At 45.3% G+C, this 144,179-nt stretch overlaps 5 protein-coding genes, 2 long non-coding RNA genes and 1 pseudogene across 8 annotated transcripts; 2 read left to right on the forward strand and 6 right to left on the reverse strand.

Moving 5' to 3' along the window:
• Nucleotides 1–11,405: 11,405 nt before the first annotated feature.
• LOC141023214 (uncharacterized) lies at nt 11,406–11,999 on the reverse strand. The gene has a single exon (XM_073499560.1). The coding sequence runs from the start codon at nt 11,997–11,999 to the stop codon at nt 11,406–11,408; it is 594 nt and encodes a 197-aa protein (XP_073355661.1).
• Nucleotides 12,000–19,777: 7,778 nt separating this feature from the next.
• LOC141022766 (uncharacterized) lies at nt 19,778–20,837 on the reverse strand. The gene is made up of 2 exons (XR_012183806.1): nt 20,762–20,837; nt 19,778–20,654 (listed from the first exon to the last, which is right to left on the reverse strand). It is a non-coding gene; the product is annotated as an uncharacterized lncRNA (long non-coding RNA).
• Nucleotides 20,838–34,349: 13,512 nt separating this feature from the next.
• LOC109738191 (uncharacterized) lies at nt 34,350–38,439 on the reverse strand. Of its 2 annotated transcripts, none has more exons than XM_020297287.4 (10): nt 38,120–38,439; nt 37,647–37,748; nt 37,296–37,412; nt 36,426–37,166; nt 35,935–36,350; nt 35,732–35,831; nt 35,562–35,621; nt 35,381–35,464; nt 35,177–35,296; nt 34,350–34,835 (listed from the first exon to the last, which is right to left on the reverse strand). In XM_020297287.4, the coding sequence occupies exons 1-10, from the start codon at nt 38,246–38,248 to the stop codon at nt 34,524–34,526; spliced, it is 2,181 nt and encodes a 726-aa protein (XP_020152876.1). In that variant the 5' UTR covers nt 38,249–38,439; the 3' UTR covers nt 34,350–34,523. The 2 variants fall into 2 exon arrangements, with proteins under 2 accessions (XP_020152876.1, XP_020152877.1); XM_020297288.4 differs by having other exon boundaries at nt 37,647–37,742; nt 38,120–38,396.
• A 4,656-nt stretch (nt 38,440–43,095) lies between these two features.
• On the forward strand, nt 43,096–43,780 carry LOC141023215 (uncharacterized). Its single transcript, XM_073499561.1, has 2 exons — nt 43,096–43,666; nt 43,740–43,780. The coding sequence occupies exons 1-2, from the start codon at nt 43,096–43,098 to the stop codon at nt 43,778–43,780; spliced, it is 612 nt and encodes a 203-aa protein (XP_073355662.1).
• Nucleotides 43,781–43,983: 203 nt separating this feature from the next.
• On the reverse strand, nt 43,984–47,178 carry LOC109759880 (uncharacterized). Its single transcript, XM_020318719.4, has 2 exons — nt 45,951–47,178; nt 43,984–45,414 (listed from the first exon to the last, which is right to left on the reverse strand). Exons 1-2 carry the CDS (start codon nt 47,115–47,117, stop codon nt 44,269–44,271), a joined length of 2,313 nt encoding a protein of 770 aa, XP_020174308.1. The 5' UTR covers nt 47,118–47,178; the 3' UTR covers nt 43,984–44,268.
• An 11,417-nt stretch (nt 47,179–58,595) lies between these two features.
• LOC109759877 (uncharacterized) lies at nt 58,596–60,582 on the forward strand. Its single transcript, XR_012183507.1, has 2 exons — nt 58,596–59,123; nt 59,730–60,582. It is a non-coding gene; the product is annotated as an uncharacterized lncRNA (long non-coding RNA).
• A 25,672-nt stretch (nt 60,583–86,254) lies between these two features.
• LOC109759878 (uncharacterized) lies at nt 86,255–90,630 on the reverse strand (annotated as a pseudogene).
• A 1,459-nt stretch (nt 90,631–92,089) lies between these two features.
• On the reverse strand, nt 92,090–95,852 carry LOC109759881 (uncharacterized). Its single transcript, XM_045229395.2, has 2 exons — nt 95,050–95,852; nt 92,090–94,092 (listed from the first exon to the last, which is right to left on the reverse strand). Exon 2 carries the CDS (start codon nt 94,078–94,080, stop codon nt 92,116–92,118), a length of 1,965 nt encoding a protein of 654 aa, XP_045085330.1. The 5' UTR covers nt 94,081–94,092; nt 95,050–95,852; the 3' UTR covers nt 92,090–92,115.
• Between the last annotated feature and the right edge of the window lie 48,327 nt (nt 95,853–144,179).

Here is a 144,179-nt window from a genome sequence, read left to right on the forward strand (position 1 = left end):
CAATTGCCTCAAGATGCATTCGCATCTTATTCTTCCAGTAGGGGTAGTCTGTCCCATCGTAGGTAGGACACCCAGCTGAGACCTTGATCATACATGCGGTCGACATAACTAAACTCCAGGCGGCTAAACCAAAATCACACAGAACAAGGGAGTACCTTGCTCTGATACCAATTGAAAGTGCGTTATATCGACTAGAGGGGGGTGAATAGGCGATTTTTATGAATTCTTCACTGAGGAATTTGCCAGTGAGGAAATTCCTTAGCGAAGAACTACTTGCAGCGGAATAAGTACTCAAAAGTATGCATAGCAGAACACAAGCATGATTATCATGATGAAATGAAGACAAGCACAGAGTACAGAAAGCGTAAACACAGGATAGCACAGGAAAAAGACAAACAGACGGAAGAAATTGAACTGAGGAAATTGAGAAAGTCTTCAGTCAAAGTCTTCAAACACAGATATGAACAAGTGCACAACACAGTTATGAGGAAATGAAAGAGTTGTGGAAATAGAACCAGTAAGCTTGGTGAAGACAATAATTTGGTAGACCAGTTCCAACTGTTGTCTCAGTTGTACCTCTGGTTGGAGCGGCTAGGTATTTAAACCTGAGGACACACAGTCCCGGACACACAGTCCTCACCGTATTCTCCTTGAGCTAAGGTCACACAGACCTCGCCCAATCACTCGTGGTAAGTCTTCAGGTGACTTCCAAACCTTCACAGACTCGGTCACTCGGCGATCCACAATTTCCTCTTGGATGCTCTAGACCATGACGCCTAACCGTCTGGAAGAAGCACAGTCTTCAAAGGTAACAAGCGTCGGATCCACACAGGATCAATCTCTTCAGTGATGCTCAATCACTTTGGTTTTGTGGGGGTTTGGGTTTGGGTTTTCCTCACTTGATGATTTTCGCTCAAAGTCCTCGGAGGATGGGATGCTCTCAAATGACAAGTGTCAGTTTCTCTCGGAGCAGCCAACCAGCTAGTGGTTGTAGGGGGGTGGCTATTTATAGCCTAGGGAGCAGCTAGGCATGATAAGACATAAATGCCCTTAAATGATATGACCGTTAGGTGGGTAGGTATTTTGGGACAGCTGGTGTATAGCACAGGAACGGTCGGAAATTTGAGTATCAAATTCCTCAGGGCTATCATGTTCCTCACTGTGTAGGCAATCCGCTCTGGCGAATTCCTAACTCCTCAGTCAGAACAAATTCCTCAGAGACCAGAAGAACTTTGTCTCTGTCACTGAAGAATATGACTGAACTGTATGAGATTTCCAATGGCTTCACTCGAAGGGATTGGTAGGTGTAGGATTTTGAGTTGAGCATCACATGGAAATTTTCCTTAGTATTTCCTCGACCCCCATTAATAGTACGGTGTTTCCTATGACTCAAGAAAGAGAAAATGAACCTACGAAAACAAAAGTCTTCACGCTTCATGTTCCTCAAATGAATACCAAGTCTTCAAGGTCACACCAATTTCTTCGCTTTCAAAGTCTTCAGAAAGTCTTCAGAAATCCAAAGTCTTCAGTCGAAGAACTTCATTTTTAGGGGTCGACTTTCTCTGTAAATATCAAACTCCTCATAGACTTATAGACCTGCGTACACTCATAAACACATTAGTCCCTTAACCTATAAGTCTTCAATACACCAAAATCACTAAGGGGCACTAGATGCACTTACATGTGCGTATCTTCCCATCATGGAAATATTATACTGAAGATGAAGGAAAATGCCAGTTGCAGGTGTTTGTCCAGGTGTTATGTGTATGCAATGTTATTCATGGCAATTACTTTGCTTTGTCAGATACATTCTACCTCCATGATGGTCATAATACAGCAAATTTTCCCATTTTTCTCTATAGAGAAGGACCGATTTGGAAACTCGGGATGAGGTAACCTGTGCTAATACCTTTGCTATCTTCAAGAATGCTTGTGGCAGTATCAGAATTACCTGAAGAAAACGTACTTCACTGGCAAAGAAACTCATCAAATTCCCTTACGTTCTCCTAAGACACATTTACTGGACGATAACTGGGAACGCCTTGTTCTGTACTGGTCCCGAACCAAGAATGTGGTAAGGTCTATGAGCTCATTTTATTTTAAGTACTATATGCTTGCGTCTTACTGTACTTTGTTCATGTAGAACAAGTGCTTAAACCTGAAGAACAACTGCTCTCATTTAAGATTCCATTGCTATCGTGCATACTGCTTTACTCTTTTATCACTGTATTTACTCATGCAAACTTATTAGGAAACTCCAATGGCACAACAGGAATGTTTACGCATGTTTCTTTAACAGGTTTGCTCTTATAAATAGCTCTGTTGATTTCAATTTCAATTGTGTATACAGTTGACTTCTCATATCATGCACATTACTAGCACCACAACAGGGTCAATAGTGTTGTTGTACATGTAGACCCGTGGTACCCATCTGAAATCTTGTTGTGCCGTGTAGTTTCCCACGCTTTGTGTTCTTTTAGTGTTGCTTTCTCTTGAACTGATATGATTTGAACCGTGTCTCTATTTTGATTTGGCAAGACAATGCAGTGACCATAGGACATAGATATATGTTTGTTTGATGCATTTATAATGTACTACTTGGCAATAGAAGACTTGGTAGTTTAATCTTGTCCACCTTACTAATGAACTGGTTCACCGAAATGAGTTTCATATACTAGTACATGCTAAACCTGTTATGTGTCTGCTTGTTTCTTCTTTTATAATGCTGACAAAATATTGGGGAAGAGTGCCTTATTAAGCAATGGTAAAGGAAGTAATGCAGATAAGGTTCAGGATAGTGAGACATCCTTGTTGGTCTCCAACAAAGCTAATAAAACAGCTAAGGAAAACTATCTTAAAGACAGTGAGACAACCGCAAAGTCCTGTCTTGGTTTACTGTTCGAGTTACTGGCCACTACCGCTTGCACAAGCTATTCAAACTCACTGTATGAATCAGTTTGGTTTCTTCAGTCTCAACTACAAGCTGAAACACATCGATCAGTGTTGCTGCGACAAGAAGCGGAAGGACTGCGGAAGTCCCTGAAGCATTCAGATGCATACTTTCTGGTGCAACAGCAAGCGTTGGAGGATCTTCGCGCCAAACAGGACAAAGCTAATAAGCTTGCTAAGCTTATTGCCAGCATGGTGGATACCTAGGATAACGTTTCTTGAGCTCTTCTGAAGTTGTTTCAGTTATGGACTTGTTTTGCTGCCGCGTTTATTTGCACTGGTGGCCAATTTTGACGGCCAGTGTATGTAATATGCTGCTTTGTTCCCTATATTGGCACTGGTGGTGAACTTTGATGCCCAGTGGATGTAATATGTGTAATAGCTGTAATAGGCTAGCGTTAGTTGCTTGCTTATTTATTTCCTTATTGTCTTGTTTAGTTGTTTGCTTGTAGTCACTGCAGTTCTTTTCCATGTTTTTCTAGTGGCCACAGTAACCTATTTTTCGTAACTAGGCCACAATAATCATGGCAACACATGGACTGTTGTAACCATGGGCCTCCTGCGGTCCGTAGGATCCATGGGCCTTCTACGGGCCGTATGATCCATGGGCCTTGTACGGGCCGTAGGATCCATGGACTTTCTACGGGCCGTATGATCCATGGGCCTTCTACAGGCCGTAGGGATCCATTGGTCTTCTACGGGCCGTAGGATCCATGGGCCTTCTACGGGGCGTATAATCATTTCGCCAAACATGGGTCATACTATTCGTGGACTATAACAGGTCGTTGATAGGCCGTATTTGATAACGCTATGAAAATAGCCCAACGGGTTAACGGGCCACAAACAGGCCGAATGTAACCACGGGCTGAATTTGGCCCACAAACGGAACAGGCCAGTAACGGACCGTAACTAACCGAATTCTATAAATGAGCCCAAGAATAAATGGGCCCTTAGAAGGCCAAAAGTTAACACGGGCTAGAAACGGCCGACGGAATAATGGGTCGTTAATGGGTATAAAGCGGTACACTGTTCATTATGGGCCAGTTTCATCTCGGGCCTTTAATGGGCCCAGAGTTACAAAGGGCCTCATATTGGCCGAAGACATCATGGGCCATACATGGCCGGAAGTTACAATGGGCTCGAATCATATTGGACGGCCCAGATGAAGCTACTGGGCTTAATTCCGATAGGCCGTAACGGGCCGGGAGTTAGCGGGCCGTAAATGGGCTATATACGAACAGGCCGTTAATAGGCTTTTCATGGGCCGGCCCGTTACCTTTTGACCAAGTCAAATAGGCCGGCCTTTTCACCGAAATGGCCCTCTGTTGGGCCGTGCCATGTGTCGACGTATCATAGGCACCTCCTATCCAATGAGTGGATGACATATGTCCCAAAGGTGAGCCAACACGTGTTTCCTCTGGCCAATGAGAATTTTACATGTGAAAATCCCCATTGGTCCGGGCTGTTAACGGGTTATCGGATCCAAAACAGGACCCGATAGCTTAACGGCGACCCGTTACGGTGGATGCCACATGTCGGTCACCCTTGACTAAAGCACTTCTATGATGCGCGATTTATCGTCATGGAAGTGGACACTTCCGTGATGATAATTTTGGTAATGTCATGGAACACTTCTACGACAGCACAGGTATGACTATCTTGATTCTGTCATAAAATCGTCATGGATGTACATGCATGATAGAAAACGTGACCTATTGTGACAAACACGTATCATCACAGAAGTGTATTCTTTTTGTAGTGTGTCTAGCATATTTTGAACCTTTTTAAAAAAGCATTTTGTTGCTTTACAGCGATCTTAATTAGCAAGTTTAGAATAACTAGGCTTGAGGTTTTCATCAGATTCATCCTCACTTGATTCAGAGGAGGGATATTTGAGTACCTTGGCAACTTTTGCCATGAAGCAATAGGTGGGAGCGTAGTTATCATCGCCGTCGTCAGCAGTGTTGGGGAAGTCATTTTCCTCGGGGTTGAAGATGGACTTGCTGACAAAAGCGGTAGCGAGAGCTAGGCTCGCCACATCGGAGCCTGACTCCTCAGATGCCTCATCTTCCTCATTTTCCTTAGATTCAGCTTCAGAGTCCATTTCCTTGCCAATGAATGCCCGAGCCTTTTTGGAGCTGCTCTTCTTGTGAGATGAAGACTTTGAAGATTTTGATGATGAGGACTTTGAAGTTTCTTCTTCTTCTATGAGTCATCAGAACTGTCATCCTTGTATTTCTTCTTCTTTGATTCCTTCTCCCACCGAGGACAATCAGTAATGTAGTGACCAGGTTTCTTGCATTTGTGGCAAGTTCTCTTATTGTAGTCACGGGATGAGGAATCTGATCTCATGTCATCACCTCTTAAGGATTTACCAAAGCGACCACGCCTTGAGAACTTCTGGAATTTCCTCACGAGCATTACTAGCTCCTGACTCAGTTCTTCAGGATCACCAAGGCTGCTACCAGAATCCTCTCCTTCAGATTCAGAGACTGCCTTGGCCTTTAGTGCGCGTGATCTACCATAGCTCGGTCCATAGAGATCACTCTTCTTAGCAAGTTGAAACTCAAGAGTATTTAGCCTCCCGAGGATATCAGCAGGATCAAGTGACTTTTAGTCTCCACGTTCTTGAATCATCAGTGCAAGAGTGTCAAATGAGGAATTAAGTGATCTCGGCAATTTCTTCACCACCTTATGGTCGGTGATGTTAGTGGCACCAAGTGCTTGAAGCTCATTTGAGATGTCAGTGAGGCGATCGAAGGTTTTCTGAACATTTTCATTGTCGAGTCTTTTGAAGCGGTTGAAGAGATTGCGAAGAACGTCAACTCGAGAGTCACGTTGTGTTGAGACTCCTTCATTGACCTTAGACAGCCTATCCCAGATAAGCTTAGCTGTCTCCAAAGCACTCACTCTGCCATACTGCCATTTGCTCAGATGGCCATATATGATATTCTTCGCTTGAGAGTCGAGTTGTTTGAATCTCTTCACATCAGCAGTGTTCACAGGAGGAGTGATGGAGGGAACGCCATTTTCCACAACGTACCAGAGATCGTTGTCAATTGCCTCAAGATGCATGCGCATCTTATTCTTCCAGTAAGGGTAGTCCGTCCCATCGAAGGTAGGACACCCAGCCGAGACCTTGATCATGCCTGCAGTCGACATAACTAAAACTCCAGGTGGTTAGACCAAAATCACACAGAACAAGGGAGTACCTTGCTCTGATACCAATTGAAAGTGCGTTATATCGACTAGTGGGGGTGAATAGGCAATTTTACAAATTCGTCACTGAGAAAAATTCAAGGTGAGGAATTTCCTGAGTTACGAACAACACACAACGGAATAAGTACTCAGATGCTAGCGTAACAGAGTAGGAACAAGATCATCATGATGAAATGAAAACAAGCACATAGTACAGGAAGCGTATAACCAGGATAAGCAGGCTGAAGACAAAGTGACTGAAGAATATGGATTGAGGAAATTAAGAAAGTCTTCAGTCAAAGTCTTCAAACAGTAACGATCAAGTTCATCAACACATGAATGAGGAAATGAAAGGGTTGAGGAAATAGAACCAGTAGCTTGATGAAGATGATGATTTGGTAGACCAGTTCCAACTGCTGTGACAGTTGTACGTCTGGTTGGTGCGGCTAGGTATTTAAACCTGAGGACACACAGTCCCGGACACACAGTCCTCACCGTATTCTCCTTGAGCTAAGATCACACAGACCTCGCCCAATCACTCGTGGTAAGTCTTCAGGTGACTTCCAAACCTTCACAGACTCGATCACTCGGTGATCCACAATTTCCTCTTGGACGCTCTAGACCACGACGCGAGGATACATAGTCCTCAAATGTAACAAGCGTCGGTTCCACACAGGAATAATCTCTTCAGTGATGCTTAATCACTTTGGGTTTGTAGGTGTTTGGGTTTGGGTTTCCTCACTTGATGATTTTTGCTCAAAGTCCTCGGGGGATGGGATGCTCTCAATGACAAGTGTCAGTTTCTCTCGGAGCAGCCAACCAACTAGTGGTTGTAGGGGGCGGCTAATTATAGCCTAGGGAGCAGCCCGACATGATAAGACATAAATGCCCTTCAGTGATATGACCATTAGGTGGGAAAATATTTTGGGACAACTGGCGAATAGCACAGCAACGGTCGGATATTTGAGTATCAAATTCCTCAGGGCTATCATGTTCCTCACATGTAGGCAATCCGCATTGGCGAATTCCTAACTCCTCAGTCAGCACAAATTTTTCAGAGACCAGAAGAACTTCGTCTCTATCACTGAAGAAATTGACTGAACTGTATGGGATTTCCAATGGCTTCACTCAAAAGGATTGGATAGGTGTAGGATTTTGAGATGAGCATCACTTGGAAACTTTTCCTTAGTTTTACCTCGACCCCCTTTAACAGTACGGTGTTTCCTATGACTCAAGAAAGAGAAATGAAACTACGAAAACAAATGTCTTCACGCTTCATAATCCTCGCATGAATATCAAGTCCTCACGGTCACACCAATTTCTTCACTTTCAAAGTCTTCAAGAAAACCAAAGTCTTCAGCTAAAGAAATTCATTTTTAGGGTTCGACTTTCATCGTAAATATCAAACTCCTCATAGACTTATAAAGCTGTGTACACTCACAAACTCATTATTCCCTTAACCTATAAGTCTTCAATGCACCAAAATCACTAAGGGGCACTAGATGCACTTACAAAAATGTTGAACACGTATTTGATAAATGTTGAATAGGTATTAAAAAATGTGGAAGGATTATATGAAAAATGTTGAACAAGTACTAAAAATGTTCAGCAAGAATTTGAAAAATGTTGGACAAGTATTTGAAAATATTGAATAAGTATTAAAAATGTTGAACAAGTGTATGAAAAATGCAGAATTAGGTATTAATTTTTTTGAGCGAGTATAAAAATGTTGTACAAGTATTTGAAAATGCTGAAGAATTATACAGAATATGTTGAACAAGTATTAACAAATGTTGAAAAAGAATTTTAAAAATATTGAACAAGTATTGTAAAATGTTGAATAATATTTAAGATGTTGAACAAGTATTTGAAAAATGTTCAAATAGGTATTAAAAAAATTTGAACAAGTATATGAAAAGTGTTGAACAAGTATTTGAAAATGTTCAATATGTGTTAAAAATGTTGAACAAATATTTGAAAACATGTTGAATAACTATTGAAATGTTGAACAAGTATTTGAGAAATTTCGAAATAACGTTGGGACAATGTTGAACGTGTATACAAAAAAAATTGACATGTATGAAAATGTAGAGTGAAAACATAGGAAAAAATAAAAATTGGAGAAGAAAAAAGAAAACCATACAAAAAATTGAGAAGAAAAAAGAAAACGAATAGACAATGAAAAAGAAACTTGGGAAAACAATGGGAAACCGGCTTCATTCGCCTCAATTACAGAACGGGCCTCTTAATTATGACGTGCGAGACTTTGGTACGGTGGATAGCAGCCCTCTCCATGGAGACCTGGGATCGAACCATTTGCGCGAACCTGGCCGCCTAATTACTTAACGTCCATCAGCGAGAGTTCGCGCACGGCTCGCTACATGCAAGAAATAGTCGGTGCGGGACTGATTAGGAAGAGCGTTGTGAGTACGTGCAAGCCACCAACACAACAAAAAATGTACTTGTTTTTTGAAAATTGTTCACAAATTTCAGAAATTGTTCATGTTTTAAAATTTTGTCCGGGAATTTAGAAAAATATTCTAGTTTCAATAATTGTTTGCATTTCTTAAAAATGTTCATGATTCCAAATTTTGTTCCGGAATTTCAAAAAAAGTTCTAGTTTTCAAAAAATGTTCACATTCCGAAAACAAAATTGGAATTTCAAAAAATGTTCCCATTTTGGAAAAATGATTTTGTTTTAAAATATTTTTACAGAGTTTCAAAAAATGTTAGTTGTTTCCGAAAAAATTGGAAACCCGGAAATAGTCCCATTTTGAAAAATGTTCGCGTATTCATTTTTTCGCCGGAGTTTCAAAATTGTTCATTATTTTCATAAATATTTTAGTTTTTAGAAAATGTTTTGATTTTAAATTCTTTTCATAAATTTAAAACTGTCCGCGTTTCATAAAAAAGTCCCCATTTTTTCAAACAATGTTGTGCGCTCAAAATTTAAAAAAATGCTCGGTATCTTGGATTATTTTGATTCTTAATTGTGGCGCACAGAAACATATTCATATAGGCACGTTAGCTCAATTGGTAATGGCCGGTTTTCGAGAACTAAAGCCCCTGTGTTTGATCCCGACATAACGCGATAATTTATTTTGGGTTAGGCGTAGGCCTGCTATCCTTTGCAGACGGTTCCGATTGTTTTGACTGTACCTGCTTCATGGCATGCATTACCGCCCTACTTAAATATGCCTATGCATCTTTGCCCTGGTGTCGTGTAGCATGGGCGCGGATAGGCAAGATGGCCGACTGCCATGTTTCGCTCCCTGTGGGGTGCTTTTACTTGTCTCGGCCAGTGTGGATGTTTTTTGGCCACTCGGGCTCTGACGTGGCGGTCTCACTAGCCAGATGGCATATTTTTAGCATATATCCGTCTTTTGAATGCCATGGTCTAGTCGGCTTGCGTGTTCTATGTGTGCAAGTGCTGGACATGGCATCTGCTCGTGCTCTTCCCCGACATGCGCTCTTAACTGGCCCGTGAATCCGCTGGTCTTCTTTTTCTCATCTGGCATCTTTTTGTAAGGGTGTACAGTGGCTTTATCTATTGTCATTGTGACTACAGATCACCTACAGTGATGGCTGCTTCTTAATGATATAGGTTACTCATTTGTGGGCTTAGGAAACTATGGAGCTTAGTGGCTTTGCTGGTGTTGCTTGTTTTGCTTAGTGCCCTTTGTCAGTGCTATTGTTCATTGGCCTGGCTGAGAGTTATAACTGTTGGTAGAAATTCCCTTTATATATTGATACTATTTCCTTTGATTGGCTCACAAATTCATTCTGTAACCCCCCCGGGTCTGATCCCGTTTCTATGTTCCACCAAGCCAAGCCAACTTTCTACTACTGACACAGTAAAGCAATGAGAAGAAGAATGTAGTTCATGAAGCTGTGTTAGGGGCTACCATGGAAGTCTCGCCGAATTTCCTGCTTCTTCGACAAACCAGTGGCACAAATTGATCATATTCCTTATGTTGGACAGACTCATGATAAATAGGGGACAACGATGTGCCCTCGAGATAGACATCATTTCTCCCAGAATCACCAATCATACTATTGAGAAATGTTTCGTCGGTTAGGGTCGACTCCCCCAAATTCAGAAAATCATTGATAAATCATAAACACTGCATATTCCCCAACAATTTTCCACAATCACCTCACATTCAATCGAACAAAAAACCTAAAACAAGCGAAACGGTGGCTTTTTTACATCGCCACCATTGCTCATCAGTGACACCCGATGGATGTGGTTCTCTTGCCAACAGGAGGAAGCGAGGAGGGGCAAAGGCACGGATGTGGCTCCTTCTAGTCTTCATCGTTCCCTTTGTCGAGGACCCTTGTTGCACCGGCAGGGGGAGGACACTGCCTCCACGCCGCAGCATAGCCTCCTCCGTCTAGGAGTATTCTCCAATAGGGTTGAGGTCGGCCGTCGAAAGCACAAGAGTAATGATAGTTGAATTCGATGTATCAACCGAGTGGATTAGACACGGGGGTCGAGTTTGCAACTATGGTGTCGTTGACGGGGACTGGGGATAGCCAGAAGCATTCAAAGATGACACTACAACGAGGAAGGGAAATCGGCGGTGATGCGAGCGGGGAGAGCAGTGGGAAGGGGAAATGTCCTTCGTGCCAAACCTATTTCCCAATGGAGTGAGCTCCATATACCCCCATCTGCCAAATATGGGGCGCTGCTGGATCGGTTTTCAGCATGCTCCACAAATTATGGCGAGCAAGGGCGGGATGGCGACTTTGCTAGACTGAGTTTTCGGCCAAAATCTCCATAATGGCGATTATTATGGCGATCAAGGGCGGGATGGTGACTTAGCTACAGTGAGTTTTCGGCCAAAATCTCCATAATGTCGATTATTATGGCGACCATGCTGATATGGCTACTCTGCTAGAGTATCTCTAAGAAACCATCATCTATGGGCATTGGACGTAATGTGTGTCAATGTGAACCTCCTTGCATAATTTGTATCCCCATAAATATTAATGAGTAAAGAGACCCCCTTTTCCCCTAAAAGAACTAATCTAATTCTCTAGCCCATGCACGCGGGTTTAAAATTCCCATGAATGTTTAGAGTCTGAGATCGGACCACTCTTTAGTGCGGATGCTTGAGAGGGATTCTAGGATTCAATTTTTAGTGTATCTAAAATAATTCATAATTGCAGCAATGACCAAAACAATGTTGATAGACGACCGAATAACTATTTATTGATAGGAATACATAGATGAGCCGAGAATGGCTTATGATCTATCACTTGTGGATAAAAAGCCCGATGAGTTCACCAGTGACGCCACATCGCTCCGTCATTTTGCGATCACTTTCAACAACGAAATCCTCTTTGATCCGCTTGAGCGCATTATCGCACACATCACCGGCAGCCTTAGCGTCCAACACCTTCCTCAACGCATCGGCATAGTCCCCGACATGGAGACTATGTTTGGCAAGGACCTCGAGGTTATCTATAGCATCACCATAGGTCATGAGGCAGGCGAGCAGAGCGTCCCCCACAGGTGTTCCTTGGTTGTATCTGGCCCCGACTCCGAAGTTCTTGCTGTTGAATTTCGCGATGGCGGTGGCTATCTCCAGCGCGATGCTTGCGAGCTCATGCACGGTGGAGGCCTGGGTGCTATGTTCATCGCAGCTCAGCACATCCTCGCACAACGCGGGTTCTTGGTTTTCTTGCATGTGTTGGATACGAAAGTGACATCGGCGTGGGCTGAGGGGAGCCCATAAGACATGAGGGCAAGCACGACGAGAACCATAGCCATGGATGTTGTTGGAGTGCCCACCATTGTAGTTTGCACTTTGCAACTTGCTAGGTGTTGTTGTGTTGGTGCAGGACATGGCGACTCTTTCTTCTATATATAAGACTTTGTGCTAGAGAAAATTCTAAAGTTATTGTCCATATTAATGATTGTGTATTTATTCATACTGCTACATGAAATTAATAGCAAATCAAATGAATAATAGTACTAGCAAATCAAATAGATTTAGTTATTAAATGTATAATGTAGGAAAAAAAATTGAATGCACTCATTGCTTTTGGTGAGTTTAGAATTTCCAAATTAACATCTTCTTCTTTCTAGACGCAAGATAAATCTTGATATAAAGGCCTGGTGAACCCAATAATAAATGAGTTGCCTACAAAAATATAGTAAATGTACTGATTTTATTTGTAGCAAATCAAATTCTAATAAATGGATATTAGTGGATTGGCCAATCATGACAAGTGGAACAAATTGACATGAGTGTAGCAAGAGATGGCTAGAGGAACACTACATATGGCCACAGGGGTGGACCCACATTGACCCAACCTGTGTCACAAGACACCGAGTAAATTTCTTGATTACGTTGTCTGTCCGGATATATTGGCCCTCTCATATTTAGGATTGAATATTTACCATAAATTTAACTAATAAAATAAAAAAATATGTCACAAAAATTATACAGTGGAAATCATCTTCCGAATACAGATCCAACATTATAATTTTGAAGCACATAAACCATATTTTGTTAGTCATATATATGGTCAAATTTTTGACTCAAAATATAAATATTTTATTGCTTTTGAGTTTGGAATTCCCAAATTAATATATGTTCTTTATGATAAAGAGGAAGACAGGTCTTGATACATAAGGGTAGTCCTAGTGCTCCATGTTATACTATATCATAGTCATGACACATAAGAAAAATCTGATGTGACGCCCTATTTAATGAGGCAAGAGAGAGTTACTATATCTTAATCTTACTATAGTTCTTAGCACCAAAACCAACACTATAAGATATAATTTATGGGAGGGGTTATATATAAGTGCATATTTAATGCACACGATATAGTCTTAAGATATAGTACATTGGGAGTGCCCTAAATCTAACAAATCAACTAACAAATATGCTTTCTTTACAAAAAGAGCAATATACTAACATTAATTGTAGAAAATCAAATGGGAATAAATGACTATCAGTGGAGTAGCACCACTAAAGCTGGTCACAACGGGAGGTATCATATACTAGTATCAATGCATATGATATTAGTGTACGATACTACTTCCGCAATGCATCCTATCATAGCTTGGTATCATATTGATCACATTTATTGGCATGCATGACACACACTAGTACTTCATTTAATATGATACAATATCATATCATGATACTCACTCCTCACTTTTCTCATTTAATTGTGTGCCACCATAGCAAAATTATCTAGTTGACATGCATGATACTACCTATGATATTCCTATTGTGACCAATCTAATTAAGGATTTATCTTTGCAAAGGTCACTCCCACCTCCATAGGTTGACACAAATGTCACACTGCATGTGCGCCACTTGTCGCAACCTGGGAGTTTTCTCTTTTTTTGTAGATTTGTTCATTCAATATGTTTTATCTCTTAAATCGTGCGTCCAAATCTTAAACCGTTTTCACCATTGGATTCCACATGTCGATATGCTCAAAATTAGAACCCATGTCGATAGGTTTCGATGATTTTTTTTTACGAAAAACATGGATGAAAAAACCCGAACTGGGACCATGTTTTTCCCTTTCTAATCATGCCTCTCGTGAAAGCAATGCGTGCCTCCATGAGAAGTAAATTTGTGCCTCTCACAGAAGAAGAAAAAACACCTTTTTTCCTTTTCTGAGAGGAACGACCGTGCCTCTTACACAAGAAAATCCATGCCTTCACGAGAAGTAAATCTGCGCCTCTCACCGTGCCTCTTGCGTAAGAAAAAAAGAATTCACTTTCCGAGGGGCACAACAGTGCCTCTCGCGGACGCAAATCCGTGCATCCGCGAGAAGTAAATATATGTCTCTCACGGAAGCAAAAAATACATTTTTTTCCCATTCTCCGGAGGCAAGACCGTGCCTCTCGCAGAAGCAAATCTGTGCTCCACGAGAAGTAAATCCGTGCCTCTCACGGAAGAAAAAAAAGTATGTTTTTTCTTTTCTGAGAGGCGCGTCCGTGCTTCTCACGGAAGAAAAAAATGTAAACATATTTTTTTCCTTTTTCGAGAGGCACAACTGTGTCTCTCACGGAAGAAAATCTGTGTCTCCACGAGAAGTAAATATGTGCCTGCCGAGGAGGAAAAAAAAAAAGAAAACTCCCTCTTTTTTTCCTTTTCTGAGAGGCATGACCGTGACTCTCGCTGAAGCAAATCCGTGCCTCCACGAGAAGTAAATCTGTGCCTCTCACAGAAGAAAAATGCGCTTTTTTTTCCAAGAGGCACGACCATGCCTCTTGCGGCAGCAAATCCGTGCCTCTGCAAGAAATAAATCTATGTCTCTCACGGAAGGAAAAAAAGAAAATGTATTTTTCCCTTTCTAAGAGGCACGATCGTGTCTCTCGTGGAAGCAAATCCGTTCCTCTACGAGAAGTAAATATGTGCCTCTCGTAGAAGGAAAACAAAAAACATTTTCCTCGCTTTCTGAGAGGCACGACCGTGCCTCTCCCGAAAGCAAATCTATGTCCCTTGCGGGAAAATACCCCGCATAAATTTCCCTTTTCGAGAGGTACGACAGTGCCTCTCAGGGAAGCCAATCTGCGCCTCCCTGAGAAGTACATCTGTAACTTTCGCAGAAGAAAAAAATGTGTTTTTCTACGCAAATAATAATTCAATTTTTTTGTTCCAATCCTAAGAAAAACTAGAGAAAACCTAAAAGAAAAAAAAGAAAAAATCATCTAAAAGCCGAAAACGCGTACAGAAAAAACAATCGGATGGACCGCCAGAGCACGACGCGTGGCGGCGGCTAAGAGCATGACACATGATGTTGGCTGAGAGCGCGCCAAGTATCGTGCTCCCAGCCCAACCCAAGTGACCATTGTGGGGGTCCCGAACAGGTTCTCCTTGATTAGTTGCTCTCGCTCTCAGCTGTAGATTTCTATTTGGCGGGCCTAGTTCTGGGCACCTACTTTTTTATCTGTTTTATTTTTTATTTTCCATTTTATTTCCATTTCTATTGTACTACTTGTTTTCTTAGTTTATAAGCACACGAATATTTTTTAAATTTATGACCGTATTTTGACTTTATGAATTTTTTTAATTGGCAAATATTCATCATGAATTCTTTTCTTAAATAAACACTTTTAAATTTTTTAGAAGGGTTTTGAATTTCTAGAATATTTTCATTTTTAGTTTTTTTAAATCCATAAAAATATCTAAAGTTAATCAAAAATTATGCCAGTCTCCTAAATATTTTTCATTTTTTATCTTTCGTCTTTTTGAAAGCAATTTCCACAAAAAGGAGCATTCCCTTTTTAATTTTTCTATCAATAAACCAGCTCAAAACGAGGGCAAGGGCGGGTTTTGCCACTGAATCGACCAAATCAATGGAAAAACTGCCAGGAAGGATATGGACCGGCCTACAGGAATGTCAAGCATGGTAATGTCTCGCTTTTAGCAAGACAAAAGTTCCAAAATCACTAATTGAGCAGTACTTCTTCCAAAGATTACTTGCACCTCTCTAGATTTTGACAAGTGGCGCGCTGCATGTGCGCCACTTGTCACAACATGGGGTTTTTCCCTTTTTCCGTAGATCCATTTATTCAAAACGTTTTATCTCTTAAACCGTGCATCCAAATCTCGAACCGTTTTCACTGTTGGATTTCTCACGTCGAGATCTTCAAAACCAGATCCCATGGTGATAGCTTTTAGTGAACTTTTTTTCATGAAAAACCGGACGAAAAAACCACACCAGGAGCACATTTTTTCCCTTTCTGAAATCAAAACCGTGCATCTCGCTGAAGGAAACAAAAGAAAACATGTATTTTTTTTGTTTCTGAGAGGCAAGACCGTGTTTGTTCCCAATTGTTAGAGGCAAATGTGTGGTTTGCACAAGTGTCCAAAAATTCTGCAATTCGACATAAAATTAAAAAATAGGTTAACTGCTTTTTATCCTGAATAACATAAATAAATTATTGCATAATTTATTAAAAGTCCCCACACAAATATATATGTTTGCAATATTTTTTGTTCGTATCCAAGGTAGCCATGCCTCTCGTAGAAGCAAATCTGTACCTTTCGTGGAAGCAAATCAGTGCCTCTCGCGGAAAAAAGAGAAAACATGTTTTTTTCGTTTTCGAGTGGCACGGCCATGCCTGTCGCGTAAGCAAATCCGTGGCTCTCGTGAAAGATAAATCGTGCCTCTCACAGAAGGAAAAAAAAGAAGACAAAACAAGTTTTTTTAGAGGCACGGCCGTGCCTCTCGCGGAATAAAAACCATGCCTCTCGCGAAAGAAAAAAACACATTTTTCTTTCGTTTCCGAGAGCCACGGCCGTCCCTCTGATGGAAGCAAAATTATGTCTCTTACAAAAGCAAAACCGTGCTTCTCATGGAAGAAGAAAAAGAAAACACGTTTTTCGCGGATTTGAAAAGCTAAGAAAGACCAGTGAAAATCCGAAAAGCCGAAGAAAACCTGAAAAAAGCCCACCTAAAAAGTCAAAAAAGCGTGCGAAAAACAACCGGAGGGAGCGTCTAGAGCGCGACACATGGCGGCGGCTGAGAGCGTACGCTCTCAGCCCACCCTAGGTGACCCTTAGGGAGACTCCTGACGAGCGCTCCTCAGTTAGTTGCTCTCCTAAAGTTTGCATTGCCTCAAGGGAGTCCCGTAGTGGGCCGACCAAGTAGGAATCCGGTTAGTTTGGTTGTTCGCTTGTTTGTTTGTTTTTTCCTTTTTCTAATTATTTTAAAAAATTCTAAAAATATAGATATATATTAATATAAATACACTTCAATAATTTTTAAATAGTTTACAGTATATTGGAAAGGTGTTCATGTATTATAAATTTTTGTTTCCTTAATTTGCAAAAAAAAATGCTCATATCACTCAAAAACTTAGTACGACGCAGTCGCCTCCTCCCCTCAAAAAAGGCTAGGGTTTCTGTGCCTACCGGCGGCGGCGCCGCTAATCCCGCCTCTTGCCGGCGTGAGAGCTCCATTTTTAGATATTCATTCAAGTTTGTTAGGGTTTATGTCCTACTCAGTAAGACGAGATGGTGGCGGCTCCCTGAAGATGGAATAATGTTCTCCCCGCCTAGCCCCCATCCCAGTGGTGCGTCTAGCATCGTCGTTGGGCGCGTGGAGGTGTGCCTTTGGCGGATTTGTTCTTGGTGGATTTGCTAAGATCTGGTCGTAGTTCATCTACATTCATGTGTCTTCATGTTGGTTCCTTTCCGATCTACACTACTCTTCAACGGTGGTGGTTGCTATTCTGGTGCACTGATCCTATGGGGCTTTAGCATGAAGACTTTTCTGAGTGTCTACTACAACACCGGACACTGATGGCGTGCATCTTTGGCTCACTTCAGTGCTTGTAGTCATCGCTAGGTGGTCTATGGATCTAGATGTAATTTTTGTTATTTCTGATGTTCGTTGTACTGCCATAATTAAAGATAAATAGATGAACAAATTTCCAAAAAAAAATGTTTATCACATCTAAAAGTTGTTCATGCATGCATTTAAAAATATGTTCATGACATTTTATCAAAACGTTCATATAATTTAAAAATGTGTTTGGTAATTTTGGTAATATGTTTCGTACCATTCAAAAAACGTTCATGACATTTAAAGAAAATGTTCGTTCCACTTCAAAAATGTTAATTATATTTATGAAATATGTTCAATCTATAGCTAACAATAAAGGGCTATTACTTCTGGTGTACGTCATCGAAATTGCCCCCAAAATTGCAAAATATTACCCACCGGTGCCACCTACACTAGTGCAAAAAGGGCTAGCCACAACTTTAGTTGGTGGCGCGTCATTTTCCATCAACGCCAGCACTATAGGCATAATTGGCACATCAGCTTTACATGTTTAGTGTTGGCGTAGCTTTTTCTAGACACGTCACAAATTTGTTGGCCCGTATGTACTCACCGTTTGGAATATAGTGGTGGCGTTGGTTTTCTATGCACGTCATAGTTAATTTGTTAGTGCCGGCGTTTGTTTTCTATGCACGCCAAAAATATTTTTTTCCATTTTATCAAGTGCTTTAATTATTTAATGATTATACTAGTCACAAAATAATGAACATTTTATATTATATTTTTTCATCATTATATTTAGTGTTTTAATCATTTTAGGACTTTTATTTCTTTACTACCAGTTCTAATTTGGAGTCTTACATTTTGTTAAGTCATTCATTAATCTTAGACTTCTTTTATTTGAGCTGTTATTAGCTGTGGCATTGCTCTTTAGCCCCACGCCAGCAATATCACACCTGAGTCAACTTAGTAAAAGAGCTAAGTCACAACCCTCCTCTCATTTCACACCCACCCCGTCCGTATACACTTCCCCCTCGACCAAAGCCACCGCCGCGGCCATCGCCGCCCCATCGCAGCCACCAAGGTTCGATCCACTCCTCCTCCCATCGCATCTCCTTCCTCTCCACTCCCACGTCCTCCATCCACGGACACGCCACACTGAATCCATTGGAATTATGTAGTTGATTTAGGGGACTGCTTTAATTTGTGTAGAAATTTTAGTATGTATCATGGATTACTTTGTGTGATGTAGAATCCGAAGTTAGTTGCGTGGATTGCTTTGTGTAGAAATTTTAGTGATAATCCGATTGTTATTCTGTAGAATCCAATATTTATAATGCATTTTGATTAGAAATATTTTGAGTGTGTAGATTATTAGGAATAAATAAAATGAACTCCTATAAATTACTACTGTAGAATTTGTTTATTTGTGTCTCCCTCCGTGGACTTTGTTTATTTGTGTATAAAATTAACAGTGTAGAATTATATACTTAATTTTTAATATGTTTTCAATATGTTTTATGTAAAATGAACTCCAATTATGTTTAGTAGAAATTGATTTACTAGTGTACAAACTGGTTATATACTTAGTTTCAATTATATTTGGTGTAGAATGGCGCAACCACCACCATGTCCAGTGCACAAGTCAAGGTGCGCAACCAAGCTTGCAAGTGGCACGCTGTTTGGCATCTACTTTTAGCCGTGTTTTGTTCCTGCAACGGTAATGCATTATATGAACATTCTAACCGTTAGTTCTTTTGTTTTTGTTGCTATTTCGAGTAATGCATGTGTTTATTTTTTTGTTTTTTCTTACACAGATCGTCCCTTGCAATGTGAGATTGGAGTTCAATGAGCTCATTACCGGAGACACTGTGATCTTCGACGCTCCTTGGGTGCCCTACACTATGGAGGTCCATAAGGGACGAAAGATATTCCAAATTGGAGGAGATGAATGAGATCGTTTCATCGCCCACATGCATCTCACTAGGGCGAACTGATCAGCTCACTACTAGGAAAAGGGCTACTAGTGGCGCACCTGTTTTGCCTACTAATGGCGCACTACAGGTGCGCCACTAGCACCACGCCATTAGATTTTATTACTAATGGCGCACCACAGGTGCGCCATTAGTATACCAGATACTAATGGCGCACCATGTGGTGCGCCATTAGTATACCATTAGGTGCTCCACTGGTATTCCCTCCAGGTGCGCCACTAATAACCTTATAGGTGCGCCACTAGTAATAAAGGAAGGTGCGCCACTAATAAGGGCTTAAATGCGCCACTAGTAATGTATTTGGAAAACAAAAAAAATCTAAATTTACAGAAAACGACCTATAAGGAAAATAATTTAAAAACAAAAAATGAAATAGAATCATAATTTTTATTATAATAAGAATATTACAATGTCTTTACAAGTTTCCAATAAAAGGAAAATTGCAAGGAAATAAAAGAAAATCCTAAAACTAATCTTCTAGTAATCTTTTCTTCTTTTTCTTCACTTTATCCCTGCAAAATGTAACAAAATAAACAGAAAGACAAACAAACTATTTATAACATGTCAATACTGTCATTTTTTATGCAGAACTAGATATGAGCATATATTTCCAGAATTACATGGTGTGAATATTGTATGAGTAAGATTATAATGGAAATGAATTTTGATAGGAGCCCACTTTCGACAAGTATTTATCTGACAGAGCTAAATAATCAGGGCATTTACCTTTTGATAATATTATTATACTATACTACCAGTATACTACTCCACTTGGCTTCATTTGAATGTACAGTCAAATTAAAAAAATGTGTTCATGGGGCAGTAGCACTAAGATTCGATCGTTTTCTGTCGGCCAACATATATATGGATAAATCAGAGATTAGACATGCATATAAAAGAAGGAAAATCAAGAAATATTAATCAATTGGGGTAGTCATGGTGTACTCAGTTTTATTACGGTGGCCAACTTTCACTATGTGTATATGTTTGAACAAAAAAACTGTGGAAATAATGATAACGAATGGAAGAGTAGCACAAACATGTTCATCCAGTTCCACAACCAACCAAGTAAAGACAGTACCAACAAATGATCAAGAGAAAAGCAACCTTCAAGGCAGATAGGGCAAACATCCTTCTCCTCGATCTTATCTTCAGGGGCACCTTTTTCACATGATTCGTATTCATCCACCTTCAGAGATTCCTGCTGATCATCTGTTTTGCTTTTGATATCTGACTTCTCCAGATCTGCACATGAAAAATTATAAGCTTGCATCACTACCATCACTAGGCTAATTCTAATAAGCCTAAAATAAATAAATTCTAATCAGCCTCAAAGCCCATAAGAGCTTTACCTGGGTTTTCTGTAACTGGCAAACTAACATCATAAGGCAATGGTGCAAGGGGTTGCCCGATAAGTGTCAGGAGTGGATGTGTCCGGATTTGTGTCAACGGCGACTATAGCAGAAGCTGGAGATGATCCATCAAAGGCAGAAGACAAAGGTTCATGCTCCTCCTAATGACAGCAAGCAGCATATCACATAGACAACATGACATGTGACATTAAGCAGTAGCATACTAACTAAAAAGTAGCATGCCTCATGACAGTAGTATTGAGCACAATTAGTATAGCCTTAGACTAGTAATTCATGCCTTTGATCCTAACAGTTTTACAAAACTGATAACAATAGCACAATTAACAGTACAAGAAAACCAGCAACTATATCCATAGTGCCAACAACAGTAGAAACAACCTAGAACCACTTGAACTAGATACAGTAGGATATCAATAAGGCATTATCCAAGTTCTTACACAAACCAGAACACCAAATCAGATACATAAGCAAGGGCATGACCACAGGAGCAACTAAAGGGATAGCAACAATTACTGGCAACATTAGAATAACCTTTAGTTGGCCCTAAAACAATCAGCAGTAGCAATGCATCAACAGAGCGACAACAATGGCCAAGACACTAGAAGTAGTAGTAGGCCAGAGAGGAGAAGTGGAACTCATTGGGCTAGGGTTGTAGCCGATGCCGAGCACGTCACCATACCAGCACGGCGAGGCAGCAGCCACAGCACCGCACGGCGCCAACCAACGTCGGGGTTGCGCAGCACGCCTCCCGACCGGCGGAGGGGCACCGTGCACAGCAGGAGCATGACCCAGGCAACACCAGCACCACTAGGAGGTGTGGGAGGTGGCGTACCTGACTGGAGCAACGAGAAGGAGACTGCCGGCGATGAGGGGCTCATCACCACCGAAACCCTAGCGGAGGGGATCGATGGGAACGACCTCAGGAGGCGAGGATAACCAAATTGAGCCGGTGGGGAAGGTAGATCAGCTCGAGGGGGAGCTGCCGGTGCCCAATCCGCCGCCCGCTGGCTTCGCCGTCGCCGGAGGTGAGGTGGCGGCCGAATCCCTAGCTAGCTACGGGGGACGATGGAGGGTGGGAGCGCCGATTCTGGCCGGAGGGGAAGGAGGCCTGGAGCTTGGGGAGGTTGGGGGAGTGCTTCCCGCAGCCGGAACTCGCCGAAATAGGCCGGCGTGGGTGGTGGCGGCGACGAGGGAGAGGGGTTCGTGGGGGACAGAGGAGAGAGGTCGCGAGACAGAGAGGGAGGAGGCGTTCGGTGGAGTTGGGTGGGCTCTATCTCGTGAGCTCTTTTTTTTTGAAACATAATTACTAATGACGCACTGTGGGAGTGGTGCGCCATTACTAGTTGAACTAGTAATGGCGCACCACCCCACGGTGCGCCATTAGTAGTTTTGAAAAAATGAAAAGAAAAAAAAATTGTACTAATGGAACTAGTAATGGCGCACCATTCCACGGTGCGCCATTAGTAGTTTTGAAAAAATTAAAAGAAAAAAATTACTAATGGCGCACCGTGGATGTGGTGCGCCATTAGTATTTGCACACTAATGGCGCACCAACACATGGTGCGCCATTAGTATTTAGTAATGGCGCACCACATGTACAGTGCGCCATTAGTGTCCATATTGGCTATAGCTGTTTTTGTAGTAGTAGCTTCTCCTTCAGAAGACAAACTCCAAGGCTGGCTGTTATCTACCTCAACTCGGAGGACGAAGATGATGAGGTCCCACTTGATGAAGCCCTCTAGCCCAAGGAATCAGGCTGAGTGAGGACGAATCGGGCAACCTCTGATACATACTTCCTCCACGTGATGACTACGACGGGATGCCAATCGTGACCCGCCTGACAAGGACGAATGTTAACCACCATGTCATGGTATGTTACTTAGTTTAGATATTTGAAATGCTTAATTAGTAATGTTGTGATATGCTTAGTGTAGAATTTGATGATATGCTTAGTGTGTAGTAATGTGATATGCTTAATGTAGTAATGTTCTGATATGCTTAGTGTGTAGTAATGTGATATGCTTAGTGTACTAATGTTGTGATATGCTTATTGTATAATTTGAGGATATGCTTAGTGTGTAGTAATGTGATATGCTTAGTGTAGAATGTGATGATATATGCTTAGTGTAGAATTTGATGATATGCTTAATTAGTGTGTAAAATCCTGTGATATGCTTATTAGTGTGTAGTAATGCTGTGATATGCTTAGTGTAGAATTTGATGATATACTTAGTGTAGAATGTGATATGCTTAGTAATGTGATAGGTGTTTAGTGTAGTAATGTGACATGTTGATTTATCATATATGTTTTTTTCCAAAAATTACCTAAGAGGCTAAGTGAGAGCTGTTGATGAGGACATGACTACCTTGGATTCGACCTAAAATATTGCATACTTGTATTTTTGTCAGGTGATTTCTAATGCAAACTATGCAATAATTTATTTATGTCATGCAGGACAAAAATACTTCACAAACTTTTGTGCCATGTCTAATTGCAGGTGTATGGGACATTTGTACAATCCACATATGAAGATAAGGAAAAAAGAGAAGTTTAGGTGATGTTCAAAAAGCCCACTCATGTCACTTTTGGGCCAAGAGAAGATGGAGTCCAAGTCTCTTATGTTCTGGATTTAGATTCGGACTGCACAGACATACCTGGCTCAAAACGCCAAGAACTCTTTCATACGGACTCCGGATTGGGTGATTCTTTTTTGTTCGAAAGTAGATTTCGTGCTCTTTCCAACCCAATTGGATTCACCTTAAAATTCGTCCGGAGCGTTGAGTTATCGACGAAACAATATGGCGCTGCAGCAGAATCCGAGTCAAACTACAAGTCCAAAGGTGTTGCATCACCTCCACTTGGGCCCATGAGCCTTGTACGACCTAGGGTTAGTCTTAGGCTGCCTTGGGACGTCCTCTCACCTCCTTGGCCGCCTCCCTTGCTCCTATATAAGTAGATCCATCTAGTAGCTTTTTCCTTGGGATTTGTTTAGTTAAAAGTTAGCCATTGCAACTTCATGTACTTCGTTCGTGTCCAACGACCAGACCAAGACCGCTTCCGGATCCCCATCTTTATCAATACTTTATCTATATTCGCAATAATCAGATTGCTTTATCATATTCTTGCTTGTTCTTCGATTGCTTGCAGGAATAGACCTTCGTGGTCAGACTGATGTTGCTTCCGGCATCGTCAGTAACCTCAGGAGATTGGTTTAGCGATTGTTAAGGCGCGACGTGGGTGCACGTTTGTAGTCGGATCGTCAAAGTCGTCTCCACCAAATCGATAGTTACCATCTCATTGAAAGATCGGGACCCTCGCCTCTATCAGTCGTGGCATCGAGTAAGATGAAGCAGGAATTGCTGGACTACGCCTTACCGCAAGGGGCTCCACATCAATTGTGCTTACGCAATGGACACGGACGGACACACTGTTTTCGGCGCAGCGGGGTGGAACAACTTCCTTCCTGGCAAGAATCTCGAAGTTGGACAGGCCATCTTAGTCACCATCAGGAACACCCCGCGCCATAATTTGAGGATGATGATCGTCATCGACCTCATTTAGAACTATGTATGTGACGGGTCGTAGATGCTAAATGAACTGCTTATATATTAGCGCTATCTACTAGTGTTTTAGCTCGTAATGTTCTATTAACTGGTAATGTTTGTGAGACCTAGGTACTACGTATTGTTTGTGAGATTGTCACTTAATTATTAACTCGTAATGTTCTATTATCTGGTACTGTTCTACAGCATAATGTTATATGTGTGCTTAGTTTTAATGTGAAATGCTAAAGGTTACATGATGTCAAAATAATTTTTTTGGTTGCATGGAACGTTCGTAGCGTGCAAATTACATTGTGCACAGCTAGGTGAGTGAATGTTGTGGTGACGTTGCAGACGTGGCACGCCAGCAACATGTATAATACTACTGACGTAGTCTCCAACGCCACCACTATTTCTTAACAATGACGCTATATTGGTAGCGTCGGGCTTCCATGCCAGCAAGGCTATTTTTGGCACGCCATACCTAGGTTTTTCTGCACTAGTGCTATAAGTGATAGAAAACGTTTCACACAGGGGAATCCCAGCGCGGGCCGACCCATGTAGTGGGAACCTACTATACTGCGCTCTGCTTTAGACCGGCCCATCTCTCGACGGCCTGTTTTTTAATTTCCTGTTTTATTTTCTGTTTTCCTTTTTCATCTTCATTTTTTTACTTTAAATAATTTGGAACAAAAAAAGTTTTGAAAATTATAAAAAATGTGAATTCTGAAATAAAATGTTTAATAATTCATCAATGCTTGTGGATTCAGCAAATGTCCGCCTTTTTTTGCTTACTTACAAAATGTTCGAAATTTTGAAAATAAATATTAGGGAAATGAAAAAATGTTCAACTTTTTTTTAAAAAGTTCCTCTATTACAAAATGTTATTGAATTTGAACATAATTTCGCCAATACAAAAATGTTCATGAATTGAAAAATAATCTAAACTTTCAAAAACTGTTCGTGACTTACAAAATAGTTTATGAATTCATAAAATATTCACTGATTAAAAAAATGTTCGTTAAATAAAAAAATGTTCGTCAATTCTAGATATATTCTCTTATTCAAGAATTGTTTTTTGAAAAAATGTTCACATTTGCTTTTTGCAAATAGTATAAAAGGTTCAGGAATTCAAAAAATGTTCAGGATTTTAGAGAATGTTTGAAATGTGTAAAAAATTAAGAACTTAAAAAATGCTCATTATTTTAGATATGTTCACTAGTTTAAAAAATGTTCATTATTTTTAAAAATTGTTCACGATTTCACGAAAATGAGACTGATAGTGTATCTCTAAGATGCAGCAAAATATGGTCATGGCCATTTGAGAATATGATTTTTTTTTTCTTCCGTTGCAACGTACGGGCCGTTTTTCCAGTATTTGTTTAAAAAATATTCACCATGTATTTAAAAATTGTTCGATGTGTATATTTAAACACAATATACACCTCTTTTTTGTGGGAATACACAATATGCATCCGTTTCGCAAAAACACACACAATATGCACCTTTTTTTACGTCAAACACAATATGCACCTTTGTGTTTGTTCGTTTTAGTTTTTTCGCAGTTGGGTTTTTTTGTTTTAGTTTTTTTCATTTATTTTTTCTTCTGGTTTTTAACGATCTTTGGCTTCCATTTCCTTCTCTTTTATTTTTGGGGTGTTCCCGGTGAGCCACGAGTTGCACCTCGTAGGTTTGTCAGGCACGGCAGACTATTCGGTGGACCGCTACATGAGGCTCTTCGCCAGTGCCGGATGATCAGCGTCTTCCCGAGCCCAACTAGTGTGGAGAGCTCGACAGCATCGGCGACCGCCATCATGAGCACCGAGATGATATCACCACTCGTCTCAAATTAATACTCAAGCCTGCGTCGGTTTTCATTTGGCTTGGGATCATCGGCAACTATCTATCTCCAATAGTAATATCAGGGGTATGCGGGCACTGTGGTGCTAATTAACATGCTATGGTCAAAACAAAGGCGGTAAATCCATCCATAAACAACAGGAAATGTTAGATAAAACGAGAATAATCGAGACACGACAGACACGGTTTTTTACGTAGAAACCCTTGCGGGAGAAAACCACGGACGCACGAAGGCGCAATCACTATGATAGAGGAGTATTACAAGCACGAGACGACATACCGTCTTATGTGCGACTACATGGGGTATATATGAGGGGTAACACATAAGAGTCCTTTGAGGACAAGTAAATGAGTTGTACTCGTATGTGTTGGTACCAACGCAAAGGCCCACACCGTGTGTACTACGTCTAGTCCAACACGATACTAGAATTTGGATCACAATTCAGCAATCTCCACCTTGAGGCAAATTCCCTTCAGCAGGAGCATGAGTACTTATCTTGCATACCTTCAAAAATTGCCTTCAGCAACAACATCTCGAATATAATGATACCTGACATCAATGTGCTTTGTTCTCTCATGATACATTGGATTCTTTGTAAGATATATGGCACTTTGACTATCAGAAAATATGGTAGGGCAAGAAGAATCTCCACAAAGCTCAGTGTATAAACCTTTCAACCAGATAACTTATTTGTATGCCTCAGAAATAGCCATATACTCGACATCAGTAGTGGAAAAAGCCACAATAAATTGCAAAGGTGCTCTCCAACTCATAGCACAACCACCAATGGTGAAAACATAACCTGTGAGTGATCTTCTCTTATCCAAATCACCAGCAAAATCAGAATCAACAAAACCAACAAGTCCATCTCTAGGCTTTCCAAACTGTAAATAAGCATTAGAAGTACCTCGCAGGTATCTGAAAATCCATTGAACTGCTTTCCAATGCTCTTTTTCAGAATTAGCCATGTATCTACTGACAACACTCAATGCATATGATAAGTCAGGACGAGAACAAACCATGACATACATAAGTGAACCAACTGCACTCGAATAGGGAACTCTAGACATGTACCCTCTCCGTCCGAAAATACTTGTCATCAAAATTGATAAAAAGGGATGTATCTAGAACTAAAGTACATCTAGATACATCCCTTTTATCAATTTTGATGACAAGTATTTCCAGACGGAGGGAGTACTCAATATCGGCATCTAACTTAGGACATAAAGCTGATGACAATTTGAAGTGTACAGCTAACAGAGTACTTACTGGCTTGGCATTATGCATATTAAAATGACAAAGAACTTTATCAATATATCCCTTCTGACTTAGATATACTTTTCCAGATGGTCTATCTCTGGATATTTCCATGTCAAGTATTTTCTTTGCTGCACCCAAATCCTTTCATCTCAAATTCATTACTCAATTGCTTCTTTAGTTCATCAATCTCTGACATGCTCTTTCCAGCAATTAACATATCATCAACATAAAGGAGCAAATATATAGTTGAACCATTGACAGTTTTCAAATAAACGCATCTATCATAATTAGACCTTTTGAAACCTTCAGAGAGCATAAAAGTGTCAAATCTCTTGTACCACTGTCTAGGAGATTGCTTCAATCCATAAAGAGATTTCTTTAACTTACAGACAAGCTTTTCTTCTCCCGAAATAACAAAACCTTCAAGTTGTTCCATATAAATATCCTCTTCTAATTCTCCATATAAAAATGCAGTTTTACCATCCAATTGCTTAAGCTCATAATCATGCATGGCAACAATACTGAGTAAAGTGTGAATAGAGCTATGCTTCACAACAAGAGAAAAGACTTCGTTATAGTCAATACCTAGAATCTGACTGTAACCTTTAGCAACTAACCTTGCTTTATATCTTGTCTCATCATTAGGAGAAACACCTTCTTTCCTCTTGAAAACCCACTTGCAATGAATAGGTTTCTTCTCTCTAGGTAATTTTATTAAATCCCAAATGCCATTCTTTTCAAGTGATTCCATCTCATCATGCATAGCGGTCATCCACTTATTACTATTACCAGAAATAATAGCCTCAGAATATGAAGAAGGCTCAGCATTACCTTCAATTTCTTCTGCAACAGATAAAGCAAAAGAAACAATATTGCACTCTTCAATTAACCTGTGAGGTTTATTAATACCCCGCCTAACTCTGTCACGTGTGAGATTCCAACTAGGTGAAACAATAGGCTGATTTGGAGTGGGAGTGACATGTTCATCATCAACGACGGGTTCATCATGTGCATCGACATTTTCATTACCGGATGTATCACCTGAATCAATAACATGCTCCACCTGAACAGTAGGCTGTTGTTCACTCTCAATAGGAACATTAGTAGATGGAACATCATGTAACATAGCAGATTCATTAAAGATAACATTTATGCTAATAAGAATCTTCCGGGTTTCAGGATTTCATAATTTAAAACCTTTAACACCAGATTTATAACCAAGAAAGATGCACTTAACAGCCCTAGGCTCCAACTTTCCGTTATCAACATGAGCATAAGTTGTGCAACCGAAAACTCTCAACTGTGAATAATCAGCAGGTGAACCAGACCATACCTCAATTGGAGTTTTCTTATTAAGAGCAATAGATGGTGAACAGTTGATGAGATAACAAGCAGTGGAAGCAGCCTCAGCCCAAAAACGCCTATGCAAACCTGCATTGGACAACATGCAACGGGCTCTGGAAATAATGGTCCTGTTCATACGCTCAGCAACACCGTTTTGTTGAGAAGTATAAGGAACGGTGTAGTGTCTGACAATGCCTTCAGACTTGCAATAATTCTTAAATTGCTTAGAATAGAATTCCATACCATTATCAGTGTGAAGTATTTTAGCTTCTTTTCAGTTTGCCTCTCAATCATAATCTTCCACTCCTTAAATGCTGAGAATGCTTCATATTTATGCTTCAAGAAATAAGGCCAAACTTTTCTCGAATAATCATCAATAAAATAGTCAGCATGTAACCAACACCACCTAATGACTTCTTGCGAGATGGTCCCCATAAATCAGAATGGACATAATCAAGAATACCTTCAGTTGTATGAGTCGAAGTGTTGAACTTCACCCTCTTGTGCTTGCCAAAGATACAATGCTCACAAAATTTTAATTTACCAGGTTCATATCCATCAAGAAAACCTCTCTTATTTAACTCTGCTAAACCAAGTTCACTCATATGTCCAAGACGCATATGCCAAAGGTTAGCAGCATCACAATCAGAATTCTTTGAAATAACTGGAGTAGCATTACCTGAAATGGTAGAACCTCGAAGGTAATAAAGACCATTGGTCGAACTTAAGTCACCTTTCATCACAATAAGGGAACCTTTGGTGACCTCCAAAACGCTATCTCCACCTGAATACTTGTACCCCTTTGCATCAAGGGCACTCATAGAAATAAGATTTCTCTTCATCTTCGGAATATACCGAACATCTGTCAAAGTTTTGATTGTGCCATCAATCATCTTGATTCGAACGGAACCTATGCCTTCAATCTTGCATGGTGAATTATCAAAACCCAAAACGGAACCAGCAACAGTAGTAGAATCAAAAGTATTAAACCAATCTCTATGCGGGAACATATGAAAAGTACATACAGTGTCAAGTACCCACTCATCATTGGTCTCAGCACATCCAGCAATAACAACAAGAGCATCATCGGAATTATCATCATGAGCAACATTAGTTGAATTTTCACCTTGTTTGTTACCTTTCCTCTTTTCTTTGTTCTGCGACTTGAAACACTCAGAGATGTCATGCCCGTTTCTCTTGCAATATCGATATTATTTCTTGTCTCTGGATTGCGACCGGCCCCTGTAGCCATTCTTACTTTTGCCTCTGTTTTCTTTATGTGAGTTCTCCTTTGTCCTGCCACGAACAGATAATCCCTCGGCTTCGGATGACCTCGAACCATCATGAGGCACCATTAGTTTCATCTTCTCCTTAGAGTTCAAAGTTTCATAAACTTCATTAAGTCTGAGAGTATCACGACTGTATAATATGGTATCTCTAAAATTGGTAGAAGAACTTGGCAGTGAACAAAGTAACATTAAAGCAGTATCTTCCTCTTCATACTTAACATCCATTGCAGCAAGATCGGATATAATCTCCTTATATTCTGAAATATGATTCAAAACATTCAAATGGAGTTGAATTTGTGACAAAGCCTTACGATCCCTTCTTTTCTCCTCATCGGTCCAATTCTGAATTCGATTCTTCCCAAAACTATTCAGTGCATCATCATAGTCGGCTTGTGCCAACAACGCCCGCATCTTGACTTGCCATAGGGTAAACCTTGTGTCACGGTTAGTCCTGGCCATGGGCAGCCCGGCCCGAAAAAGCCCGACCCGGCCCGGCCCGATGCTGTTCCCGGGCCGGGCTCAGGCCTAGATTTTGAGCCCGATGGCCGGGCCGGGCCCAGGCCCGTCGCTTTTGCGCTTTTCTGAAAGGGCCCGGCCCGAGGCCTGAGGCCCGGCAGGCTTTTACGCGTTTGAGCCGGGCTTGGGCCAAAAAACAGGCCTGATGGACGGGCCGGGCCCGAGGTTTGGCCAAGTATATAGTCACGGTCAAGCAGCGGAAGATCGTGCTTCATGGATCCCATGCGTCGATTAAATCTGTGTACACAAGTAGTGCAAGCCGGTAGAAAAATTCTTGATAGAATTTAACATGTGAAACAAATAGAACAGAGTAAATAGCACATGGTAGTATTAGGCAGTGGACGTAGCGGCAGACGAACACAGAACGAAAAAACTGAACTAGCAGCCTTCACGTGAGAACTAGTACTGCTGGAGTAGTAGTACTTGATGATTGCTTTTTTTGTCTTCCCGTGGAGTTAAGTGGCGGCTGATCGTTGTTTACCTCGGGACTTGAAGCGACCACCGGCTGCAGCTCGGCGGAACGGCCAGGGACGACTCGATTGATGTAGTAGCAGCGGCAGCTCACGCACCAGCGATGCTGCGTGTACGCGAGGGCAGCGGTTATCGATCGCCTCGGTACTTGGAGCTTGCCAGACTCGGTGACATGCGGCGGCGATAGAAAGCGATCCGGCGGATCGCCAGGTCGCGTCGGCGGCGCACAGGACGCCAACCCTAATCCTTCCGTACCTGTCTCGTCTCGTATTCAAACCTCGCTCCGTATATCACTTGTTAGATAAAATGAGAATAGATTCCCCACGGCCGCGCTTCAAAAGAGATATACGAGTCCCTGTTTTCCTCTCGTGTCCCACCCTTGCCCCCGTCAGGGAAGGCCGATCTTCCGCCGGCGACCTCGGTCGTTGGTGGTGCGGAGGGTCGGATCCATGTGGATCGCTTTTACTCCCTCGTAGTCTATGTTTTTAGGTTGTTCATCGTCTTAGCTTCAGTGGTGATGATGACAGTGCTGAATAAAGATTCTTCGGATCCTTCCCTGACAAGGCCATCGGTCCTATGGTTGGGAATGAATCTGGAAACCAGTCTGTTCAAGCAAGGATGGTGTGGCGGCGGCGGCATCCTCGTGGTGGACCTGTGTCCTTGGGCTCCGCCGTTGCGACGACGTTTGCTCCAGCGTCGGCGCGGAGCTTGGGAGGTAGTCCAGAAGCGGATGTAGATTATGGTCTGCATCGACGACATCTGAACAACGGAGCATGTGCTAGGCTCGTGGTTCGTGGATGACAGGTTTGGTTTCCTCCTTCGGCGTTTTAGTCGTGGTGGGGTGCCAGATCTGGAGTTCGATGGCGTGTCCGAGGTGTTGTCCCGGTCTGATTCGTTCAATGGTAAGGGCTTCATTTTTGGTGTGCCACCTTGGAGGTCCACAAAGCTGCATATCAGCGATGGAGCCACGTCGAGCTCGGGTGAGGAGGTGATTCGTCATTCTTTTCTTCGGTGACTGCTGTGGTGGTGCCGGAGGCAGGTGACGGGCGTTGGTGTCAAGCTCAGAGATGTTCTGCTATCTTTTCAGTTTTGTCATGTTGGTTTTTACATGACTTGTACTTTGTTCTTTATGATATGAATGAGACACGTATTATCATAAAAAAAGATAAAAGAAGAATAAACGAGACACGAGAGACACGGATTTTTACGTGAAAACCCTTGCGGGAGAAAACCACGGATGCGCGAAGGCGCAATCACTATAATAGAGAAGTATTACAAGTACGAGACGATAGACCGTCTTAGGTGCGACTACAAGGGGTATATATGAGGGGCAACACATAAAAGTCCTTGGAGGACAAGTAAACGAGTTGTACTCGTACGCGTTGGTACCAACGTCAAGGCCCACACCGTGTGTACTACGTCTAGTCCAACACGGTACTAGAATTTGGATCACAATTTAACATGAAAAGCAAACCCTTGTAGTATTTGAACGGAGGCGCTGCAACACTCTTTTTTCCGGTCTAGTGAAACTGGTTATCTACTGTAGTGGCTTGGGTTCCTTGACATAATCTCGATCCAGTTGGCATATGTAAATAGTGAAAAAACTATTCCTCGCTGGTTCGCGTCGCCCTCGCCCGTCGTCTACTCCTCAAGGCTGGCCCTGCACACCACAGCCCACGGCCCTCGAGGGTGAGAATCATCAGTTGACGGTGACAGGGGAAGACGGCAGGGGAGCAGCATATGGCCTCCAAATTAGCGAGGGAGTGAGGCAGGGGATGATCCTTTTGGACCGATGCTCGAATCAAAAGCAAGAGGATTACCACTATGCAGGCATGGCGGTGCGTGACAAGAAACTCTGATTTCATGTGGGAAATCACCAACTTTTAGGGGCAAAGGCGCCGACCGGTATTGATGTGAGGAGATTCTGATCTGATTCGGTATGACAAGTGGCTGACCCTGTGTGCACAGTAGGTGGGGCGCTTTATTTGATTTACTGGCACAATCAGCAATGTCCTCTTCCGAATTCCCGCGAGTTTATGTGGCGAGTTCCGCTGACAAAAACAGCAGTTACTCTCTGAGCTTCAGCAGCTTGACTGTAGAGGAGACTTTCCATTGGGCCTTCTTTCAGATGAGGACTGAAATCAAAGATATGTGTTGGAAGAGAAGTCAGCTCAAATGAGAGGCAAGTATTTTGGACCAAAACTATTACTAGTACACACACATTCACGCAAACCAAAAGCAAAGCAATGTGTACGGTGTAAATTTTTGCGCAAAATTAGAGAAACATAATAAGGTTCTTCTTGAGGGAAAACATAAGGGAAAGTAGTGGTTGAACCCAAGCTCGGTGCACCCATGCAAGAAAACATAGCAAAATATGTTGGAAAAATCTGAAACTTTGTGGGGATGATTATGAACAAATGTTATGGGTGCTCACAAAGTTTGGTGGCCAAATGTCATCCGAGGAGCTCTATACACAAAAAAATACAAATTCTGGTCATACAGTGCACATATATTTTGACTAATTTTGAGCATTTTTTTTGTACAGAGCTCCTCAAATATCATTTGACCACCAAACTTTGCGGGCACCTATAACTCTTGTTCATAATCATTCCCACCAAGTCTCAGATTTATTCGAAATTTTTTGCTATGTTTTTTTGCGTGGGTGCATCAAGTTGCGTTGTAGAAAAACCACTCTCAGTATTTCGAAAAGAGAGCAACATTTCAAGAATCCTAGAACTCAGTGTCGAGTGACGGAGATGTGAATTCTCAAAATTCCCCATGACTCCGAGCTCTTTTGTGGTTGCACTCCTATGCCTCCTTGCTTCCTCATCCATTTATTCTGTATGACCAGCCATCAACAATTTTATGGCAAGCAAAACCAACAGTATAAGTAAACACGTACAAACAACAAGTCACCCCATAAAGTATATTCAATCTGTGCATCACGGTTACCATACCGAACACATGACGTCCTTTTTCTCGAGGTGGGCATACCTCATGCCTTTGCATCTATTGATGCACATGGCCTTCACATGATATGTGTAGCCGTTCAGAATTGGTTTCGAAGCTGCATTGCATAAGATAACTTCAAAGCCGGCCCAAGGCAGACCCTAGGGGCCAATCACCTCAAATCCAACCGTTTCAAAAAATTTGTATTCATCTCAACTGAGACACCAACAACGAACTTCATCAACACAATCGAAGCAGACCGTCGATCCGCCTCCTAGATTTATAATGGCCTATGTTTTTCATGTACTCTCCAATACTCCATTCATTGCACAAGAAAAGACACACCAATAACTATTTTTATTAATTTTGATACAAAAAATAAAGATTGTAATCACAAAAAACTGTATGGGTCAAACCACCCTTTTCACCTCTAAGACAACAATATATACATGGAAATCTGTATGCCATTTGTGCAGTACCACTAAAGTTACAACAATAGCATCCATGTTCACATGGGCAACAGGTACTGAAACTCATAATCATATGGGATCACCTCCACGACGTCTTCAACCTTGAGGTGGCCCTGGTGTCCCCTCAGACAGTCTACCATGGATTTCCTGAGCGACCAAGATGTCGGGAGCTGGTCACAGATCCACCGAAGCAGCGACTCCATGTTTTTGGCAAAGTCGTGCATGTTGGAGTGTATCAGGCCTGGGATCATTAGCCTCCTCGTCGAGGTCACCACCAGCGAAGCCTGTAGGTAATCCAGCTTCGCCTTCTCCAGATCCATCATCACGCGGTCCGCCTTGTATATCCTCAGCTGCAACTCACAATATTTGCATGTACTAATGTTTTAAATAGCGGCGGGCCTCCAAATCAGCTATAGCGGAGTTATAGCGGGCTAAAGCGGTCTATAGCGGGTTATTTGTGAAGGCGACCATTTAGCGGCACCTTGATGAAAAGGCTATAGCGGGCTATAGCGAAGCTATAGCCGGCTATTTAAAACTATGGCATGTACAATACAAAATTCAGTTGTCACTGGTGGTAAATCTAGTAGAAATTTCAAGCATTCAAGGAGGGTAAACATGCGTGGTAATTCAGGAGTAGTCATTCGTTCATTAGGAGGTTTAGGACCAGATGTTTAGGACTGCATGGACTTACCGCTGGCGAAGATCTGGTGCCGCAGCACATCGCGAAAAGAATGTTTGGCTCCGAACTATTCAATCCATAGAGACCCCTCACCTGCTGTTCTTCGACATCGACATTGCACTTCCAGAATTCCTGCGGTGTTTGTTCTCATGAGAATGACACATTCTTGTTGTGCAGTTGCAACTTAAAGCAAAATAAAATGCACAAAATGCTCACTTCTTTCACACTGGATGGTTGCCTCAAGACGAAATTTTCAATCACCAGTGCATTGAACTTCTGCCCTGAAACATTGATGGTTGCCTGAAAGGAAGGAAACAAACCATAAAAGTTACACTTTCTTTACACAACTAGAAAAATTAAGAAGAAACATAATGTTTGTCGAAACAGACTATTCTACCTTGTTCTTCAGTGCCAGCAACTTTTCAGAGTTTGAGGGCAAACCATGCTGCAGGATTCCCTGCACATTTATTCAAAACACACACACACACACACAATTTCCATAACTAAACGGTAGATACCAAAACCTCTACCTCGAAGAAATGCGCCGAAGGTAAAAAATGTACATACGTGCATGATGCAGGTGTTGTAAATGTTCAACCAAAACGCTAGCTTCTGCTGGTGCGTCAGAAACCTCAAATCCACCTGCTGCAAGGCCTCCAACATCTCCCTACCGTCACACATCCAAGAATTATATATAACCACTAAAATCTAGAATTAACACAAGCAGTAAATTTGGATGAACATTTAAATGTAGTACTACTATTATTTACCTCAGCTTGGTGAGCAGAGGGGAGCTGGAGAACCCTCGGAGATCGAAGGCACTCGATGTGAACCTCACGAGGTTCTTGTATGGGCCGATGTCCCGGATCACCGAGTCCGGCAACCCGAAGATGCCGTAGTGGTCCTGTTGGCCCCTCTGGTCCTTCTCCTTGGCAGCCGCCACGTTCAGAACCGTGTCGATCCGGAAGCTTCCCTGCAGGTTCCCCGACCTGGCGAGGTTGCCGGACTTCTCCATCTCGGCCACCCGCGACGACCGGAGGAGCCTGATGAAGATCACCGCCAGGCACTTCACGATCCTCTCCGACAGCTTGTTCGGCAGCTGGGCCTTGCTCTGCTCGTCCCTCTTCGCCGGCGGCGAAGGTTCTCGGGAGACTCTGGTGGGTTTTTCTGGTGCTCGCTCCGATTGCTTTTGGAAAAACAGAGCATGAGCAGAGCAACCCATCGACAAATGGTTCTTCGTTCAGTTTGGGTTGGTGGTTACCTTTTCAAGGGAGTTTCTTGGCGGGAGGCCGAAGATGTTACCGTTGAGCTTCGGGCTGACGGCGGCGGCTCCCGATGACCCTCTGGCCTGGTCTCTGGGGCTCTTGGCCGGCTTGTCGTCGGTGGCCGTGGCGGCGAGGTGTCGCTGGAGGTACTCGGCGTTCATGGCCTGGCTGATGAAGAACATGGACTTTATCTCCGGCGCCACCTCATTCGAGGCTTGACGAGCCAACGTCGGCGCCGTGTGCGTGGGCGTGCGGTTACCTATCGTAGCTCCTCCATTGACATTGTTGCTGCCATGACGAGCCGACGCCTGAGCCGAGTGTGCCGTCGGGGTGTTACCCGGTGTTTTAGCTGTTCCTCCATTGCTGACACGACCATTGCCACTGCTCTCGTTAGTGTAGATACTTGGCGGGTTACCGTTGCCGTTGCCATTATTGTTGGTTTGGACACTTGCCGGGTACGAGTACGTGTTGGACGCCATTGAAATTGATGCTCGCTGCTGCTGCGAGAGGGTCAGACCGCCCTTCATGGTGTGTATCTGGGACTCGAGGCGCGTGATCTCCTCCTCGACGAGCACGAGCTCGGCGAGCAGCTGCTTGGCCTTGGCCGGGATGAAGGCCGGGATGTTGAGGAGCACGGAGCGCGCCGAGTTTGATGAATTGGTCGGGGCGTGCAGGGCGCGCTCGAGGATGTGGTGCACCATCTGCTCGTTGCCCAGCTGCTGCTTCAGCTCCGCCACCTGCACCCCCCCACGTACTCCCTTACACTTTCAGTCTCCAAACTTCAATTTGTTCATGGAAGTGCATTGCAGAAAATAAATTGCATGTTGTAGTTTATATTTCATACAAGAAAGAATAATCGGCAGTACCTCTTGCTCAAGATCCATGCGCCTCTGGCTTTGTTGTTGTTGTTGTTGTTGTTGTTGTTGTTGTTGTTGCATCTGCGCGCCGTTGCCATTGACTATGCCTGCCGTCGTCGGCTGCAACTGAACGTTTACATTGGTTCAGCGTCAGAAGAAGCAGAGCGGGCATAGACGCATGGTAAAAGTTGTTTTTTGTCTTTGAAAAAAGGACATGGTAAATTCAGAAAAGTTGTTATAATTTACTCCCTCTGTCTCATAATATAAGAACGTTTTTAACACTAGTGTAGTGTCAAAAACGTTCTTATATTATGGGACGGAGGGAGTATATTTTATACAAGAAAGAATAACCGGTAGTACCTCTTGCTCAAGATCCATGCGCCTATGGCTGTGTTGTTGTTGCACCTGTATGCCGTTGCCGTTGCCAATGCCAATGCCTGCCGTCGTCGGCTGCAACTGAACCTTTACATTGGATCAGCATCAGAAGAAGCAGAGCGGGCATGGTAAAAGTTGTTTCTCTTTTTTGAAAAAGAGGACACGGTAATTTGGGCCGCATTGATGCATTGATGGGCTAATGTGAATGGGTCTGGCCCATGCTAATATAATATTTGCCGTCTATGGGCCGCTAGCTGGTCCCCACGAGTTTATTTGCAAGGCATTCGTCCATTAAAAGAGGAACTGAACTTGCTTGATCCAATTGAATTGAATTGAGTGAATGCAGTGGATGGAACAGAAAAGGAAACGAAACCACCTGACTGACACACTAGCTATCTGTGAAGTGAATTAATTGCTGTATGATCCTATAAGGTGACTGAGCATAGTAGTGCACTCACCGGAGGAGGAAGAGGAGGAGGAGGAGGAGGAGCCTGCAGAGGAGGATCGGCGGCGAGCTGGAGGCGGTGAGCATGGCGAGTCCTGCGGCTCATCGGAGTCAGAGACCGCGCCGCGGCCACGTACTCCATCACCGAATCCGATCACCGCACCACGACGGACGTCCGGCCGGCCTCGTCGCAGCAGCTAGGCACGTAGGTAGGGTGCAAGTATTTCGTCACTGTTGGAGTGCATGCGCGTGAAGAGAGAGGCCGGCGACGAAGAAGAAGAAATGAGCAAGGAGGAGGGAGAGGGTCAGGAAGTGGGCTGGGATGTTGTTGGTGTCGGCGGCGGGTCCACGTACGTATGGTATGTAACCGCAACACGCACGCACGGCGGTGCCATGGTCGCTTTCACTCTCCATTGCCATTGGTGAGCGAGGGAGTGAGTTGGTTGGTCAGGTGGCGGTGGATGGATGGATGGAGACGGTCTGCTCTTGTGCTTATCTTGCCTTGTAATCCAATAAAGAAGAAGAAGAAGAAGAAGAATGGCCTGCTGTCCGACATACAACAACAACAACGCCACACCCACATGGATGGAGGGTTGGACTGGATGAGTAGTAGTGTGAGTGAAGGTTTAGCAAGGGTTTGTAGTGCATTGGTTGGTGGCCGGGCCAGTCGGTTCGACGAGGGCGACGCCTCGCCATTTTTACGACTTATCAGTGGCCCACCCTCTTGATATGTTACCTTTCTCGTAAACTAGTCTAGATGGTTACATATGAACCTTTCCCCCCACTCTTGTTGTGACTACTTATTTCCCATTAATAAATTATGATTTCTGTGTTTTTGATGTAGATAAATCACAACAAAAAATTATGATATAATTAAGATGACACTATTTTCCTCCTTGTAAAGTAGCAACTTATACGGCATAATCGCAATGCGACTAGGGCAAAGTCTTCCTGCCATCGAACTCCGTCGACGAGCAGATGGATTCACCTCCCTTCTACCTGCCGCTCCAGCTGCCAGTAACGGGAGTGAAATTCTGGTATCTCGGCTCTGGCTAGCTAGCATATAGTTCTAAGTTTAGTCCTCGTGGAGGCGGTGCTCGGATGTATGGTGGCATTTTTTCTTCGAGCATTTCTGCTGGGCTGGATTAGACAGCGCTTCGGAGTATATTTGTGCCAGCGCCTCGGAGCAGCGACGTTGGGGTTTCTCGTCGTGCATATGTGATGGAAACATTTGGTGTCAGATTCTTCAGATTGATTCAAGGGTTCAAGGCGATGACTACAACTCTATGGCGCTGGTCCTTAAGGGCACACGCACATAGACTTCCTTAGTGTCATCGGTAAGGTCGGGCCGGCTCCGGTATGTGAGTGGCCTCATCGTTGCGTCGTCTTGTTTTGGCAGCATCCGTGGTTTAGGAGCGTTGATGTAATTTTTATTGAGTCATTTTATAGTGCATCCGGACGATATGGACCGTCCGTCGGAGCGAATTTGACGGTCCAGATCCGATGCAATACGCTGATGTCACGTGTATTATATCAGACCCCGAGGGGCATTTTCGGGAGAAAAAAATATTTCGAACTGATCTGATTTTCCCTCCCAAATATTTCGAGGGTATTCTCGGTACGAATTTCAGGGCTATTTTCGGTTCGATATTTATCCCGTTCGCTAGGGTTTATTCCTCGCCGCAACTACGGTTTTAATCCTCGCCGGCAGGATCTAGCCGCTCGTCGCGGCCCCTCCCTCCCTCGTCGCCGGCAGGATCTAGCCGCGCGTCGCGGCCCCTCCCTTCCTCCATCCCAATTCCCTCGCGATCTCGCACGACCTTTTCAACGAACACGAGAGGAGGCCCACTGCCCTCCCCGCGGCGGCCGCCGGCGAAGAGTCGGCGCCATCCCACCTCCCGGTCCTCCATGCGGGTGCCTATAGCCACAAGGTTATAGGCAACCTCTTTCCCACACCCCAATTGGTTGTCTGCGTCCTCTACATATCATTTCTCAGCCATGGCTGCAGCTTTGATCTGGCCATGCATCTCGTCCGATGGCAAGGTGGTTGGGTATGGATCATGTTCTGCGGGACTAGATGAAGCCGGCCGCCGGCCTCGACGGCCAGCCCCATTCGTCCAGCCCCGACTGCTTGATCTACGAACGTTCAATCGTTGCATTCAACATGTATTCTTTCAATTTGGCTGATAGGTGAGATTTGGAGATCAATAGAGATGACAAGCTATTAATTTTGGAATGTACTATAAACAATTCATAGCTTATGTTGCTCAATATTTATGATGCTCGCTTCTTCTTGTGCAATTGCTGGACTGGGATCAACAGACTTGGCATGTGCTTTATATGAAAAATTAGATTCACATGGGATATCCACCTTTTCAAGATTGCTGTTAAGTCTTATTATGATGTTTTAGCCTTGTTAAAGGGAGAGTAATGGTCCTCGCAAAAGGCAGAGAGAAAGGAATGAGCATTCGATTCTTCCATATGTTGCATTTCATTCTTCCGTGTTTAGTTATGTCCAACATTTGTTACATGCACACACTTGACAAGGTTAGTACAAGTAGTAATTTTCCCTCTGTTTTGCAGGGCTATGACAGAACATGCTATGTGATTCCCTGAGGCAGGATGGATGTACCATGGCCACACCACTGTGCTCCTGAAGGTGATCGCTTCAATTCAGCGTTGCAGCACCTGCAGAGGCCCCCTATGGTACGTGCTTTTACTCTTGTTATCCTATGCTCTATTTTTTTGGCTTTGCGGCCTGCCTACGAGACATAGCTGGGATGGCGTGTTGAATCAGGCAGTATTTTTGACTTCTGTTGTGAGGCTATGCTCATGCTTTAATAATTTTTTCTCTCGTATGAAAATAGACATATCATAATCCATTATTCTTCTAGGGTTGCCCCAGGCACCATTACTGTCACATGGTAGTAAAAAGCAAATATAGATTTCTACGAGATCCCGTAGAGACCAAATTTATTTCAAGCAAAATATAGTAACCAATATTATTGAAGTTTTACAACTTGACTCATGTGCAATGGACTAAGAACACGGCTAGGAAACCTTCTTCGGGACTAAAACCCAACCACACCCTACTCTATCGCTTTATGGCCAAGTGTACACTCCACATGTAAGAATGGACCACAATGCTGGACTAACTGCTGGCATCCTCGTCGTCTTCAACCGCAGCTGCATCCGATTGCCTAGCATGGTACTGCTTGAACCTACTCCTGTATTTCATTTTGTTGTAGGGTGAATCGACAAGCACAACAGGTAGCTCTCTTCTGAATTTGTCGATGTACGCCTGCATGCGAGGATATGTTAGTATCGTTCCATATGTTTCAGAAAATGACAGAATTTTAGGTTTTACTCTACGTACTTCGTCATATTGCAACCTCAGTTTTACTCCCGTACTTCGTCATATTGCAACCACGACCCTCTGTGCACCAGTTAGAACCACGACCCTCTGTGCACCAGTCAGAACCACGACCCTCTGTGCACCGTTCAGAACCTCATCCTTCACAACCAGGGAGCTCTTCCTGGCATCAGACACCTCCTTCACAACCAGGGAGCGCTTACTGGCATCAGCAGATGGAAGTAGGTAACACTACTTACTACATTCTTTTCAACGTTGTAGTAACCGTTCATGCATTCTGTGTAGTCACTGATGCTTAGTGGTGGTGCTTCGTTCATGCATTGTTCATGCATTTGTATCAATTTTACATGTTTTACTTTACCGCAGGCGGCAACCAGTCGCAACCGTTCATGCATTCAATGCAGTCACCGATGCTTAGTGGTGGTGCTTCGTTCTTAGAGGGCGACGGGGATAATGATGACCAAGATGCAAACACTTATGACTTCTCGCAGACAGTGTTAAACACTCCACCACCACCACCGTCGCAGGGAACACAGACAGTGACAGACGAGGTTATCTATGGTCGTGGTTATCGTGAGCATCGTGCACCGCCTCAGCGCTTATCGCCTTCCGGTCCTCGCCCGAGGAAGACCCAGATTCGTCGTCGCCCCCCACAGTGATATGGTTATCTATGTTAGTTTTAGACTATTCGCATCTCTGAGTCAGTATCTATGGATGGAGAAAATGGCGGGAAAGAACGACTTCGGTATGAAGGGAAAGGGTTGGTGGGAACTTATGGCGGGAAGGGGTTGGCGGGAAACGGGTGGCGGGAACATATGGCGGGATGGGCAATGGTTGCACAACATTCACAAGTAAAAAAAACCTTTTCGGCCTAACATAAGCCGAAGAGCGGAGCCATGCAGTTTCGTCCACCCGTTCATGTAAAAAGGTGGGCCCCAGGGACTTTTCGGCCTACTGGTGACCAAAAAGGACTTTTCGGCCTACTGCTGACCAAAAAGGACTTTTCGGCCCAGGTACGCACCTATTTTACAGCAGAGTTATGGAGGGACATGATGAAACAGGGTGTGATCCGGAGGATAGGGACCGGAGAAGACGCCCTTATATGGGAACATAACTGGATCCCGAGGCAGGACATACTTCGGCCTATAACTTCACTGGTAGCTGATCCACCGACACGGGTGCATGAGTTGATTGAGCAAGCCACCTCTTCTTGGAAGGAGGGACTAGATAACAGTTTTCATACCAATTGGCGCCGAAGCAATTCTCAAAATACCTTTGTGTACAAGAAGAGTTGATGATTTCTGGGCATGGAGCAAGGAGGATCCGGGAAACATCACTGTGCGATCAGCCTAGAGGATGATTCAAAACACCAAGCTAACACGGGAAAATTGGCTGCATCAAACGGAGGGGCCATCTAGTACTGTTGAGAGCAATGGCTGGTCTTCTTTGTGGTGCACCCAGGTGCCAAGTAAAATTCGAGTTTTCCTTTGGCGTCTAGCGAGGTAATCAATTCCTACAAATGATCTCCTCCATCATCGCCACATGGCTGACTCGCTGGCATGCCGGCTGTGTGGCGCGGCTGACTCGTGGCGACACACGCACTTCGGGAGTGCACCATGGCGAGGAGCGTTTGGGCTTTACCACCTGAGTCGCTGGTTGAACATATGAGCATCGACACTAACCCAAATGCAAGGAGATGGTTGTTTAATATGCAAATCTTGCTAAACCACACTGAGTTCACTCGGCTGGACGTCACTCTTTGGGAGATTTGGAGTTCGAGAAGGAAAGTGATATATGAGGATATATACCAGACTCCTTTTGCGACCAATGCATTTGTAAACTCTTTCGTCAACGAGCTGCAGATGTTGAAGAAGCCACGAGGTGAGCAAGTGGCTGCCCAGGCAAGGCCGACCCGTTGGATAGCTCCACCTGAGAACCTGGTTAAAATAAACGTGGACGCTGCACTTCTGGGAAACAGTTCCGGTGGAACTGTCGCAACAGTCTGCAGAGGCCGCGACGGACTGTTCATAGGCGCTTCCACTGTCACCTTCATCGGAACTAATGATCCTATAGCACTAGAAGCTCTTGCCGTGCGGGAAGCACTTGCATTGGCAGACGACCTATATGAGCGTAGGATTCTTGTAGCTTCTGATTGCAAGATCGTCATTGATGATATCAAGCACAAGAGTGCGGCTAGCTATGGAGCTATAATCCGAGAGATAACAGACCGTTCTAGTTCTTTCTTAGTTTGCTCTTTCAGCCATGAGTTTAGGAGCTCGAATACCGAGGCTCACAATTTAGCCAAGCATACTTTATCACTTGGGGTTGGCCGCCGTATGTGGTTAGGCAATCCGGATGACCTTTCTTTCGTCCCTGTAAACATTGTGACGAGTTAAATAAAAACTTCGCGAGATTGTCTAAAAAAAAGTCGGATAAAAAGAAAGTAGATGCGTGCGTGCGGGAGCTAGCATGCTGGATGAAAAGAAAAACTGTTAGCGGAGCGGGCTGTACCGAGAAGGCACACGGAAAACAAACTTCCATGTAACATAACAATGTCACACTTACTAGTAGACACAGCCATTTATTAATTGCATGCGTGCGTACGTGCATGGGAAAGAAAACTGCTAGCTGGATGCATGCGTGCATGCATGAAGCTACGACAAGAGAAGAGAGTTGGACGTGGAGTAGTACAAATGAAAGTATGGCCAGAAGAACAAGCGCGCGTGATTTTGTAGGCAGATGGAAACGAAACGGCCGGAGAGTGATGGACTGGGGCTGGTGATTCAGAATCAGCAGGACCTCTTGTCTATGATGAGGTGGCCGGTCATGTGCCAGCCCTCCTTCTCGCCATGTTGGCCGCGCGCGTACGGGCACCGTGGCGTGATGTACGGGACTCTCTCCAGCATCTTCCACCTGGTGTTGGGATCTTGCTCGCCGTCGGTGTGGGGCGACCACGTAGGCGTGGAGTACTCGTAGCGGCTGTGCGTGATCCGGTGGTACTTGTGGATGTCCTTGTTCTTGGCCATGTCCTCCCTGTCGAGGAGCTCGACGGAGAAGATGTCGCCGTAGGGCCTGACCGAGTGCATGAAGTGCGGCATAGAGATGGGGTCGACGGAGACGGCAGCGAGGTCGGCGGTGAAGACGATGCTCATCATGTCCGGGCTGAACACGGGGTGGTTCACGTGCCCTGCGATGGTGGGCGCGCTGTGGATCACCCGCACCGGCACCACGCCCTCGGCCATGTCCTTGGCGTTCACCAGGTAGACGGAGAAGTAGCCCGAGTCCAAGCCGTGGTCGGACGCCGGCGCGCCACCCGGCTTACCGCGGCTCGAGGAGAAGACGATCCAGTCGCAGCCTTCCCTGGGTGACCAGCTGCAGTGGGTGTCTGTCCATGGCCCATTGGTGAGCTGGTCCACGCCAGCGTACTCCCCCTTCTCCGCGTCTATGATGAAGAGGTTCTTGTCCTCCCTCTTCCCTCCCTGGACCCTGTCCCTGCTGGAGCGGAACACGAGCTTGGTCCCCTCCGGGTTGGTGGACGGGAAGGCGCAGTTGTACTTGTGGTCGGTGAGGGCGAACGACTTCAACTTGTGCTCCTCGGGGTCGTGGGTGGACACGTTGGGGATCCTGATGATCTGCACCGGCTTCTCGATGCTGAAAGCCGGGCCTTCGCAGACGTAGAGCGTGTCCAGCTCGTCGTTCTGGTTCCACGACGTGGAGAAGACGCTCTTGTTGGACTTGGCCTTGTAGACGATGCGCGGGGCGGCTTCGCTGTCGGCCTCCACCAGCCACACGGCCTGGAACTCGTTGTCCACGAAGGCCAGCTTCTTGCCGTTCTTGGAGATGGACGGGAACACGCCCGTCACCCTATACAGCCCGACCTCCGATTCGCCCGACTGCACCTTGTCAAACCTCTTCTCGATGCTTTTCTGCTCACCCTATACATACAGATCGTGTTCGGTTAGCTAATTTTGTTTTGTTTACTTTTTTGAAATACTAGCCAGCTTCAGTAATGCATGCACAGATAATTAATAATAGAGAGTTAATTACGTTAATTGATTAGATAGATAGACGGCATATATAAAGCGGGGCAAAAGCCTGTTTCGAGAGATAGATAGACGACATATATAGAGATCGATTGACACAATATAATCAAGCAAGCAATTAGGAGTGAAGTAAATACACTACTCCCTCCGTTTCTTTTTAGTTTGCATATGAGATTTGTTTAAAGTCAAACTTTATAAAGTTTGACTAGCTTTGTAAAAAAAAGATATTAACATTCACACTATGAAATCAATATTATTAGATGTATGATCAAATTAATTTTCATAAATATAACTTTAGTATTGTAGATGTTGATTTTATTTCTATAAAGTTAGTCAAACTTTGTAAATTTTGATTTTGACTAAATCTTATATGCAGACTAAAAAACCGAAGGGAGTACTACTAAATAATGAGTATATATAGGACGTACGTGCGGAGTGAGCTTGTCAGTTCTGCATCGGTGATAGCCGATGCGTCTGCCGCCATCGAGCACGAAGGGGTTGTAGTGGTCTCCCAACGGCCTCATCCTCTGGGTGATCTGTACAGAGGGCGGCTTGCACGAAGGGGTTGTCGTGTCGAAGATCTCCACGTGCCGGTACTGATCCATCACGCGCTCCACCATCATTTCGACTTGCTTGGATTTCTGTCGGACGGTCGCCACGGCCACTCTGGTCTCGCTGATGGCCGCCGGAGTCATGGCGTCGATGCCCACCGGGGTGACCCGCTCTTCCCTGTGAGCCGCGAGGTCGTATCGGAACACGGCCCAGTCTGCGGTGTTGGTGGGCGGCGTCTTGTCGAACCCTCGGTGGAAGAAGATGACGTTATCGCTGCCCCAGGTCGGCCAGCCGGCGTCCTTGATCACACGCCTGCGGCCATCGCCCCCCAGCCCTCGCCAGTGCACCTCCATGATCACGATGTCGGTCTTGAGGTTCTCGATCTCGCCGTTCCACTCGCTCTTCTGGAAGTTGGCCACCGCCACCATCTTCCCGGACGGCGACACGGCCGGGCTCAGATCGTACTGGCCTTGTGGAGTGAGGCGCTCGGTCTTGCCATCGGCAAGGTCGGTCCTGTAGACCACGGTCCACGGGGTGCGCCGGGCTTTCACCTCCTCCTTCGTGGACACGTAGACGAGTGAGTGGCCCACGGTGACGCCATCCACCATGTAGCCGCCGGCGATGCAGCCGCTGTCCTCCATGCGCACGCCTAAATCGTCCAAGCCATAGATGTCGCCCAGCAGGCTCAGCACCTTCACCTCGCCGCCGGTGGAGCGGCGCAGGGCTAGGTGCAGCGTCTCAAGGCCGCGGTCCCTCTCGGAGACGAAAACCATGCCGGTGACGTGGCCCGCGTCCACGTCCTCCAGGGTGGCGCCGCAGTCGGAGGCCAGCTCGGGGTTCGTCTTGCGCAGGAAACCCAGGATCTCCTTGAGCGCCGCCGGCGGGACGGGCCGGCCGTTCTGGTTGTACGACGCGTCGTCGGTGAGGAGAAGCTCGTCCTCGGCAGATGACGGCGGCGGATCAGCCGGGCAGGAGAAGATGTCCAGGGGCACAGGTGGCCTGTAGGTCCCGAAGAAGAAGATGCTGCCGCGGCTCTCCCCCATTATTATATTATTATGCTGTGTAATGGAAGAAACGGAAAAGTGTGGTTGGATGATATAGTCCCTCCCCTCGGATGCCTGATTTATTTATAGTTGGATCCACTGATCGTTTCATTACAGCATCGTCGACGTCACCGACTGTACGTCATCACAAGGCAGGGGATGGTTTCAAGACTTAAGATGGGTGATCCATCGATGTTACTATTACCTCCGTCTGGTTTACTATTCCCCATCGTATTTTAGGTTCAAATTTAACCACATATTTAACTAGTAAAATATTAATGCATGTCATCGAAACTTATAATGTTGGATTCGTATTTCAATGTAGTTTTCATCGGTATTATTTGTGCTATGTATAACATTTATTTTGTTAGTTAAAATTATGGTTAAAACATGACCCCGTATACGATAAGAACTAGTAAACCAGGACGGAGATAGTAGCATTTTACATACATAGGACTACAGTGACTACAGTGACAGCTGAGGCACCGTCGTCCACATGTGGTTCGCTATCCCTGCGGTCTCCGTCTTCATCGACACCGGCCGTCCGCCTGGAGACACCTTTGGCTCATATTGGCCAATCCCCTTCGACGTAGCAGCCGCCACCCCGTCTTCGGTGATGGTTCTTCTCTCACTGATGAGCACTCAATATCCAAGGGCATGTGTCAACAAATTGCATGCAATTTGGACCCCATTTTTTCGAGGAGGAATATCCCTGCCTCTGCAACAAAGTGATGCATACAATAATTTACTATATTATTGCACAGAACCCAACAAAACAAATGCATGGATCAATCCGAAGCCACCTTCCTAGCAACTACTGTCGCTACAACAACAATCTTGATGATGTGCCCTAACCGCATATCAGCACACTACATCTATTCCAGTGGCCTCAACAAGCTGCCCGCAATTCAGGTGGGGGAACCCTCCCCCACCCCCGTTGATTCTTAAAAAAACAAGCCACCCACTGGCAAACCGGTCGAGAGAATCAACGGTTCTAGCTAGACCCTCTGCGCGCCACTCTAGGATCAACAACCACCATCTTTCGTTGTCCCACCTTCAGGAGTGATCAATGTATCCACCTCGTCGGACCATACTGCCATCGATGTCACCGCGACGCCACACCATACAACAATCATGCACGTGTCCACCCACATGCGCCCGTCGTCGAATCTCCGCTGCGCCATGCCGCTGAGTTCCGCCTTCGACCTTGCGGTAGATGTAACACCGCTCCTCCTCTTTGTTGGGGAACGTAGTAATTTCAAAAAAAAAATCCTATGAACACGCAAGATCATGGTGATGCATAGCAACGAGAGGGGAGAGTGTCGTCTACGTACCCTCGTAGACCGTAAACGGAAGCGTTATGACAACGCGGTTGATGTAGTCGTACGTCTTCACGATCGACCGATCCTCAGTACCGAACGGACGACACCTCCGCGTTCAGCACACGTTCAGCTCGGTGACATCCCGCGAACTCGCTATCCAGTAGAGCTTCCGGGAAGAGCTTCGTCAGCACGACGGCGTGGTGACGGTGTTGATGAAGTTACCGACGCAGGGCTTCGCCTAAGCACCGCTACGATATGATCGAGGTGGATTATGGTGGAGGGGGGCACCGCACACGGCTAAGAGATCAATGATCAATTGTTGTGTCTTGGGGTGCCCCCTGCCCCCGTATATAAAGGAGCTAGGGGGGAGGCGGCCGGTCAAGGAGGAGGGTGCGCCAAGGGGGGGGGGGGTCCTACTCCCACCGAGAGTAGGACTCCTTTCCTAGTAGGAGTAGGAGAAGGGGGAAGGGAAGGAGAGAGGGGGAAGGAAAGGGCGGCGTCGCCCCCCCCCCCTCCTTGTCCAATTCGGACTAGAGGCGGAGGGGGCGCGCGGCCTGCCCTGGCCACCCCTCCTCTTCTCCACTAAGTCCCAATAGGCCCATTACACTCCCGGGGGGTTCCGGTAACCCCCCTGTCGTGGTTTTGTCACGGCAGATGTCCTAGTGAGGACTTAGTCGTGAGGCCAACGCATCTATGTGGTAGCTTGAGAGGGGTTGAGCGGAATCGAGAGACGCAACACGCAAGACAAATATTTAGACAACTTCGGGCCCCGGGAAACATCATCCGGTAACAACCCTACATGATGTTTGTGGCTAGGTCTCATTATGATCATGTGAGAGTCGCCGGTGAACCGGCTCTTTGTGTCTAGCCCTAGAGATTATTTCTTCTTGCTTGTCCCACTTTGGGGAGCCCTGCCCCTCCTTATATAAGTTAGAGAGGCGGTTTACATGACCAGTCCTAGTTGGATTACGATTACTCTATTACAAGTGGAGTCCTAGTCTTGCTTCCTTTGTAGGAGAATATTCCTTGTGCTTTGCTCATAAACCGGCCCACCATAACATGAACCGACCTTCCATAAACCGCCTTCTGGGCCACCGGGTCTTGTCGTTCCTCTGACCCGCTCGCCGGGTCACCCATGAGTCGCCAGGCTCGGGCGGGTCACTTAGTGAGTCGCCAAGTCCGGCCAGGTTATACTTCCGGCCGGGTTACGCCGCGGGGTATATCCCCGACACCCCCGGTACTCCGGTATATGTCCGAAACCTCCCGAAACACTCCGGTGTCCAAACATAGTCGTCCAATATATCGATCTTTACGTCTCGGCCATTTCGAGACTCCTCGTCATGTCCGTGATCATATCCGGGACTCCGAACTACCTTCAGTACATCAAAACACAAAAACTCATAATACCGATCGTCACAGAACTTTAAGCGTGCGGACCCTACGGGTTCGAGAACTATGTACACATGACCGAGACATGTCTCCGGTCAATAACCAATAGCGGAACCTGGATGCTCATATTGGTTCCTACATATTCTACGAAGATCTTTATCGGTCAAACCGCATAATAGCATACGTTGTTCCCTTTGTCATCGGTATGTTACTTGCCCGAGATTCGATCGTCGGTATCTCAATACCTAGCTCAATCTCGTTACCGGCAAGTCTCTTTACTCGTTTCGTAATGCATCATCCCGCAACTAACTCATTAGTCACATTGCTTGCAAGGCTTATAGTGATGTGCATTACCGAGAGGGCCCAGAGATACCTGTCCGACAATCGGAGTGACAAATCCTAATCTCGATCTATGCCAACTCTACGAACACCACCGGAGACACCTGTAGAGCACCTTTATAATCACCCAGTTACGTTGTGACGTTTGGTAGCACACGAAGTGTTCCTCCGGTATTCGGGAGTTGCATAATCTCATAGTCATAGGAGCGTGTATAAGTCATGGAGATAGCAATAGCAGTAAACTAAACGATCAAGTGCTAAGCTAACGAAATGGGTCCAGTCAATCACATCATTCTCCTAATGATGTGACCCGTTAATCAAATGACAACTCATGTCTATGGCTAGGAAACTCAACCATCTTTGATCAACGAGCTAGTCAAGTAGAGGCATACTAGTGACACTATGTTTGTCTATATATTCACACATGTATTATGTTTCCGGTTAATACAATTATAGCATGAATAATAAACATTTATCATGATATGAGGAAATAAATAATAACTTTATTATTGCCTCTAGGGCATATTTCCTTCAGTCTCCCACTTGCACTAGAGTCAATAATCTAGATTACACAGTAATAATTTTAACACCCATGGAGTCTTGGTGCTGATCATGTTTTGCTCGTGAAAGAGGCTTAGTCAACGGGTCTGCAACATTCAGATCCGTATGTATCTTGCAAATCTCTATGTCTCCCACCTGGACTTGATCTCGGATGGAATTGAAGCGTCTCTTGATGTGCTTGGTCCCCTTGTGAAATTTGGATTCCTTTGCCAAGGCAATTGCAGCAGTATTGTCACAAAAGATTTTCATTGCAGCATCGTCGACGTCACCGACTGTACGTCATCACAAGGCAGGGGATGGTCAAGACTTAAGATGGGTCATCCATCGATGTTACTACCTCCGTCTGGTTTACTAGCTAGACCCTCTGTGCGCAACTCTAGGATCAACAACCACCATCTTTCATTGTCCCACCTTCAGGAGTGATGAACGTATCAACCTCATCGGGCAATACTGCCATCGATGTCACTGTGACGCCACATGATACAACCATCATGCACGTGTCCATCCACACGCGCCCGTCGTCGAATCTCCGCCGCGCCATGCCGCCGAGTTCCGCCTTCGACCTTGCGGTAGATGTAACACCGCTCCTGCTCTTGTCCCCTCCAGCCAGCACTTGCTCCAAAGCTATACCCTAAGAGGGAGACCGAAGGCGTCGTCATCATCCGATCCGGTAGACCCAGATCTTGGGTTTCCCCCGGAACATCCTGATTGAGTTGACGTGACCTGCAACGGCGATGCCTCGAGAAGAAAACGACTTCGGAGATTCCACCATCGTCCGCCAAGACCTCAATCAGGCACGATTTTCACTGGAAGCCGCGTCGTCCCGATCTTGCAGCTGGCTGGAACCGCGCGAGCCTCGCCATGAAGAAGTATGCCGCCGCCGGTACTCCGGCAGAGATCCTCCTTCCCCTCTTTTGATATAGGCACATTGAATGTCCTTTTTTACTCTACTGGTGCCGATATGCAAGCTTTTATCTTTTTTTCAGACTGTGTTTGGCAGTGTGCATCATAACTATGCAGAGGTCGGGTATTATTCATCATGATTTGTATTCACTTGATGCTACATTCTGAGTTAATAAAAGCGCCCTTTATCGAGAGAGAAAAAGTACACTTGACTAGTTTTGCTAGCTCGATAATCCTACATCTACATAACCAGCTACGAAAACCTACGTAAACTGCCTATCTAGTCTTCTCACCCCCCTGATTTTCAGGGGGTGGGCCCTGTCCCCCTAATGATCCACTAATGATGCTCCACGTTGCTATTTACGTAAGGCATGTAACACATAATTCGTGGGTCTAGCATTGCCCCTGCTAGCTAGCTAAAAGTTAGTGACCTTGGTTAGGTTTCTCTTTCAATTCCGTGACAGCCGAGAAAGAGTAATTTCATGGAGTTTTGCTATAGCACTATATATGGATCTATTTCCCTCCTATTTCTTCCCCTTGATTTTTCTCCGTAGCCTATAATATCCCCTAGCTTCAACATGGGTCTCTATGTTGCATCGGAGGGGAAGTTTTTCAGTTGGATGTTTAGCTGGAAAGTGTTGATGAAGATAGAAGGTAAGAACATCTAAAACCGGATACACCTAATCCGGCCCCTCAAACGTCTGTGGACGCGCCATGGGTGTCCACGGACAGTGACCGGTCATGCCTTCAATTATTATTTCCACAGCCAAGTCCCTACTTTCCCCCTTTACGTCCGGTCATATGCATGTGATTGATGGAGATGAAAAAAGAGAAAGAAGAGAAAAACTTAAAAAGAATATGAGAAAAGATGATCATTGGTGGGCCAAATTCTATGTGACGGACGCAGGTCCATTGACGGGAGTCGTCCGGGCATTTCTCATATTGCTCCATATATGAGAAGTGCCGAACAGCCTGGGTGTTTAAGAAGGCTTTGAGGGGTCCCGTTGAGTTATTTTTTTCTTCTTCCTCTTATTGGATCAATGGTCGTGTGTCTGTCTGATCAATTTGGAGAGTACGGCCGTAGATGCTCTAAGTCATGCCAACCACGATCTAATCTAATTGTTCGAGCACGTACATACAATCTGGGGTCATGCATATCGTGGGTGTTGTGATGATATTAACTACTCTTGACCTAGCGGTTGAATATATTAGGGCGGTTGTGTGTGAACGCTCAAGACATGCATGCATTCATGACCGCAAACAACCACCGACACGATGATGACTTGCTGGATGGACAAGCTAGCGATATGCAAATCCAAATTCCATGCATTTCTCTCCAGTGCAAACCAAACGAGAGATAGTTTCTTTTAGAGCACATGTAGGTATGCCGCATCACCGGAGTAATTACATGCATGCCACCTTCAGTCCATCAATAGTTCCCTTCTCATGAACGTAGAGTATTTGCTCCTGAGCTCAAATGCTCCATAATGAGCAGTAAAATCGAAACAAATAGTAAAAAGGTATAAAATTCTAAATTTGTTTTTTTGTCAAACTTTGACAAATGTTTTCCTGCTGGCACAATTTCAGCACGAAGTGACATTCGTGGAAGTGGTGGTAAAACAAAACAAAATTGTTCCAAAAATTGCTAGTTTTGAAAACATTTTCAGTGCTGATTTTACTTTTTCTGCCATGACTTCCACGAATGTCATTTCGTTCTGAAAATTCGCAAGCATACAAAAAAATTGTCAAAGTTTAACACGAAAAAATTTCAGTTTTTTTGAATTTTTTAACTATTTTTTTCGATTTTGTTGATCATCTGGGTGCATTTGTGCTAGGGATCAAAATATAACTTTTGCCTTCTCATGCGCTACTATGAGATTATTTTTTATAAGTCCATTTCAACCGGCAACTGAGGGCACATATGATGAATTTAGATAGTTTGTATTTAGGAGTGCCGCAGTTGTTTGGTCCACCTAAAATAACAATTTGTATTGTACTCTAGCATCCGGGTTAAGGAATATTGTCGCTTTGTAGATCAAAGTTTCAAACATCTACGACGAAGGATTGAATGCCTATCATGCAATCGTTTACTTCATGTGGCATAAAGCTTGTCAAACATCCATTGCAGAAATATACGACGACGATAGAAGTTTCTACAAATATCCATTGGAACGTCTGGGTCATCTAGTTTTCCAAACATACACGTACAATCTAGGTTCATGCATACCAATGAATACTGTGACATAATAACTCTTGGCCAGCCGGTTAACAAATACAATGTCTGTGTGTGAACGATCAAGACGGGCATGCTTTCAAGATCAGGTACAACCACTGAGATGACGCGGACTTGATGGATGGAGAAGATAGCACCTTATTTGACACAGCACCAACCTCACCACTTGCACTACTAGACAAAGATGAAACACTAATACCTATGGACCAATAGGGAGAGAAACGGGAGCCCACCCCCCTCTTCCAGCCGTCGGAGCAGCGGACAGAGAGGGGTGGAGATCACCGCGCTCGTTGGCGTCCAAACAAGACAAGAACTGCCGCCTCTCTACCGCCAGGTGAAGAGAGTGAAGTGGTTGGATGGACGCGCTTGAGATCTCCTCAAGAAACTTGGTCCAATTTGACAAAGCCCAAATGTTGATGTGTTGGTCTCGCTTTGGTTGCCCAGGCGAACACGAAAGGCGATCCATTTCTACCGGCTAGATCCGCATCGTTCTCTTCTCCGGACGGCCTCACCGTCGACATGGGAGGAGAGGAAACTGGTCTGGCCAGGTGGACCTGTGTACGATAGGGTAGTTTCTTCTAGCCTAGTTGTGTAGTTTCTGCCATCCATCTCTTTGACTCCAGTGGTGGCGATGGGGGCAAACAATAATGCACCAAATTTCTACATGAAGGTGAGGTACTTGTTGTCTTTGTTGGTGGATATGGGTTACTGGTTATTCCGGCTTGCTGCTGATCTTCAGATCTATTGGATTTCGCCGTCGGTAGTGTCTGAACGGCGAGACCTATCAAACCGGCGCATGTGGTGATGCGTTGTTGATCCATCATTCCTGTGTGCTGGTCTGTTTGGATCGAAGGTGAATACTTCCCATCTGTCATTAATCCATGAGCTCATCCATGGTTCCCTTCCTGCTCTGGAAGGGAGCGGCGCGATGGCAGCACGCCCTCATCTCGATCTGGTATGTGTGGTGAGTCGGTTCGTTTCTTTCTGGAGTGAGTTGTACCATAGCTTAATTTCAATATAAGTCTGGGCCCTATTCACAAAACAACTTGGTCCAATTTTATGCATCTTTCGGGCCAAAGGAAATCTGCAAGAGAAATGGAAAGAGACCGTTTCATAGGATTAAATGTCTTTTATGTGTTTTGAACAAAGGAAAAAGCAACCGTGGAACACAGGAAAGTTTGCAATCCTCCCTTTTCACGAAAAAAGTGAACATTTGGTTTGACCTCTTTTTTTCTTCGTATCTCTGCATAACTCAGATGGTTAGGTTATTTGTAGTGAAACTAGCCCATCAGGGTTTAAGTCTTGGACTTGGCACTGCTGCTCGCATTTTTAAAATTTATTTTAGGCTTTTCAAAGATGTTCGTTTAGTGGGAGGAGACGTTTCCATTGAGACGGTTGTGGTAACTTTGTCAACCTCGAGATGTTGTACATTCGAGGTGCTCATAGGGGTAGAGTGTGCATGCGCGCGTTCATACTAGGGTGAGTGTATGGTGTGTATGTGGGAATTTACGATTTATACTGTGTTAAAAAAAATAAACTTTTCTGGTGTAACCGTGTACTACTAGTTTTTTTCTCCATATACGCATGAGGGTTGCATACTTTTTTTCCTGTGTCAAGTATTAGAAAAATATTCAGCCAATGGTTTTAAAGTCAATGCTTAAGTGGTAAAATGTGAATTCCCGATACAACTTTTGAGAAATTCGAGAAATTCATTGTACTAATTTTGTATCTCTTACAAAACTAAAAATTTCCTTATACTAGTTCAGGGGAAAAGTTAAACCCAAATGATAAGTGCCACATGTGTAGCATGAAATAACATGGTCCAAACGCCTCCATTATCATCTATTTTGCCACATCAAACAGTATGACATTAGCGGATTTTTTTGTGTGTTCTAGACTTAAAAATGTTCATCTCTTAAATAAAAATTCTGATTTAAAACCCGTTTTCATCATTAAATCCGTCTTGACTAGATCTTCAAAACTAGATTCCATATTAATATGTTTCAACGACTTTTTTTTGGCCAAAAGTTTCCATCATATTACACTGAAGTTGCCATAGTGTTTACACTAAAGTTGCCATGATATATTTCAGTTATTTTTCTTCTAGAGACTACAATTTTATTTCAACTACTTCTCACGACAAATTTTATTAATGGACCATGGCAATTTTTAGTAACTAACAACAGCAAACTTAATTCATGGATCATGGCAATTTTAGTATTTTGACCATGAAAATTATTTATTTTATATATATGAACCATGGCAATTTTTTTGTGCATGTATCATGGCAATTTAAGTTATTCACCATGGCAATTATAGTTTCTGGTTCATGGCAAATTTTGAGTAATGGACCATGCATTTTTTAACGGTGAACATAGCAATCTACAAATCCATATAAATTTGGTGTGGAGGCCACATACAAGAGAGCCAAACGGCCGTTTCGGAGGAGGACGCGGGGGGGGGGGGGGGGGGGGGGGACATACTATGCATGTTTGAAAACAATTCATTATGCAAACATGTGCGTACTATCGGGGTTGGTGCATATCATAATGGGTGTTGTGAGATAACTACTCTTGGCCCGCTGGTTAATAAACATGATGTTGGTGTGTGAGCGATCAAGACGTGCATGAATTCATGACTGGGAACAACCACTGTGATAAGAACAATTTGATGAATGGAGAAGATAGTGATCTACAAATCCATATGAATGTCAGAATTGGTGGAGAGGCTAGACACGCGAGAGCCAATCATCCGTTTCAGGAAGGAAGGGGAGGGGGCGTACATACCATGTTTAAAAACAAACCTGACTTCAGGCACATCATTGAGTGTTACGATGTCTGTGTGTGAAGAATCAAGATGGCATGCATTCATTGTCCTAACACCCGAGAGCCAAGTGTCCGCATCCGCACGTGATGGGGTGGGGACATGTACCATGTTTACAAACAAATCTTTGAAAAAAAATATCTGTCCTAACATGTATGTACAATGTACCAGGTCATGCATATCAATGAGCGTTCTGACATAACTACTCTTGCCTTGCTGGTTGAAAATATGTGTGTGAACGATCAAGACCGCCATGCATTCATGGCCGGAAACTACCCCCAAGAGGACATTGATTACTTGATGGATGGAGAAGATACATATCTGGATAGTTGTTCCGTGATCTGGATGGTGGTATGCTATTTCCCGTTTCCCATGCTTCACACCGCCTCCCGTGAAAAAAGCTACTAAGCTACTCCCATCTTTCCAAAATATAACGCGCTAATTGACTTTTCTGGTCTTTATTGTATAACTTTTACTATAATTTTCACGTATTGTATGTCTATAAAATTAATATATGTTCATATTAAATAAAATTGTTTCGTAAGGCAAATACACCCATGCCATTTATACATTTTCAAACAATGTACCTTGATATATAGTAGTGGTCAAAGCCGTGCATCAATGACCGTGCAAAGTCAAGCGCGTATGATATTTTGGGAAGAAGGGAGTAGTACACTTACAAACTTGAAAATACTATTCAAGCAAATAGTTTATGTTATGCCTTGCATAGCTGTAAAATTTCATCTAAAAATACGATAATTTGTGACATGTGCAAAGAAGTAAATAGAGAAGTGCAGTTGAACGGTAACTTCTTTTATTCAGATGTTACGTCTATATGTGTAAAATCTCAGGATGAAATACCTTGAAATGCGATGTGTGAAAAAAGGACAAATTCGTGGACTTTGAGGATGAATAGTGAATCTACTAAAAAGCAATCCATAAATACATATGCATATATAAATTGGTGAAGAGGCTACACACGCAAGAGCCAAACATTCGCGTCAGCATGGAAGAGGGAGGGGGCGCACATACCATGTTTTAAAATAAATCTGACTTCCTGCACATAAGAGAGTGTTACGATGTGTGTGTGTGAACGATCAAGATGGGCATGCATTCATTGTCCTAACACCCGAGAGCCAAACGTCCGCTACCGCACGGGGTGGGGTGGGGGCACATACCATGTTTATAAACAAATCATTGAAAAAAATTTGTCCTAACACCTACGTACAATGTACTGGGTTATGCATATCAATGAGCGTTGTGACATAACTACTCTTGCCCTGCCGGTCGTAAATATGTGTGTGGACGATCAAGACCACAATGCATTCATGACCGAAAACAACCCCTAAGACGACATTGATGACTTGATGGATGGAGAGGATCCATATCTGGATGGTTCTTCCGTGATCTGGATTTCCCATTTCCCATGTGCAAAGAACCATCCAGATCCGCAAGGCACAACATAAACTTACAAACTTGAAAAATACTATTCGAGCAAATAGTTTATGTTGTGCCTTACATCCATGTACAATTTCATCTATAAGTTTGATCATTTGTGACATGTGCAAAGAAGTAAATAGAGAAGTACAATTGCATGGTAACTTCTTTTATTTGGATTTTATGTGTATGTGTGTAAAATTTCAGGATGAAATACCTTGAAATGTGATCTATGCAAAAAAAGAAAACTTCATGAACTTTAAGAATGAATAGTTCATCTACTAAAAAGCAATCTACAAATACAAATGCATTTATAAATTTGTGGAGAGGCTACACACGCGAGAGCCAAACATCCGCTTCAGCAAGGATGAGGGGAGGGGCACACATACCATGTTTAAAAACAAATGTGGCTTCATGCGCATCATTGAGTTTTACAGTGTTTGTGTGTGAACGATCTAAATGGGCATGCATTCAGGCTAGTCCCAGTGCTCCAGCCTGGATCGGTGCTAAGCCTGCCAGCTGAGCAAAATGCTGATGTGTCATGTTAATTAATGAGGAGAGAGTCTCGTTCAGTAACCCCACAAGGAAACGGTGCCAGACGCAGATACCTAGGCAAAAGGTGGAGTTATTAATCGATCCCGTGCGGCTGGGTACCGAGCAGTCGCCTCCTTTTTTCTCGTTCCTCCCCAACTCCCCCACGCGCAACCCCTGCCGCCGCTTCTTCTTCCTCGCCCAGCGCGGTCGCCCCGATGCAGCCGCTCCATCCTCCACCAGCAGCCCCGCCCCGCCGCTGATCGTCGCCTACAGCGCCGCCATACCATCCTCAGTTTCAGCCGGCCGCATGGACCGTCGCCGGGAGAAGTTCGCCGGGGCACCACCGGCTCCGCCTCTGTTCGCCGGGGCACCACCGGCTCCGCCTCTGTTCGCCGCTGCACCACCGGCTCCTCCTATGTTCGCAGCTGCCAACAGCTCCTCCGGCCAGTCAGCACCTGGTCTTTGGTAAGGAGCCTACATTGCAAAATCTGTAGTATCACTAACTGAAAAACTACTGCATATGTATATGTAAATCTGTAGCAAAGGATTACTGAATTCAGTTTTCTCTGGACCCATTCAATCCCAATGGATGTTAATCTCCTAAGAGTCTACTGATTGAAGCAAAGGATTGTGTGCGTACGTGGTACAAGCAAGGAGATTGAATCCCCATCATCCAATTAGTGAGGGTTTTAATTTCATCTTACCAAGATAAAACACTTCCGTTCCTGATCTAGGCAGCAATTGGAGGGCACCTCCCATTGTTTTCTTGCTGGTCTAGTAACCCTGTGGAGATGATCAAAGAATGGGGGTCTGCTGCTGATTCCATTGTTATACAGACTAGGTTCAGTCTAGTTCAGAATCAACAAGAAATTTCAAAGTTTTGCTATCTAGTCATACAAATTGTCAGTTAAGTTTTGTGAAATAGTTACCTAGTTATACAAACTACAGTTTAGAATTGTCAAAAGTTGTTAGTACGAAAAGTGTGTTACTTAACCTCCATGACATTGTTCTCCTGTTCAGGAATCTAAGCAAGTGATGTTGTCTTCTTTACTTTGTTGTTGCTTGTTTCAGGCCAATGTATACCCATCCACCTGATTGTTTTCTTAGTTTATCAGGCAGTCCACGAACCCCACCATTCCAGCCAATGCACTATCGATCGCATGTGGTTATGGTGAGGAGCAGCTACAGGCCTTCGCCTTGGAGAAATATGAAGCCAACCAACAATCAGCTTTCCAACATTTGACAATGTGGAGAGATCTGAAGGACAACGGAAAGTGGCTTGCAGCAATGAAAAAAAATGAATGGGGAGCAAGATAAAATAGATATAACATCTGGTGCTATTGATGTGGAAGATGAGGAGCGCCCTCCGGGTTGTGATACATCTAAGGATGAGCGTGATGGTAAACGCAAACCGAAGGAGTCGGTTACTTTGCTTGGAGAAAAAATTGACACTTTTATTGAGACCCAGAAAACGTCTAGGCTGGAGCGGCAGAAGGTTATAGATAGCCAACATCAACTCTCAAGTCAGCAGCTTGAAACCGCTAAACTTGCCAAGGAGACAAAATTGATTGAGCTCTAGCAGAAGTTATTGTTTGCTGATACAAGTGCCATGGATGACGACGCGAAAGTTGAACGTGCCAAGGCAATGGCAAGTCTGAGGTCTATACTATTTCCAGAAGAAATGTGAGGTTTATGCTATTTCCTTATTCATGTTAACTCTGTAGTGTGATAGAACTCATTGATCGAATCTATTAGATGAACTATATGCATGTGGTGTAAGCATGTCTCTACCTTGTGTTGGATATATCAAGTGAGATGTAAACCTATGTTATTTCTATTTTCTCAAGCAAAGTAAGATCTATGCTATTTCCTCATTCCTGTGAACGGTTACCCTCATGAGAACAAGTTGATGTGTTTTGTGATATTTTCAGTACTTATTTTCCAGATTTCATTCAAAACGTGTCCGTGTTCTGTTTCAATTTCACCCCGTGCTTGTCTCTCTCCCGTCCATGCTTATATGAGTTTTTTCTCTGCTTCTTGCTAATTGATAGTTTGAACAGTATGTAATTGGTAGACTGAACCATAAGATGGAGAGTCTATTCTGCATAGCATGTGATCTGAACCATAGATAATTCATAGTCTGAAGTCTGAACTATGGGCAATGGAGACTCTGATATAAATAGTAGTATGTGATCTGAACGCCATCGCCTAGTCCCAGATTCTTGCAACTTTGTCATGCAAACTACAGTCCATGATCTCTTTTGCACTTCGCCAGCTAGCTAGAACTAAACTGTGCCATAAGAACTAAACAGCTTGCTGAAGATTAATGAATTCCTAGCTGAGAAGGGCATGCTGGTCTCTGTATTCCTGAAAAGATATTAACAAGAATCTCTTGCGGGTCAACAACAGTTGGAAACGACCTATATTCCGTAAGTTTAGTAGATAAAACTACTGCATATTTCGCTGCTTACGGCAAAGCTTTTGTTTACTTGTGTTTTTGTTCTTGCATCATTTGTGCTGCCATTAAATTGAATAAATATATTATGCATTACTAAATATATTTGCTTAATACGTGGCAGAAATAGGCCACAAAGTGTACATACCACAAAAGATCCTACGGCTAATTAAATGAAGAGAGCTTAGCTACAGGAAGCTAAGCACCTATGCATTGGGGAGTTTGGTTGCTAAGCTATTTAATATGCTTAGCACCTCATCTAAGCACCCGTGCATTGGAGGCAGCCTCATTGTCCTAACACTACTAGGGAAAAGCCTAGCAGTAGCGCGGGTCTAAAGGCTATCAGTAGCGCGGGGCACCGCGCTACTGATATGGCGCTACAGCTAACATTTAGCAGTAGCGCGCTTTTGCCCGCGGTACTGCTATATCTACTTAGCAGTAGCGCTGTCCACACCAGCGCTACTGCTAAGTGGTTTAGCAGTAGCGTTTTCTTATTCAGCGCTAAAGAGCACTACTACTATATTTTCACATATATTTTTTTGCTACGTATTTGCGATGTTTTTGTACATATTTTATATAGTATTTTAATCATATCATAAACTTGTAATATGCTCATCATATCATACACATAATAGTCTCATCATATCATCCAACACAAATCATGTCGTCACATCATAATCATGATATAGCTATACAAGTTACATGGCATGTCTCATCATATATAATGTTGTACTTTTATAGGCACCGGTTCGTATCCCTCTCTCGCACTAGCGTGAACCTAAACTAACTACTTTCTGCTTCGGCTCTGCTATCTAACCGTCTCTGGCTGTCGCTCGAAAACCGGTACACCTGGGCCTGACACTCCGGCCACTCGTCGTATACTCCTGGCGTAGCACTTCTTCTCCATCGATGATCTATGTACCTGCATCGTCACATGAGTCGATAATATGCAACATTTATAGTTGAGCAACAGAAAGAGACAGACTTGGCAAAAATAGAAGCAAAATCTCCCCGCGTAACCACAGCTTCCGAGGTGGTGGCACCCCATGTTCCTCTCTTGGAGCCCCTTCATGTACTTTGACTTTTCTTTGGCAGCTTCGGCAACGCAAACCGCCTTGAATATTTCAAAATGCTCTTCTGTAATTGTCGGATTATCCTTTACAATCTTGGAGTAGGGTTCCTTTTTGTCGATGATCCTATGTTTCACCCTTACTTTCCAGGCGGACAACACACTGCTAAACTTGTGGTGCGTTTGTTTATCTTCTTCATTGCCGGGTCTTTATCTGGATCAGTATATTTGATTTCATCCCGGCGCGGGAACAAGAATACCTGGTGCAGCTTAGTTAGGAGGGAATGCTTCATATCTGGTATCTTCTTTAGTTTCTCATCGTTGATGGTGGCGGTTGCCCATAGGATGCAGCCTATTTGATTGTCGTAGCACGCGCTTGCTTCTGCAGGCTCTTTTGTCTCAAAATTGCCGTCGTCCGCCTCCGTGACCACCAGTCTATTAGTGATGAGCTGGTTTGGGCGCCGTTGCCTCTTTGGTATCGGTTCTATACCGGCTTCGCCAGTCTCGGTGCCCGTCTCGACGCCGGTGCCCGTCTCACTGCCGGTCTCGATGTCGGTCTCAGTCTCGGATGTGACATGTGGGCCCTGCAACAACCGTTGCTCATCGAGAAGGTTCAAATAGACGTCTGCCATCGTGTAGACGTTGCAATCACCAGAACCCTGTCCTTCATCGTTGCTAGCCATGTTTCCTATGATTAAATCTATTCAATTAATTTTAGACCTAATAAAATAAATAATGACATAAAAAGGCCAATGTTTTGCAGAAATGTTGATTCATTCCCGTTGCGGCAAATCCGGGGCACTCGATATGTCCTAGTTTGTAGCACAAGTCATGCCGAAATTCACGGAAGATTTCGGCATGACCTTTGCTACAAACTGGACAAATAGAGCGCCTGAAATTTGCCTGAACGGAAATGAATCAACATTCCGGCAAAACATAGGCCACTCGGAATCATTCCCTCCGTCCAGCACTACTAACCTAATTAACCTAGTAAAACCCTACTGCCCTAACTAAAAAACAGCTAATTAACATCTACTAGTACCACTGTTGCCCTAACCTAATTAACATCTACTAGTACCACTATATATACTACTAGCAACACTGCTGCAACATTTTCTTCATTTCGTTCTTTTCAAAAAACATCTATGAAAACAAAAACCATAATTAAACCCTACTTCCCTAACTAATTTTTGCTCTAAACCCTACTGCCCTAGTTAAACCCTACTACCCTAACTATATTTTTGCTCTAAACTAAATTTTGCTCTAACCTAGCCAACCTAGTTTACCTAACTAGTTAACCTAATGAACCGAATTAACCTAGCTAGTTCACTTAGTTACTTAACCTACCTAGTTAACCTTCTTACCCTAGCTAATTCCTAGGGTTCATAACTAAATTCACCTAAGTAAAGTAAGCTAGAGAGGAGGGGTGGGGGCTCACAGAGAGGGTGCTCGGGGGAACGGTTGCGGGGAGGTGCTTGGGGGAGATGGTGGCGCGGAGGGCGTCAAGGGTGGCTCTGGTGGCGTCTACGGCGGCTCCGGTAACGACGAGGGAGGCAGGGGCGTCAAGGGAGGCAGGGGCGGCGAGGAGCGGACGAGGGTGACTCTGGGGGCGTCGAGGGTGTGCGGCTCCGGTGGCGGCGATGGCACGCCTCCGGTGGCGGCTCCGGTGACGACGACGGAGGCAGGGACGGCGAGGGAGCAGGGGCGGCGAGTGGAGCAGGGGCGGGGAGGGAGAGGTAGGGGGAAGGAGGAACGTCTGCGCAGGGGCAAGTCAAACTTAGTAGCAGCGCTTTTTTCGACAAGCGCTATAGCTACTTAGCTATAGCGCTTTCTGACGAAACGCGCTACTACTATAGATAAGTTAGCTATAGCGCTTGTTCTTGAAAACGCACTATAGCTAAAGTAGCTATGGCGCTTCCGTGAAAACGGGCTGCTGCTATTGCTTACATTTTTTCTTTTTCTTTAATTTTCCTTTTCTTTTTTTCTTTTCTTTTTTTCTTTCCTTTTTCTTTTCTTAGTTGCAGCACTATCGCCTTAAAACGCGCCACTACTATTTTGTTAGCAGTAGCACGGTCCTTAGAAGAGCGCTACTACTATAACATGCCTGGCGGCAACAGTGTAACAGTTATAGTAGTAGCGCTTTTTATGAAGGACGCGCTACTGCTATTTCTGTAGCAGTAAAGTTCTTTTTTAGGCCGCGCTACTGTTAGATAGCAGTAGCGCCGTGTTTTAACCAGCACAATTGATAAGTCTCTGTGTATAAGTTTTTTCCTACTAGTGTAACACCCGAGAGCCAAACATCCGCTTCCGCACGGGGTAGGATGGGGGCACTTACCATGTTTATAAACAAATCATTGAAAAAAAATATGTGTCCTAACACGTACATACAATGTACTAGGTCATGCATATCGATGAGCATTTTCTAGATTTATTTCAGAATTTCCGGCGATGTGCTTTCAGTGGGAGGAGACATTCCCGTCGACGACGAGGCGCCTACGGTGATTTCGTAAATGTTAAGATGATATACCGGCTCAGTCTTTCAAAGGTGTTCATAGGGGGTAGAATGTGCGTGTGTATGTTCATAGGGATGAGTGTATGCGTGTATGTACGAGTGCTTGCGTCTATAGTGTGTTCAGAAAAGACATAACTACTCTTGCCCTTCTGGTTGAAAACATGTGTGTGGACGATCAAGACCGCCATGCATTCATGACCGAAAACAATCTCCAAGACGACCTTGACGACTTAGTGGATGGAGAAGATACCGATCTGGGTGGTGCTGCCCTGTTTTCCGTTTCCCATGCTTCAAACCACCTCCCGTCGAAAAGCTGCTAAGCTTAGTACACTTACAAACTTAAAAAATACTATTCAAGTAGATAGTTTATGTTGTGCCTTGCATACCTGTAAAATTTTATCTAAAAAAATGGTCATTTGTGACATGTGCAAAGAAGTAAATTGAATGGTAACTTCTTTTATCTAGATGTTATGTGTATATTTGTAAAATTTCAGAATAAAATACCTTAAAATATGATCTGTGCAGAAAAGACAAATTCATGGACTTTAAGGATGAATAGTGCATCTACTAAAAAGCAATCTACAAATACATATGCATATATAAATCCGTAGAGAGGCTATACACACGAGAGGCAAACATCCGCTTCATCGACGGTTCGAGGGCTCCAAGTACGATCTACACCGTCACGTTCTTCTTCTGTTGTAACTTGGTGACGGTAATGATCGTGATCCCAACCCGTTATGCATCTTCATATTAATCTTGGATGATTGTAGGCATGATTTTTTTTCTACTACGTTTCCCAACAAAAATACCAATACATCAGAGATTGTGTGGAAGAAGGAAAGGTGGATGTTCACTATGTCAACACGAACGATCAGCTCACAGATATTTTGACCAAGTCACCTAGAAGGGTGAAGTTCCAGGAGATGTGCGGGAGTATTGGAGTAAAGGCAGTTAAGAGCATCTCCAACGGGCACTCAAAAAGAGCTTCGCGCATTAAAAATTTATTTTTTTGGGCACCGAACAACTCTAGCAGATGCTGTAGCGCTAAAAGATTTAGGGCGCGCGCTGAAAAACACTATCGCGCGCAGCATATTTTGAGCTCCGGATTGCGCGCGCTTAACAATTTGCACTGTCTGCTTTTTGGACGTGCGTTTTTAGGCATCCGCTAAAGCAATGTTGGTCCCGGCGCATTAAAAGTGCTATAGTGGCGCGCTAAAACTTTTATTGGGCATGAATTTTTTATGCAACCGTTGGAGATGCTTTAAGTAGCTATGGTATTGTGTTTTTTTTGGGGGGGGGGGGGGGGGGGGGGGGCGAATAGCAGAACATCTGAGCGTGAGTGCATAATCCCTTATCCTACGATCCGGCCACGGGTGCGCCTGCACAAAGCCAGCCGCATGTCATAACTTCCCATGTCTTGATCGTAATACACTGCTTCTCTACGTAAAAGTAGTAAAGCATGCAGGATGCGCTCCATCCCTCTTAGTTTGCTCGTAATTTCCTAAACCTACTAGTAAAATACTATCTACTAAAAATCAGGAGGAGTACGTGAGACCAAGTTTGGTGAAGAGGCGTGCATGTAGTAAAGGTGGTATAGAGAATTGATACAATATGGATGGAATCATGAATAGTCATTGGTTTACTTTTTTATACTAATTAAAACTTGCTATCTATGGAGCAATATGGATAAAAGAAAGTAAGTATTTATCCGGGAAGCCTCCGCCAAGATCCAATTTATTTAAAGTCATATTAAAATTCTATCATATGAATGAAACATAGTTTGAAAAAGACGACTAAACAAGTTTGCTTAAAACTTATTTATTCTTAAATTTCCACCCTCAACGGATGGCACGGCTGTGACTCTCGCGAAAGCACAACTGTGCCTCTCGCGGAAGCAAAGTCGTGTCTCTCACGAAAGAAAAAAAATAAAATATGCGTTTTTTTCCGTTCCGAGAGGCACGGCCGTGACTCTTGCAAAAGCACAACCGTACCTCTCGCGGAATAAAAACCGTGTCTCTCGCGAAAGGAAAAAAACATGTTTTTTTTCGTTTCCGAGAGGCACGGCCGTGACTCTCGCGAAACCAAAACCGTGCCTTTCTTGAAAGCAAAACCGTGACTCTTGCGAAACAGAAAAAACGTGTTTTTTCGTGCAATTTTTTCGATTTTTGTTGATCCAAAAGCTAAGGAAGACCGATGGAAAACTGAAACGTTTAAAAAGCCGAAAACGCGTGCGAAAAGGAAAACAAAATCCGGAGGAAGTGCCCAGAGCGCGACACGTGGTGAACGACTGAGAGCGCGCCAAGTGGGGCTGATCGTTGTGAGGCTCCCGAAGGAGCGCTCGTTAAGTAGTTGCCCCCGCGTTTGTCTGCTAGAAAAGAATTTTCATACATGGGCCGCGCATTGTGGCCCAGCCAAGCAAGCCCACTTACTTTTCTGCCCATACCGACTGAAAATTCTATTTTCCGCACAGGGTGATAAATAGTAGAAATTTCACACATGACAACCAATAATGGGTTGACCTGTTTTTATCTTTTTCTGTGTTTTACTTCTATTGTTACTCTCCTTCCCTATATCTTTTTTCATACCCCTAAAAAATCTCTTTCTTCACTTCCAAGTTATTTTATAATTTATTTCTTAAATTAAAAAATTTGTAAAAAAATTCAAAATTAAAAAAACAATTTTTGGAAAATTTCCGGAATTCCAAAATTGTGTTGCTATTTTGAAAAATATTCGGAACTTGCAAAAAGTTTCCCATTTTTTCAAAAAACAATATTGTTTTTCAAAATTGTTAGAGATTTCTGAAAAGAAAATGGCATTTTTAAAAATGTTCTAAATTCGAGAAATATTCTTATTTTAGTGAAATTTTAAAATTTAAAATAATGTTCGTGTATAAAGAGTACACACTTTCTCAAAATCTTATGAATTTTCAACATATGAACCAGTTTTAAAAAGATGTTCACAAATTCAAATAATATACATGTTTAATAAAATAGTGGTGTTTTTAGAAAATGTTTGTGAATTTTAAAAGATGTTCCCTTTCATATTTTGTTCGCGTTTTTCCAAAGTGTACATAATTTTTAGGAAACTATTCAGGATTTAAAAATTGTTCATTATTTCTAAAATATTCAGAAAGTTCATACCTTAAAATCCCCTCGAATGAAGGGATTGAAAGGAAGAGTAGATTGAATAACTCATTGGTCTTCTCTGAAGTACGATGACGTAATAAAACTTTTAAATGCCCTCAATCAATTAATGGAAAAATAGCCGATTGATTCCTTCACACACGGCGAAACCGAGAAGCTAAATGTTCATTTTTCATGCGCACACATGATTTTGCTTGCACATATAATTGTCACTGACTTTGAATACATACTATTTTATCTCCCGTTGCAACGGACGGACATATGTGCTAATAAAGTCTAAAAGGAGAACGTTCGTTTACGTCTTATGTCCGAGTCTATAAATAGAGCGTACTTCTATGTTCCATGTATAGGAACATAAATTTATATCACAAGTCTGTATCACATAGGGCAAGTTTGGAACTTGTTAGGAGACGTTTTAGCATCAATCTCTTCAAGATAAGTTGGATTTTAATGTTGACCGACATCTGGTCAAGGTCGCGATTTGTTGGGCAAGTTTAGTAGGCCGTGTTGGTCGCGGGGTCGTCTCTTTGAGCCCTATATGATGCGAACAAAACTCAGAAAAGTTGCGTTGGAGCAGCCCAAAACTCATCTGTGTTTGTTCTTGTTGTTTGATCTCGTGCCTACAACCTCTCGATACGATCCATAAGCCAACATGTGATAGCCTCAACTGTGTCCGGTAAATGAATCTTGATGAAAAATGACTCTATTCATGCCAGGGAGATGCACAACCAATATGGCAACAGAGTGCCTATAACATGACCTGCAGTATAGACTCGCATTTTAAGGTGCATGCTGAGTCTACAGTCACTTCGAGGAAAACAATGGTACAGTATTGGTCAGAATCTACATGACGTACAGGTTCTTGTCACATGAGTCGCCATGTTGGTCCTCAAAAAAATTAAATTAAACGCAAAACAAAAAATGAGTCGTGTTTCAAGGAACGGACGAAACGTACGCTGACTGGTCCACGCATGGTTTCAATGCCTAGCTACCTACACTCTTTTTTTAATAATAATTCAAAGAAAAACTACATACACTCTTTTCTTTTTCATTTGCTTAAATTCGTGAACATTTTCTTAAATTCATGAACATTTTACAAATCATGAACTTATTTTTTGAATCCATGATTTTTTTCAAATGAAGAATTTTTTATTTTGTAAACTTTAATCAATTTCGTGAAGTTTTTTTCAAACCGATGAACTTTTTCCAATTTCATGAACTTTTTTCAAATTGCTGAACATTTTTGTCAAATTCATGAACTTTTTTGTCACATTAGCTTACTTTTTCAAATCAACGAACGTTTTTAAAACTTGTGTTTTTTTCAAATCAACAAATACACCATGTTCAACCGGGGCGTCCAGGTCGGCCAGTAGGGCAAGTCTCGAAGCACTTTTTGCTTCACCTCCACCAAACGTACCCATATTTTTAATAGCACCCCATCATACCACATCACAACCATTTTAATAGCATGTTGGCATGCAAGGTAAACCATTATAAACTTCTATCTAATTAAGCATGGCATAAGTAACTATAATCTCTAATTGTCATTGCAAACATGTTTATTCATAATAGGCTGAATCAGGAATGATGAACTAATCATATTTACAAAAACAAGAGAGGTCGAGTTCATGCCAGCTTCTCTCATCTCAATCAGTCCATCATATATCGTCATAATTGCCTTTCACTTGCACGACCGAACGACGTGAATAATAATAAGAGTGCACGTGCATTGGACTAAGCTGGAATCTGCGAGCATTCAATAAACAGGAGAAGACAAGGCAATATGGGCTCTTGGTTAAATTAACAATAATGCATATAAGAGCCACTTCAACAATTTAATCATGGTCTTCTCCTATCGACCCCCAAAGAAAAGAAAAGAAATAAAACTATTTACACGGGAAAGCTCCCAACAAATAAAAGAAGAAAGGGAAATCTTTTTAGGTTTTCTTTTTAATTATTACTACTACAGCAAGAAAGTAAACTATCTTATAGCTACAACTAACTTTTTTTTGTTTTTCTTAAGGTTTTTCAAAAGCACAAGAAGAAAGCATAAAAAGAAAAATAAACTAGCATGGATGATACAAAGAAAAAGTATGAACACCGACATCTAGCAATGAGTGTGTGAACATAAATGTAATGTCGGTGAGAAATACGTATTTCCCCAAGCTTAGGCTTTTGGCCTAAATTGGTCTATTGCCACGGCTGGCCTGGCGGATATGCAAAGTTATAGTTGGGGTCGTACTGAGATGCAGCAGTCATTGCATCATGGGCTGCAGCTTGGAGGCGAGCTATCTCAGCCCTCCTCTTATACTCTTCTGCCTCCTCTCTGGTTATAAAATATCTCCCTTTTGCCTGAAAGTCAAAGAAAGTAGAAGCAGGGAGAGCGACGTGATAGGTGCGTCGTCTCTCAAAGATTAGTCGGTACTGGAGAAACTGATCGTTCCTCTCAACAAAATGATGACGAACCATAGCCTCATAATCTAAATAAGCAGGAGGCAACTCAATATCATCCTCACGTATGTCTACACCAAGAAAGTTAGCAATACGGGTTGCATAAATTCCAGCAAAGAAATCTCTATTAAATCTATTATTATGCAACCTACGTGCAACAATGGCTCACAAATTATAAGATTTATCTCCTAACACAACACTCCTAAGAATACTGAGGTCAGGGACACACATGTGACATACTTCATCCTTACCATTTATGCACCTACCTATGAAGAGAGCAAAATAGTGTATAGCAGGAAAATGAATGCTCCCTATGGTAGCTTGTGCTATGTCTCTAAATTCCCCCACAGTTATACTAGCAAGAAAATCTCTAAATTCAGATTTGCGAGGTTCACTAGTACTACCCTATTGTGGAAGTTTGCAAGCAGTGGTAAAATCTTTTAAGTCCATGGTATAAGAATTTTCATAAAGATCAAACAGGACAGTTTGAGAATTGCGTGAAGATGAAAATTCAAACCTCCTCACAAAGGAACTAGTGAGATAGTGGTACTGACGATACTTTTCTACCTCGAAGCTCACAAGATCAGCGTTACGCAAATATGCGTTAAATTCTTCCTTGATTCCCGTTCGATCCATAAAGTCTTCTGAAGGCCATTCACAAGGCCGCACTTGAGCGTCCCTTGGTGGTTCATCATCAGCATCACGCATTGCAAGCCTGGGTCCTTGCTTCCTTGAAGAACCACCTTGGTACATTTTCCTAAACATATTTCTTTCTCCGCAAAATTTCTGAAATTTTTAGTAACTTCAAATAAAAGTGAACCAAACTCAACAAAATTGATAGCAACTATTCCTACAAGTGCCTAGAGCCTATATCATGCCTTAGAACTACTTGGAACCATATAAATTTGACATGCAAGCTCAAGAACATGGTCACCTAGGCAGCACAAATTTGCATTGAATAAAGCACTAGAACAAAAACTAATTGGACCAATGGAGGAGTCACATACCAAGGAACAATCCCCCAAAGCAGTTTTGTGAGAGGTGCTTTGAGCAAGGAGATGGAAAATCGCAGCAAAATGAGCTAGAACTCGTGCTTGAGCTGGATGGTGATTTTTTTGGGAGGAAGAAGAAGTGTGCGGGTGCAGGAATAAGTGGAGGGGAGCCATCATGGGCCCACGAGGCGGGGGTGCGCCCAGGGGGGTATGCGCGCCCTAGACCCTCGTGGCCAGGTGCTTGCTCCCCCTGCTGTGTTCTCAGTGTCAGATATTCTCAAATATTCCAGAAAAAATCATATTTCAATTTCAGGGCATTTGGAGAACTTTTATTTTTGGGGTATTTTTATATTGCACGGATAAATCAGAAAACAGACAGAAAATACTATCTTTGCTTTATTTGAACTAAATAACAGAAAGTAAAAGAAGGGTACAGAAGGTTGTGCTTTCTAACTTCATCCATCTCATGCTCATTAAAAGTAATCCACTAACAAGGTTGATCAAGTCTTGTTAACAAACTCATTCCGAATAACATGGAACCGGAGAAATTTCGAATAACACTATGTTACCTCAACGGGGATATGCACATCCCCAATAATAAGAATATCATTTTTTTTGGCAGTAGGAAGAGGAAATTCAAAACCTCCAAATATAATCGATGGAATTTTCCAATAGAATTGATATTGTGGACCTGAGGTTGTTTCCTCGGAAAGTGTATTGTATGCTCATTACCATTAACATGAAAAGTGACATTGCCTTTGTTGCAATCAATAACAGCCCGTGCAGTATTCAAAAAAGGTCTTACAAGAATAATAGACATACTATCGTCCTCGGGAATATCAAGAATAACAAAGTCCGTTAAAATAGTAACGTTTGCAACTACAACAGGCACATCCTCACAAATACCGACAGGTATAGCAGTTGATTTATCAGCCATTTGCAAAGATATTTCGGTAGTGTCAACTTATTCAAATCAAGTCTACGATATAAAGAGAGAGGCATAACACTAACACCGGCTCCAAGATCACATAAAGCAGTTCTAACATAATTTCTTTTAATAGAGCATGGTATAGTGGGTACTCCTGGATCTCCTAACTTCTTTGGTATTCCACCCTTGAAAGTATAATTAGCAAGCATGGTGGAAATTTCATCTTCCGGTATCTTTCTTTTATTAGTAACAATATCTTTCATGTACTTAGCATAAGGATTCATTTTGAGCATATCAGTTAATCGCATACGCAAAAAGATAGGTCTAATCATTTCAGCAAAGTGCTCAAAATCCTCATCATCCTTTTTCTTGGATGGTTTGGGAGGAAAAGGCATGGGTTTCTGAACCCATGGTTCTCTTTCTTTACCATGTTTCCTAGCAACAAAGTCTCTCTTATCATAACATTGATTCTTTGATTGTGGGTTATCATGATCAACAGAAGGTTCAATTTCTACATCATTGTCATTGCTAGGTTGAGCATCAACATGAACATCATCATTAACATTAACACTAGTTTCATGTTCATTACCAGATTGTGTTTCAGCATCAGAAATAGAAATATCGTTTGGATTATCAGGTGTGTCAACAACAGGTTCACTAGGAGCATGCAAAGTCCTATCATTTTTCTTTTTCTTCTTTTTAGGAGGACTAGGTGTATCAATATTATTCCTCTGAGAATCCTGCTCAATTATCTTAGGATGGCCTTCAGGATACAAAGGTTCCTGAGTCATTTTACCAGTTCTAGCAGCCGCTCTAACAGCAAAATCATTATTCTTACTATTCAATTCGTTGAGCAAATCATTCTGAGCTTTAAGTACTTGTTCTACTTGAGTGGTAACCATAGAAGCATGTTTACTAATGAGTATAAGTTCACCTTTAACTCTAGACATATAATCACCCAAGTGTTCAAGCATATAAGAATTTTGTTTCAATTGTCTGCCAAAATAAGCATTGAAGTCTTCTTTCTTAACCATAAAGTTATTGAACTCATCCAAACATTGTCTAGCAAACTTATTAGGAGGGATTTCAGCTTTATCATATCTATAGAGAGAATTTACCTTTACTACCTGTGTCGGGTTATCAAGACCATGTGTTTCTTCAATAGGTGATGAATTAAGATCATATGTTTCTTCAACAGGCGGTAAATTAAGACCATGTATTTATTCAATAGGGGGTAAATTCTTAACATCTTCAACTTTAATACCCTCTTCTTTCATAGATTTCTTTGCCTCTTGCATATCTTCGGGGCTGAGAAATAGAACACCCCTCTTCTTCGGAGTTGGTTTAGGAATAGGCTCAGGAGTTGGCTTAGGAAGTGTCCAATTATTTTCATTAGTCAATATATTATTCAATAGAATTTCAGCTTCATCTGGTGTCCTTTCCCTGAAAACAGAACCAGCACAACTATCCAGGTGGTCTCTAGAAGCATCGGTTAGTCCATTATAAAAGATATCAAGTATTTCATTTTTCTTTAGAGGATGATCAGGCAAAGCATTAAGTAATTGGAGAAGCCTCCCCCAAGCTTGTGGGAGACTCTCTTCTTCAATTTGCACAAAATTATATATTTCCCTTAAAGCGGCTTGTTTCTTATGAGCGGGGAAATATTTAGCAGAGAAGTAATAAATCATATCCTGGGGACTACGCAGATAACCAGGATCAAGAGAATTAAACCATATCTTAGCATCACCCTTTAATGAGAACGGAAAGATTTTAAGGATATAAAAGTAGCGAGTTCTCTCATCATTAGTGAACACGGTGGCTATATCATTTAATTTAGTAAGATGTGCCACAACAGTTTCAGATTCATAGCCATAGAAAGGATCAGATTCAACCATAGTAATTATATCATGATCAACAGAGAATTCATAATCCTTATCGGTAACAAAGATATGTGAAGTAGCATAGGCAGGATCATATTTCATTCTAGCATTCAGAGTTTTTTGTTTATGCTTAGCTAATAATTTCTTAAGATCACTTCTATCATTGCAAGCAAGAAAGTCTCTTTTAGTTTCTTCATCCATAACATAGCCCTCAGGCACAATAGGCAATTCATATTTATTGGGAGAGCCTTCATCATCACTTTCATCAATATTATCAGTTTCAATAATTTTATTCTCTCTAGCCCTAGAAAGTTGTTCATCAAGAAATTCACCAAGTGGCACATTAGTATCAAGCATAGAAGTAGTTTCATCATAAGTATCATGCATAGCAGAAGTGGCATCATCAATAAGATGCGACATATCAGAATTGATAGCAGAAGCAGCTTCAGGTGTCGGAAGCTTACTCAAAACAGAAGGTGAATCAAGTGCAGAGCTAGATGGCAGTTCCTTACCTCCCCTCGTAGTTGAGGGATAAATTTTTGTTTTCTCATCTTTCAAGTTCTTCGTAGTGACCAGCAGATATAAATCCCAAGTGACTCAAAGAATAGAGCTATGCTCCCCGGCAACGGCGCCAGAAAATAGTCTTGATAACCCTCAAGTATAGGGGATCGCAACAGTTTTTGAGGGTAGAGTATTCAACCCAAATTTATTGATTCGACACAAGGGGAGCCAAAGAATATTCTCAAGTATTAGTAGTTGAGTTGTCAATTCAACCACACCTGGATAACTTAATATCTGCAGCAAAGTATTTAGTAGCAAAGTAGTATGGAAGTAACGGTAAAGGTAGCAAAAGTAATATTTTTGGGTTTTGTAGTAATTGTAACAGTAGCAACGGAAAAGTAAATGAGCGAAGAACAATATGTGAAAAGCTCGTAGGCATTGGATCGGTGATGGAGAATTATGCCGGATGCGGTTCATCATGTAACAATCATAACATAGGGTGACACACAACTAGCTCCTATTCATTAATGTAATGTAGGCATGTATTCCGAATATAGTCATACGTGCTTATGGAAAAGAAGTTGCATGACATCTTTTGTCCTACCCTCCCGTGGCAGCGGGATCCTAATGGAAACTAAGGGATATTAAGGCCTCCTTTTAATAGAGTACCGGACCAAAGCATTACACATAGTGAATACATGAACTCCTCAAACTATGGTCATCACCGGGAGTTGTCCCGATTATTGTCACTTCGGGGTTGCCGGATCATAACACATATTAGGTGACTATAGACTTGCAAGATAGGATCAAGAACTCACATATATTCATGAAAACATAATAGGTTCAGATCTGAAATCATGGCACCCGGGACCTAGTGACAAGCATTAAGCATAGCAAAGTCATAGCAACATCAATCTCAGAACATAGTGGATACCAGGGATCAAACCCTAACAAAACTAACTCGATTACATGATAAATCACATCCAAACCATCACCGCCCAGCAAGCCTATGATGGAATTACTCACGCACGGTGGTGAGCATCATGAAATTGGTGATGGAGGATGGTTGATGATGACGACGGCGACGGATTCCCCTCTCCGGAGCCCCGAACGGACTCCAGATCAGCCCTCCCGAGAGAGTTTAGGGCTTGGCGGCGGCTCCGTATCGTAAAACGCGATGAATTCTTCTCTCTGATTTTTTTCTTACCGAACATGAATATATGGAGTTGGAGCTGAAGTCGGTGGAGCTCCAGGGGGCCCACGAGGTAGGGGGCGCGCCCTCCACCCTCGTGGCAAGGGTGTGGGCCCCCTAGCCTTGATTCTTTCGCCAGTATTTTTAATAAATAAGTTCCGTGAAGTTTCAGGTCATTCCGAGAACTTGTGTGTCTGCACATAAATAACACCATGGCAATTCTGCTGAAAACAACATCAGTCCGGGTTAGTTCCATTCAAATCATGCAAGTTAGAGTTCAAAACAAGGGCAAAAGTGTTTGGAAAAGTAGATATGACGGAGACGTATCAGGGCAGTGAACCCGTGTGTCCACAATGTCGTCGACAACATACTCCATCAACATTGGGGGCAATTGCATCAGTTCATCCACGACGTCGCCGACGGCGTCCTGGCTTCACCAACCTGCTCCATCGACATTAGGGGTAAACACTCATGTGTTCACAGGGTCGTCAACGACATCCCTACATAGAGCTTTCTACACCAACACATGCCATCAGCACCGGGGGCAGCGAACCCGTGTGTCCGTGACATCGCCGACGACATCTCGACCTCGAATCATCGACACCAACAAACTTCACCAACACTGGGGGGGCAGCAACCCCAGTGCGTCTATTATGTCGCTGATGATATTCCGGCATATTATTGGTCTACATCAACATGTGTTCTTAGCACTGGTAGCAGCAGCACCAGTACTCCTACAACACCGCCGCGGCACTACAGGCACCCTTATCTCCAACAACAACGACGGGAGCCGCCGTCTATTCTGGCATTCTCATTTATAACCGCACCAATGGCCTTCCGGTGTAGATTCTGTTTTTTTTTTTTTTGCTATCGGCCCAACATTTTGGGTTGCCTCAACAATTACGAGGTGACACACCAATGGCTTTCTGATGGCTCATCTACATCGATGCTTCAACTTCACGGGAGCAGTGCAACGCGTCAGTGCGGCCAGCGTGAATCTGTGAAACCCTTCAGTTTAGTCGGCTGGCACCACGGTCTCAGTGGTCGCGACTAGACTGATAAATTTTCTTCAAGGCACAGCATGGTATTTCGCCGTCGAATGGAGATGCCGTAAGGTTGTCTTGTTGGCTGGCACCATAGCTATTACATGGTCGCAACAAGCTTCCTCATCAAATGCATGTGTGGATGAATTAGCTTGCCTTATTCTCCACACACGACTTCAAGATGATCTCTTCTCAAAACTGGAAGATCAACCTCTTCGACTAATGTTTGGTGTACCTCCCATGCGTTCTAAACGCTGAAGAGCATCAGGATCACCAGTACACGCGGCCGCGCTCGGGGGCCATCGCCATGGTGGCCGCCAAGATCGCACGGTCCGCGTCTTACCCTTGTTAGAGGGGGCGCTGCACGGCATGGGTATCTCTCTTCCTTGTGCTAATAACGAGATACGTGCACATGTACCCATGATAAAGCAAGCCAAGAAAAGATGGAGCAGTGCGTGTGTGCCCCGTAAGTGCTCCTACACGTCTCATGTTCCTTGGCCTCGATGACGGGAGTCAGACATCTATCTGCTATTTCTTTCCTGCTTGGTTGTCCGGCAGAGCAAGTAAAAGAAAAGGAAAGTTGTACGTGACCCCAATTTCATATTGCTGCGTACTTGTGTTGTTCTTTACCACGGTGCTACGAGGGCACACAGGAAATAAACTCTGAACCGTGAGAACTCCGGTTGAGTTGAGCCGTGGGAACCCCGTTCAACATCTTCAAAATCCCCAAAAACCTAACAGAACGAAAGATACGGAGCTTTTAAGATCTAGAGGGGGAAAATAGAAAAAAAATTCAAACTTACTAGTGGAGCATCATTTGCTACGTGCGCCACTAGTAACAGAAAAAAAAAATTGATTCAAAGAAACTTTTTTTTGGAATTTTTTTCAAAATATGATACGTAATATGACCGGGAAGTTTGAAATATTTTTTCAAAATTTCATCACACTCATGAACATGAACAAAGTCCTAGACATTAACAAGGTTTAATAGGATTGATATGCTAGATATATCAACAAGTGCCTGTTAAGTGAGCTGGTGCTGGAGTAAGCGTGCTTGGGCTGGAGTAGTGTGAGGATGGGTTACCTTTTGGGAAGTTTGACCACGGAGTGCGATTTGACTTGATATTAAGCATATTGACCCAAGATTAAGCCATAGTGATCCGAGATTAAGAAAAAATGAAAAAATTGAAAAAAATATTTCTGAAATTTTTTGAAAAAAAAGTTAGTAATGACGCACCGTGTGATGTACTAGATGGGTTACCTTTTGGGAAGTTTGACCACGGAGTGCGATTTGACTTGATATTAAGCATATTGACCCAAGATTAAGCCATAGTGATCCGAGATTAAGAAAAAACGAAAAAAATTGAAAAAAATATTTCTGAAAAAAATTTGAAAAAAAAAGTTAGTAATGACGCACCGTGTGATGTACTAATGGCGCACTGCCTGATGCGCCATTAGTAAAAAATTCTAATGGCGTGATGCTAGTGGCGCACCTGTAAAGCGCCATTAGTACCCGGCGCGAACTAAAATAAAAAATAGATCACGGCTGCCCCGCGGGTGAAAAGAAAAATGCCTACAATTTGTCGTAACCTCGTCGGCTGTCGTAGTGGCTAGCACTAATTTGCTAATGTGCCCCTAAGCAGGTGGTGACAAGTTAAAAAACTGGCGCCAGACGTACGAATACATGTATGTAGTGTGTGTCCCAGGGTGGGCAGAAGGCCCACTTTTACAAATATGACCATCATGCCCTTGCTAATGAATGGGTATCAGATAATCTGAGCCATTTATGTGTTTAACGGGGGTGTACCGAAGCAGAAGTGCAATAATGTACTGTTGCTTCCTAGAAGCAATGGCAAATGCTAGAACTGATATGAAAATAGTCATAAATCTAAAGGTGCACTAAAATTGAACCTTAAAGTGTCATATGCGATTTTTATATTCTGGCCAGAACCAAAATCGTGGGGCAGCACCATGATATTGAGCTGCTGCCCTGTCGGCGTCAATCCAGGATACAGGCATGGTGGTGACGTCCGCGGACACCCTGGGGTGGCGGTGTTGCAGGCGAGGCGGTGGCTCGTGGAGAGGAGGATCGGGGAGGCAGCAGCCAGCGAGGCGTCTTTCGGGATCGTGCGACGGCGGTGGATTGGAAGTTGGGGGAGGGTGTGGCTGGTGAGTTGCCGATAGGAAGCGTGGAGTGGCGACTACATCGTGTATTGGCGTCGTCGGAGGAGGCTGGGTAAGCCACCTCGTGCGCGACCAGAAGAATGGGGGGAAACATAGTGCTTTTGTATCTGGAAGAATGATTACGGACAATGCAACAATTGCCTTCGGGTGCTTCCATAAGTTTCAACATGGCAGAAATGAAAGGGATATGTATTATGCCTACAAACTTGACCTAGCTAAAGCTACGACCGGGTTGCTTGGCGATTCCTAGAAGGTGCACTGAATATGGTAGGCTTCGGTCAGGAGTTGGTCAGTTGGGTTATGAAGTGTGTGAGTTCGGTTAGATATTCTGTCAGGTGCAATGGGTCACTTCTTGAGATCTTTGTACCCTTACGTGGATTGAGACAAGCTGACCGGCTCAGTCCCTATCTCTTCCTATTTGTGGCGGATGGCCTTGTGGAGTTGTTGAAGAGAGGAATTGAAAATGGCATCCTGACACCTATTAAAGTGGCCCATAACAGCCACGGAATCTCAAATCTCCTATTTGCTAATGATAGCCTTCTTTTCTTCAAGGCGACCACTGATCAACCTATATCAGTTAGGAATGCTTTGGAGGCACTACAGAGAGGGACAGAGCAGTTGTTGAGCTCAAACAAGTGCTCCTTGTTCTTCCGTGGGATCTGCCCAATCTAAACTAGGGATGAGATCAAGGGGTTTTTGGAAGTGGAGACTGCCATCTCTGAGAGCAAATATCCGGGTATTCCCACTCCTGAAGGCAGAATGAAAGACGACAGCTTCGAGCCAATTATGGATAAGTATGGGAAGAGATGCAACGACTGAAATAAGTACATATCACATCCCTTGTCCAAGCCCTCCCCACCTTGGTCATGGGATTTTTTTAACTATTTCAAGGTTTCTGCGAGAAGTATGAGAAACTGATCTGTGATTTTTGGTGGGGAGATGAAGAAGGTCACAAGAAAGTTCATTGGATGCCATGGGACTGCATTACGAAACCGAAAAGAGCGGGAGGCATTGGGTTCAGGGATATGCATCTTTTTAGCCAAGCATTATTTGCCCGGCAGGTTTGGGGGCTCACTTTGAAACCTGGTAGTCTAAGTGCTAGGCGGGGAGTTGACCATGGCAAAGCACTGCAGCCCGGCCGCGTTGATCGCGTCTGTGCGCGACGTGGGTGCGAGCCGGGGCGTGTGGATCACCGGGGTGTGTGAGTGGGGGCGCAGCGTGGCGTGTCTGTGCGTACGCGTATAAGTGCCTGTGTATGCAGCAGTGTGGTATGAGCCAGCAGTTTCAGCTGCAGAAAAAATTACGCCGTGTGTGCCGCGGGCGTTCATCGCCGAAACCACATGTCCTCCGTCTCCTCCTTCCTCTGTATGTGCAACACAGAGCTAGAGCTAGTGTTCGGGCCCAACAAGCAAACCTTATTCGGAGATCGAGAATTAGACGGGTTAATCATCTCATCCTCTCCGATTCTAAGGAATGGAATGTTCCTCTAATCAACCAGGATTTCCATCACTCTGATGTGGAGGAAATCCAAAAGATCAGGCTGCCTCGTAAGGAAATGGAGGCTGCTTAGCGTGCCATTATGAACATAATGAGGTTTTCTCGGCTCACGGTGCCGCAGAACGTTCACGAGAGAACTCTAAGCACATGCAACGCAAAGCAGTCCTGAACTTTCGGCAGTTGTTCGCATGTGCTTTAGCGTGCAAACTCGCTGCCGCAGAACGTTCAGGAGAGAACTCTGCTGCGTCAAGTTCTTTGGCAGATGCGAACGAAAGAAGGATTTGGGATTATATTTGGAAAGCAAATGTTCCTGAAAAGATAAAGATTCATGGTTGGAGAGTGGCGTTCAATACTGTAGCCACCGAAAGAAACTGTGTTTGAAAAGGACGTTGGCAACCCACGGCACTTGCGACATACTCGCTCCGTCCCAAAATAAGTGTCTCAAACTTATTACAACTTTGTGGTAATGGAGAAGATAATGAGTATCATGCCGATATTTTGCGTACGAAAAGCGAAGCACTTCGGAATGCATTAAGGAAAATGCGGACCTTACCTGACGAGAAGGTCTTCTGGTAGGCAGGCGAAGATTGGTTTCAGAACCTTCTAAGCACATGCAACAACATCACCAAATCCAGAGTCCTTTTGATCTTATGGCACATGAGGAACAACTGCATACATGGAGATGGCAAAGAATCAGTACCGAAACGAACTCTGTTCAATTCCTGATTAGGTACGATGAGGAGAATAGAAGCTGCCAAACTGAAGCTGAATCAGAGAAAGGTAAAAGCCCCTGGTCTCTGACTGAATCCATCCCCAGCGAACTGCCTGATTCATCGCCAAGTCACTGGATAGCTCCCGAAACAGGTGCGGTCAATATAAATATACTCCTACAAACGCTTCTTTCCTGGTTTAGTGATCTTTTTTGTCAAAAAAAAGAGCAAACGCAAGGAAAAATAACAGACCACCTGGGCTACACCGTCCGCACGTGTAGGCCTCACAGTAAGTGAGGTATTTTTCCTATTTGCCGCTCGTTGTGGCAGAATGGGCCGGCCAATTAGTACTACAGGATTCCTGTTTTAAGACCAAACTTCTGTTTCAGCTTTTTTCATCTTTTTCTGTCGCTTTTACCTTTTTTCCTATTTTTTATTTTTTCTACTTACACTTTTCACAATTCTTTTCCCTTTTTCAAGAATGCCAATAATTTAAAAAATCATGCGTTTTAAAAATGTTCAACACATAGAAAGAAATGTTCAAAATATTAAAAATCCTTGTGTTTGAAGATTATTCGCAATTTAAAAGCTTTTATGATTAGAAAACATCAAAAAACAAAAAAAGTGTTCATGTTTTCAAAAAAATATTCTCATTTTCTCTAAAATGTTTAAAAGTTTCAAACATGTTTAGATTATTTTATATGTTCAAAGTTGTTCACTTTTATAAATAGCATTTGGTTTTACAATAAATATTTTTTTGTAATAATATAGAAAACGCCAGCAAAAATTTGATTTTTTTTCTTTTCTTTTTCTAAACAAAAGCCAAAGAAAATGGAAAGGGAAAAGATAATAAAACAAAAAAGCCAAAGGAAACAGATGGAAAAATAAACAGAGAAAAAAAACCGATCACGGAAGGTTCTGAAACCTTCCCAAAATTGGTTGGGCAAAAAAAAAGAGGAATAGGATCCACTACTAGTGCGGCAGCAGACTGTTATTGCAAATTCCCAAATCGTCTAAAGCAGTGATTAATGGTCGGCCCGTGTTGGTAGTTCTCTTCTTCTACACTACGAGGGTGTTTCTACACCTTTTCTTACCAGGGTCCCTACGAAATTGCTTATGATTTTTGTACGACGTGACCGCACATATCCATGAAATACAACGATGGCCAGAGTCGTAGAACTGCGGGAGGAGGCCGAGGTATGAACGTCAGCACGGGCCGTGTTGGCTCTCGCAACACTAGGTCTGCAAACCCAAACATTTTCGACCCCAAAAAATCCTGAAAGTTCGGATTTTAAGCATGTCACCCTGAAAGTTTGGATTTTAAGCATGTCATCTCAAATGTTTATTCATGGCATTTTTAATTAATGCGAGGTGCAACTTTATTTGTTATAACATGGCAATTTTTTCCTAGATCGTTTTTTTTGGTCAGAAATCATCTCGATGGGGCGGCCCCGCACATCTCCAATTCCGTAGTGTGCCATGAGCAGCCAGATGAAGGTAAGGAACTCCCCTCCTTTGGCTAGCAGCGCCGCGTGCATCTCTGGCCGCGACTTGCTGGCGGCATGGAGGAGCAGGCCTACCCATGCCTCTTGGAGCTCCAACAGATGTCCCTCTCTGCACTCCCCTGCTTGGGGCTCCCGCATATATTAATGTAAAGACACCATGCTAAAAGTGCCTGACGCGTCATGTCATTATCCGTACCCACGGCTTCATAGATGTGTGCTACTAACCGCTATCGCTGCTGATTGGCAGCATTTCAGGATGCGTGACCAAATGATGAAGCATATACTGGGATATGAGGTAAAAGCACCCCAGGTACCCTAACTTGCAAAGATTATGATGATTTAGTCCCAAACTTGCAAAATGCAACTTCACCATACCCCAACTTGCACTAGATGTGACGATTTGGTTCTGGGCCTATCACAGCACGACAAGTGGCAGCCAGGTGGGTGGCCCGGTCTTTGCCGGCACTTTTGCAAAAAAACACCCTGCCATCTTGTCTAATTAACCCACGCTAGAGGGTGAACGATCAGTGTTCAGTGGTTGGACTGAAAATTTCAACATCGATCCTTTTGATGGGATATGGTGGAGTTGGGGTATGGTGGAGTTGCATTTTGCAAGTTTGGGACTAAAACATCACATTCTCTGCAAGTTAGGGTACCTGGGGTGCTTTTACCTCCTGGGATATCATCCGGCATACACATACACGTACGGAAGACTCACTGTCCATAGCAGTGCCAGTGCCAGTGGGTACATACCTACTCAACAGTACCTCTGTGAATAAATGGAGCCCGATAATGGAGGGATAATCAAACACTTCTACTTCAGTAGACCCTCATAAACACATCGATGGCTAATATTACCCTATACCCTTTCATAATAAAGGGTAGGATGGTCCTTTTTCAAAAGTACACCCGTTGTAAAAGCAAGGCCACTTACTATTTAAAAGCGCGATATAAAAATCCTAAGAAAATGAGAGAAAGCATGCACAAGGAATCGAACCCCTAACCTCGTCCAACTAATTAGGCTTCTTACCACTCAGCTACTCCGCCACTCCTAAGGTTAGGAAGCACGAAACATATAAGGCATCGCTATGGTTCAGGTAGCGTTGCATCAGTCATGGTCGGGTCTTTCTTCAGGTAGTTTCCTTCGAATCTGCATCAAGGAATTAATTTGTCCCGTTTATCTGCTTCCTAGAATTAATTGATCCCAAAAATCGCGGTTGGTTGGAATGGAACGTAGGTCCGGCTTGCTTTCCTTGTCATTCTGTTTCTCAAACTAATCAGACCCACAAATCAAGCTACGACATATTCTTTTATTTTATACCGGATAGAATTTTGTTTCTTTCCTTCTAAAGTTAGCTCCCCGTACATGTTAAATTTGCTTCCATTGAATAAAGTTTTATGTCCAATGTAACTATTTGTTTATTATTATTTGTTCAGAACTTTGCTTCGATCTAAAGTGCGTCAATTTGATAGAACACCATCCACTGCATATGATCTATTTTTGGACATCCTTCAAATGACCCTAACTTTTGCAAGCAGGTGGGCATGCCCATGGTAGGAATCCATGCCCGGTTTGAACAACGTTCTACATCATATGCAAGATGCGACATGTCCGGTCATTTATCGGCTTTTATAAGGAGAAAAATCTAGAAAATGCAAAAATTGTCTAATACCTAAACACTTTGGCATGGTGCTTTGAATTGGCCATACAAGGCCATGGAAAAAAAATGAGGCCATTTAAGGGATGTCGAGAAATGAGGTGCTCCCAAACAGACCCTTCTCGCCTACCTGATCAACACCGTTCGTTAAACATCGTATTTTTGGAAATCTCAAGACTGACCTCAACTTTTGCAAGCTGGTGAACTTGCCCAGGTTAGGCATATGTGCCTAGTTTGAATGACTTCCGACACCATATGTACGTTGTGACACATCGGGCCATTTTTCATGCTCGGACCATTTTCACCGGGAAAACTTCAGAAAATGAAAAAATTGTCAAAATCCCAAACAACTTGGCATGGTACCTTGATGTGTTCACACAAGGCCATGGAAAAATGGGGTCATTTCAAAGATGTCAAGAAATAATGTGCTCTCACATGGAGCCTTCTTGCCTACCCGAACACCCTCTGTTAAACAAGGTCTTGTTTTGTACATCCTTGAAATGAACCCAACTTTTGCAGCAAGGTGGGTATGCCCATGATAGGAATCCAGGCAAGGTTTGAACTATTTCCAACACTGTATGCTAGTTGTGACACATCTGACTATTTATTAGCCTTTTTTCACCCAAAAAGTCAGAAAATGCAAAATTTATTAAAAATACAAACAACTTGGCATGGTGCCTTGAATTGGTCATACAATGGCATGAACAAAAAAAGAACCATTTCAAGGATGTCGAGAAACAACGTGCTCTAAGACAGAGCTTTCTAGCACTCGAACATCCTCCATTCAACATGGTCTATTTTTTGGACATTCTTGAAATTAATTACCTTAACTTTTGCAAGCAGGTGGGCATGCCCATGGTAGGAATCCATGCCAGGTTTGAACGATTTTCGATACCGTATGCAAGTTGTGACACGTCCTGCCATTTATCGGCCTTTTTTCACTGGAAAAAATCCATAAAATGCAAAACTTGTTAAAAAAACTCAAACAACTTGGCATGCTGCCTTGAATTGGTCATAAAAGGGCATGAAAAAAACTGGGGCCATTTCAAGGATGTCGAGAAACAATGTGCTCTCAAACGGAGAATTCTGGCCAACCCGAACATCCTTCATTCAACATGGTGTATTTTTTGGAAATCCTTGAAATGATCTCTACTTTTGCAAGCAGGTGCAAATGCCCATTGTAGGCATCATGTTAGGTTTGAACAATTTTCGACACCGATGCAAGTTGCGACACGTCCAGCCATTTATCAACATTTTTTCACCGGAAAAACTTCAAAAAATGCAAAAGTTATCGAAAAATGAAACAACTTGGTATAGTGGCTTAAATTGGTCATATAATGCCATGAAAAAATGAAGCCATTTTAAGGATGTCGAGAAACAACGTGCTCTCAGATGGAGCTTTCTGACCTATGCGAAGGCCCTTTGTTCAACATGGTCTATTTTTCGACATCTTTGAAATGACCTCAACTTTTTTCAAGTAGGTGGACATGCCAATGGTAGGAATTCATGCCAGACACCGATGCAAGTTGCGACACGTCCCGCCATTCATCGGCCTTTTTTCACCGGGAAAACTCCAGAATATGCAAAACTTGTCAAAACCCCAATTAAATTTGTGTATGTGTATATTCTTGTTTTGCTTCAGTACAATTTATTTTGCAAACAGTAAATGTTTCCATCAAACAGAAATATTGTTTTTGCTACATCAGAATATACTTACAATTCATTGAAATGCTACCATAGAGCATAAAAATAATGCTTCTATCGAGGCGAAAAATATTTCTATCAATACGGTCGATAAATATGGAATAAATATGTTCTCATCACACCATAAAAAGGATGCTTCTACTGATAAAGAATAATGCTTCCATGCCACTTAAGCTTGTTGAGCTGCACAAAAATACATCTCGAATAACGAAATTCCTATTCTGACCCCGAGACCAAATGCACCCTTGTGAACTGTAAAACTTAAAAAAATTAGTAAACAAAATAATAAAAAAATCTGATTTTTTTGGTTGTAAACTTTGACAAAGTTTTGCATGCCTGCAAAATTTGAGCACGAAATGACATTCGTGGAAGTCGTGGCAAAAAAACAAAATTAGTACTTCAAAATGTTTATAAAACTAGCATTTTTGGAGCATTGATTTTTTTCCATGGTTTCCAGTATTGTCATTTTGTGCTGAACTATGGCAATCATATAGAACATTTGTCAAAGTTTAGAAAGAAAATTCATAACATTTTTACTTTGTTTTTGATTTACTGTTCATCAGGGTGCATTTGAGCTTAGGAGCAGCTACTCCACGTCCCTCAAATAATAATTATTCTCTTATATTTGTATGTGTGAAGCCAATCACAACTTACTAGATTTTTTTATAATAAATGAAATTTGGCGTGATTTATGGGAAGCAATTTCCGGCTAATGGTCAAATACTATAAATCTTTCTTTTTTCAAGTACTATAAATCTACCATATGTTGAAGCGTACGTTCAATCAGGAAGCACTAAATTAGAAAGCAACGAGAGGGTGCATATGTAGCGGACGTGTTTAGCGGAACGATCAACTAGAGCAATGAATTAAGGATCGAGGATCCAAACCAACAAACCATGTGTGGGCCATATTAAAATATTGAACCTCTATAGTCTGATGGGCAGCCCGTTTTTAACTAAGAGTAGTGTCATATCATAATGATCACAGGAGTCAAGAGGTGGCCTGTTGGTTACCACTTTCATACGATGGCTAGAGGTCTCGAGTTCGAAGGTAGGTTTTTGCGTATTTTTTGAACTTTAATACAAGAGAACAAAAGGGTGTTAGTGGACCGGCCCAGGCCGGAGGAGTACTTCGATGACGTACGTACGGACGGGTTACCCATCATACATATAAAACTAGATACGATTTGACAAAAGTCTATATTACCCTTTATACGTTTTGTGAAGGGGGGTCTACCGAAGCGGGGCTCATAATCAAAACCGGAATCATGCTGCTCCACAATCTTCCGTAGGAATGGACCAAGATTTTGCAATTGCCCGGCCTGGGGGTGGGGGCTATTTGATCCTTCTTCTTGGGGATGGCGATACTGAGAAATCCTTTGGACGACGCATCTCATGGTCTGCTCATCCACCTGCACAAACTTGGTGCCCAGCAGTTTACTGCTCCACACCTTTTGCTCACGTACTCGTCCTGAGAAAAACTTTCACCAATTTCCTTGACTGCCCCAAATAGTCTAGCATGTTGTACGTACTGACTCATGGAGTTTGACCACCACACCCTTCTTTTCCTTGGACACCCAGTACGTATACACCATGTAACAACGGAACCAAGGAAGCTGCAATTCCGAGTCTTTTTCTCTGGCCATGCCAAGTCCAAGGTGACATCATGATAATACATACGGAGGAAACTTCAAAGAAACCGCCGGAAAACAGACCATAGGTGATTGCAGTGTCAACACAAGCTCTCTGCGAGGCGCGAGGGCGCGGCAAGCTAGGTCGGGCGCGCGGGCGCGGCTCCGGAGCGGGCGGGTGTGGCTCCGGCGGTCTGTGGGGTGACGCGGCGCGGTGGTGGTCTTGCTCCGGCGCGGGCTGGCGCGGCTCCGGCGGTGGGTGGGCGCGGCCAAGCGCGGATCTGGCGTGGCGATGTGCGGCGCCACGGTCCCCGCGGGCTGGTAGTGCTCGGCCCGGCGGCGTCTTGGTGGTGCTCCGGCAGCTCCTGGCGCTGTGGATCCGGCGGATGGCGGGGGGCGGCAGCTCCGGGCGTGCGTGGCTGGCTCTGGCCGGCCCTAGGTTCTCCGGATCCGGTTGCTTCGTTGCGGCCAGAGGCTGTTTGGTGGTCCGGCCGGGCTTCGGCTCGGCAGACAGTGTGGCAGCGCCGGGCGAAAGCTCTGCCTCGGGCTTCTGGCCGGGGCCGGCGACGGCGACGCCCTCGGGTGCCGCACTCTTCTTGAAGACGTCGTCGATGTGTGCTGTCTGCCCTGCTCGTGTCTCCGGTCGGTGAGACCAGTGGTGTGGGGGTGGCTTCTGCTTGGTCATGGCGCGATGGCTTCATGGGAGGTGTGCGGGTCAGCGGAGGTGCAGTGCTTGAGGGTGTGGTGTTGGGCGGTGCTCCGGGCGAAGGCTTGCCGGGTTTCTACCGGCCGACGGCGTCGGCGTCCGCGGATGTTGTGTCACCCCCTTGGAGGTGCCGCCGTGGAGTCCACCCCCTGCACATCCTCGGTTCCAGCTCTTCGGGTGAAAGCCTAAGGCCCAGTCGGGTCGGGCGACGGCGTCGGCATCGTCGCTTCCTCCTTTGGGGCGTCGCCTTGAAGAGCATTGGATCCCGTTTGCACTTTCCTTGGGCTGGACGCTTGTTTTAGGGGCGTGCATTTGTACCGCGTGTTGTTGATCGTTGCTTTATATATAAAGCGGGGCGAAAGCCTTTTTCGGTAAGACATACCTGGGAAGGGAATAAATAAAAGAGAAAAGGGAGTCAAAGCGTGTCACCTTGCCAGATGAAGACACATGATTCTGTAAAGGTAAACAAAGAGCTAGTTCTGCATCCCAGGTGGTCGGCCTGAGGCTGGATGGTCAGATCTCGACCGCTCCGCGGGAAACCCTAGGATCTGGTCTTCCAGATCGGACGATGGCAGTATTGCGGTGTCGTTTTCTCTCTTGGGAGCATCGTTTGTGGAGCAGAGCTGGAAAACAGAGGCAGGAGGTGGAGCGGCTTCGTCTTGCACAGAGCTTTCGGTGTAGATGTCAAGGCATGCCTGGCCGACAGGTGCTACGCTGTGTCATGCCTGGTCGGCAGGTGCTACGCACGACAGATGTTCCAGGATTTGCGCGTCTAGGCGGACGAGTGCGGGGCGGTGGCGTCGTTGGGCGTTGTGGTGGCGTCGACGGGTGGACGGTCTGGCAAGGATGATGCAGATCTCTCTCCTGAAGACGGGTCAGCGGTTCGATGATGATGGCGGCGTCTAATACGTGTGCATATGGTGTGCGCTTTAGGTCTGCTGCACCGGTCGTGGGTTCCGATACGTTATGTGAATGGATCGATGACGGCACCGGTTTTAGATATGGGGAATGAGAGCTGCAGAGGAGTGCTTCCGCGGCGACGATGACACGAGACGGGTGGTCGGCCCCGGTGCCGGCTCGACGCAGGCCCAGCGCTTTCCCCCTACAATGCTCGTCGACAGAGTCGGAGCTGACTGGTCGTCGGCGTGTGCGGTGGACTGTTTGGCATCGACCGACGTAGGCCTCGACGCTTGTTCGTGGTTTCTCTTTGACGGCGTGTGTGCGTTCTTGTGTGGGTTGCCAGGTCGCCCTGTGTGCCTTGTTTTTGCGGGCATGTTGTGACGGTTTTCGCCCGGTTTTCCGTTAATTAACTGGGCACCTCTCTTCGACCTTTTTTAATGAATCGGGCCCTAAGGGACCGCGTTTCAGAAAAAACAAGTGTAGTGCCACCTCTCTTCCGCCGTTTTCCTCATTACACAATAGAAGAGCACAAACGCGGCCAGAAAGGAAATATGTGAGATGCACCGAAGAATGGCGCAACCCCACGTCCGAAGCACCAGTGCCTTAGTATAGATATCATCAAACATCAGGACGAGTTGAATCTGCATCATCTCGAATAACTTGGTTGAAAGCTCTGGGCATAGATTCTCTATAGCCCAAACGTGTCTAGTGGGGAAACCAGTGTCCACAAAAAACCTACGCATAGCGATTGCTGAAGGCAAGGCAGAGAATATAGGGTCCAAAGAGGTATCAATGTCTGTTGACCTTCCAACAAGACCTGGATCTAAGTTCCTGATGTTTCTCAGGCTGCCACACCACAAAGCCCAAGTTCTCTCCCCATACTTGATAATGCCGGTAACAAACAAAAGGAGGCTATATAGGAGCAAGAAGCTGCATGTTAGGGGCGCCACCGAATGATTTCCAAAAGGCATACAGGGTGAGGGATACTTGGACAACAAGGTTCAACAAATGCCTCTGCTAGAGACTGTTGTTCTCGATGGAAAACGCAGTGATGGTGTCTTGTCCACCGAGATGTATGAGGCGGAAGGGCGTCCAAAGAAAACAAGAATGATGAGCGGAAACCTCTTGTCACGAGATGAGGCCTAGGACATAAGCGGCTACCAAGTCCGTTCCAAAATAAGCTCGCCCCCTGTTCTTGCCGGGTGAACTACATGTTGGACTCCACGTCAGCCTCGTCCTGGATGAACTCGAGGATGGTGATATGCTCCGTCATCTTCATCACTTGGGCGGCCTTGTACTCCGCCTCCATGTCCGTCATGGTGAAGCCAGCAGCCGACAACGCCTCCTCCTCCGGCTCCGTTGCCTCCTCCTCCACGGGTTCCGCTTCTGGCGGCTGGTCCCCTCCTCTTGCAGCTCCTACTCGTCATCGTCCTCCTCCTCCTCAAACGGCTCCGGCGAATCCAGAGGAAGGCCGGTGGCTAAACAAGCAGGTCGGCTCGCCTAGATCTGCTCCAATAGCTGCACCCTCCACTCGGGTGTGAGCATGGGTAGGTGGCGATCCGGCGCCTCGGCATCGCAAGCAGCGGACGAAAGTGGAAGTGACGACGGTGGATAGGAGAAAGGGGAAGAAGTGGGGTGGGTTAGGGTTCTGCTGCAGGCGTCCAGCTTAAATAGTCTGCTTCCTCCCTCGGGCAGCATTGCCGGAGCGGCGCCACGTGGCACAGAGAGGAGGAGGCGCCCGACAGACAAACAGTCTCTTCACGTCCCCCTGTGGGCTGTATCCATCAGTTCTACATAGCGGGCGTGCCCAGACGCCTCCGGGCCTCGCACATATCCATTCCAGATATGGACCGGATATGAGGAGTGTCGGTCAGTCCGGACGTTTAGGCCAGATAAGGATTAACCCGGTTGGCTGTCTTTTCTGGTCTAGACAGCGACGAGGCAGCCCCTCCGGGCGTTTACGAGAGGTACGAGGGTCCAGTTGTAGATGCTTTAAGGGCTTGAATATGTGCCTAGTAGGAATAACTTTATCTTTAATTTGGTATTCTTCACGGTTGAAATGGCAAATTCGAAACAGGTGCATCACATATGTGGAGAAAATAGAATGAAACCACCTAGTGGCTGTCTGTAAAAAAGTCCAAATAACTAGCACAGGTTGACGACGATTAGTGAAGATAATGATAGTTGTTTGTATGTAACAACAAATAGAATGAACAACAATCCTCTGGGTTCCGTTGGCACTCTAGGAAGAAACCCCTACAGGTTTTGCTCAAAAAATGAAGAGAGAGAAAACTAAAGATGATAAGAAAACCACATTGAAGCACAATTATTTGATCAAGCAGGCACAATATATAGAACGAGTCAGAACTCCTATCAATCCGTGAAAATGTATGTCATGGAATGGTCTAAATTGGAACAAGTGCTTCAACAGAACCTGGCAAAGAAACAAAAGAGTTCACATTAGACAAGATGTTCTAGTTTATTTTTATTTTTGACAAGGACAAGAAACTCGATCTATACTTGCATGGGAGGGTTGATGGCAGCTACTAGCTAGAACTAATGGGCATAGATTGATATCGATCGAGTGTAGCTAGCATCAAGTGAATAAATACATACAAAAAAATTTCATAGATGTAAGCAAGCGTGCTTGTAGAAAGAAATATTCCATATCTAAATAGTTTTATTAGTTCTCATATTATTATTCAAATATTCATGTTCCATGCAACCAAATCTAACAGAAATATATTGCAAAACAGGTGCATACCGATCAGCCGTCGTGACGTCGGGGAGGAAGTCAGAAGGCGTAGCGGCGCTGACCAACAGGTGCCTCAGCCGTCATCTCGATGGGGCAGTCCATCACATCCCCAAGTCCGTAGTGGGCCATGAGCAGCCAGATGAAGGTAAGGAGCTCCCCCCCTCTGGCTAGCTGCGCCGCATGCTCCTCCGGCCGCGACTTGCTGGCGGCGTGGAGGAGCAGGCCTACCCACGCCTCTCGGAGCTCTGACAGCTGCGCTTCTGTGCACTCGGCCGGGGGCTCCGGAATTTCATTTTTTGTAAGAAACAAAATTGTCCGATGCAGGGGGGCATCAACATGCCTACCCTCCAAGGTTTCATTGAGCTGTGCTATTGACTCACTGCCACTTTCATCAACATGCCTACCCGCCAAGGTTTCATACAGCTGTAATATTGAATCACGGCCACTTTCGCCGCTATCGTAGATTGGCAGCACTTCAGGGAGATTCACCAAAAGATAAACCATATAGTGTGATATCCTCCGGACCAGATCAGCATCATTGTCCACAGCAGTGTCAGTGCATACATACCTACTCAGCTGTATCTCTGTGTATAAATGGAGCTTGATAATGGAGAGATGATCAAAATTGGGACCATGATCCTGCACTATCTTCTGTAGCACTGTACCTAGATTTGGCCAGTGCTGCTGGGGGCTACTTGATCCATCATAGCGGAGATACTGATCAATCTTCTGGACGACGCATCTCATGATCTGCTCATCCACCATCACGAACCTTGTGTCCACCTTCCTACTGATCGACAACGGTGCCTGTGCTCCCCACAATGCGTGCACCAATTTTCTGATCACGATCAGGGAACTTTTTGACCACCAAGTGATGTCCCATGGAGCAAAGACGGCAGACGGCCGTTCAGACCGCAGCAAATAGTTTAACATGGTGTACTGACCCATGCAGCTTGACCATCTTTTCCTTCTAAACAACTTAGTGATGATGGAACAAAGGAAGGTGCAATGCCGAGTCTTTTCCTTCAGCCATGCCCGGGTCCAAGGTGACATCATGATGACACATAATGAGGAAACTTCAAGAGAGAAACCGCCGAAAAACAATCCATAGGTGATTGCAGTGTCAACAGAACTGTAGTACCACCTCTCCTCTTTGTATCTTATTACAGAAGAAAAGAGCACAAAAGCGGCTAGAAAGGAAAGATGTGAGATGCACCGAAGGATGGTGCAATGCCACTTCCGAAGCACCATGGCCTTAGTATAGATATCATCAAACATCACGCGGAGTTGAATCTCCATGATCCCAAATAACTTGCTTGAAAGGTCTGGGCGTAAACTATCTATATGCCAATGGCTAGCGGCTGCAGCGGGGCACCTGACGCCAGAAAAAAAATGACGCATAGCCTTTTCTGAACGCAAGGCAGAGAAAACAGGATCAGAAGAGGTATCAATGCTCGTTTCCGAAGGAGCGAGACATGGGTCTGAGTCCCTGATGTTTCTCAGACTGCCACACCACAAAGCCCATGTTCTCTCCCAATACTTGATAATGCCAGTAACAAATAAAAGGATGCTAGGGGAAAGAAGCTTCATGTTAGGGCCGCCATCGAATGACTTCCAAAAGATATAGAGGGTGAGGGACATTTGGACAACAAGATTCAACAAATGCCTCACCCAGAGATTGTTGTCCTGAATGGCAAAGGCAGTGATGGTGTCTTGTCCGCCAAGATGTATGAGGAGAAAGGGCGCCCAGAGAAAAGACAGATGATGAGTGGAAACCTCTTGTCGCGAGATGAGGCCTAGGACATAAGCAGCTACCAAGTCCGCTCCCAAATAAGATAGCCAGAGTAATACTGTCAATACAACGCTGCTGCTACGCCGCCGGAGGCTACCAACAGAGAAGAGAAAGAGCTGTAGTGTGAAGCTAACAAGCACCAGTAGTTGGATCTCCCACTCATTGACAAGCCGCACCAAGCTTTTCATTGCTAAGTGGTTTCCCCCTCTCATTGATGCCTTTCCCTAATATTGTTGCAACATAATACATACATCAGCCTGGCTTAATAATAATAACAAATTTCAACTTGGCAAATAACAGAGCAACTAAACCCTTAGCAAATTAAACCTTAAGAGTGCACACACACAGCCCACACTAAATCAATAATAACGATCAAACGATATAACAATATAACGATCAAACACCTCTTTCTCGAATATCCTCTGGCAAAACTATTATGGCGATCAATTTATATAGCTTTTAACGTCCATCCACCAACGAGTATAAACACGTTATTTGGGACGTGGCTTACTGGAGTGGGCAACTGGGCATACATATAGCTAAACATATTAGGATCGGAATATGTGCACTTTTCTGGGCTATATGGAACACTAGGAATGATATGATTTTTAATGGAACAAAATTCATTAAATTTTTGCAGGTTATCTACAGAGCTACAACTTCGATCTGTATGTGGTCCTTACTCACTCATGCAGACTTCAGGGAGCTTATGGGTATTGGGTGCAACCGCTGGAAGACGGCAGCACGGACTATTTTCAGCCGATTTGGGTGGCGAGCTAATAATAGGCTAGCTGTGTAGGGATCGTAGCTTGTTTTTTATCGCCGGATGTGGCGCTTTTCAGTTTCATATTGCCGGATGTGGCGCTTTTCATACTTATTTTCTTTCAACTACTGCTCAGTTTATGAGCTACTTTGGACCTTAAGACTTTGTTATGTTTTTATTTAATAATATGGCTGCATGCATCGATTGATGCAGAGGCCAGGGGTCATCCTCCTTAAAAAAAAACAATATAAAGATATATCAATTGATATGGGTCTAGTACTTAGATTGTAATCCTATAACTAGAAGCAGCACCAGATGCTAGTGCACATATATAAACAGCTAATCCAAGATATTTTGTCCATAATTAGGAACACAGTCATTGAATATAGATAACTAATCAAAAGGAATTTGTGCATACCTTAGAATAGATGGGCCCTTGGAGACAGGTACACGTTGCAAGGTTTCTCTTATCATATTATGGCATACTTTGCCAACACTTAATTGAGCTCTGATATATATAGAGCTAGCTAGACCATCCAGGTCTCTTTCTTTATTCCTTTCTTGTACAGTGCCAAAGTAGCAGAAGAGTAAAGAGTCATTGAATTTGAAAGATACGTTTCTTGCAACCAGAGCAAAGAGCATAAACTAAAGATAGAGATATGCTTTTCATGGTTCACTGCTTTAGTTTTGAGGGATCTTAGCGAATCTAGTTGAGGTCCTGGACTATGTAACTGTTTAGCATTACCCTATTTTGGACTCATTTTTTATAATGTAGCTACATTAAGACGTTAGAGACCATAAGATAGCTGTTGGTCGGCTACAACTTCTAGGTAATTGCTTAGTGTAGCCTTACAAATTGATTTTAGTGAGACACACGTTGCTTCACGTGCACATCCATGAAAAAGGCATTTGGAGACTAGGGCGCACAAGCTGCACATGCATGTCTAAGCAGAAATACACATTAAACATAAAAAGGACTGAAAGCAAAAAAAAAAAAAACGGCAAATCAAAAATTGCCAAACTTGTTTTTTTCTTTTGTGTTTTTTTTTAAGGTAATGACTCATGGTACAACTCCTATATATTAATTGCTTAGTGTAGCCTTGACAAATTGATTTTAGTGAGACACACGTTGCTTCACGTGCACATCCATGAAAAAGGCATTTGGAGACTAGGGCGCACAAGCTGCACATGCATGTCTAAGCAGAAATACACATTAAACATAAAAAGGACTGAAAGCAAAAAAAAAAAAAAAAACGGCAAATCAAAAATTGCCAAACTTGTTTTTTTCTTTTGTGTTTTTTTTAAGGTAATGACTCATGGTACAACTCCTATATATTAATTGCTTAGTGTAGCCTTGACAAATTGATTTTAGTGAGACGCACGTTGCTTAGCGTGCACATCCATGAAAACGGCATTTGGAGACTAGGGCCCACGGGCTCCACATGCATGTCTAAGCAGAAATACACATTAATTATCAAAAGGACTGAAAGCCAAAAAAAAGGCAAATCAAAAATACCAAACTTGTTTTTTTCGTTTGTGTTTTTGGTAATGACTCATGGTACAGAGCTGACACCTGGAGGAACAAATAAAGCGGAAAGATGAAAGTAGCTGCCTGGCAGAGAGACAAAGAAGGCATTTGAACCAGCCTACATGCATGGTACAAAAGGTGCACACTCATCGTTCTCTTTTTGCCCTAATTACGGGCCGTCGTTCAGGTTGTGCACAAGGGAAAGACACTTGAACCAACCTACATGTACTGTGGAAGAAATACTATACGCTGCAAAGGTTCCAAAATACAAACATGATTGAACTTGAAATCATTGGAAAAGAACAACTTCAAGATGAAGATACATGCCTTCCACTGAAGGCACATATATAAAGCGCCTATGTATCCTGACTTGGGTGTATGTGCGCGTGTGTTTTAGGGGCGTGCATTTGTACCGCGTGTTGTTGATCGTTGTTTTATATATAAAGCGGGGCGAAAGCCTTTTTCGGTAAGACATACCTGAGGAAGGGAATAAATAAAAGAGAAAAGGGAGTCAAAGCGTGTCACCTTGCCAGATGAAGACACATGATTCTGTAAAGGTAAACAAAGAGCTAGTTCTGCATCCCAGGTGGTCGGCCTGAGGCTGGATGGTCAGATCTCGACTGCTCCGCGGGAAACCCTAGGATCTGGTCTTCCAGATCGGACGATGGCAGTATTGCGGTGTCGTTTTCTCTCTTGGGAGCATCGTTTGTGGAGCAGAGATGGAAAACAGAGGCAGGAGGTGGAGCGGCTTCGTCTTGCACAGAGCTTTCGGTGTAGATGTCAAGGCATGCCTGGCCGACAGGTTCTACGCTGTGTCATGCCTGGTCGGCAGGTGCTACGCACGACAGATGTTCCAGGATTTGCGCGTCTAGGCGGACGAGTGCGGGGCGGTGGCGTCGTTGGGCGTGGTGGTGGCGTCGACGGGTGGACGGTCTGGCAAGGATGATGCAGATCTCTCTCCTGAAGACGGGTCAGCGGTTCGATGATGATGGCGGCGTCTAATACGTGTGCATATGGTGTACGCTTTAGGTCTGCTGCACCGGTCGTGGGTTCCGATACGTTATGTGGATGGATCGATGACGGCACCGGTTTTAGATATGGGGAATGAGAGCACTCCATATGATCGAGTTTTGTAGGTGTGAGTGATGGGTTCGGGTGGCTTGATGTATGTTCTTGTTAGACTTATGTTATGCATCGATTGATGCAGAGGCCGGGGTCTTAACCTCCTTTTAAAAAAAAGTTTTGCATCCCAGGTTCTGCAAGACGATCTTGCAATCTGCAGTGATCATCATCCTGAGCACACACTCTCTTAGGATTTCAGGATGGTACAATTTATGGCTTCTCTACGTGCTTGGTACCAAAGAAAGCCAACTAGAACGACATGATACAGTAGATAAGTGACACAAGATGACTTGGTTCAGAAATTTCATTGACATGACACAGTAAATCGAGTTGTTTCAGAACATGCAAACTAAGTACATATACATGCACAATTTCTAATCACAGGAGTTCTACTACACAGTTTATTACCAAGAAACAATGCAGAATAGAAGAGGCTCCATTACATAATACAGAAAGATGCACAACGTGACGTATGTATAAGTTGTTTTGTAGCCATTTTGTTCAGTTTTCAGTACTTTGTGCAAACCAAAAAATTGCACAGTACAGTATATAAATGGATGGAAACTATGAAACACTTGCATCTTAAAACATCAATTCCTTTGGGATCATAAAACTATAATTATCAGATTCCCTCGCACCCCAATCACTTCAAAAGATTCCCTTGCACTCCAATCCTTGCAAAGAACCAGAAAAGTAGTATCCTCGTTATCAATACTGACCATCCTGAGCTTAATGACTTAGTGGCTAGTGTGTCTCGTGCTAAATCAATTGGTGTCTGGTTATTAAATTTCGCCATATATGTGCAGTACTGTGGTCCTATTTTTCTCTAAATAAAAAATATGATGGTGTTTTGTGCAAACATGCACCGCTGTAGTTGACTTTTTTCGCAGATTAAAAAAATGAGGCTGTTCTATGTAAGAATACGTCAAGGCTAGCGCCATCAGTCATTGACAAGTGGGTCCACACACATGGATACGCCTGCATACGTGCAATGTGACCATATCTGCATGCTTAAGTTAAGTTAGGTGACCACAAAATCGTATATTTAAAGTTTTAGAACTAAACTGAACATGCGGCGCAAGTTATATGACTCACGATGATATTACCTCTGCGTGTTAGCCAACAGCCCGGGGGCGGATCGAGTAGGAAGGATTGATGGTTATGTTGTGCATAATCTAACTCCTTAGGGAGTGCGTTTAACTGATTGGGAAGTACCGCCGGTTGTTGGTTAACTTGGGTTGTTAATCTTTTTTTGCTAGGTTTTTTTTTTTGCTTTAACCCGTACGTGCCGCACGGGGTAACTTGGGTTGTTAATCTGGAAGAAAAGAACTTGCCAGCGGTGTTAATTCTGGGACACTGATAAGTGCCACACATGTGGGCGTTAGGGGGTTTGCCCACACATTTTGTGTGGTGTATAAGAGGAACAGGCCACACACCTACGTGTGGGCAAAACAAGTAATGCCCACACACCTCTTTTTTCCCTCCCGATCCCTCTCACACGCGTGCGTGTGGGCGAAATAGATAGCGCCCACACGCCCCATACGTCAGGCCTCGTACCTCGTGGTCCCGCACGCCCCGCGTACAGTCACCGCGCGTCCCGCAGTTGCCATGGTCCAGACCCTCGTCCATGTTCGTTTAACTGCAGTTGCCATGCCGCTGAACTTCGGTTGCCATGTCGGACAACTACAGTTGCCATGATTGCTCAACTGCAGTTGCCATGTATGGTCTGGTCTACTGCAGTTGCCTTAATTTCAAAACTTTAGGAGTTGCCACCCACTAACACTAGGCAGTTGCCATGTAGCACTACAAAAAGGCATGGCAAAAAACATGTTCGGGTAAAAGGGAGAGTTGCCATGTGCTCACAAACACGCTAGGGCAGTTGCCATGTAAAAAGAAAGAGTTGCCATCTTCTTACGTGCACGCTAGGGCAGTTGCCATGTACCATGCAAAAACACATGGCAACTCGGGGTAAAAGAGAGTTGCCATCTGCTTACAAGCAAAGCTAGGGCAGTTGCCATGTACCCTACAGAAACACGTGGCAACTGTCAGCTTTGGGTGTGGGCGAGGAGACGGGCGTGGGCAAAGTGATAAACGCCCACACACCAGCCCCCTCTGCGTGCGTGAAACTGGTGTGTGGGCGAATTGCTAAACGCCCACACACCAGCCCCCGTATGGTGAAAAAGGACGTGTGGGCGACCGGATGAATGCCCACACACCAGCTTAGTCCTACGTGGCACACAAAAACTGCTAGAACGCGCCAAGATTCGTGCAGAATTGGTTGGACGAGGATCCATGCGTGTGGGCGAGTTGCCAGACACCCACACGTGTGTGCGTTAGACTTTTCGTAATTCTGTTGCCTGCTCTGTTCTCTCCTTCACATCATGTAGTGAATTAATCATTTGTTGAAATTGTGAAATAAATATATTAAACTAAATATCAATTAATGTATTTATTTCACAAGCATACATGAATAAATATCATGGGCGGGCTTAGTGCTCGAACACGGTTATCCACGCAAAGTAGCCGTGCGCAGGAAGCACCACCAGCTCGAGCATGAGCTGGGATAGATAGATACTAGAATCGAGGGATGAGTGAGCAGAGGCGGAAGGGGTGGATGGGGGTCTTACCCGGCAGATGTGGGAGGCCGTCGCGGCGCGGAGGAGCGCGGGGGCCTGAAGGACCGCCGCCGCTTTGCTCCGGCGCCGGCGGAGAGGGAGAAGGGGATCGAGAGATTTTTTATTTTTTACCCCGCAAAAAAAAGAGATTATTTTTTTATTGTTTTTTCTTTTTTCGAGAATCGGGGATCTAGATATTAGAGTGAGGGTTTCGCTTCACTTCACACCGACCGAACAGAAGGGAGTTGCACGCAGACTTGGCCAAACGGGCCGGCACGGCACCGGCACGACCCGGCCCGTGCTAATCGTGCCTGGCTCGGCCCGGGCGCCGGGCCGTGCCGTGCCGGCCCACGGGCGCTGCTCCTTGGCCCAGTTACGGCCTGATTACTATACGGGCCAGCCCGTGGCACGTTTAGCACGCTAGGCCACCTGTTTTTTAGCCTATTGGGCTGTATTTTAAGCCTATTAGGCTGTAGTTTAGGTCATGTATATATATATTTTAAAAAAAAACTAAAAAAATAAACGGGCCGTGCCGTGCCGGCCCGCGTGCCCAGCCTCCAGACCCAGGCATGGCCCATGGCGTGCCGTGCCTGGCCCGTTTAGCCCGAGTCGTGTCGTGCCTGGGCCGTGCCGTTCTTGCTTGCTACCGGGCCGACCCAGTTAGCACGGCCCGTTTGGCCAGCTATAGTTGCACGGAACAAGTGGGCTTCTATTAGGCTGAGTTGGGTTAAAAAAAGTTGTGGACGCGAAGTATTTAAACCCAAGTTCACATGCTTTCTGATAAACAGTAAAATTCAAAAATAAAACATAATAAGAATTTTTAATTGTTTTTGTGCCTACAATTTTTTGTGATGACATGACATTCGTTCAGGTCTGCCAAAAAAATCGATGCTCCGAAAAGACTATTGTTGGAAGCAGTTTGGAGCATTGATTTTTCTCTCGACCTCCACGAGTGTGATTTCATCACAAAAAGTTGCATGATGTTAAAACTTTCATCAATGTTTATCACAAAAAAACAGATTTTTTTGAAATACATACATAAATTGAAATTCTTCATGTACTTCATATTCACATGAAGATGCACTTCATAATTAACATATACTATTGCATAATTAAACATTATTATGATAGAAATAGAGGCCTCCCAGCTTCATAATTTGAGCTAATGATATAAATATCGATAAAAAAAAGGTCTCCTGCCATAAACAACACTAATTTAACATCCAACTTCATATTTTGAGCTACTCATAGCTCGAATAAAAAGATCCATTGACATAAAAGTGCTTATTGAACATAAAAACAATTTTAACGATGATGTGGAGGGCTTGCATGTGTTTAATGATGTGAAGGGTTTGGAAGTATAGAAACTGGAACGTAAAAGGTTTGCATAAGTTTGACAACGTGGAGGGCTTTGCATGCGCTAGGAAGTGAGATGTAAATGACTAATTTGCGCTTGATGACGTGGAGGGCTTGCATATGATCGGGAATGGAATCAACTACTTATAATTGAAGGAAATGTGCCCTAGAGGCAATAATAAAGTTATTATTTATTTCCTCATACCATGATAAATGTTTATTATTCATGCTAGAATTGTATTAACCGGAAACATGATACATGTGTGAATACATAGACAAACAGAGTGTCACTAGTATGCCTCTACTAGACTAGCTCGTTGATCAAAGATGGTTATGCCACAGACATGAGTTGTCATTTGATTAACGGGATCACATCATTAGGAGAATGATGTGATTGACTTGACCCATTCTGTTAGCTTAGCAGTTGATCGTTTAGTATGTTGCTATTGCTTTCTTCATGACTTATACATGTTCCTATGACTATGAGATTATGCAACTCCCGTTTACCGAAGGAACACTTTGTGAGCTACCAAACGTCACAACGTAACTGGGTGATTATAAAGGTGCTCTACAGGTGTCTCCAAAGGTACTCGTTGGGTTGGCGTATTTCGAGATTAGGATTTGTTACTCCGATTGTTGGAGAGGTATCTCTGGGCCCACTCGGTAATGCACATCACTATAAGCCTTGCAAGCATTGTAACTAATGAGTTAGTTGCAGGATGATGTATTACGGAACGAGTAAAGAGACTTGCCGGTAACGAGATTGAACTAGGTATTGAGATACCGATGATCGAATCTCGGGCAAGTAACATACCGATAACAAAGGGAACAACGTATGTTGTTATGCGGTTTGACCGATAAAGATCTTCGTAGAATATGTAGGAGCCAATATGAGCATCCAGGTTCCGCTATTGGTTATTGACCGGAGACGTGTCTCGGTCATGTCTACATAGTTCTCGAACCCATAGGGTCCGCACGCTTAAAGTTAGATGACGATCGATATTATGAGTTTTGTGTTTTGATGTACCGACGGTAGTTCGGAGTCTCGGATATGATCACGGACATGACGAGGAGTCTCGAAATGGTCGAGACATAAAGATCGATATATTGGACGACTATCTTCGGACACCGGAATGGTTTCGGGGAGTTTCAGACATATACCGGAGTACCGGGGGGTTACCGGAACCCCCCGGGGAGTTTAATGGGCCAAGATGGGTCTTAGTGGAGAAGAGGAGGGGCGGCTAGGGCTGGCCGCGTGCCCCCTCCCCCTCTAGTCCGAATTGGACAAGGAGGGGGGCGGCGCCCCCTTTCCTTCCTCCTCTCTCCTTCCCTTCCTTTCCCCCTCCTACTCCAACTAGGAAAAGAGGGAGTCCTACTCCCGGTAGGAGTAGGACTCCTCCCTGGGGCGCCCTCCTCCTGGCCGGCCGCCTCCTCCCCTGGTCCTTTATATACGGGGGCAGGGGGCACCTCTAGACACACAAGTTGATCGATTGATCTATTCCAGCCGTGTGCGGTGCCCCCCTCCACCACATTCCACCTCGGTCATATCGTAGCAATGCTTAGGCGAAGCCCTGCGTCGGTAGCAACATCATCACCGTCACCACGCCGTCGTGCTGACGGAACTCTCCCGTGAAGCTCTGCTGGATCGGAGTTCGCGGGACGTCATCGAGCTGAACGTGTGCTGAACTCGGAGGTGCTGTACGTTCGGTACTTGGATCGGTCGAATCGTGAAGACGTACGACTACATCAACCGCGTTGTGCGAACGCTTCCGCTTTCGGTCTACGAGGGTACGTGGACAACACTCTACCCTCTCGTTGCTATGCATCACCATGATCCTGTGTGTGCGTAGAAATTTTTTAAAATTACTACGTTCCCCAACAGTGGTATCAGAGCCGGGTTTTATGCGTAGATGTTATATGCACGAGTAGAACACAAGGGAGTTGTGGGCGATACAAGTCATACTGCTTACCAGCATGTCACACTTTGGTTCGGCGGTATTGTTGGATGAAGCGGCCCGGACCGACATTAGCGTACACTTACGCGAGACTGGTTCTACCGACGTGCTTTGCAGACAGGTCCCTGGCGGGTGTCAGTTTCTCCAACTTTAGTTGAACCGAGTGTGGCTACGCCCGGTCCTTGCGAAGGTTAAAACAGCACTAACTTGACAAACTATCGTTGTGGTTTTGATGTATAGGTAAGAATGGTTCTTGCTCAGCCCGTAGCAGCCACGTAAAACTTGCAACAACAAAGTAGAGGACGTCTAACTTGTTTTTGCAGGGCATATTGTGATGTGATATGGTCAAGACATGATACTATATTTTTTATTGTATGAGATGATCATGTTTTGTAACCGAGTTATCGGCAACTGGCAGGAGCCATATGGTTGTCGCTTTATTGTATGCAATGCAATCGCCCTGTAATTGCTTTAATTTATCACTAAGCGGTAGCGATAGTCGTAGAAGCAATAGTTGGCGAGACGACAACGATGCTACGATGGAGATCAAGGTGTCGCGCCGGTGATGATGGTGATCATGACGGTGCTTCGGAGATGGAGATCACAAGCACAAGATGATGATGGCCATATCATATCACTTATATTGATTGCATGTGATGTTTATCTTTTATGCATCTTATCTTGCTTTGATTGACGGTAGCATTATAAGATGATCTCTCACTAAATTTCAAGATAAAAGTGTTCTCCTTGAGTATGCACCGCTGCGAAAGTTCTTCGTGCTGAGACACCACATGATGATCGGGTGTGATAAGCTCTACGTTCAAATACAACAGATGCAAAACAGTTGCACACGCGGAATACTCAGGTTAAATTTGACGAGCCTAGCATATGCAGATATGGCCTCGGAACACAGAGACCGAAAGGTCGAGCGTGAATCATATAGTAGATATGATCAACATAGTGATGTTCACCATTGAAAACTACTCCATCTCACGTGATGATCGGACATGGTTTAGGTTATTTGGATCACGTGATCACTTAGAGGATTAGAGGGATGTCTATCTAAGTGGGAGTTCTTAAGTAATATCATTAATTGAACTTAAATTTATCATGAACTTAGTACCTGATAGTATTTTGCTTGTCTATGTTGATTGTAGATAGATGGCCCGTGTTGTTGTTCCGTTGAATTTTAATGCGTTCCTTGAGAAAGCAAAGTTGAAAGATGATGGTAACAATTACACGGACTGGGTCCGTAACTTGAGGATTATCCTCATTGCTGCACAGAATAATTACGTCCTGAAAGCACTGCTGGGTGCCAGGCCTACTGCAGATGCAACTGACGACGTTAAGAATGTCTGGCAGAGCAAAGCTGATGACTACTCGATAGTTCAGTGTGCCAAGCTTTACGGCTTAGGACCGGGGCTTCAACGACGTTTTGAACGTCATGGAGGATATGAGATGTTCCAGGAGTTGAAGTTAATATTTCAAGCAAATGCCCGGATTGAGAGATATGAAGTCGCCAATAAATTCTACAGCTGCAAAATGGAGGAGAATATTTCTGTCAGTGAACATATACTCAGAATGTCTGGGTATAACAATCACTTGATTCAACTGGGAGTTAATCTTCCGGATGATAGTGTCATTGACAGAATTCTTCAATCACTGCCACCAAGCTACAAGAGCTTCGTGATGAACTATAATATGCAAGGGATGGATAAGACAATTCCCGAGCTCTTCACAATGCTAAAGGCTGCGGAGGTAGAAATCAAGAAGGAGCATCAAGTGTTGATGGTCAACAAGACCACCAGTTTCAAGAAAAAGGGCAAAGGGAAGAAGAATTGGAACTTCAAGAAGAACAGCAAACAAGTTGCTGCTCAAGAGAAGAAACCCAAGTCTGGACCTAAGCCTGAGACAGAGTGCTTCTACTGCAAGCAGACTGGACACTGGAAGCGGAACTGCCCCAAGTATTTGGCGGATAAGAAGGATGGCAAGGTGAACAAAGGTATATGTGATATACATGTTATTGATGTGTACCTTACTAATGCTCGCAGTAGCACCTGGGTATTTGACACTGGTTCTATTGCTAATATTTGCAACTCGAAACAGGGGCTACGGATTAAGCGAAGATTGGCTAAGGATGAGGTGACGGTGCGCGTGGGAAATGGTTCCAAAGTCGATGTGATCGCAGTCGGCACACTACCTCTACATCTACCTTCGGGATTAGTTTTAGACCTAAATAGTTGTTATTTGGTGCCAGCGTTGAGCATGAACATTATATCTGGATCTTGTTTTATGCGAGACGGTTATTCATTTAAATCAGAGAATAATGGTTGTTCTATTTATATGAGTAATATCTTTTATGGTCATGCACCCTTGAAGAGTGGTCTATTTTTGTTGAATCTCGATAGTAGTGATACACATATTCATAATATTGAAGCCAAAAGATGCAGAGTTGATAATGATAGTGCAACTTATTTGTGGCACTGCCGTTTAGGTCATATCGATGTAAAGCGCATGAAGAAACTCCATACTGATGGACTTTTGGAACCACTTGATTATGAATCACTTGGTACTTGCGAACCGTGCCTCATGGGCAAGATGACTAAAACGCCGTTCTCCGAAACTATGGAGCGAGCAACAGATTTGTTGGAAATCATACATACAGATGTATGTGGTCCGATGAATATTGAGGCTTGCGGCGGGTATCGTTATTTTCTCACCTTCATAGATGATTTAAGCAGATATGGGTATATCTACTTAATGAAACATAAGTCTGAAACATTTGAAAAGTTCAAAGAATTTCAGAGTGAAGTAGAAAATCATCGTAACAAGAAAATAAAGTTTCTACGATCTGATCGTGGAGGAGAATATTTGAGTTACGAGTTTGGTATTCATTTGAAACAATGCGGAATAGTTTCGTAACTCACGCCACCCGGAACACCAAAGCGTAATGGTGTGTCCGAACGTCGTAATCGTACTTTACTAGATATGGTGCGATCTATGATGTCTTTTACTGATTTACCGCTATCATTTTGGGGTTATGCTTTAGAGACGGCTGCGTTCAAATAGGGCACCATCTAAATCCGTTGAGATGACGCCTTATGAACTATGGTTTGGCAAGAAACCAAAGTTGTCGTTTCTGAAAGTTTGGAGCTATGATGCTTATGTAAAAAAGCTTCAACCTGGTAAGCTCGAACCCAAATCGGAGAAATGTGTCTTCATAGGATACCCAAAGGAAACCGTTGGGTACACCTTCTATCACAGATCTGAAGGCAAGACTTTTGTTGCTAAATTTGGATCCTTTCTAGAGAAGGAGTTTCTCTCGAAAGAAGTGAGTGGGAGGAAAGTAGAACTTGATGAGGTAACTGTACCTGCTCCCTTATTGGAAAGTAGTTCATCACAGAAACCGGTTCCTGTGACACCTACACCAATTAGTGAGGAAGCTAATGATATTGATCATAAAACTTCAGATCAAGTTACTACTGAACCTCGTAGGTCAACCAGAGTAAGATCCACACCAGAGTGGAATGGTAATCCTGTTCTGGAGGTCATGTTACTAGACCATGACGAACCTACGAACTATGAGGAAGCGACGATAAGCCCAGATTCCACAAAATGGCTTGAGGCCATGAAATCTGAGATGGGATCCATGTATGAGAACAAAGTGTGGACTTTGGTTGACTTGCCCAATGATCGGCAAGCCATTGAGAATAAATGGATCTTCGAGAAGAAGACTGACGCTGACGGTAATGTTACTGTCTATAAAGCTCGACTTGTTGCGAAAGGTTTTCGACAAGTTCAAGGAGTTGACTACGATGAGACCTTCCCACCCGTAGCGATGCTTAAGTCTGTCCGAATCATGTTAGCAATTGCCGCATTTTATGATTATGAAATTTGGCAAATGGATGTAAAAACTGCATGCCTGAATGGATTTCTGGAAGAAGAGTTGTATATGATGCTGTTGGGGATCGTAGCAGAATTTTAAAATTTTCTACGCATCACCAAGATCCAACTATGGAGTTTATGTTGGGGAACTTAGTAATTTCAAAAAAATTCCTACGCACACGCAAGATCATGGTGATGCATAGCAACGAGAGGGGAGAGTGTTGTCCACGTACCCTCGTAGACCGATAGCGGAAGCGTTATCACAACGCGGTTGATGTACTCGTACGTCTTCACGATCCGACCGATCAAGCACCGAACGTACGGCACCTCCGAGTTCTACACACGTTCAGCTCGATGACGTCCCTCGAACTCCGATCCAGCCGAGTGTTGAGGGAGAGTTTCGTCAGCACGACGGCGTGGTGACGATGATGATGTTCCACCGACGCAGGGCTTCGCCTAAGCTCCGCAACGGTATTATCGAGGTGTAATATGGTGGAGGGGGGCACCGCACATGCCTAAGAGATCTCAAGGATCAATTGTTGTGTCTCTGGGGTGCCCCCCTGCCCCCGTATATAAAGGAGCAAGGGGGAGGCAGCCGGCCAAGGGGAGAGGCGCGCCATAGGGGAGAGTCCTACTCCCACCGGGAGTAGGACTCCTCCTTTCCTTGTGGGAGTAGGAGAAGGGAAGGGGGAAGGAGAAAGAAGGAAGGGTCTGCCCCCCTTCCCTAGTCCAATTCGGACCAGACCATGGGGAGGGGTGCGGCCACCTTTTGAGGCCTTTCTCTCCTTTCCCGTATGGCCCATTAAGGCCCAATACGAATTCCCGTAACTCTCCGGTACTCCAAAAAATATCCAAATCACTCGGAACCTTTCCGAAGTCCGAATATAGTCGTCCAATATATCGATTTTTACGTCTCGACCATTTCGAGACTCCTCGTCATATCCCCGATCTCATCCGGGACTCCGAACTCCTTCGGTACATCAAAACTCAATAAAACTGTCATCGTAACGTTAAGCGTGCGGACCCTACGGGTTCGAGAACTATGTAGACATGACCGAGACACGTCTCCGGTCAATAGCCAATAGTGGGACCTGGATGCTCATATTGGCTCCCACATATTCTACGAAGATCTTTATCGGTCAGACCGCATAACAACATACGTTGTTCCCTTTGTCACCGGTATGTTACTTGCCCGAGATTTGATCGTCGGTATCTCGATACCTAGTTCAATCTCGTTACCGGCAAGTCTCTTTACTCGTTCTGTAACACATCATCCCGCAACTAACTCATTAGTCACAATGCTTGCAAGGCTTATAGTGATGTGCATTACCGAGTGGGCCCAGAGATACCTCTCCGACAATTGGAGTGACAAATCCTAATCTCGAAATACGCCAACCCAACAAGTACCTTTGGAGACACCTGTAGAGCACCTTTATAATCACCCATTTATGTTGTGACGTTTGGTAGCACACAAAGTGTTCCTCCGGTAAACGGGAGTTGCATAATCTCATAGTCATAGGAACATGTATAAGTCATGAAGAAAGCAAATAGCAACATACTAAACGATCGAGTGCTAAGCTAACGGAATGGGTCAAGTCAATCACGTCATTCTCCTAATGAGGTGATGTCGTTAATCAAATGACAACTTATGTCTATGGCTAGGAAACATAACCATCTTTGATTAACGAGCTAGTCAAGTAGAGGCATACTAGTGACACTCTGTTTGTCTATATATTCACACATGTATTATGTTTCCGGTTAATACAATTCTAGCATGAACAATAAACATTTATCATGATACAAGGAAATAAATAATACTTTATTATTGCCTCTAGGGCATATTTCCTTCAGTTTACTAGCAACGAGAAGGAAGGAGTGCATCTACATACCCTTGTAGATCGCGAGCGGAAGCGTTCAAGTGAACGGGGTTGATGGAGTCGTACTCGTCGTGATTCAAATCACCGAAGACCGAGCGCCGAACGGACGGCACCTCCGCGTTCAACACACGTACGGAGCAGCGACGTCTCCTCCTTCTTGATCCAGCAAGGGGGAAGGAGAGGTTGATGGAGATCCAGCAGCACGACGGCGTGGTGGTGGAAGTAGCGGGGATCCCGGCAGGGCATCGCCAAGCGCAAGCGGGAGGGAGAGGTGTCACGGGAGGGAGAGGGAGGCGCCAGGGGCTAGGGTACTGCTGCCCTCCCTCCCCCCCCACAATATATAGGGGTCCAGGGGGGCGCCGGCCCCCTGGAGATCCCACCTGAGGGGGGGCGGCGGCCAAGGGGGTGGCTTGCCCCCCAAGCCAAGTGGGGCGCCCCCCCCACCCCCAGGGTTTCCAACCCTAGACGCAGGGGAGGCCCAGGGGGGCGCACCAGCCCACCAGTGGCTGGTTCCCCTCCCCACTTCAGCCCATGGGGCCCTCCGGGACAGGTGGCCCCACCCGGTGGACCCCCGGGACCCTTGCGGTGGTCCCGGTACAATACCCATAACCCCCGAAACTTTCCCGGTGGCCGAAACTGGACTTCCTATATATAATTCTTCACCTCCGGACCATTCCGGAACTCCTCGTGACGTCCGGGATCTCATCCGGGACTCCGAACAACTTTCGGGTTTCCGCATACTAATATCTCTACAACCCTAGCGTCACCGAACCTTAAGTGTGTAGACCCTACGGGTTCGGGAGACATGCAGACATGACCGAGACGACTCTCCGGTCAATAACCAACAGCGGGATCTGGATACCCATGTTGGCTCCCACATGTTCTACGATGATCTCATCCGATGAACCACGATGTCGAGGATTCAGTCAATCCCGTATACAATTCCCTTTGTCTATCGGTACGTTACTTGCCCAAGATTCGATCGTCGGTATCCCAATACCTCGTTCAATCTCGTTACCGGCAAGTCACTTTACTCGTACCGTAATGCATGATCCCGTGACCAACCACTTGGTCACTTTGAGCTCATTATGATGATGCATTACCGAGAGGGCCCAGAGATACCTCTCCGTCATACGGAGTGACAAATCCCAGTCTCGATCCGTGTCAACCCAACAGACACTTTCAGAGATACCTGTAGTGTACCTTTATAGTCACCCAGTTACGTTGTGACGTTTGGTACACCCAAAGCACTCCTACGGCATCCGGGAGTTACACGATCTCATGGTCTAAGGAAATGATACTTGACATTGGAAAAGCTCTAGCAAACGAACTACACGATCTTTGTGCTATGCTTAGGATTGGGTCTTGTCCATCACATCATTCTCCTAATGATGTGATCCCGTTATCAATGACATCCAATGTCCATAGTCAGGAAACCATGACTATCTGTTGATCAACGAGCTAGTCAACTAGAGGCTTACTAGGGACACGTTGTGGTCTATGTATTCACACATGTATTTGTTGGAAATATGCCCTAGAGGCAATAATAAATGGTTATTATTATATTTCTGTGTTCATGACAATAGTCTATTATTCATGCTATAATTGTATTGTCCGAAAATCGTAATACATGTGTGAATACATAGACCACAACCTGTCCCTAGTAAGCCTCTAGTTGACTAGCTCGTTGATCAATGATGTGATGGACAAGACCCAACTTAAGCATAGCATAAAAGATCGTGTAGTTTCGTTTGCTAGAGCTTTTCCAATGTCAAGTATCTTTTCCTTAGACCATGAGATCGTGCAACTCCCGGATACCGTAGGAGTGCTTTGGGTGTGCCAAACGTCACAACGTAACTGGGTGACTATAAAGGTGCATTACGGGTATCTCCGAAAGTGTCTGTTGGGTTGGCACGGATCGAGACTGGGATTTGTCACTTCGTGTAAACGGAGAGGTATCTCTGGGCCCACTCGGTAATGCATCATCATAATGAGCTCAATGTGACCAAGGCGTTGGTCACGGGATCATGCATTGCGGTACGAGTAAAGAGACTTGCCGGTAACGAGATTGAACAAGGTGTTGGGATACCGACGATCGAATCTCGGGCAAGTAACATACCGATTGACAAAGGGAATTGCATACGGATTGATTGAATCCTCGACACCGTGGTTCATCCGATGATATCATCGTGGAACATGTGGGAGCCAACATGGGTATCCAGATCCCGCTGTTGGTTATTGACCGGAGAGGCGTCTCGGTCATGTCTGCATGTCTCCCGAACCCGTAGGGTCTACACACTTAAGGTCCGGTGACGCTAGGGTTGTAGAGATATATGTATGAGGAAACCCAAAAGTTGTTCGGAGTCCCGGATGAGATCCCGGACGTCACGAGAGGTTCCGGAATGGTCCGGAGGTAAAGATTTATATATGGGAAGTCTTATTTTGGTCGCCGGAAAAGTTTCGCGCTTTATCGGTATTGTACCGGGAGTGCCGAAAGGGGTCCGGGGGTCCACCAAGGGGGTCCACCAGCCCCGGGGGGCCACATGGGCTGTAAGGGGTGCGCCTTGGCCTATATGGGCCAAGGGCACCAGCCCCAAGAGGCCCATGCGCAAGAGATAAGAAAGAAGGGAGAGTCCTAAAGGGGGAAGGCACCTCCGAGGTGCCTTGGGGGGGAAGGACTCCCCCCTGGCCGCACCCTTCCTTGAAGGAAGGGGCAAGGCTGCGCCCCCCCTCTCCCTTGGCCCTATATATAGTGGGGGGAAGGGAGGGCAGCAATATCTAAGCCTTGGGCGCCTCCCTCCTCCCCTGCAACACCTCTCTCTCTCTCTCGCAGAAGCTCGGCGAAGCCCTGCCGGAGACCCGCTACATCCACCACCACGCCGTCGTGCTGTTGGATCTCCATCAACCTCTCCTTCCCCCTTGCTGGATCAAGAAGGAGGAGACGTCGCTGCACCGTACGTGTGTTGAACGCGGAGGTGCCGTCCGTTCGGCACTCGGTCATCGGTGATTTGGATCACGGCGAGTACGACTCCGTCATCCACGTTCATTGGAACGCTTCCGCTCGCGATCTACAAGGGTATGTAGATCCACTCCTTTCCCCTCGTTGCTAGTAGACTCCATAGATGCATCTTGGTGAGCGTAGGAAAATTTTAAATTATGCTACGATTCCCAACAGTGGCATCATGAGCCAGGCCTATGCGTAGTTACTATGCACGAGTAGAACACAAAGAAGTTGTGGGCGTTGATGTTGCCAATTCTTCTTGCCGCTACTAGTCGTTTCTTGTTTCGGCGGCATTGTAGGATGAAGCGGCCCGGACCGACCTTACACGTACGCTTACGTGAGACAGGTTCCACCGACTGACATGCACTAGTTGCATAAGGTGGCTAGCGGGTGTCTGTCTCTCCTACTTTAGTCGGAACGGATTCGATGAAAAGGGTCCTTATGAAGGGTAAATAGAAATTGGCAAATCACGTTGTGGTCATACGTAGGTAAGAAATCGTTCTTGCTAGAAACCTACAAACCACGTAAAAACTTGCAACAACAATTAGAGGACGTCTAACATGTTTTTGCAGCAAGTGATATATGTGATATGATATGGCCAGAAGATGTGATGAATGATATATGTGATGTATGAGATTGATCATATTCTTGTAATAGGAATCACGACTTGCATGTCGATGAGTATGACAACCGGCAGGAGCCATAGGAGTTGTCTTTATTATTTTGCATGACCTGCGTGTCATTGAATAACGCCATGTAATTTACTTTACTTTGTTGCTAAATGGTTAGCCATAGAAGTAGAAGTAATCGTTGGCGTGACAACTTCATGAAGACACAATGATGGAGATCATGATGATGGAGATCATGGTGTCATGCCGGTGACGAAGATGATCATGGTGCCCCGAAGATGGAGATCAAATAAGGAGCATGATGATATTGGCCATATCATGTCACTATTTGATTGCATGTGATGTTTATCATGTTTTTGCATCTTATTTGCTTAGAACGACGGTAGCAAGTAGGATGATCCCTTATAATAATTTCAAGAAAGTGTTCACCCTAACTGTGCACCATTGCGAAGGTTCGTCGTTTCGAAGCACCACGTGATGATCGGGTGTGATAGATTCTTACGTTCGCATACAACGGGTGTTGACGAGCCTAGCATGTACAGACATGGCCTCGGAACACACGCAATACACTTAGGTTGACTTGACGAGCCTAGCATGTACAGACATGGCCTCGGAACACGGAGGACCGAAAGGTCGAGCATGAGTCGTATAGAAGATACGATCAACATGGAGATGTTCACCGATCTTGACTAGTCCGTCTCACGTGATGATCGGACACGGCCTAGTTGAGCTCGGATCATGTTTCACTTAGATGACTAGAGGGATGTCTGTCTGAGTGGGAGTTCATTAAATAATTTGATTATATGAACTTAATTATCATGAACTTAGTCTAAAATCTCTACATTATGTATTGTAGATCAAATGGCCCACGTTGTCCTCAATTTCAACGCGTTCCTAGAGAAAACCAAGCTGAAAGATGATGGCAGCAACTATACGGACTGGGTCCGGAACCTGAGGCTCATCCTCATAGTTGCCAAGAAAGATTATGTCTTAGAAGCACCGCTAGGTGAAGCACCAATCCCTGAGAACCAAGACGTTATGAACGCTTGGCAGCAGCGTGCTGATGATTACTCCCTCGTTCAGTGCGGCATGCTTTACAGCTTAGAACCGGGTCTCCAAAAGCGTTTTGAGAAACATGGAGCATACGAGATGTTCGAGGAGCTGAAACTGGTTTTTCAAGCTCATGCCCGGGTCGAGAGATATGATGTCTCCGACAAGTTCTTCAGCTGTAAAATGGAGGAGAACAGTTCTGTTAGTGAGCACATACTCAGAATGTCTGGGTTGCACAACCGCTTGTCTCAGCTGGGAGTTAATCTCCCGGATGACGCGGTCATTGACAGAATCCTCCAGTCGCTTCCACCAAGCTACAAGAGCTTTGTGATGAACTACAATATGCAGGGGATGGAAAAGACCATTCCCGAGGTATATTCAATGCTAAAATCAGCGGAAGGGGAGATCAAAAAGGAACATCAAGTGTTGATGGTGAATAAAACCACTAAGTTCAAGAAGGGAAAGGGTAAGAAGAACTTCAAGAAGGACGGCAAGGGAATTGCCGCGCCCGGTAAGCCAGTTACCGGGAAGAAGTCAAAGAATGGACCCAAGCCCGAGACTGAGTGATTTTATTGCAAGGGAAGTGGTCACTGGAAGCGGAACTGCCCCAAATATTTAGCGGACAAGAAGAAGGCCGGCAACACCCAAGGTATATGTGATATACAAGTAATTGATGTGTACCTTACCAGTACTCGTAGTAGCTCCTGGGTATTTGATACCGGTGCGGTTGCTCATATTTGTAACTCAAATCAGGAACTACAGAATAAACGGAGACTGGCAAAAGACGAGGTGACGATGCGCGTCGGGAATGGTTCCAAGGTCGATGTGATCGCCGTCGGCACGCTACCTCTGCATCTACCCACGGGATTAGTTATAAACCTCAATAATTGTTATTTAGTGCCAGCTTTGAGCATGAACATTGTATCTGGATCTCGTTTAATTCGAGATGGCTACTCATTTAAATCTGAGAATAATGGTTGTTCTATTTATTTGAGAGATATGTTTTATGGTCATGCCCCGCTGGTCAATGGTTTATTCTTGATGAATCTCGAACGTGATGCTACACATGTTCATAGTGTGAATACCAAAAGATGTAAAGTTGATAACGATAGTCCCACATACTTGTGGCACTGCCGCCTTGGTCACATTGGTGTCAAGCGCATGAAGAAGCTCCATGCAGATGGACTTTTGGAGTCTCTTGATTACGAATCATTTGACACGTGCGAACCATGCCTCATGGGTAAGATGACCAAGACTCCGTTCTCCGGAACAATGGAGCGAGCAACCAACTTATTGGAAATCATACATACCGATGTGTGCGGTCCAATGAGTGTTGAGGCCCGCGGAGGATATCGTTATGTTCTCACTCTCACTGATGATTTAAGTAGATATGGGTATGTCTACCTAATGAAACACAAGTCTGAAACCTTTGAAAAGTTCAAGGAATTTCAGAGTGAAGTCGAGAATCAACGTGACAGGAAAATAAAATTCTTACGATCAGATCGTGGTGGAGAATATTTAAGTCACGAATTTGGTACACACTTAAGGAAATGTGGAATAGTTTCACAACTCACGCCACCTGGAACACCTCAGAGAAATGGTGTGTCCGAACGTCGTAATCGCACTCTATTGGATATGGTGCGATCTATGATGTCTCTTACCGATTTACCGCTCTCATTTTGGGGTTATGCTTTAGAGACTGCCGCATTCACTTTAAATAGGGCACCGTCTAAATCCGTTGAGACGACACCGTATGAATTATGGTTTGGGAAGAAACCTAAGCTGTCGTTTCTAAAAGTTTGGGGATGCGATGCTTATGTCAAGAAACTTCAACCTGAAAAGCTCGAACCCAAATCGGAAAAATGCGTCTTCATAGGATACCCTAAGGAAACTATTGGGTATACCTTCTACCTCAGATCCGAAGGCAAGATCTTCGTTGCCAAGAACGGGTCCTTTCTAGAGAAGGAGTTTCTCTCGAAAGAATTGAGTGGGAGGAAAGTGGAACTTGATGAGGTGATAGTCACCCCTTCCGAACCGGAAAGTAGCGCAGCGCGGGAAAATGTTCCTGTGGTGCCTACACCGACTGGGGAGGAAGTTAATGATGATGATCATGAAGCTTCAAATCAAGTTACTGAACTTCGTAGGTCCACAAGGACACGTTCCGCACCAGAGTGGTACGGCAACCCTGTCCTGGAAATCATGTTGTTAGACAACGGTGAACCTTCGAACTATGAAGAAGCGATGGCGGGCCCGGATTCCGACAAATGGCTAGAAGCCATGAAATCCGAGATAGAATCCATGTATGAAAACAAAGTATGGACTTTGACTGACTTGCCCGATGAGCGGCGAGCCATAGAAAACAAATGGATCTTTAAGAAGAAGACGGACGCAGATGGTAATGTGACCATCTACAAAGCTCGACTTGTCGCTAAGGGTTATCGACAAGTTCAAGGGGTTGACTACGATGAGACTTTCTCACCCGTAGCGAAGCTGAAGTCCGTCCGAATCATGTTAGCAATTGCCGCATACTATGATTATGAGATATGGCAGATGGACGTCAAAACGGCATTCCTTAACGGCTTCCTTAAGGAAGAGTTGTATATGATGCAGCCGGAAGGTTTTGTCGATCCTAAGAATGCTAACAAAGTATGCAAGCTCCAGCGCTCAATCTATGGGCTGGTGCAAGCATCTCGGAGTTGGAACATTCGCTTTGATGAGATGATCAAAGCGTTTGGGTTTACACAGACTTATGGAGAAGCCTGTGTTTACAAGAAAGTGAGTGGGAGCTCTGTAGCATTTCTCATATTATATGTGGATGACATATTATTGATGGGAAATGATATAGAATTCTTGGAAAGTATAAAGGCCTATTTGAATAAGTGTTTTTCAATGAAGGACCTTGGAGAAGCTGCTTACATATTAGGCATCAAGATCTATAGAGATAGATCAAGACGCCTCATTGGTCTTTCACAGAGTACATACCTTGACAAGATATTGAAGAAGTTCAGTATGGATCAGTCCAAGAAGGGGTTCTTGCCTGTATTGCAAGGTGTGCAATTGAGCACGGCTCAATGCCCGACCACGGCAGAAGATATAGAAGAGATGAGTGTCATCCCCTATGCCTCGGCCATAGGGTCTATTATGTATGCCATGCTGTGTACCAGAACTGATGTAAACCTTGCCGTAAGTTTGGTAGGAAGGTACCAAAGTAATCCCGGCAAGGAACACTGGACAGCGGTCAAGAATATCCTGAAGTACCTGAAGAGGACTAAGGATATGTTTCTCGTTTATGGAGGTGACAAAGAGCTCGTCGTAAAGGGTTACGTCGACGCTAGCTTCGACACAGATCCGGATGACTCGAAGTCACAGACCGGATACGTGTATATTTTGAATAGAGGAGCAGTAAGCTGGTGCAGTTGCAAGCAAAGCGTCGTGGCGGGATCTACATGTGAAGCGGAATACATGGCAGCCTCGGAGGCAGCACAGGAAGCAGTCTGGATGAAGGAGTTCATTACCGACCTAGGGGTGATTCCCAATGCGTCGGGACCAATGACTCTCTTATGTGACAACACTGGAGCTATTGCCCTTGCGAAGGAGCCCAGGTTTCACAGGAAGACCAGGCATATCAAGCGTCGCTTCAACTCCATTCGTGAAAGTGTTCAAAATGGAGACATAGATATTTGTAAAGTACACACGGACCTGAATGTAGAAGATCCGTTGACTAAACCTCTCCCTAGGGCAAAACATGATCAACACCAGGACGCAATGGGTGTTCGATTCATCACAATGTAACTAGATTATTGACTCTAGTGCAAGTGGGAGACTGTTGGAAATATGCCCTAGAGGCAATAATAAATGGTTATTATTATATTTCTGTGTTCATGATAATAGTCTATTATTCATGCTATAATTGTATTGTCCGGAAATCGTAATACATGTGTGAATACATAGACCACAACCTGTCCCTAGTAAGCCTCTAGTTGACTAGCTCGTTGATCAACAGATAGTCATGGTTTCCTGACTATGGACATAGGATGTCACTGATAACGGGATCACATCATTAGGAGAATGATGTGATGGACAAGACCCAACTTAAGCATAGCATAAAAGATCGTGTAGTTTCGTTTGCTAGAGCTTTTCCAATGTCAAGTATCTTTTCCTTAGACCATGAGATCGTGCAACTCCCGGATACCGTAGGAGTGCTTTGGGTGTGCCAAACGTCACAACGTAACTGGGTGACTATAAAGGTGCATTACGGGTATCTCCGAAAGTGTCTGTTGGGTTGGCACGGATCGAGACTGGGATTTGTCACTTCGTGTAAACGGAGAGGTATCTCTGGGCCCACTCGGTAATGCATCATCATAATGAGCTCAATGTGACCAAGGCGTTGGTCACGGGATCATGCATTGCGGTACGAGTAAAGAGACTTGCCGGTAACGAGATTGAACAAGGTGTTGGGATACCGACGATCGAATCTCGGGCAAGTAACATACCGATTGACAAAGGGAATTGCATACGGATTGATTGAATCCTCGACACCGTGGTTCATCCGATGATATCATCGTGGAACATGTGGGAGCCAACATGGGTATCCAGATCCCGCTGTTGGTTATTGACCGGAGAGGCATCTCGGTCATGTCTGCATGTCTCCCGAACCCGTAGGGTCTACACACTTAAGGTCCGGTGACGCTAGGGTTGTAGAGATATATGTATGCGGAAACCCGAAAGTTGTTCGGAGTCCCGGATGAGATCCCGGACGTCACGAGAGGTTCCGGAATGGTCCGGAGGTAAAGATTTATATATGGGAAGTCTTATTTTGGTCGCTGGAAAAGTTTCGCGCTTTATCGGTATTGTACCGGGAGTGCCGAAAGGGGTCCGGGGGTCCACCAAGGGGGTCCACCAGCCCCGGGGGCCACATGGGCTGTAAGGGGTGCGCCTTGGCCTATATGGGCCAAGGGCACCAGCCCCAAGAGGCCCATGCGCAAGAGATAAGAAAGAAGGGAGAGTCCTAAAGGGGGAAGGCACCTCCGAGGTGCCTTGGGGGGGAAGGACTCCCCCCTGGCCGCACCCTTCCCTGAAGGAAGGGGCAAGGCTGCGCCCCCCCTCTCCCTTGGCCCTATATATAGTGGGGGGAAGGGAGGGCAGCAATATCTAAGCCTTGGGCGCCTCCCTCCTCCCTTGCAACACCTCTCTCTCTCTCGCAGAAGCTCGGCGAAGCCCTGCCGGAGACCCGCTACATCCACCACCACGCCGTCGTGCTGTTGGATCTCCATCAACCTCTCCTTCCCCCTTGCTGGATCAAGAAGGAGGAAGAACGCGGAGGTGCCGTCCGTTCGGCACTCGGTCATCGGTGATTTGGATCACGGCGAGTACGACTCCGTCATCCACGTTCATTGGAACGCTTCCGCTCGCGATCTACAAGGGTATGTAGATCCACTCCTTTCCTCTCGTTGCTAGTAGACTCCATAGATGCATCTTGGTGAGCGTAGGAAAATTTTAAATTATGCTACGATTCCCAACAGTATTACGATTTCCGGGTAACACAATTATAGCATGAACAATAGACAATTATCATGAACAAGGAAATATAATAATAACCATTTTATTATTGCCTCTAGGGCATATTTCCAACAGTCTCCCACTTGCACTAGAGTCAATAATCTAGTTACATTGTGATGAATCGAACACCCATAGAGTTCTGGTGTTGATCATGTTTTGCTCTAGGGAGAGGTTTAGTCAACGGATCTGCTACATTCAGGTCCGTATGTACTTTACAAATATCTATGTCTCCATTTTGAACACTTTCACGAATGGAGTTGAAGCGACGCTTGATATGCCTGGTCTTCCTGTGAAACCTGGGCTCCTTGGCAAGGGCAATAGCTCCAGTGTTGTCACAGAAGAGAGTCATCGGGCCCGACGCATTGGGAATCACCCCCAGGTCGGTAATGAACTCCTTCATCCAGATTGCTTCTTGCGCTGCCTCTGAGGCCGCCATGTACTCCGCTTCACATGTAGATCCCGCCACGATGCTTTGCTTGCAACTGCACCAGCTTACTGCCCCTCCATTCAAAATATACAGGTATCCGGTTTGTGACTTCGAGTCATCCAGATCTGTGTCGAAGCTAGCGTCGACGTAACCCTTTACGACGAGCTCTTCGTCACCTCCATAAATGAGAAACATATCCTTAGTCCTCTTCAGGTACTTCAGGATATTCTTGACCGCTGTCCAGTGTTCCATGCCGGGATTACTTTGGTACCATCCTACCAAACTTACGGCAAGGTTTACATCAGGTCTGGTACACAGCATGGCATACATAATAGACCCTATGACCGAGGCATAGGGGATGGCACTCATCTTTTCTCTATCTTCCGCCGTGGTCGGGCATTGAGCCGTGCTCAATTGCACACCTTGCAATACAGGCAAGAACCCCTTCTTGGACTGATCCATATTGAACTTCTTCAATATCTTGTCAAGGTACGTACTCTGTGAAAGACCAATGAGGCGTCTTAATCTATCTCTATAGATCTTGATGCCTAATATATAAGCAGCTTCTCCAAGGTCCTTAATTGAAAAACACTTATTCAAGTAGGCCTTTATACTTTCCAAGAATTCTATATCATTTCCCATCAATAGTATGTCATCCACATATAATAAGAGAAATGCTACACAGCTCCCACTCACTTTCTTGTAAACACAGGCTTCTCCATAAGTCTGTGTAAACCCAAACGCTTTGATCATCTCATCAAATCGAATGTTCCAACTCCGAGATGCTTGCACCAGCCCATAGATGGAGCGCTGGAGCTTGCATACCGTGTTAGCATTCTTAGGATCGACAAAACCTTCCAGCTGCATCATATACAATTCTTCCTTAAGAAAGCCGTTAAGGAATGCCGTTTTGACGTCCATTTGCCATATCTCATAATCATAGAATGCGGCAATTGCTAACATGATTCGGACGGACTTCAGCTTCGCTACGGGTGAGAAAGTCTCATTGTAGTCAACCCCTTGAACTTGTCGATAACCCTTAGCGACAAGTCGAGCCTTATAGATAGTCACATTACCATCCGCGTCTGTCTTCTTCTTAAAGATCCATTTATTTTCTATGGCTCGCCGATCATCGGGCAAGTCAGTCAAAGTCCATACTTCTTTTCATACATGGATCCTATCTCGGATTTCATGGCTTCTAGCCATTTGTCAGAATCCGGACCCGCCATCGCTTCTACATAGTTCGAAGGTTCACTGTTGTCTAACAACATGATTTCCATGATAGGGTTGTCGTACCACTCTGGTGCGGAACGTGTCCTTGTGGACCTACGAGGTTCAGAAGTAACTTGATCTGAAGCTTCATGATCATCATCATTAACTTCCTCCCCAGTCGGTGCAGGCACCACAGGAACATCTTCCCGCGCTGCGCTACTTTCCGGTTCGGAAGGGGTGACTATCACCTCATCAAGTTCCACTTTCCTCCCACTCACTTCTTTCGAGAGAAACTCTTTCTCCAGAAAGGACCCATTCTTGGCAACAAAGATCTTGCCTTCGGATCTGAGGTAGAAGGTATACCCAATGGTTTCCTTAGGGTATCCTATGAAGACGCATTTTCTGACTTGGGTTCGAGCTTTTCAGGTTGAAGTTTCTTGACATAAGCATCGCATCCCCAAACTTTTAGAAACGACAGCTTAGGTTTCTTCCCAAACCATAATTCATATGGTGTCGTCTCAACGGATTTCGACGGAGCCCTATTTAAAGTGAATGCGGCAGTCTCTAAAGCATAGCCCCAAAATGAAAGCGGTAGATCGGTAAGAGACATCATAGATCGCACCATATCCAATAGAGTGCGATTACGACGTTCGAACACACCATTTCGCTGAGGTGTTCCAGGCGGCGTGAGTTGTGAAACTATTCCACATTTCCTTAAGTGTGTGCCAAATTCGTGACTTAAATATTCCCCTCCACGATCTGATCGTAGGAACTTTATTTTTCTGTCACGTTGATTCTCAACCTCACTCTGAAATTCCTTGAACTTTTCAAAGGTCTCAGACTTGTGTTTCATTAGGTATACATACCCATATCTACTCAAGTCATCAGTGAGAGTGAGAACATAACGATATCCTCCGCGAGCCTCAACACTCATTGGACCGCACATATCGGTATGTATGATTTCCAATAAGTTGGTTGCTCGCTCCATTGTTCCGGAGAACGGAGTCTTGGTCATTTTGCCCATGAGGCATGGTACGCATGTGTCAAATGATTCATAATCGAGAGACTCTAAAAGTCCATCAGCATGGAGCTTCTTCATGCGCTTGACACCAATGTGACTCAAATATTCCCCTCCACGATCTGATCGTAAGAACTTTATTTTCCTGTCACATTGATTCTCAACCTCACTCTGAAATTCCTTGAACTTTTCAAAGGTCTCAGACTTGTGTTTCATTAGGTAGACATACCCATATCTACTCACGTCATCAGTGAGAGTGAGAACATAACGATAGCCACCGCGAGCCTCAACACTCATTGGACCGCACACATTAGTATGTATGATTTCCAATAAGTTGGTTGCTCGCTCCATTGTTCCGGAGAACGGAGTCTTGGTCATCTTACCCATGAGGCATGGTTCGCACGTGTCAAATGATTCGTAATCAAGAGACTCCAAAAGTCCATCTGCATGGAGCTTCTTCATGCGTTTGACACCAATGTGACCAAGACGGTAGTGCCACAAGTATGTGGGACTATCGTTATCAACTTTACATCTTTTGGTATTCACACTATGAATGTGTGTAACATCACGTTCGAGATTCATTAAGAATAAACCATTAACCAGCAGGGCCTGACCATAAAACATATCTCTCATATAAATAGAACAACCATTATTCTCGGATTTAAATGAGTAGCCATCTCGAATTAAACGAGATCCTGATACAATGTTTGTTGGGGAACGTAGTAATTTCAAAAAATTTCCTACGCACACGCAAGATCATGGTGATGCATAGCAACGAGAGGGAAGAGTGTTGTCCACGTACCCTCGTAGACCGACAGCGGAAGCGTTATCACAACGCGGTTGATGTAGTCGTACGTCTTCACGATCCGACCGATCAAGTACTGAACGTACGGCACCTCCGAGTTCTACACACGTTCAGCTCGATGACGTCCCTCGAACTCCGATCCAGCCGAGTGTTGAGGGAGAGTTTCGTCAGCACGACGGCGTGGTGACGATGATGATGTTCCACCGACGCAGGGCTTCGCCTAAGCTCCGCAACGGTATTATCGAGGTGTAATATGGTGGAGGGGGGCATCGCACACGGCTAAGAGATCTCAAGGATCAATTGTTGTGTCTCTGGGGTGCCCCCCCCCCCCGCCCTCGTATATAAAGGAGCAAGGGGGAGGCAGCCGGCCAAGGGGAGAGGCGCGCCATAGGGGGGAGTCCTACTCCCACCTGGAGTAGGACTCCTCCTTTCCTTGTGGGAGTAGGAGAAGGGAAGGGGAAAGGAGAAAGAAGGAAGGGTGCACCCCCCTTCCCTAGTCCAATTCGGACCAGACCATGGGGAGGGGTGCGGCCACCTTTTGAGGCCTTTCTCTCCTTTCCCGTATGGCCCATTAAGGCCCAATACGAATTCCCGTAACTCTCCGGTACTCCGAAAAATACCCGAATCACTCGGAACCTTTCCGAAGTCCGAATATAGTCGTCCAATATATCGATCTTTACGTCTCGACCATTTCGAGACTCCACGTCATATCCACGATCTCATCCGGTACTCCGAACTCCTTCGGTACATCAAAACTCAATAAAACTGTCATCGTAACGTTAAGCGTGCGGACCCTACGGGTTTGAGAACTATGTAGACATGACCGAGACACGTCTCCGGTCAATAACCAATAGCGGGACCTGGATGCCCATATTGGCTCCCACATATTCTACGAAGATCTTTATCGGTCAGACCGCATAACAACATACGTTGTTCCCTTTGTCACCGGTATGTTACTTGCCCGAGATTTGATCGTCGGTATCTTGATACCTAGTTCAATCTCGTTACCGGCAAGTCTCTTTACTCGTTCCGTAACACATCATCCCGCAACTAACTCATTAGTCACAATGCTTGCAAGGCTTATAGTGATGTGCATTACCGAGTGGGCCCAGAGATACCTCTCCGACAATTGGAGTGACAAATCCTAATCTCGAAATACGCCAACCCAACAAGTACCTTTGGAGACACCTGTAGAGCACCTTTATAATCACCCATTTACGTTGTGACGTTTGGTAGCACACAAAGTGTTCCTCCGGTAAACGGGAGTTGCATAATCTCATAGTCATAGGAACATGTATAAGTCATGAAGAAAGCAATAGCAACATACTAAACGATCGAGTGCTAAGCTAACGGAATGGGTCAAGTCAATCACGTCATTCTCCTAATGAGGTGATCTCGTTAATCAAATGACAACTCAGGTCTATGGCTAGGAAACATAACCATCTTTGATCAACGAGCTAGTCAAGTAGAGGCATACTAGTGACACTCTGTTTGTCTATGTATTCACACATGTATCATGTTTTCGGTTAATACAATTCTAGCATGAATAATAAACATTTATCATGATATAAGGAAATAAATAATAACTTTATTATTGCCTCTAGGGCATATTTCCTTCAATGTTCATGCTCAAAGCTGGCACTAAATAACAATTATTGAGGTTTAAAACTAATCCCGTAGGTAAATGTAGAGGTAGCGTGCCGACGGCGATCACATCGACCTTGGAACCATTCCCGACGCGCATCGTCACCTCGTCCTTCGCCATCTCCACTTATACCGCAGCTCCTGTTTTGAGTTACAAATATGAGCAACCGCACCGGTATCAAATACCCAGGAGCTACTACGAGTACTGGTAAGGTACACATCAATTACATGTATATCACATATACCTTTGGTGTTGCCGGCCTTCTTGTCCGCTAAGTATTTGGGGCAGTTCCGCTTCCAGTGACCACTTCCCTTGCAATAAAAGCACTCAGTCTCAGGCTTGGGTCCATTCTTTGGCTTCTTCCCGGCAACTGGCTTACCGTGCGCGGCAACTCCCTTGCCGTCCTTCTTGAAGTTCTTCTTACCCTTGCCTTTCTTGAACTTAGTGGTTTTATTCACCATCAACACTTGATGTTCCTTTTTGATCTCCACCTCCGCTGATTTCAGCATTGAATATACCTCAGGAATGGTCTTTTCCATCCCCTGCATATTGAAGTTCATCACAAAGCTCTTGTAGCTTGGTGGAAGCGACTGAAGAATTCTGTCAATGACCGCGTCATCCGAGAGATTAACTCCCAGCTGAGACAAGCGGTTGTGTAACCCAGACATTTTGAGTATGTGCTCACTGACAGAACTATTTTCCTCCATTTTACAACTGAAGAACTTGTCGGAGACTTCATATCTCTCGACCCGGGCATGAGCTTGGAAAACCATTTTCAGCTCTTCGAACATCTCATATGCTCCGTGTTTCTCAAAACACTTTTGGAGCCCCGGTTCTAAGCTGTAAAGCATGCCGCAACGAACGAGGGAGTAATCATCAGCACGTGATTGCCAAGCGTTCATAACGTCTTGGTTCTCTGGGATGGGTGCTTCACCTAGCGGTGCTTCTAGGACATAATCTTTCTTGGCAGCTATGAGGATGATCCTCAGGTTTCGGACCCAGTCTGTATAGTTGCTGCCATCATCTTTCAGCTTGGTTTTCTCTAGGAACGCGTTGAAGTTGAGGGCAACGTGGGCCATTTGATCTACAAGACATATTGTAAAGATTTTAGACTAAGTTCATGATAATTAAGTTCATCTAATCAAATTATACAATGAACTCCCACTCAGAGAGACATCCCTCTAGTCATCTAAGTGAAACATGATCCGAGTTAAGTAGGCCGTGTCCGATCATCACGTGAGACGGACTAGTCAACATCGGTGAACATCTTCATGCTGATCGTATCTTCTATATGACTCATGCTCGACCTTTCGGTCTTCCGTGTTCCGAGGCCATGTCTGTACATGCTAGGCTCGTCAAGTCAACCTAAGTGTATTGCGTGTGTTCCGAGGCCATGTCTGTACATGCTAGGCTCGTCAACACCCGTTGTATGCGAACGTTAGAATCTATCACACCCGATCATCACGTGGTGCTTCGAAACAACGAACCTTCGCAACGGTGCACAGTTAGGGAGAAAACTTTCTTGAAATTATTATAAGGATCATCTTACTTACTACCGTCGTTCTAAGAAAATAAGATGTAAAACATGATAAACATCACATGCAATCATATAGTGACATGATATGGCCAATATCATTTTGCTCCTTTGATCTCCATCTTCGGGGCGCCATGATCATCTTCGTCACCGGCATGACACCATGATCTCCATCATCGTGTCTTCATGAAGTTGTCACGCCAACGATTACTTCTACTTCTATGGCTAACGCGTTTAGCAATAAAGTAAAGTAATTTACATGGCGTTATTCAATGGCACGCAGGTCATACAAAAAATAAAGACAACTCCTATGGCTCCTGCCGGTTGTCATACTCATCGACATGCAAGTCGTGATTCCTATTACAAGAACATGATCAATCTCATACATCACATATATCTCATTCATCACATCCTTTTGGCCATATCACATCACAAGGCACATGCTGCAAAAACAAGTTAGACGTCCTCTAATTGTTGTTGCATGTTTTTACATGGCTTCTATAGGTTTCTAGCAAGAACGTTTCTTACCTACGTAAAACCATAACGTGATATGCCAATTTCTATTTACCCTTCATAAGGACCCTTTTCATCGAATCCATTCCGACTAAAGTGGGACAGACAGACACCCGCTAGCCACCTTATGCAACTAGTGCATGTCAGTCGGTGGAACCTGTCTCACGTAAGCGTACGTGTAAGGTCGGTCCGGGCCGCTTCATCCCACAATACCGTCGAAACAAGATAAGACTAGTAGTGGCATGAAAATTGACAACATCTACGCCCACAACTTCTTTGTGTTCAACTCGTGCATAGAAACTACGCATAGACCTAGCTCATGATGCCACTGTTGGGGATCGTAGCAGAATTTTAAAATTTTCTACGCATCACCAAGATCCATCTATGGAGTTTACTAGCAACGAGAAGGAAGGAGTGCATCTACATACCCTTGTAGATCGCGAGCGGAAGCGTTCAAGTGAACGGGGTTGATGGAGTCATACTCGTCGTGATCCAAATCACCGATGACCGAGCGCCGAACGGACGGCACCTCCGCGTTCAACACACGTACGGAGCAGCGACGTCTCCTCCTTCTTGATCCAGCAAGGGGGAAGGAGAGGTTGATGGAGATCCAGCAGCACGACGGCGTGGTGGTGGAAGTAGCGGGGATCCCAGCAGGGCTTCGCCAAGCGCAAGCGGGAGGGAGAGGGAGGCGCCAGGGGCTAGGGTACTGCTGCCCTCCCTCCCCCCCAGTATATATAGGGGTCCAGGGGGGCGCCGCCCCCCTGGAAATCCCATCTGAGGGGGGGGGGGCGGCGGCCAAGGGGGTGGCTTGCCCCCCAAGCCAAGTGGGGCGCCCCCCCCACCCCCAGGGTTTACAACCCTAGGCGCAGGGGAGGCCCAAGGGGGGCGCACCAGCCCACCAGTGGCTGGTTCCCCTCCCCACTTCAGCCCATGGGGCCCTCCGGGACAGGTGGCCCCACCCGGTGGACCCCCGGGACCCTTCCGGTGGTCCCGATACAATACCGATAACCCCCGAAACTTTCCCGGTGGCCGAAACTGAACTTCCTATATATAATTCTTCACCTCCGGACCATTTCGGAACTCCTCGTGACGTCCGAGATCTCATCCGGGACTCCGAACAACTTTCGGGTTTCCGCATACTAATATCTCTACAACCCTAGCGTCACCGAACCTTAAGTGTGTAGACCCTGCGGGTTCGGGAGACATGCAGACATGACCGAGACGACTCTCCGGTCAATAACCAACAGCGGGATATGGATACCCATGTTGGCTCCCACATGTTCCGCGATGATCTCATCGGATGAACCACGATGTTGAGGATTCAATCAATCCCGTATACAATTCCCTTTGTCAATCGGTACGTTACTTGCCCGAGATTCGATCGTCGGTATCCCAATACCTCGTTCAATCTCGTTACCGGCAAGTCACTTTACTCGTACCGTAATGCATGATCCCGTGACCAACCACTTGGTCCCTTTGAGCTTATTATGATGATGCATTACCGAGTGGGCCCAGAGATACCTCTCCGTCATACGGAGTGACAAATCCCAGTGTCGATTCGTGCCAACCCAACAGACACTTTCGGAGATACCTGTAGTGAACCTTTATAGCCACCTAGTTACGTTGTGACGTTTGGTACACCCAAAGCATTCCTACGGTATCTGGGAGTTGCACAATCTCATGGTCTAAGGAAAGGATACTTGACATTAGAAAAGCTCTGAGCAAACGAACTACACGATCTTGTGCTAGGCTTAGGATTGGGTCTTGTCCATCACATCATTCTCCTAATGATGTGATCCCGTTATCAATGACATCCAATGTCCATAGTCAGGAAACCATGACTATCTGTTGATCAATGAGCTAGTCAACTAGAGGCTTACTAGGGACACGTTGTGGTCTATGTATTCACACATGTATTACGATTTCCGGATAACACAATTATAGCATGAACAATAGACAATTATCATGAACAAGGAAATATAATAATAACCATTTTATTATTGCCTCTAGGGCATATTTCCAACAGATGCAACCTGAAGGTTTTATCGATCCAAAGGGTGCTAACAAAGTGTGCAAGCTCCAGCGATCCATTTATGGACTGGTGCAAGCCTCTCGGAGTTGGAATAAACGCTTTGATAGTGTGATCAAAGCATATGGTTTTATACAGACCTTTGGAGAAGCATGTATTTACAAGAAAGTGAGTGGGAGCTCTGTAGCATTTCTAATCTTATATGTGGATGACATATTGTTGATTGGAAATGATATACAATTTCTGGATAGCATAAAAGGATACTTGATAAGAGTTTTTCAATGAAAGACCTCGGTGAAGCTGCTTACATATTGGGCATCAAGATCTATAGAGATAGATCAAGACACTTAATTGGACTTTCACAAAGCACATACCTTGACAAAGTTTTGAAAAAGTTTAAAACGGATCAAGCAAAGAAAGGGTTCTTGCCTGTGTTACAAGGTGTGAAGTTGAGTCAGACTCAATGCCCGACCACTGCAGAAGATAGAGAGAAAATGAAAGATGTTCCCTATGCTTCAGCCATAGGCTCTATCATGTATGTAATGCTGTGTACCAGACCTGGTGTGTGTCTTGCTATTAGTCTAGCAGGAAGGTACCAAAGTAATCCAGGAGTGGATCACTGGACAACGGTCAAGAACATCCTGAAATACCTGAAAAGGACTAAGGATATGTTTCTCGTTTATGGAGGTGACAAAGAGCTAGTCGTAAATGGTTACGTCGATGCAAGCTTTGACACTAATCCGGATGATTCTAAATCGCAAACCGGATACGTGTTTACATTGAACGGTGGAGCTATCAGTTGGTGCAGTTCTAAACAAAGCGTCGTGTCGGGATCGACGTGTGAAGCGGAGTACATAGCTGCTTCGGAAGCAGCAAATGAAGGAGTCTGGATGAAGGAGTTCATATCAGATCTAGGTGTCATACCTAGTGCATCGGGTCCAATGAAAATCTTTTGTGACAATACTGGTGCAATTGCCTTGGCAAAGGAATCCAGATTTCACAAGAGGACCAAGCACATCAAGAGACGCTTCAATTCCATCCGGGACCAAGTCCAGGTGGGAGACATAGAAATTTGCAAAATACATACGGATCTGAATGTTGCAGACCCGTTGACTAAGCCTCTTCCACGAGCAAAACATGATCAACACCAAAACTCCATGGGTGTTAGAATCATTACTGTGTAATCTAGATTATTGACTCTAGTGCAAGTGGGAGACTGAAGGAAATATGCCCTAGAGGCAATAATAAAGTTATTATTTATTTCCTCATATCATGATAAATGTTTATTATTCATGCTAGAATTGTACTAACCGGAAACATGATACATGTGTGAATACATAGACAAACAGAGTGTCACTAGTATGCCTCTACTAGACTAGCTTGTTGATCAAAGATGGTTCTGTTTTCTAGCCATAGACATGAGTTGTCATTTGATTAACGAGATCACATCATTAGGAGGATGATGTGATTGACTTGACCCATTCCGTTAGCTTAGCACTTGATCGTTTAGTATGTTGCTATTGCTTTCTTCATGACATATACATGTTCCTATGACTATGAGATTATGCAACTCCCGTTTACCGGAGGAACACTTTGTGTGCTACCAAACGTCACAACGTAATTGGGTGATTATAAAGGTGCTCTAGAGGTGTCTCCAAAGGTACTTGTTGGGTTGGCGTATTTCCAGATTAGGATTTGTTACTCCGATTGTCGGAGAGATATCTCTGGGCCCACTCGATAATGCACATCACTATAAGCCTTGCAAGCATTGTAACTAATGAGTTAGTTGCGGGATGATGTATTATGGAACGAGTAAACATACTTGCTGGTAACGAGATTGAACTAGGTATTGAGATACCGACGATTGAATCTCGGGCAAGTAACATACCGATAACAAAGGGAACAACATATGTTGTTATGCGGTTTGACCGATAAAGATCTTCGTAGAATATGTAGGAGCCAATATGAGCATCCAGGTTCCGCTATTGGTTATTGACCGGAGACGTGTCTCGGTCATGTCTACATAGTTCTCGAACCCGTAGGGTCCGCACGCTTAAAGTTAGATGACGATCGATATTATGAGTTTTGTGTTTTGATGTACCAAAGGTAGTTCGGAGTCCCGGATATGATCTCGGACATGACGAGGAGTCTCGAAATGGTCGAGACATAAAGATCGATATATTGGACGATTATGTTCGGACACCGGAATGGTTTCGGGGAGTTTCAGACATATACCGGAGTACCGGGGGGTTACCGGAACCCCCCGAGGAGTTTAATGGGCCAAGATGGGCCTTAGTGGAGAAGAGGAGGGGCGCCTAGGGCTGGCCGTGCGCCCCCTCCCCCTCTAGTCCGAATTGGACAAGGAGGGGGGCGGCGCCCCCTTTCCTTCCTCCTCTCTCCTTCCCTTCCTTTCCCCCTCCTACTCCAACTAGGAAAAGAGGGGAGTAGGACTCCTCCCTGGCGCGCCCTCCTCCTGGCCGGCCGCCTCCTCCCCCTGGTCCTTTATATACGGGGGCAGGGGGCACCTCTAGACACACAAGTTGATCGATTGATCAATTCCAGCCGTGTGCGGTGCCCCCCTCCACCATATTCCACCTCGGTCATATCGTAGCGGTGCTTAGGCGAAGCCCTGCGTCGGTAGCAACATCATCACCGTCACCACGCTGTCGTGCTAACGGAACTCTCCCGTGAAGCTCTGCTGGATCGGAGTTCGTGGGACGTCATCGAGCTGAACGTGTGCTGAACTCGGAGGTGTCGTACGTTCGGTACTTGGATCGGTCGGATCGTGAAGACGTACGACTACATCAACCGCGTTGTGCTAACGCTTCCGGTTTCGTTCTACGAGGGTACGTGTGTTGGGTAACGTAGCAGAAATTCAAAATTTTCTACGCATCACCAAGATCAATCTATGGAGTAATCTAGCAACGAGGGGAAGGGGAGTGCATCTACATACCCTTGTAGATCGCGATGCGGAAGCGTTGCAAGAACGTGGATGAAGGAGTCGTACTCGTAGCGATTCAGATCGCGGTTGATTCCGATCTAAGCACCGAAGAACGGTGCCTCCGCGTTCAACACACGTGCAGCCCGGTGACATCTCCCACGCCTTGATCCAGCAAGGAGAGAGGGAGAGGTTTGGGGAAGACTCCGTCCAGCAGCAGCACGACGGCGTGGTGGTGGTGGAGGAGCGTGGCAATCCCGCAGGGCTTCGCCAAGCACCGCGGGAGAGGAGGAGGAGGGAGAGGGGTAGGGCTGCGCCGAAAGAGAGACGTTCTCCTGTCTTGGGCAGCCCCAAACCTCAATTATATATAGGGGGGGAGGGGGCTGCGCCCCCTCTAGGGTTCCCAACCCAAGGGGTGGCGGCCAGCCCTAGATCCCATCTAGGGAGGCGGCCAAGGGGAGGAGAGGGGGGGCGCCACTAGGGTGGGCCTTAAGACCCATCTGGACCTAGGGTTTGCCCCCTCCCACTCTCCCATGCGCCTTGGGCCTTGGTGGGGAGGGGGCGCACCAGCCCACCTGGGGCTGGTCCCCTCCCACACTTAGCCCATGCAGCCTTCTGGGGCTGGTGGCCCCACTTGGTGGACCCCCGAGACCCTCCCGGTGGTCCCGGTACATTACCGATATCGCCCGAAACTTTTCCGGTGACCAAAACAGGACTTCCCATATATAAATCTTTACCTCCGGACCATTCCGGAACTCCACGTGACGTCCGGGATCTCATCCGGGACTCTGAACAACATTCCGTAACCACGTACATACTTTCCCTATAACCCTAGCGTCATCAAACCTTAAGTGTGTAGACCCTACGGGTTCGGGAACCATGTAGACATGACCGAGACGTTCTCCGGTCAATAACCAACAGCGGGATCTGGATACCCATGTTGACTCCCACATGTTCCACGATGATCTCATCGGATGAACCACAATGTCGGGGATTCAATCAATCCCGTATTCAATTCCCTTTGTCTAGCGGTATGTTACTTGCCCGAGATTCGATCGTCGGTATCCCGATACCTTGTTCAATCTCGTTACCGGCAAGTCTCTTTACTCGTTCCGTAACTCACATCATCCCGTGATCAACTCCTTGGTCACACGGTGCACATTATGATGATGTCCTACCGAGTGGGCCCAGAGATACCTCTCCGTTTACACGGAGTGACAAATCCCAGTCTCGATTCGTGCCAACCCAACAGACACTTTCGGAGATACCTGTAGTGCACCTTTATAGCCACCTAGTTACGTTGTGACGTTTGGTACACCCAAAGCATTCCTACGGTATCTGGGAGTTGCACAATCTCATGGTCTAAGGAAATGATACTTGACATTAGAAAAGCTCTGAGCAAAAGAACTACACGATCTTGTGCTAGGCTTAGGATTGGGTCTTGTCCATCACATCATTCTCCTAATGATGTGATCCCGTTATCAACAACATCCAATGTCCATGGTCAGGAAACCGTAACCATCTATTGATCAACGAGCTAGTCAACTAGAGGCTTACTAGGGACATGGTGTTGTCTATGTATCCACACATGTTGTAACACCCTGGGAATCATGCTACAGTAACCCCCTGTGATTAAGCTAATCATGTTGCTAAGCAGGGCTGATCACATTTGAATCACCTTCCTTTTCAAACTCCTAGTTCAAACTTCAAATATAATTAAAGTGAAAAATAAAAGTTTTCAAAAACTCAAACAAAAATGTTCAGTGGGTGCCAAATATTACACTGGTAATTATGGTGGAGAAAACACATTTTTATAAAATACCTAAATACTTTTAAATGAAATGAAACAGAAAAGGAAATAAACAAATAAAAAGAAAACAGAAAACAGAACACAGTCAGAGAAAAAGAAAAAAAGGGGAGAAGCCCTTTCCCCCCCACTGGACCCGTGGCCCATCTGGACCGACCCCCCCCCCCGGCCCAAACTGGGCCGCACCCCCCCGAACCCCCGGCCCAGCCCACTCTTCCCCTCGCCCCCTTCCCTGTTCCCCCGACCGGGGTCGGAACAGGGGCGCGCTCCCGCCCGACCACCTCGCCGGCACCGACGCCGGGGAGGATAAGGATGCCGCACCCCCGCCGCCTCGGGCCTCTCTCCCACTCACCCCCGCTCACTCTCGGCCCCTGCGCCTCCCTCATCCCCTCTCCTTCGCGCCGCTCCTTGCTCCCCCCATCATCCCGAGCGCCTCCGTCGCCGCCCGCCGTCGTAGTCGCGGCTACCGACCTCGCCTCGCCTCGCCGACCTGTCCAGCAGCTCCGCCGTCGTCGACTTCCTCGTCCCCGTCCACGAGCGCAAGCCGGGGGGCACCGCAGGCAGCGGATCGAGCCGCCCTCCTTCCGCCTCTGCTCCGGCGATCCCCTTCGACTCCGGCAACGCCTGATGCTGCTACTAACCTTCCAGGGGCTTTACGTAGCCGCTCGGTGAGCTCCTCCCTCCCTCCATTCTCCTCCTCGCACTGCGTGAGCCTCCCTAGCTAGTTCGTCGCCATTGCTTTGAGCTCGCCGCCGCATATCACCTCGCCGCCGTGGCTACCGTGGCCTGAGCTCGCGTCCGAGCTCGTAGCCAAACTCCTGGAGCTCCCAGGAGCCCAACGAGCCCGCGCCCGTGCCTCCCCGTGCCTCCTAGCATAGCCTCCGTTGAGCGCCCGTACGCGCTGCCGCCTGCGCTCGTCGCCGGCGTGCCTCCGGGACCAAATGGTCACGGGCCAGCGCCCGTTGCATTCGCCTCCTAACGCACGTCTCACCTAGCCTCTCAGTTCGCTCGCTAGCATGCTGCGTCGCCCTTTCCTCTGGCGTCCGACTCCGGTCGTCCGCCGATGAGCTCGCCGCGCTCGATTCCGGTCACCCCTGCCGCCACAACCACCACCGTTGGACGCGGCGCAGCCGTAGCTTTCGAACGCGACCAAAAACTCCCTGAACGGTGCCCTGTAGGTGTTTTCCGGCCACCTCCCGAGCCGCGCCGCCGCGTTTGGCCTCATCGGCGTCGTTCCGGCGCCGTCCGCCGACGTGGCTGGCCGGGCCCCACCCCTGGCTCACTGCCAGTGGCCCCCACGGGCCCCAGTTGACTGGGTTGACCCAGTCAACTGCTGACTGGGCAGGCCCAGTCACTGACATGCGGGCCCCGCCGCAAAAATATAAAAAAGAAAAGAAAAAGGAAATGTTTTATAAATAAAAATAATTTAATTAACTAATCACTCACTGACATATGGGGCCCACCCCTCTAATTATACTGTTAGATTAGTTTAATTAAGTATTAGTCTAACAGAGGCTGACATGTGGGTCCCCCTGGACCCACCTGTCTGGTTTGACTGGTCAGCCGACCTGTTGACCTGCTGACGTCAGCATTGCCTCATGCTGACGTCATAATTCATTTTGCTGAATATAAATAATTCCAGAAATTCAAATAAACTTTGAAAATTCATATCTTTTAAACCGTAACTCGGATGAAAATGTTTTCTATATGAAAGTTGCTCAGAACGACGAGACGAATCCAAATACGCAGTCCGTTCATCCACCACACCCCCCTAACCTATCGAACTAGCAACTTTCCCCCTTCGGTCCGTCTGTCCGAAAACGCGAAACATCGGGAATACCTCCCGGATGTTCCCCCCCTTCACCGGTACCACCTGCTGTCGCGTTAGGACACACCTAGCACCGTTCATTGTCATGTCACGCATCGTCATGCTTATGTTTGCATTGTATTTACTGTTTCTTCCCCCTCTTCTCTCCGGTAGACTACGAGACCGACACTGTTGCTGCCCAGTTCGACTACGGAGTCGACGACCCCTCCTACTTGCCAGAGCAACCAGGCAAGCCCCCCCCCCCCCTTGATCACCAGATATCGCCTATTCTTCTCTATACTGCTTGCATTAGAGTAGTGTAGCATGTTACTGCTTTTCGATATCCTATCCTGATGCATAGCCTATCCTTGCTACTACTGTTGTTACCTTTACCTGCAATCCTACATGCTTAGTATAGGATGCTAGTTTTCCATCAGTGGCCCTACATTCTTGTCCGTCTGCTGTGCTATACTATCGGGCCGTGATCACCTGGGCGGTGATCACGGGTTTATACTTATATACTATATACATGACACATGTGATGACTAAAGTCGGGTCGGCTCGTAGGAGTACCCGCAAGTGGATCTTTGTGGCGGAGCGACAGGGCAGGTTGAGACCGCCTAGGTGAGAGGTGGGCCTGGCCCTGGACGGCGTTCGCGGATACTTAACATGCTTAACGAGATCTTGGTATTTGATCTGAGTCTGGCCATTTGGTCTATACGCACTAGCCATCTACGCGGGAGTAGTTATGGGTATCCCGGCGTCGTGGTATCAGCCGAAGCCTTCGTGACGTCAGCGACTGAGTGGCGCGCGCCGTGTTGGACCGCTTTGACGTAACCGCCGTGATCGTGTGGGTTGCTAGGTCTGCTCGCGGCCGCGTTCGCAACGTGCAGGTGTGCATAGGGCGATGGGCCCAGACCCCTGCGCGCTTAGGATTAGACCGGCGTGCTGACCGCTCTGTTGTGCTTAGGTGGGGCTGCGACGCGTTGATCTTACGAGGCCAGGCATGGCCCAGAAAAGTGTGTCCGGCCAATTGGGATCGAGCGTGTTGGGTTATGTGGTGCACCCCTGCAGGGAAGTTTATCTATTCGAATAGCCGTGTCCCTCGGTAAAAGGACGACCCGGAGTTGTACCTTGAGCTTATGACAACTAGAACTGGATACTGAATAAAATACACCCTTCCAAGTGCCAGATACAACCCGGTGGTCGCTCTCTAACAGGGCGACGAGGAGGGGATCGCCGGGTAGGATTATGCTATGCGATGCTACTTGGAGGACTTCACTCTATTATCTTCTATATGCTGCAAGATGGAGATGTCCAGAAGCGTAGTCTTCGACAGGACTAGCTATCCCCCTCTTATTCCGGCATTCTGCAGTTCAGTCCACTGATATGCCCCTTTACACATATACCCATGCATATGTAGTATAGCTCCTTGCTTGCGAGTACTTTGGATGAGTACTCACGGTTGCTTCTCCCCCTCTTTTCCTCCTTTTCCTTTCTATCTGGTGGTCGCAACCAGATGTTGGAGTCCAGGAGCCAGACGCCACCGTCGACGACGACTCCCACGACACTGGAGGTGCCTACTACTACATGCAGGCCGCTGACGACGACCAGGAGTAGTTAGGAGGTCCCAAGCAGGAGGCCTGCGCCTCGTTCGATCTGTATCCCAGTTTGTGCTAGCCTTCTTAAGGCAAACTTGTTTAACTTATGTCTGTACTCAGATATTGTTGCTTCCGCTGACTCGTCTATGATCGAGCAATTGTATTCGAGCCCTCGAGGCCCCTGGCTTGTATTATAATGCTTGTATGACTTATTTTTGTTGTAGAGTTGTGTTGTGATATCTTCCCGTGAGTCCCTGATCGTGATCGTACACATTTGCGTGCATGAGTAGTGTACGGTCAAATCGGGGGCGTCTAAAGTTGGTATCAGAGCCGACTGCCTCTAGGAATCCCCCTTTCCACACTCCTTGGCCGAAGTCGAGTCTAGACATTACGAAAACTTCTACTAACATGGCTGTGTGTCTTACGGGCCCACGTCGCCATTGGGTGGTACTAGTATCTTTTACTCCTCGACCTTTACTCTGGGACTCTGAACTCTCTTCTACTCGGGTTAAACGAATTTACTAACTTTAACACTAGGATCCCGTGACCGCATTCACCCCAAAGTTGGATAAACCATAGATGTTTCTTAGAAGTATTTTGAACAATTCACACACTGTCATTTGACTCCTTTGAAACGTCTTTGCTTTCAGATGGAACCCATGAGGCAGGTCGTTCGCCACACGATGGCCATGGGTGCCTCGGGATCACCTGCGGTGCTAGCTGAGATGATGACCTATCTGGGTTATCGCTGGCACCCTGAGTACACCGTCTACGAGGAGTACCAGGACTTTAACCAGGAGCAGTACCGTGCCATCGTCCACCTCTACTCTCGGGAGTATGACTCCACTACTGTGCTGCACACCGCACATGGTGTTGGTGTGACCATCGATATGGCTGTCCACGATGCTGCCTATGCTGCTCTGACACGTCTTCGTGGAGAGTATCAGGAGTTGGACACCTCCCCTTTCAGGCACATTGCTATCGCATCTGATGTTGGTGCGGAGGGATACTATACTGCTGCCTACTCCACTGTCACCTGAGAGCCTTTCTACCATCAGCACTTGGTTCTGCATGCTGATGGGCTGGATCGAGCTAACCGAGCTCTTCGCCACGAGATGTACACCACCCGTCAGCACCTCTACCGTGCTCTGACGCTGCTGCACCCCTTTGTCCGATCTGGACAGGTACCGCGTACTGCGATCTACCCAGCCAGGACCGTGATGCCCCACGGTGTCGGTTGGCCAGAGGTGGGAGGCTACTCTCCCGCACTTGGTCCTCTTCTGCCACCTGAGCGTCGGGCTCTACACCTGAGTACCCGCGGCCCCCAGTCTGCTGACGTGGAGGGCTATCCGTTGCCTCACTACCAGCTGTCGGGCTACGATTACCTCCACAGTACCTCTTGGGACTGATGTAGGCTTGCTTGTAGTATTAGTTTCAGTCGCCGCGAGCCTGTGTGCCGCCTATGATGTTTTAGTCTATGTACTGAACTCTGTGTACTGAACTCTATGCATGACCCCTTTTGTAAGTTATGCCAACTACTATGTAGTAGCTATCGTGCTCCTTTCATTATGCATGTTTCATCATGAATGATTCTTGTCATTGCAAATTTTCTCAATGCTGAACTACCCCTGTTATATATTAGCAGGATGGTTAGACCAGGTGGTCGTGGTCGTGGTGGCGATGCCCCACCACCACCTGAGTACATGGCTGGTATGATCCAACAGTTTGAACTGAACCGCCAATTCATGGAAAATATGATGGCTCAGTTTCCTCGCCCCAATATGAACCAACAGCCAGCTCAAGTGACTCTTCAAGATTTCATACGCCTCAACCCAACCATCTACCGCAGCTCAACTCAGCCTCTGGATGCTGATGACTGGCTCCGTGACATCACCTATGAGATGGAGTCTGCTGATGTAGCCCCTGCCAGCTATGTCAATTTTGCTTCCTTCTTCTTGAAGGGACCCGCAGCTCAATGGTGGGACAGCCACAGGCGTACTCTGCCAGCTGGAACAATCATCACATGGCCAGACTTCCAAGCAGCTTTCCGTGCCCGCTTCATTCCTCAAGGAGTCATGGACCGGAAGAAGCGTGAGTTCCGCAACCTCACCCAAGGCAACAAAACTGTCGAAGCTTATCAGCCGGAGTTTCTGGACTTGTCCCGCTATGCTGAAGAAGACATTGCAACTGATGCACGCAGACAGGAGAAGTTCCGTGATGGACTACAAGCTGACATCAAGCTCGCACTTCTAGTGCATGACTTCGCCGATTTCGCCACCTTGGTGAATAAGGCCATCAATGTCGAGACTGGTCTGCAGGAATACCAGAGCTCTCAGAGGCGCAACCGTGACACGGGCTCATCTTCGGGCTCGCCCTCACAGAAGCGTAAGATATGGATCCCGAACAGCATGTATTGTCCAAATGCACCTGCTCCCAGGAAATCTTATGCTGCACCGCATCTGCCTCCTCCACCATCTAGGCAGTCAAAGCTACCAGCTCCCCCACCTGGGGCTCCTGTTCCCACTCCCGATAATGGTCTGTGCTTCAAGTGTGGTCAACCGGGTCACTTTGCCAGGAACTGCTATCAGAACCAGAATCAACTGGCCCTTCCAGCAGCTGGCCGTGGTAACAACCAGCCCCGCAACAACAATGCTAAGTCTTATGGTCGTGCTCATGCCAACCACGTTGATCTCAGCGAAGCTCAAGACCAGCCTGCTACTGTGATGGGTACACTCCTCATAAATTCAGTACCAGCATCCGTTTTATTTGATACAGGAGCATCCCATTCATTCATATCAGCAGAATTTGCATTCCTGCATGGCATTAATTACGAAGAGATAAACACTCCGCTAGTGGTACACACCCCTGCGGGCCAATGTCAAACCTCTATGGTTAGTCACGATGTTACTGTTGAAATTGAAGGACTGGAATTTCTTGTCTCTCCCATCGTACTGAAGTCCTGTAGCATTGATCTCATTCTGGGAATGAATTGGTTAAAAGCGCATACTGCTTCAATCGTTTGCACCACTAAGACCGTCCATCTGCTACACCCTTCAGATGAGATAGTTACTTACCAAGCCCATCTGGTACAAAATGCCGAGGCAAGGCTCTATGCATTGAATGCATTGAACGCTGCACCACTCGAGGGCATTGAAAACATTCCCGTCGTGCGTGAATTCCTCGACGTCTTCCCTGAAGAACTTCCAGGGATTCCCCCTGCTAGAGCTGTCGAATTCATCATCGACTTGAAACCAGGCACCACTCCTATAGCCAAGCGACCCTACAAAATGCCGCCGCATGAACTCCTTGAGCTTAAGGAGGAAATCGACAAGTCTCTTCGCAAAGGATTCATTCGCCCAAGTTGCTCTCCTTGGGGAGCACCTTCTCTCTTTGTCAAGAAGAAGGATGGGACTAACCGATTGGTTCAAGACTACCGTCCTATAAACCAAGCTACCATTCAGAATAAATACCCTCTTCCTCGGATCAATGATCTGTATGATCAACTGGCGGGTTCGTCAGTGTTCTCTAAGCTCGACTTGAGGTTGGGCTACCACCAGATCCGTGTTCGCGAAGAGGATATCCCAAAGACCGCCTTCGTGACTCGCTATGGTTCATACGAGTACACCGTCATGTCTTTCGGTTTAACCAATGCTCCAGCCACCTTCTCTCGTCTGATGAACTACATATTCATGGATTACCTCGACAAGTTCGTCGTGGTTTATCTGGATGATATCCTGATATTTTCCAAAAACGAAGAAGAACATGCGGAACATCTTCGACTTGTGCTGGAAAAGCTACGAGAACATCAACTATATGCCAAGTTCTCCAAATGTGAATTCTGGCTACCGGAAGTAACCTATCTTGGGCATGTCATCTCTAAGGATGGTATTGCCGTCAACCCCGAGCGAGTTCAGGCTATTCTTGATTGGACTCCTCCCAAGAACGTTAAGCAAGTCAGAAGTTTTCTCGGTCTCGCCAGCTATTGCCGTCGATTTGTCGAGAACTTCTCCAAGATCGCCAGGCCTCTGACTAACCTGTTACATAAGGGCGTCAAGTTCCAATGGACAGACAAATGTCAGGAAAGTTTCCAAGCACTCAAAGACAAGTTGACTTCTGCTCCAGTTCTAGCTCCACCTGATACTAAGAAGGACTTTGTCATTTACTGCGACGCTTCCCGTCAAGGATTAGGCTGTGTCCTAATGCAAGACCGCAAAGTGATTGCTTATGCCTCTCGACAATTGCGCCCTCACGAAGAGAACTACCCAGTTCACGACCTCGAACTTGCTGCTGTCATTCATGCGCTGAAGCAGTGGCGACATTACCTTCTCGGTAATCGTTGCGAGATCTTCACTGACCACCAAAGTCTGAAGTATCTGTTTACTCAACCAGATCTGAACCTCCGTCAGCAGAGATGGATGGAGCTCGTTGCAGACTTTGACTTGGGTATTTCCTATACGCCAGGCAAGGCTAATGTAATGGCTGATGCCTTGAGCCGCAAGTCTTACTGCAACCACCTCCAGGTTCATAAAGTTTAGCCCTCGCTTGTTGAAGAATTCAGGAAGCTGAACCTCCATATTGTTCCTCCGGGTGCACTCATTCCCCCTCCTAAGGAGTTTGGCAAGGTGAACCTCCACGTTGTTACCCAGGGTTCTCTCAATACCCTAGTTGCTAAACCAGATCTCGAGGACAGCATCAAAAGGCTACAGAAGTATGACTCTGAAGCCCACAAGATTAAGCGCTACCTCGCAGAAGGAAAGCCCTCATTCTTCACCATTGCTGAAGATGGCACCCTATACTTCAAGGGCCGCCTAGTGGTGCCATGTGCAGAGAAAAACCTGGATATGACACAGGAAGTTATGAAAGAAGCTCATGATACGCCTCTGTGTATCCATCCTGGTAGTACAAAGATGTATCAAGACATCCGGCAGAGATTCTGGTGGTCTAATATGAAGCAAGACATTGCTCGTTATGTTGCTGAGTGTGACGTTTGCCGTCGTATCAAAGCAGAACATCAAAGGCCTACTGGAACTCTGCAACCTATCTCTATCCCTGAATGGAAATGGGACCATGTTGAGATGGACTTCGTCACTGGATTTCCCAAATCACAGAAAGGTAATGATGCTATTCTTGTCGTCATTGACCGGCTTTCCAAAGTTGCACATTTCCTGGCAGTCAAAGAAACGATCACTGCTAGCCAGTTGGCAACGCTCTATATGTCCAGGATTGTTTCACTCCACGGTATTCCATTGGTTATCAGCTCAGACCGTGGCAACTTATTCACTTCAAGATTCTGGGCAAGTTTCCTAGAAGCTATGGGAACTCATCTGTCATTCAGTACTGCGTTTCATCCTCAATCGCAAGGGCAAGTTGAACGCGTCAACCAAGTTCTCGAAGACATGCTTCGAGCTTGCGTTATTTCCTTCGGCAAGAAATGGGAGGAATCTCTCCCGTCTGCTGAGTTCTTTTATAATAATAGCTATCAAGCTAGTCTGAAGATGGCCCCCTTTGAAGTGTTATATGGACGAAAGTGCCGAACCCCTCTGAACTGGTCAGAAACTGGGGAACGTCCACTCTTCGGTCCGGATATTATCCAAGATGCCGAAGAACAAGTCCGCATTATTCGCGAGAATCTCAAGACTGCTCAGTCACGTCAGAAGAGTCAGTATGACCGCCATCATAAAGACATGGTCTATCAACCTGGCGAAAAGGCTTATCTTCGAGTCACCCCTATGAAGGGTGCTCACCGCTTCGGGATCAAGGGCAAACTAGCTCCTCGCTATATTGGCCCATTCACTATTCTCGAAAGGCGTGGAAAAGTGGCATACCAACTGGAACTACCGCCGAACCTTTCACAGGTTCACGATGTGTTCCATGTGTCACAGCTCCGCCGTTGCTTCAAGGATCCAATCCGAGCTGTGGATCATGAAGTGCTCGAATTGCAGCAAGACCTTTCCTATAAGAAGCATCCGGTCCGCATTCTCGACCAAGCTGAACGCCGCACACGTCAGAAAGGCGATCAAGTTTCTCAAAGTCCAGTGGTCGCACCATTCTGAAGATGAGGCCACTTGGGAACGAGAGGATCGTCTGCGCGAAGAATACCCCGCACTGTTTCCTTCTACCTCCTAAATCTCGGGACGAGATTTCTTGTAGTGGAGGAGATTTGTAACACCCTGGGAATCATGCTACAGTAACTCCCTGTGATTAAGCTAATCATGTTGCTAAACAGGGCTGATCACATTTGAATCACCTTCCTTTTCAAACTCCTAGTTCAAACTTCAAATATAATTAAAGTGAAAAATAAAAGTTTTCAAAAACTCAAACAAAAATGTTCAGTGGGTGCCAAATATTACACTGGTAATTATGGTGGAGAAAACACATTTTTATAAAATACCTAAATACTTTTAAATGAAATGAAACAGAAAAGGAAATAAACAAATAAAAAGAAAACAGAAAACAGAACACAGTCAGAGAAAAAGAAAAAAAGGGGAGAAGCCCTTTCCCCCCACTGGACCCGTGGCCCATCTGGACCGAACCCCCCCTGGCCCAAACTGGGCCGCACCCCCCCCCCCCCGAACCCCCGGCCCAGCCCACTCTTCCCCTCGCCCCCTTCCCTGTTCCCTCGACCGGGGTTGGAACAGGGGCGCGCTCCCGCCCGACCACCTCGCCGGCACCGACGCCGGGGAGGATAAGGATGCCGCACCCCCGCCGCCTCGGGCCTCTCTCCCACTCACCCCCGCTCACTCTCGGCCCCTGCGCCTCCCTCATCCCCTCTCCTTCGCGCCGCTCCTTGCTCCCCCCATCATCCCGAGCGCCTCCGTCGCCGCCCGCCGTCGCAGCCGCGGCTACCGACCTCGCCTCGCCTCGCCGACCTGTCCAGCAGCTCCGCCGTCGTCGACTTCCTCGTCCCCGTCCACGAGCGCAAGCCGGGGGGCACCGCAGGCAGCGGATCGAGCTGCCCTCCTTCCGCCTCTGCTCCGGCGATCCCCTTCGACTCCGGCGACGCCTGCTACTGCTACTAACCTTCCAGGGGCTTTACGTAGCCGCTCGGTGAGCTCCTCCCTCCCTCCATTCTCCTCCTCGCACTGCGTGAGCCTCCCTAGCTAGCTCGTCGCCGTTGCTTTGAGCTCGCCGCCGCATATCACCTCGCCGCCGTGGCTACCGTGGCCTGAGCTCGCGTCCGAGCTCGTAGCCAAACTCCTGGAGCTCCCAGGAGCCCAACGAGCCCGCGCCTGTGCCTCCCCGTGCCTCCTAGCATAGCCACCGTTGAGCGCCCGAACGCGCTGCCGCCTGCGCTCGTCGCCGGCGTGCCTCCGGTGACCAAATGGTCACGGGCCAGCGCCCGTTGCATTCGCCTCCTAACGCACGTCTCACCTAGCCTCTCAGTTCGCTCGCTAGCATGCTGCGTCGCCCTTTCCTCTGGCGTCCGACTCCGGTCGTCCGCCGATGAGCTCGCCGCGCTCGATTCCGGTCACCCCTGCCGCCACAACCACCATCGTTGGACGCGGCGCAGCCGTAGCTTTCGAACGCGACCAAAAACTCCCTGAACGGTGCCCTGTAGGTGTTTTCCGGCCACCTCCCGAGCCGCGCCGCCGCGTTTGGCCTCATCGGCGTCGTTCCGGCGCCGTCCGCCGA

The sequence above is a fragment of the Aegilops tauschii genome, chromosome 5 (genome assembly GCF_002575655.3).
Source record: "Aegilops tauschii subsp. strangulata cultivar AL8/78 chromosome 5, Aet v6.0, whole genome shotgun sequence".
NCBI classification, from domain to species: domain Eukaryota; kingdom Viridiplantae; phylum Streptophyta; class Magnoliopsida; order Poales; family Poaceae; genus Aegilops; species Aegilops tauschii.

Coding starts and splice junctions, on each gene's coding strand:
- LOC109759881 (XM_045229395.2), bottom strand. CDS start 94,080: ATGAGAGGGGGAAACCACTTAGCAATGAAAAGCTTGGTGCGGCTTGTC.
- LOC109738191 (XM_020297287.4), bottom strand. CDS start 38,248: ATGGAGTACGTGGCCGCGGCGCGGTCTCTGACTCCGATGAGCCGCAGG. Junction 35,297..35,380: donor AACCATCCAGTGTGAAAGAA/GTGAGCATTTTG, acceptor CAAACACCGCAG/GAATTCTGGAAGTGCAATGT. Junction 34,836..35,176: donor GCACCAGATCTTCGCCAGCG/GTAAGTCCATGC, acceptor TGTGAGTTGCAG/CTGAGGATATACAAGGCGGA.
- LOC141023215 (XM_073499561.1), top strand. CDS start 43,096: ATGGCGAGGAGCGTTTGGGCTTTACCACCTGAGTCGCTGGTTGAACAT. Junction 43,667..43,739: donor TGATGATATCAAGCACAAGA/GTGCGGCTAGCT, acceptor TTGCTCTTTCAG/CCATGAGTTTAGGAGCTCGA.
- LOC141023214 (XM_073499560.1), bottom strand. CDS start 11,999: ATGTCCTGCACCAACACAACAACACCTAGCAAGTTGCAAAGTGCAAAC.
- LOC109759880 (XM_020318719.4), bottom strand. CDS start 47,117: ATGGGGGAGAGCCGCGGCAGCATCTTCTTCTTCGGGACCTACAGGCCA. Junction 45,415..45,950: donor CTGACAAGCTCACTCCGCAC/GTACGTCCTATA, acceptor CTGTATGTATAG/GGTGAGCAGAAAAGCATCGA.